Source organism: Adiantum capillus-veneris, chromosome 15 (genome assembly GCF_014529385.1).
Source record: "Adiantum capillus-veneris isolate H3 chromosome 15, ASM1452938v2, whole genome shotgun sequence".
Taxonomy (NCBI): domain Eukaryota; kingdom Viridiplantae; phylum Streptophyta; class Polypodiopsida; order Polypodiales; family Pteridaceae; genus Adiantum; species Adiantum capillus-veneris.
In genome coordinates, this window is record NC_140945.1 from 28,367,385 (window position 1) to 28,489,280 (window position 121,896).

The 121,896-nt window shown below is 43.5% G+C and overlaps 2 protein-coding genes and 1 pseudogene across 5 annotated transcripts; all 3 read right to left on the reverse strand.

The window, feature by feature from the left end:
- Positions 1-4,690: 4,690 nt before the first annotated feature.
- LOC147440435 (lipid droplet phospholipase 1-like) lies at positions 4,691-31,849 on the reverse strand. 4 transcript variants are annotated; one of them, XM_086530170.1, is made up of 11 exons: positions 31,278-31,849; positions 13,658-13,725; positions 13,493-13,563; positions 12,931-13,173; positions 12,686-12,849; positions 9,115-9,170; positions 8,954-9,006; positions 8,762-8,879; positions 5,850-5,947; positions 5,217-5,316; positions 4,691-5,032 (listed from the first exon to the last, which is right to left on the reverse strand). In XM_086530170.1, exons 1-11 carry the CDS (start codon positions 31,433-31,435, stop codon positions 5,007-5,009), a joined length of 1,155 nt encoding a protein of 384 aa, XP_086386296.1. In that variant the 5' UTR covers positions 31,436-31,849; the 3' UTR covers positions 4,691-5,006. The 4 variants fall into 4 exon arrangements, with proteins under 4 accessions (XP_086386296.1, XP_086386297.1, XP_086386298.1 ...); XM_086530171.1 differs by having other exon boundaries at positions 8,762-8,876; positions 31,278-31,846; XM_086530172.1 differs by lacking the exon at positions 5,217-5,316 and having other exon boundaries at positions 31,278-31,845.
- A 5,417-nt stretch (positions 31,850-37,266) lies between these two features.
- On the reverse strand, positions 37,267-37,804 carry LOC147440436 (uncharacterized; annotated as a pseudogene).
- Positions 37,805-68,744: 30,940 nt separating this feature from the next.
- LOC147440437 (Cation efflux family protein) lies at positions 68,745-108,528 on the reverse strand. Its single transcript, XM_086530174.1, has 13 exons — positions 107,725-108,528; positions 71,788-71,854; positions 71,441-71,573; positions 71,233-71,288; positions 70,997-71,111; positions 70,848-70,905; positions 70,643-70,761; positions 70,443-70,562; positions 70,215-70,316; positions 70,028-70,100; positions 69,720-69,787; positions 69,557-69,617; positions 68,745-69,474 (listed from the first exon to the last, which is right to left on the reverse strand). The coding sequence occupies exons 1-13, from the start codon at positions 108,191-108,193 to the stop codon at positions 69,347-69,349; spliced, it is 1,569 nt and encodes a 522-aa protein (XP_086386300.1). The 5' UTR covers positions 108,194-108,528; the 3' UTR covers positions 68,745-69,346.
- Positions 108,529-121,896: the final 13,368 nt, after the last annotated feature.

The following is a 121,896-nucleotide window of genomic DNA, read 5'->3' on the forward strand; positions in this document are numbered from 1 at the left end:
TACTGTAATGTGTAGAGCATAGTGAGTTCTTATTAGGTTTTTACAAAAGAATATGTGTACATACCTGACGGCCCGCCCACTTACCTGGGCGACCACATTGGGCTTTATACCCCAACACTTTGCAGTATGGGCATCTACACGTCATTGTTACTATACAACTAGTTTGCTCATGCTCTACCTATAGCAAATGTATGCAAATTTTCAAAATTATAATATTACTAACGAGTATGAGCATACCAAATTTCTTAAGATCATACATTAGAGTTCGTATGAGATGTATAAAAATTTGTAGTTTGGAGTTCAAAAAAAGAAACACGAGACATACTCTCTGTATCTACATGCTTCTTCTCTCCCCTAATCCACCAAAAGCTCAATTCTCAAGCTCTACGCAAGCTAGACCTACATCTTCAAGCTCTAGTTTTGTACACCCAACTTGGAGCAGTTGTAGTACCTTCAAAAGCGCATTACACTCTCACAATGCGAGAAACAAAAAACTTGGAATTTTTGCATACAATTAATCTTTCAAAATCTTTGCAAAATGGTGTAGAATTTGAAGAAGCATCATTCTATAAAGTTGTAGATCTCATTGAATTGAAAGGATCCAACGGGTAGAACACTTAGATCTACAATTTACAAGGAGATATTTGACCTACAAAGCATGTTGCATGCACACAAATTTCTACTCATATGCACTTGCACTTTGTTGATGGGTTTCCATGCCCAAGCCGATAACCACAACTCTTATACCACATGATGCACTAGGAGCGTACATGTATAAATAAATAAATGTATAACGAAAAGCGAGGGACATCTTGTGTAACCGACGCTTCAATGGTGAGCTCCTCCACTTTTATTCTTTAAACTACTTAAGAACGAATACACTATGTGTGTATAAGTGAGAGGTTTGTGCATATGTTCACACGGAGCCACTAACCACTTGGTTTCTAACTGCAACAATAAGATAGCTGTGACTCCCACATACTCATACCTTAATTTATGTATTCCATGAAATAATTATATTTTTACTTGTAAGGCATAGGTAAGACAACTTTTAAAATTCAAAATGAGCAAAATTATGAAAATAGCTTAGATGTTTAACATATAAATTTTGATAAGGAGTTAATAAAACTCATAAGTATGTGCCCACGATTCAAGAAAAAGGAAGTCGTGGCGAATCTTGGTAGATGCGGGCGGAAAAAGGGCAGATTCGGGGTGCCGACTGGAGATGGAGAGAGAGAGAGAGAGAGAGAGAGAGAGAGGAGGGGGGAGATGCGAGGGCGATTGCTAAGGCTATGGGCGCAGAGCAGGTAAAATGGTTTTTTTTTTCATTTTGTGAATCGATTGAGACAGCAACAACCACTGGGTGTCGGGTTGGCTAGGGGAGTTAATTCAGACGTTCATGCTCACGTTGTGAGTTCAAATCTTTCATCCATATTTTACTAGAGATGAGTTCTATCATAGCAGTGGAACTTGAGGATGGGATCGGAGGAGGTATCCCATGCAGTATTGAATATAATAAAGGTTTCTATCATACCAATGGAACTTGAGGATGGGATCGGAGGAGGTATCCCATGCAGTATTGAATATAATAAAGGTTTCTATCATAGCAGTGGAACTTGAGGATGGGATCGGAGGAGGTATCCCATGCAGTATTGAATATAATAAAGGTTTCTATCATAGCAGTGGAACTTGAGGATGAGATCGGAGGAGGTATCCCATGCAGTATTGAATATAATAAAGGTTGCACAAGTATGTCTTAATATAAGTAAGAGCTCTTCTTGTTTGGTCCCAATTTATTATGACCGACCTTGAAAAAAAAAGTAACTTTTACTTGGTTTCGTTTCTATTGATGGTGGTCATAGTGATCATCCAGTTGGATTTTCTTCATCTTTTTCAGTAAAACTCTTGAAAACAATTGCCTATGCTTTGGCGTACTTTGAAAAGCTCCTCCTCTTGACTTAAAGGTACCATAACCCACTATCTTATCATGTAGGAGTGAGGACATTGATGGGAAAGGACTGCTAGCGTTCTTTCCCAGGAATGATGGCGACCGACGAAGGCCGGGACTCATTATTCCTAGGGCAGAGGCCGGAGCCATTATTCCTTGGGAAAGGACAGAAAGGACACTAGCTGTCCTTTCCCGGCCTTCAAGATCACTAGGAGAGGAGCCCACAGTGAGGTCTGACGGACCAGGGAAAGGACTGCTACTGGCAACTGGCACAGGCCGGGAGCCATTGTTCCCGGCCGATAAGGTCATTGGGAGAGGAGCCAACAATGAGGTCTGATAAGGGGGGGAAATGACAGGCGAAGGTGACAGTAGGGAATTTCATTCCGAGCGCTAGGATGGCGAGTGATTATTCTTGCAGCAGACAGAGGTTAATTGGATTAATTCCGCCCGCTGAGGTGTTGAAGGTCTGGGGGTTGAACTCAATATTCTGGCAAGGAACTGACACTAGATGTGTGGCTACAAACTGCAACCCTCAACCAACGACCTTGACATACTTGAAATAGATGATTTCCAACAATGTTTATCCAAAAATCGCTACATCCACTAAAGAATCAGCTTTAAATATGTTATGTTAACACAAACCAAGGAGCATCTTTAACCATATTTCAAACAATGATGATAACCAAGGAGTATCTTTAACCATATTTCAAACAAGAAAAATCATCATATCTAAAGTATTCAAGAACCATCCGCGATGCCAATAAGAAACCCAATTTTCTGTTGCAAAAGCATCCCAATCAATCCAATACTTTATTCATCTACTTTAACATGCAAACGGTAATTTACACAGAAAACAACTTTGTTGGATTTCACTTAGATATAATTGCACAACTGAAATGTATTGATGTAGCACACAAGGTTCACCCTTCACAAATGTGGAGTCAATCATAGACTCTACCAAAGGAATATACAAGTCAGTCACAATGAGACTCCCTTTTGGGGATAAGGTCATTGGGAGAGGAGCCAACAATGAGGCCTGATAAGGGGGGGAAATAACAGGCGAAGGTGACAGTAGGGAACTTCATTCCGAGGGCTAGGATAGCGAGTGATTATTCTCGCAATAGACAGAGGTTAATTGGATTAATTCCACCCGCTGAGGTGTTGAAGGTCTGGGGGTTGAACTCGATATTCTAACGAGGAACTGACAATAGATGTGTGGCTACAAACTGCAACCCTCAACCAACGACCTTGACATACTTGAAATAGATGATTTCCAACAATGTTTATCCAAAAATCTCTACATCCACTAAAGAATCAACTTTAAATATGTTATGTTAACACAAACCAAGGAGCATCTTTAACCATATTTCAAACAATGATGATAACCAAAGAGTATCTTTAACCATATTTCAAACAAGAAAAATCATCATATCTAAAGTATTCAAGAACCATCCGCGATGCCAATAAGAAACCCAATTTTCTGTTGCAAAAGCATCCCAATCAATCCAATACTTTATTCATCTACTTTAACATGCAAACGGTAATTTACACAGAAAACAACTTTGTTGGATTTCACTTAGATATAATTGCACAACTGAAATGTATTGATGTAGCACACAAGGTTCACCCTTCACAAATGTGGAGTCAATCATAGACTCTACCAAAGGAATATACAAGTCAGTCACAATGAGACTCCCTTTTGGGGATAAGGTCATTGGGAGAGGAGCCAACAATGAGGCCTGATAAGGGGGGGAAATAACAGGCAAAGGTGACAGTAGGGAACTTCATTCCGAGGGCTAGGATAGCGAGTGATTATTCTCGCAATAGACAGAGGTTAATTGGATTAATTCCACCCGCTGAGGTGTTGAAGGTCTGGGGGTTGAACTCGATATTCTAACGAGGAACTGACAATAGATGTGTGGCTACAAACTGCAACCCTCAACCAACGACCTTGACATACTTGAAATAGATGATTTCCAACAATGTTTATCCAAAAATCTCTACATCCACTAAAGAATCAACTTTAAATATGTTATGTTAACACAAACCAAGGAGCATCTTTAACCATATTTCAAACAATGATGATAACCAAAGAGTATCTTTAACCATATTTCAAACAAGAAAAATCATCATATCTAAAGTATTCAAGAACCATCCGCGATGCCAATAAGAAACCCAATTTTCTGTTGCAAAAGCATCCCAATCAATCCAATAATTTATTCATCTACTTTAACATGCAAACGATAATTTACACAGAAAACAACTTTGTTGGATTTCACTTAGATATAATTGCACAACTGAAATGTATTGATGTAGCACACAAGGTTCACCCTTCACAAATGTGGAGTCAATCATAGACTCTACCAAAGGAATATACAAGTCAGTCACAATGAGACTCCCTTTTGGGTTGTGTTGACTGAAGATGCAGCTTCTAGCCTTAACGAGTTTTCTCTCTTTTCAATACACGGCTGCATTTCATAAAACTTATGTTCGGTAACAAGAAGATTTTGATGAAAAACATAAGTAGAATCATAAGCTTGTGTCATAAGAGGATATAAGAACGCCTACATAAAACTCAGAGATTGGGTTTCATGTGCGCATCGAAATAAGGGTAAGGACATACCTTCGACATGCGAAGATAGCGAACACACTAAATCTTTCCAAGAAAAACAGTCGAATGCATCTAAGAGCAGGGCACTTCAGGAGGAGTCCACGTAAAATGAACACATGGACACAGACATCTTTGTTACAACATTGCTTCATGAAACATTTTGAGTGACAACCATGGAGTTCAATAAATGTAGTGGTTGTTAACTTGGATACACAGAGTAACATACACAGCAAATGCTCCAATTGGATGCTTTGCAATCACTATATGTTCATTTACAATCAATATACAGAGGTAAATCTCAATTTGTAGGCAAGTGGTTGTCCACCTTTCCTTTAAAAGAGCATAAGAGGGCAATTAACTGGTGCCCTCCTTGGACAAAAGGCAAGAATGAACTTCACTTTTCACAATACAAAATTGTCAACAATATGGGCAATGACATCTGCTCCCTCAGAGTGCATCCAAAAGTACTTCACCTGCATCATTAAATTAAACTCATATAAAGAGCCTACAAATCACCAACCGTTTTTTAGCTAGTCAGAGACCATCCTTAGCACACTCTGACCATAAATATCACAATCCATAATACAGAACAAAGCTTCAACCACTCAAATCGCAATAGCGTGCCAATGAAAGAAAATGCCGTGAGAGGGAAAGCACCATCAGCGAGAGTGATGTTACTAGAGTGCCATGCGTATTGAGAGCGGACGGTGGTGCTGTTGGAGGCCACAAGAACCACGATGGACGGCATGAAACAGGCCTGCAAGGCGCCCGGGGAAGGGGGGGGGGGGTGGTTTAATGGGGGTCTTTCATATCAAGAGCCTATAAATCACCAACCTTTTTAAAGCTAGTCAGATACCATCCTTAGCACATTCTAACCATAACCATAAATGTCACAATCCATAAAACAGAAGAAAGCTTCAAACTTTCAAATGGCAAAGGCATGCTGACAAGAACAAACGCCGCGAGAGGGAGAACGCCAGGAGAGAGTGATGCAGCAAAAGTGCTTTGCATATGGGAGTGGATGCAAATGGCAAAGGCATGCTGAAAAGAGCAAACATCGCAAGAGGGAAAACGCCATTGGGGAGAGTGATGCCGCTAAAGTGCTTTGCATATGGGAGCGGACGATGGTGCCATCGGAGGTGATGGGAGCCACAATGGACGGCACAAAACGCCGCCACGGCGCCGGGGGTGGGGGGGGGGGTGTGTGTTCCTTGTAACCATAATGACAAGATCAGCATCAACCACCATCTTAAAAGATGCAAACATGCAGCAAAAAACCTGATAGCATACCTGGATTGTACTATGAGCGGCAAACCTTTGCACAGTTCCAGCGAAACTCACATCTACTCTCTGCCAAGCCACCTGCCTAAGCCCCGAAATCATCTCTTCTGCACACATGAGATACAGATAGCCCATAAGGGGGCTGTTAGATTCATGATTTTGAGAGTGTCTTTTACTCCAACCAAAAAACGCAGTATAATTGTTGACTGTATATTACTATGGACACAACAAACCCCCTTGAGAGGACTGCTAGACCAATGATTTTCAGTGTCTTAATGAAAAGATAACTATGCATGCTGTTAAAATTACTCTCAAAAATATGGTCCACTCTGCTTAAATTTACTGGAAAAGTTTTTGACAACTTACCTGACTGCTAGATATAAATTATACTGTTGACAACAAATGTAGGGATAGATTTGCAAGGCCCAAGTTCGGAGTCGGCAATCGGTAGCAACTCGAAAGGGATGCATTGGCCTACGAGAGTGCTTGTGAGTTGTAACAACAATAAGACTCCTCTTAAGTTTGAAAGGTCTACAGTTTAAATCTAAACCTTAGCCCTGTAACTCAGGCAATTCCTCTCTATGTCTATGAGCTTGGAATTGCCTTTGCCATTCTGTTTCGATTGTACTTTAGTGATACATTTTTGCTACATGCTCTTTTCCAAGACATCCTGTGTGTATTGCCTTTGGGCTCTATGCTCTTGTTGTGCTTTTTATAGGCATGAATGAAAACCACAACGCAAAAAAAAATCAGCTCTTAAAGACAGTAAGACTAACAAATCAAGAAAAGTTTACAGCAACTTTACATTTATGTCACAGACTAGGAACGGAGAGTAAACAAGAAGAAAAAAATAACTCAAACACGTCCTGTAAGATCTTCCAAAAAGCCTATGTGTTCCTTTCTTTTAGTGAGAAAAACTTGTATTAAAAACCATGCTGCAGCACGGAAACCCTAAACCCCAATTCCTAAATGCAAAGGGTCCAAAGTGCTCAGGAGCGCAATTCCACACAGATGCCAGCCTTATATTGTTTGAGCAGTTCTCATGCAACCAAGCAAGAGTTGGAAGGTCTCGCTATTGTCCATCCATGTTACACCCTGCTTCTGCTTCAGTGTTTACACAGATCATCACCCTCATGTACTTGATTAAATAAACCTCATATTGCTGGCAGGGTATGGCAATGGCTCTTAACTTCCAGGCGAGCTCGCCATTGGCATTGAGAACGATCTTCCAAATAGCTATGCAGTGCATGATTGCTACTTGAATGTCCTCCATTTTCTTAGACCCCTGACTACCCGCCTCTTGAAAATAGGCATTTTCCTCTTATGACAAACCCTTCCCGCTTCTCATGACCTGCTCCACAGAGCCCGGTCTGATGGCGTTCTCAATTGCTGTGAGAATGTAAAGTCTCGTTTTCTAAATTTTTAGCATTCCAAAAATTGTTCCTTCTTCTTGAGCACTTTGCCTGCTCTCCTTGTTAATCAGCTTTCATTCAGTTCGAGTGATGGCGCTTTTAGCAGTCAGTGGGAGGGTGACCGTGGACACCAGAAAATTAAGCCAAAAGTTCTGCCGGCTGACCTGCACGATGACCGCTTGTCGACTGTGAGTGGTGGCAGCAGAAGCTGACCAACAACCGTGACACGGTGACAGAGATCGCTCCATGTTTCGTAAATTAATTCCTCCATTTCTATGTGTGACACTCCTTTGGAGCTTAAGAGACTTGCTAAAAGAAAGCCCAAAAATATTGACAGTATACATCAACATTACCTTTACAGCTCCAAACCAGGATTTTATCCTACTTTGTTTTTCAAGTAAAGCCCTACTTTGTAATCTCCCTCTCTTTGTACTTGACCTTGGGGTATGTGCCCTAAAGGCATGCTTTCTAGAAGAATCTTTTCCTCGTGACCAAAAACCCTAGCATGAAAATAAACAGGACTTTTGCTTTTCAATCCCCAACTGACAAGAAGTAAATCCCCATCTGTATGAACTGGCCTTGACAAGAATTCTCATTGCTCAGACTCATCAAGGAAGCCCTAAATCCCTCTCTTTCGACGAGATGAACATCATCTTAAAAGGCCTCAAATATCTGGCTGGTTCAAAATCCCATCGAGCCCAGCCAACATATATAACCTCTCTTCCCACTTATGTCCTCATACTTCCTAAAAAGGGGATTCTCTACTTAGTGGCATGGTGGACTTCTTACTAAGGAAATCATGCAAAGAATCAACACTATTAATGAGCATCTAGACAAACAAGATTGAGGTTGTACTACTGTTACAAGTCTTGAGAAAATAAGAAACTAGATTTATTAGCTTGCCTCCTTGCATCGCAGCACAATGCCTTGTACCTTCCTATGAGAGTATCTTTCAATCAATTTGCATGCCAAGGCTCTACTCGTATGTCTTGACACAAAGTCTCTAATTGCCGCTCATACCTCAACCTAACAATAGAGCTCCAAGAATATCTTGGCCTTCAGACCTTTTGCAACTTTGATACCATATCATGTGGGACAATCTGATTCTGTTTAGAACTTTTATGACAGACTCTCTGGCCTTCCTAATGCATGCCTTTTAAAGGCACCAGCAAAAGACGAGAAGCCAAATCGCAGTTAAAACTAGATGCAAGGACAGCCAAAAGTATAAAACCCACTTTCCCCCTCATGAGAAGATAGTTCAAATTGTTTTTTCAATTGAGACACCTTACAACAATCTCAATCTTGTCAGAGCCAAGATAGCAGGTGTCACTCTCTGTGACCCACAAAAATGCCCACACTCAAGGAGAAGTCTACTAAATCATATTGACAAAAATTGGGCCATATAGTTTGAAACTCCAACCATCCATTCCTCAGAAAACAGAACACTGCTTCTATTGACAAGGCTACTCATAATAGATTTCTAACACACATCAGAATACAGAAGAGAACCTTCAACAGGACAAAGTGCTGGCTTTTTGTCGGTGGAGGATTTCTCTGTGTTAGCTGGAACATCTTCAATATGAATAACATGCGGGTACTTAGGATCAAGCGGTTGCCTTCGTAACTGCTAATACATCATAATAGTTAGAAAGGGCCAATGTCCATAAGACCAATCCAATATACTGCAGATAAGGCAAACACCTTTGGCAGTTCATATTCTCGCCTAAATGTTGCAGTTCTCCATCCAACCATATCTGTAACGAGCTAAGAAAAACCCTCTACTGTGTCTAACCCGTTCAAGTAAGCAGATTTTCAGAAGTGAAACTTGTAAAAAGATAACTATACATGTCTAAAAAGGATACGGTCATAGGTGCTGTTTGCATATGCAACACGCCGCTGAAATGCCTTCAACCCAGACCTGCCAAACAAAATTGAACAACACGCCACTGAAATGCCTTCAACCCAGAATTGTCACAGTAGCTGACTGTGACACACTCTGTAAAGATATAAGAGTTAGATGCGTTGTGCAGAATCAAACACATGTGTGCGCACATGTGCAACATGCATGATCTACCATTGCCTTGTAAACATTTGCTCCTTGTAAACAGCACATATCTAAAGCATCACTGAATGCCCTTGGATATTTCAAATGTCCTAATTTTGTGTGGTGTGCCTTTGTTGACTGTCTGCAAATGAGAATAAATGATTATGGAAAATGGCACATGGGACATCTTGTTGCGGCTGCCAATTTTTTCTTCATCTTCCTTGCCGCGGCTTCAACATCGTCTCGCCACTTTCCGCACGCATGCACGTCAGTGTCACCGGTGGTTCTTCGCAGATGCATCGTGCCACTATCCTCTCTCTGCTGCCTGGTGGCCCTGCCATCTTCTCTTATTTGGAGCCGTTGGTGTTTTGGTCCTCCTGCCACGACACCAGGTGCCACTGCCACCAATGGCCCCAACCTGCTTGTTTCACTGTTTTCCTGTTTTTTTTCTTGTTTGTTTAGGTTTTTCATTTTTGCATGATTTCCTCTGTTCGGTGTGTATTTGTGTGTGTGAGTGGAGCAGGGTTTTATATACCTTGTTTTCTTTGCACACTTAAGACTATGTGTGTGGGGGTGGGTGGGTGTGTGAAGTTCTATCTTTAGAGTACGCTTTTCTGCTTGTTTTCTTTCCTTTGGCTTTACATTTGGTTGTTTTGGTTTCTGTTTTGTTTTATTTTGTTTGTCTGTTTTGGGATATGGGTAATTGGGTTGTTGCTCTGCTCTCTCTTCCAAGATCCTCCAGCAAGACATCACATGGTCATCACCATAGCCTCCTTCATTACATTCTTGGAGTTCTCTCCCTAGCTCTGGACTTCAAAAGCCACCTTCAACAAATGGACTGGTCTCTATCTTGGCTGATAGCTCATGTCTGCTCCAGTGCAACACTTTGCTAGTCATTTTGTGGCCTCCTACTGCAGTTGTCACGGGGACGTGGCAGTTGTTAACTATGTCACGAGGACGTGGCAACTGCTAACTTTAGTTGTTGGTTTCTTTCCAATGGGTTTTGTTTTATTTTTGAGACCCTCTTCTTGAAGTAGCAAACGGTCGGACATTGTATGGCCAATGTAGTTTCACCCGCAGACAGAAAGTGGTCGGCACTCGAATTCGTATAGTAAGAGGATGTCTCGGCTCAGAGCAAGATCATATAGGTCCCCCCGTTGCACTTAGCAAGTTGGTGGATACTAGGAAGTGAACTCAATAAAGGCCTAAAGTCAAGGTGTGACTACCAACTAAAAGTATCCGACAGTTGGACCACATTGCAGTTTTGGATGCGGTCCCAATGAGGATAGATGGTCAGATGACCAGTGGGAGCCCAACGGAATCATTTCCTAAAATTTAGGGAACTGCTATTTTGGGCCGTGAAATGTGTTCGCGTCATTACCTCCGGTATGACTAGGGGAACATTTTACAACTCTGCCGCGAAGTCATCTGAACAACAAATCGGGAGATTTTTAGGCGGCAACCCCGAAACGGGAAATGGTCTGTAAATGCGCCAAGTGGCACATTCCTGTGCACTTTCCTCATGCAAGAAGAAGTGGCGCTGAATTTTATGATGGGAGAGGCCTCATTTGCAAACTGTCACAGGTCAAGAGCTATGGAGTGCTTCCTTTCCCCCTTATGTACAATGTGGTGTCAGGAGTGATGCCCTGCACGCTACATACTCCTCTCTCTCCCCCCTATGAGCAATATGTTATGCCCCTCTAGTGGGCTTTTCATTTGACCAATGTACAGTTATGTGGGTTCATGCGCGATTGCCGAGGCAAGAGCCTCTTGCACAGGTACTAGATTAACTAGCGGCTAATCCCCGTAGGTACAGGTGAATTCGGAGAGGTTTCACGTGAGAAATCTCGTCCGATTCAAAGGGCAAGTAGCCCTACAGGTGCGGGAGCTCGAGGTCTTGCTACAGATGCGACCGGCACGCGAAACGGAGCCCAAAACAGGGAATTACAGCCTGCTGTGTATTTTTGCAAGTCTAGGGTTTCGGCCCTAAACAAACCATAATACCCCCAGGAAGTTCGGGGATGCAAGGGGACCGCTATACAGGTGATCTGGTGCATTTTCGGGGCTGAAAACAGAGAATTCAGCATGCTGCAGATTCTCGCCAGGTTTTGCAAAGTGTCTGTATGCGTCGGGAAAGTCATCTATTGCGTGGGGATACTGACTGTGAAGCGTCCTAGTACAGTTATGCTGCCAAAATCGGGCCAGAACAGGTGTTTCTTAGCCTAGGTTGTGCGGGGCAGCTTGTAGGAGATTACAGGTTTTATTCCCTCTGTCAAAGAATAAAGAAATACCGAAAGGGGAGCCAATTTCGGGGCCTACAGGTTGTCGGCGTCTGCTCGGAGCATTCTAGCGTCCGAGCCGTGTGTGTACTTAGGTGTTAATCCTCGTTACAGGTTACCTTTGCAAAGTACTCTGTGTGTGTCTAAAGTAAAGAATTTCGGGTGAAAGCCAACGCCTACCGCCCCACGGGCCGGTTTCAGCAGTTCTCCTGGTGATGTCAGGTGTTTCTTCTCTATCATCTTTGTCATCAACTGCTCCCTCCCATCTGTTTTTCCATAGCCTTTTCTTTCAAATGGTCCCAATTGGCAGGTGTTTGCCCGACATCAAGCTACTGCCATTGCAGATGGTCCCTCCTCCACATCACTGCTGGTGGCTTTTGGGTGGTTCTGGTTTTTGGTATACATTTGCAGAGTGAGCTGTTGATGGGAGTGCCTATCTTTCAGAGGCTATTGTCATCACTTAGCTTGCCAAGGCACTTTTTACTCTCTTTGGAGTGGTTTTTTCCCCTCGCTTTTCAGTATTTACAGTTTGCCAGGTGGCTAGTTCGGTGTAACAAGAAATGTTTCATGTACTTCGTCGTTTCGAGGCATTTCGTTTCGTTTCGTTTCGTTTCATTTTGAGCTTGCCAGGACAAAATACACTACAAAAAACATTTGTTTCTAGAGCGCATAGGGAACCTAATATTTACGAGTGTAATAGGTGGATACATCCTATTTACATGGTCACACAAGTGGTAAATGTTGCACATCATACATTATGTGGCTAATGTTGAATTTTGAAAATTAGGCCAACTTCTTTTTTGAACATGAGAAACACGTTTCGTCCCCCTGTTTTGAGTTGTTTCAAACGTTTCGGTTCGTTTCTAAGGGACGAAACGCGTTTTCATGTGACACTAGGCCACTAGTTGTATACAATTTTTCCAGGTGTTGCCTTCGGGCTTGCTTTGTAAACAGTTTTGTAATTGCCCTCAGCATCAGCACCATTTGGGCGTTCTGAGGGATTTTCCAAGCAATAGGAATCAGCTCCTTTTCCTCTTTTTATTAGCACGCGCACACTCACACACACAGAGCATAAAAAAACATGTACATTTTGAAGTAACAAAGACTGACATGAAAAATCCTTGAGAACAATCCGACACCATGCGTCGTAGCAAGGGTGTTTGTGACCCAACACCGTCCGCAAGAAAAAGATGTTTCCCAGTTCGTCCCACAACGCAATAGCCTTTCCAACCAGCTAACTTCTCCAAAAAAGCGATGCCACACAAAAATGGAAGCTGTCACAATGAGATTGGGAACATTTGATTAATGTCAGCAGAGGAATGCAGTGTCAACTTGCTCTGCAATAAGCTGCTCACCTGCCAGTTACCTCTCAAACCAATGTGAGGTGTCGCAACAGTGACAAAATTTGCTGGCTGCAAGCCTAGAATTGTTCCAAGCAATGGTTCAGAAGTTTCCTGTTCTTCGGTATTGTTCGCTGGCATGGTCTCTGATTGGGAAAACAGCTGACCTATGGCGTATCTGGCAATCAGTCCACCCAATGAATGTGCCACAAAGGATATCTTTGTGAGGTTTGGAGAATCTGAAACAACTTCTTTCACCTAAAACAGAAAAATAATACTCATTCAATCTGTTGATCATTCTCAAAGGGCACATGAATTACCCCTGACCTAGTTGGAATTGCTTTTTTAAGTTCTTTAGCTGTAACATGCCAAACTTCCACTAAAGATGATATAGCATGTACATGTCTAAATGTAGCCATCCACAGACACGAGCCCACATACACCGGCGACTTGTTATTTACATGCACAGGAACATACCAGTACACGGACCCACATACTAATCTTCCACCAACTTAGTATGCACAACTGAAAACAACCCCAGACAATTTTTAAAACATGAAGAAAACTAAAATACTACCTCCTCTGCAAGTCTATGACCCATAACATCTATACCATCAAATGTTAGGGTTGATGAATTGCGAGCACTGCCTGAAAAAAGAGAACCGTCTATTAAATGGAATAGACAACTACCAGCTACTTGCTTGTGAAAAATAATAGCTTTAAAGTTCAGAAAGTAACTCACAATGCACTAGAACTTCGCTACCATACTTGGACGTAAATTGATCGGCTGCAAACTTCCAATTGTTGGCACTGGAACAATCACACACAAAGGTCTTAAGACATGTGTGCCAATCTGCAGAAAACTTACAAGAGCCTTTCTCACAGTATCCAGACACGGCAATGGATTATGGACAGCTGTACTCTTGAAAAATGTCTCCATTGCAAGGTCTTCAAAGCTTTGATATCCCCATGGGAAGGTCCTTGTTAATATGTCTCAAACTTTGGCTTCCACTTTCATTAAGTGAAATTTTTTGTAAATTGGAGGGGTTTGATGATATTTTATTTCTTAATTTACCGCTAATTATATTGTCTATGTCATATGCATAACATAGCGTTGTGAACAATATACAGCCTAGGACGGTAAGTTGAAGACTATTCAATCGGACAAAGGCAGGGAGTTTACCTCCAATGCTTTCATTCAGTTTTGTGCGGACCATGGCATCAAGCGAGAGCTTGCAAATACCGGATCACCTTTAGAGAATGTAGTTGTGGAGCGGAAGAATAGGACAGTGGTAGAAATGGCACGAACCATGCTTGAGCATCAAGACTTGCCAAAGTCTTATGGACAGAGGCAGTTGCGACAGCAGTTCATACCATAAACCGATCTCCAACCTCTTCAATTCCTAAGAAGATTCCATTTGAAGCCTATTTTGGTAAGAAGTCCGACGTCTCCCACTTTCGGATTTTTGGGAGCGATGCATATGTCCATGTATCAAAGGAGCAAAGAGGAAAGTTTGACCCCAAGTCCAAGAGAATGATTCTTCTACAACTCTCTTTCCGAGGGATATCAACTTTATGATCCAGAGAAGAAGGAAGTTGTACTCAGCCGTGATGTTGTCTTCGACGAGTTTTTACCTTCAAAGGAGGCCTCTGCTCCCAAGTCTTCCACGATGACCCCTGATTTGCCGATATTTAGAGACCCAGATTTTGATTTGCCTCTTCATGAACCCTCTTCTCCTACCCTTGTTCCTCAAGCTTAAGAGGAGAATGCACCCATTCCCGATGATGTAGATGATGATATCATGATGGTTCTCATCATAGTGCAGAGTTAGAGCCAGATATACCAATAGCTCCTCCCCTGGAGAGCAAGATAGACAAGTTGCCGAAGTGGCTATTGGAGACTTTGCAAAATTCAGCAACTTTAGATTTTCCATCCGGTTTGTGTGGAGCTGGTACTACATGACGATCTCACCGACTTCAATTTGCTGTGGATGGAACTTTATTACAGGTGAACAATGCTTTGATGTCTATAATGATCACAAACAAAGATCATATGACAGTTGAGAAAGCACTTTCACAACCAAAGTGGCAGTTGGCCATGCAAAAAGAACTTGATTCCATCAAGAAGAACAACACTTGGGAGTTGGTTCTGTAACCGGCCTATTCAATCCAAAAAGGGCGGTAGACTCTAGACTTAAACCTTATTTGCTTTCACCCATTTAATTTGTCGCCCACTTTATCTGTACTTTCAAGACACAACAAAGGGGTGAGGGATACACGCTGCTAGATTGCACCTGTATGAGTAGACCGATGTCACGAGGACGTGGCAGTTATTAACCATGTCACAAGGATGTGGCTACTGCTAACCTTGGTTGTTGGTTTCTTTCCAATGGGGTTTATTTTATTTGTTTTGAGACCCTCTTTTTGAAGTAGCAAACGGTCGGACATTGTATGGCCAATGTGAACGGTAGATTCACCCGCAGACGGGAAGTGGTCGGCATTGGAATTCGTATGGTAAGAGGATGTCTAGGCTCAGAGCAAGATCATATAGGTCCCCCCGTCGCACTTAGCAAGTTGGTGGATACTAGGAAGTGAACTCAATTAAGGCGTAAAGTCAAGGTGGGACTACCAACAAAAAGTATCCGACAGTTGGGCCACATTGCACTTTTGGATGCGGTTCCAATGAGGATAGATGGTCAGAAGACCAATGGGAGCCCAACAGAAGCATCTCCTAAAATTTAGGGAACTGCTATTTTGGGCCGTGAAATGTGTTCGCGTCATTACCTCCGGTATGACTAGGGGAACACTTTATAACTCTGTCGCGAAGTCAAGTGACACGTCGGTTGGGATATTTTTAAGCGGCGAACCCGAAACGGGAAAATGCTTATAAATGCGTCAAGTGTCACATTTTTGTGAACTTGTCTCTTCCAGAAAAATGGGCGCTGAATTTTTAAGCTGGGAAGGCCTCATTATGCAATCTGTCATAGGTTAAGAGCTATGGAGTGCTTCCTTTCCCTCTCATGTACAGTGTGGTGCTAGGAGTGATGCCCTGCACACTACACACTGCTCTCTCTCTCCCCTACGTGCAGTTATGTGATGCCCCACAAGAGGGCTCCTCATTTGACTGATGTACAACTGTGTGGGTTCATGATTTCGTGCTGAGGCAAGAGCCTCCTTGAGCAGGAACAGGGGTAGCTAGCTGCTACTCCCAAGCAGGCACTGATGAGGGTCATAACCTCACCATACAGGTGCAAAATTAGTGCTGTGTATGCACTGTAATTTGACTGTTTTTCAGCCATACGGACGCTAGGACACTTGGGAATCATGCCCCACTGGCAGAGGACAGTAAGGGGACTGTTTGGGGCTGAAAACAGGGCAAAAACCAGTAAATACAGCGTGCTGAATTTACTGTTTTTGGGTAGGAATCAGAGGGTATACGCCAGTGCAAGTGAGTTCTAGCAGGGGAATTGGTTTCGCGCAAGTTTTGGGGCTGTTATGCTGCCGAAATTTGGCCAAATCAAATGGTATCTAGGTGGATACACGTGAAGGATTCCCAGGACCTTACCTTGTAATTTACCCTCCTAAAGAATAAAGAAATACCGAAAAGGGCGCCAATTTTGGGACCTACAGGTTGTCGGTGTCTGCTCGGAGCATTCTAGCTTTCGAGCTGTGTGTATTCAAGTGTTAATTCCCGTCGCGGGTTCTCATTGCAAAGTGCTCTGTGTGTGTGTCTAAAGTAAAGAACGTCGGGTGAAAGCCAACGCGTACCGCCCTACAAGCCGGTTCCAATCGACACCAGATTGGCCCCTAACTTAGGCGCCCCTTTCGGTATTTCTTTATTGTTTAAAAGAGGGAATAAACGCTGTGGTTCCCTACAAGCTGCCCCGCACAAACTTAGCTGAATTCCAACTGTTCCGGCCCGATTTCGGTAACATAACTGTACTAGGACCCTTCAGAGTCAGTATTCCCACGCATTGAATGACTTTCCCGACGCATACGCGCACTTTGCAAAACCTGGCGAGAATCTGCAGCACGCTGAATTCTCTGTTTTCAGCCCCGAAAATGCGCCAGATCACCTGTACAGCGGTCTCCTCGCGTCCCCGAACCTCCTGGGGGTATTAGGGACCGTTTAGGGCCAAAACCCTAAACCTGCAAAAATACACAGCAGGCTGTAATTTACTGTTTCGGGCTCCGTTTCGCGTGCCGGTCGCATCCGTAGCAAGTCCTCGAGCTCCCGCACCTGTAGGGCTACTTGCCCTTTGAATCGCACAAGATTTCTGGCGTGAAACCTCTCCGAATTCACCTGTACCTACGGGGGATTAGCCGCTAGCTAATCTAGTACCTGTGCAAGAGGCTCTTGCCTCGGCAATCGCGCATGAACCCACACAACTGTACATTGGTCAATTGAAAAGCCCACTAGAGGGGCATAACATACTGCCATAGGGGGGAGAGAGAGAGAGCACTGCGTAGCGTGCAGGGCATCACTCCTGGCACCACACTCTACATAAGAGGGAAAGGAAGCACTCCATAGCTCTTAACCTGTGACAGAAACTTGCAGAATGAGCCTCCCAGCTATAAATTCAGCGCCACTTCTTCCTTGAGGAGGCAAGTGCACAGAAATGTGCCACTTGGCGCATTTACAAGCATTTTCCCGTTTCAGGGTTGCCGCCTAAAAATCTCCCAACCGGTTGCCCAGTTGACTTCACGGCAGAGTAATAAAACGTTCCCCTTGTCATTCCGGAGGTAATGACACGAATACAGTTTCAGGTCCCAAAATAGCAGTTCCCTAAATTTTAGGAGATGCTGCCATTGTATCTTTCTAGGTCATTTGACCCCCTTTGTACACTGCAGCCACACCCAGAACTGAAATGTAGCCTCTGTAGCAAAGGATTCCACTTTGGCTAGTCAATGACCCCACTTTGGCTAACCATAGTCCTTGTCCAACCTTAGTGCTCTCTTGCCCTCAGGCCTGGACTCCCTCTGGACAGTTCCACACTAGCTATGCAATGCAGGGCAGTTAGATTTCCCGAGGGGTGTTTCCAAAAAGTGAAAGTAAATAAATAATAAGAAAGAAATCAACAAAAAGGATAGATAGTAGTCACACGCTGGTGCCATACCCCCCTCTTGAAATAACAAACGTCCTCGTTTGCATCTATGTCGTACATGCTCACAGTCAACACTGATGTATTCAACACCTGTCGACACATGTACGACACATACATGCTCATTGTCAACCCTGGTGTATTCAACACCTCGTCGACACATGTATTGCCTGCGTGTGAACCCTGCCCCAATGACATAGTGGTAGCTTCGCACTCTGCCATTGCTTTGAGTCACTAACTTTCCAATGACAAAATGGTAGCTACACATTTTGCCACTGTCTTGTAGTACACGTTGGGCCCAGTAACACTTTCGAGCATACCCAAACCGACAGTTTAAGAATGCAGTTACACATGTACCCTTTAATAGAAGCAATTACTGTATCCTTGACAAACTAACAAGAAATACTCACTTCTATAGCACTAAGCACACTTTTGGACATTCCATAAGAGCAATTGCCAAACTGACAATCTGTACAGCTCTAACATTCATGTAATAGGTATTTCATTTGAGCTCACTTTAAATACCATGTACATCATTTCTTTCAGAAGCCATTGTCACACTAACAATCCATGTAGCTTTGAAACTCAAGGGGTCAAGGTAGGTTGCAAATCGAAGGCTTCAAGGTAAAGTGATAACACAGTTGGTGACTCTGCAAGTTCACCGTCTTCCATCCACTTAGCATCCATTGGTGGATAGTTTCTGAACTTTACCAAGTAACGCCTAGCAACCTTGCCTTTCACTTTTCTTTCTTTCTGTGCCAAAATCTGTTCCGGGACCAAGATCTCGTCAAGTTCCTCGACTTCCGGCTGATCTTTAGCTGGCATATCCTCTGGCACATCACCCACATAGGGTCTGAGAAGACTCACATGAAACGCATTGTGAATCTTCCAACTGTCGGGCAATTTCAACCTATATGCAACATCACTGATTATGTCGCACACTTGAAAAGGCCCATAGTAACGCTTGCTGAGCTTTGGAAACAGTCTTTCCTTGCCCTTCATCTTCTTTAACCTTGCCTTTTCAAAGCGTAAAAGCACCCAATCACCAAGTGAATATACCACTTCACGACAGTAACGATCAGCTGCTTTCTTTTGCTTTGCCCGAGTCTTTTCTAAGGCCACTTTGACCTTCTTGTACATCTGCTTCAAATATCTTGTCCTTTGTATGCAGTATGGGAGGAACTTTCTTGCCACCTTCAACTATCTCAAAAGGTGCCTTGCCAGTTGATGAATGCACTGTATTATTGTATGCATACTCCACCAATGGCAAATACTGCTCCCACTTTACTTTATGCTCTGACACATAGCACTTCAGCAGATCTAGGACAGTAGAATTTGCCTCTTCTGACTGCCCATCTGTTTGAGGATGAAATGACGAAGAGAATTTGAGCGTTGTGCCCATATTCTCAAACAAGCCTCTCCAGAACAAACTTGTCATGCGTGGATCATGGTCGCTAACAATCGACTGTGGCATGCCATGATACTTGAAAATATTGATCATAAACAAGCGTGCCATCTGATCTGGCTTTATCTTCTTCCTGACAAGAATAAAATGAGCCTGCTTGCTGAATCTGCAAATGATGGTCCAAATACCATCGTTTCCTGTCTGCGTTCTCGGAAGATCAAAGATAAAATCCATAGCAATACTTTCCCATGGTTTATCTGGAATAGGTAGTGGTTGCAATAACCCTGCTACCTTTTGCCTGTCAAACTTGACCTTCTGGCAAATTAGGCATTCTCTTCTCAATGTAGGCCAATAGAAGAACGTCTCAACCGCTTTAACTGTAGCATCGATACCACGATGCCCTGCATACGTTGGGACATGACTCTCTTCCATAACTTTGCGTCGCAATGGCTTTGTCAAACACAATTTGCCATGCATCATCATGAACCCATCTTTAAGAAGATAGTGTTCATGACGTTGTCCATCCATTAGCTACTCGAAGACCCTTGCAAAATCTTCATCATTTGCATATTGTTCCCTCATATCATCAAGTTCATGATGATAAGGAATTGACACAGCTGAAATTTGTGGCTTCCTTGACAAGGCATCAGCCACAACATTCTTCTTGCCTTCCACATGCACAATCTGAAAGTGGAACATGGACAAGATATTTGCCCATCGCATATGCTTCTAAGATAACTTTGCCTGTGTCAAGAAGTATCGCAAGGTCTGATGGTCCGTTTGGACAACAAAGTCTGCACCTAGCAGGTAGTGTTTCCAACTTAAGAGCGCATGAATCACAGCCAGTAACTCTTTCTCATAGACCTGCATGGTCATCTCTGGCCCTTGCAAAATTCTGCTCTCATAGGCTACTACCCTGCCATCTTGCATTAGCACTGCACCAATGCTACTACCACAGGCGTCACACTTCACCACAAATGACTTCCTAAGATCTGGCAACACAATGACTGGATCTGAAGTCATCTTTTCCTTTAAGAGATTAAAAGCTAAAATCTCTTTCTGTGTCCATCTAAAGGTGACTGCCTTCTTTTGAAGAGCATGTAAAGGTGAAGCAATCTCAGCGAAATTTCGGATAAACCTTCTGTAATAGGAGCATAGTCCCAAGAAGCTTCGAACATCGTGCACCGTCTTCAAATTTGGCCATGACTTGATCGCTTCAACTTTTACATGATCCATTCTGACATCATCCTTTGAGACAATGTGTCCGAGAAAATGAATCTCTTCCAGAAAAAATTCACTTTTCTTTGCATTGATGAGCAACCTATGGCTGCGTAGCTCTTTGAACACAATGGCCAAGTGATGCCTATGCTCCTCTTCATTCTTTGAGTAGACTATCATGTCGTCAAAGAATGTACCAACAAACTGCTAGTGTGGACGGAAAATTATGTCCATCATCCTAATGAACGTAGCAGGAGCATTTGTGAGACCAAAGGGCATCAGTAAAAATTCGTAAAGGCCAAATGTTGTTCTAAAAGCAGTCTTGTGCACATCCTCTGATCTAATGCGGATCTGATGGTACCCACTCTTTAGATCTATCCTGCTAAACATAGCTGCTCCTTCTAACTTGTCCAGAATATCATCAATTCTAGGTATAGGGAACCTATTCTTGATGGTATTCTTGTTCAGTGCACGGTAGTCGATGCACATACGCCATGAGCCATCCTTTTTCTGCACCAACAACACTGGAGAACAGAATGGGGATGAACTGGGCTGAATCAGCACCTTTTCTAACAGCTCCTGTACTTGGCCCATTATCTCTTTCTGTTGAGACGCACTAACCCTGTACGGAGGCTTATTTGGTGGGCTACTGCCTGGCACCAAATCTATCGCATGGTCCTCGGGTCTCTCTGGCGGTAATTGAGACGGTAATGAATCGGAAAAACAGTCACTATACTATTGTAAAAACATTGACCTTTCTTTATCTAGCACAGATAAATTTGATTCATCACAATGTGACACTTCACGTGCAAAAACCAAGTACGCAGAAAGATGCTTTTTCATTATAGAAGTAATAGCAGAAGCTCATACAGTGGAAATAGACTCCCCTTTAAGCTTTACATCCAGAATGTGAGTCTTTCCCCTGCTCTGTACAGTGATCTTTTTGTTGTAGGCATCCATGATTCCCTGTACACGAAATAACCAAGGAATACCTAACAACACATCACATCCGTCCAGTGGCATGATGTAAAATTCTTCAGCATCTACATAGGACTGGATATGTAGGCGCAACTTTCCGATGATGGGTGTCACAGCCTCTGTATGGCCAGGACATGCCAAACCTGCCTCTACTGTATACCCCATCTCTTCAGGTCTGATTCCCAACTTTGAACCCAATTCTGGGGAAATGAAGTTGGCTTTGGCACCTGGATCAAAGAAGATAAGCACTGTTTGATCCCTGACCTTTCCCCATGCTCTGCAAAGCTCACTTGCATCTGAATTTGGCTTGTCGCCCACCATATCTGGCACTAGACCAACCATGGGCTTCTTTCCTTTCCTGTCCTCCTTGTCTTCAGAATCTACTGGCCTTTTCTTTGTAGGACAATTGTACGCAATGTGGCCAGGCTGCTCACAGATGAAGCATTTGTTCTCTGACCTCAGGACCTTCTTTTGCTCTTCCGACTTGCGAGGAAAACGTCTTTTCCATTTCTTTGCTGGTCCCTTTTCTGACTCAGCCGTAGCTTTGCCTTTCTCTGCGTTGGCTGGCTCCCGAGTCCCTTTAGGAACCTCCTTGGGAACATACTTCTTCGCTGAATTTTTCTTGGCTGATCCTTCCTTGACGCTAGTATTGAATTCACAATCTTCTCAGTGACTTTGGTCTTCATACAGTACTTTCTCCATCCTTTGGGTAGGCCACAACAGCATTTTTCAATCTGTTCTGTCAATGGCACAAACCTATAGGAAGTTACTGGAAGTAGAGCTTTCCAAAACTTCCGATTGTAGTCATCCAGATTCTTGCAAGTAGCAGCATTAAGCTGGTGCCATTCTGTCATGACATCTGCTTTTAAGTCATCAAATAACCATGCTGCTGCAAAAATCTGCTTGAAGTAAATCCAGGTGGATGGAGCTTGCCCTTGAAGCAATAGAGTTGTCCACCATTGTCCCGCATTCCCTGTCAAGAAAGTGGCTGCCTTGCGGACCTTTGAAGCCTTTGTAAAGTTTCCCCCTGCATAGGCCTTGTCAAACTGCTGGACGAATGAGAGAGCCTTCTTCCTGTCATCAAACCCTGTAAAGGTCGTGAATGTCACACCTTTGCCACCTTCTTTGTACGGAGTTGGCCTCTCCAGCGGCGTTAAGTTGTCATATGGAAGTGACTGAAACATGGGAACACTGTTAGGGTTCATTTGTGTTCCCTGACCGCAATTAAGTTGACCTAGAAATGCCATATTTGGCTGCTGATTTGTAATTCCAGCCATACCAAAATTTGCCTGTGGAATCCCAAATTGGCCCTGAGTGCTTTGAAACCCTGGTAGCATGCCCGTAACACCATACATGGGGTTAGGCATCATCGTTTGAGCACCCCCGAACACTGTTCCTGGCGTATAAAACTGATTTCCAAGATTCATGACCAGCCATGCTCTGGAATACCGATCCACCTCCAAAATAGCCAAGGTGTACTAAAGGTGGTGGGAAGACCCGTTGCATAGCCTGTAGGTTGCTTCCTTGCCCATTAGAACCAGCTACTATAGGCTGCTGAAAGGTGGCGGGCTGAACTAGTACAGCTCAAAAGACTGGCATCTCAGCTACCTGTTCTTGCACCTTAGGCACAGGTTGTGGAGACTGCATGTTCTCCGTCAAGTGTACAGGTGTTTCCATTGACTGTGCAGTATGAATCACCTGTGCTTGAGCCTTAACAGGCTTCTGAATACGATCCAGTGACCCAACTTGCTGAGACGGAAGAGGAGGTTGCAGAAAGGCTAAAAACTCGGGTTCTGCATTACTTGTGTGAACATAGCCACAACAGTAGCCAACTGGGTCCTGAATATATCATCATCCGTCTGTGGTGGTCTTGAAGACTCACCCACTTCATATGTCTATTGACCCTGTGAAGAGGAAACCTCTTCAGTCACATCATCTGGTCCGTCAGCCATAATTGCAATTCCCTGTGTCTGGTCTATGATCCCCTGTGTCTTCAAGCCCAAACTGACCAAGGCTCACTTCTATGGGGAAAAAGGGATTTGATCCCGGGGATGGAACCATGTACCCGGCCTGTTCAATCCAAAAAGGGCGGTAGACTCTAGACTTAAACCTTATTTGCTTTCACCCATTTAATTTGTCGCCCACTTTACCTGTACTTTCAAGACACAACAAAGGGGAGAGGGATACAGGCTGCTAGATTACACCTGTATGAGTAGACCGACACCAGATTGGCCCCTAACTTAAGCACCCTTTTCGATATTTCTTTATTGTTTAAAAGAGGGAATAAACGTTGTGGTTCCCTACAAGCTGCCCCGCACAAACTTGGCTGAATTCCAACTGTTCCGGCCCGATTTCGGTAGCATAACTATACTAGGACCCTTAACAGTCAATATTCCCACGCATTGAATGACTTTCCCGACGCATACACGCACTTTGCAAAACCTGGCGAGAAACTGCAGCACGCTGAATTGTCTGTTTTCAGCCCCGAAAATGCGCCAGATCACTTGTACAGCGGTCCCCTCGCGTCCCTGAACCTCCTGGGGGTATTAGGGACCGTTTAGGGCCAAAACCCTAAACCTGCAAAAATACACAGCAGGCTGTAATTTACTGTTTCGGGCTCTATTTCGCGTGCCGGTCGCATCCGTAGCAAGTCCTCGAGCTCCCGCACCTGTAGGGCTACTTGCCCTTTGAATCGGACGAGATTTCTGGCGTGAAACCTCTCCGAATTCACCTGTACCTGCAAGGGATTAGCCGCTAGCTAATCCAGTACCTGTGCAAGAGGCTCTTGCCTCAGCAATCGCGCATGAACCCACATAACTGTACATTGGTCAATTGAAAATCCCACTAGAGGGGCATAACATACTGCCATAGGGGAGAGAGAGAGCAGTGCGTAGCGTGCAGGGCATCACTCCTAGCACCGCACTGTACATAAGAGGGAAAGAAAGCACTCCATAGCTCTTAACCTGTAATAGAAACTTGCAGAATGAGCCTCCCAGCTATAAATTCCGCGCCACTTCTTCCTTGAGGAGGCAAGTGCACAGAAATGTGCCACTTGGCGCATTTACAAGCATTTTCCCGTTTCGGGGTTGCCACCTAAAAATCTCCCAACCGATTGCCCAGTTGACTTCACGGCAAAGTAATAAAATGTTCCCCTTGTCATTCCAAAGGTAATGACGCGAATACATTTTCAGGTCCCAAAATAGCAGTTCCCTAAATTTTAGGAGATGCTGCCATTGTATCTTTCTAGGTCATCCGACCCCCTTTGTACACTGCAGCCACACCCAGAACTGAAATGTAGCCTCTGTAGCAAAGGATTCCACTTTGGCTAGTCAATGACCCCACTTTGGCTAACCATAGTCCTTGTCCAACCTTAGTGCTCTCTTGCCCTCAGGCCTGGACTCCCTCTGGACAGTTCCACACTAGCTATGCAATGCAGGACAGTTAGATTTCCCGAGGGGTGTTTCCAAAAAGTGAAAGTAAATAAATAATAAGAAAGAAATCAACAAAAATGATAGATAGTAGTCACACGCTGGTGACAGGTTCCGCCGCCTACCAAGTGGAAAATGATTGGTGTCAAATGGGTCTACAAGACCAAGTACAAATCTAATGGTTCTTTGGACAAGCACAAGGCAAAACTAGTTGCCAAGGGCTTCTCTCAGAAACTTGGTGTGGACTATGACGAGACCTTTGCACCGACTGCAAGGATGGCGACCATTCAAACAGTTTTTGCCCTTTCTGCCTTTTTCAGGTGGCCGGTTTTTCAGATGGATGTTGTTTCAGCATTTCTCAACGGTGATCTAGAGGAGGAGGTGTATGTGGAGCAACCTTCAGGGTTCGGGCCTCGGGGATCCAAACTTCGCAAACATGGTTTGTAGGTTGCTAAAACCTCTCTATGGCCTAAAGCAATCCCCTCAAGCGTGGTACCAGAAGATAGACTCTTTCTTCCTACGACACTCCTTTCGACGATCTTTTGCAGACCCAGATTTATACATTTACCGTGAGGGATGATTGGTGACACTTGTCATCCTCTATGTGGACGATCTTGTGATTACAAGTAGCCATGTTGAGCACATCGCAATACTATGGAGACCTTGGCTAAGGAGTTTGAGATCACAGATCTAGCCTTGCTTCACTACCTTCTTGGATTGAAGATTTGGCAGACACAGGAGGGGCATCTCTCTCCCAAGAGCGCTATATCCAAGAATTGTTGGAAGCATTTGGTATGACTGAGTGCAAACCTATCTCAACCCCTATGGATCCCAATCAGAAGTTGTCACAATATGATCTCCCAAATGTAACAGATGCTACAAAGTAAAGAAAACTCGTTGGTTCTCTCATTTGGGTACTCAACACCCGGTTTGACATCAGTTTCCCGATGGGACTTCTCAGTTCTTTCATTCAAAAACCCACCAAGTGTCACGTGCACATCTAATCCTATGTGCATGTGGACAAGCTATCCCAGGTCTAGGGTTCAGGTTCCATTGTCACAGATCCCGGACTTGATGACAACACCATCGTCATCATCGTCATAGTCTCCATCGTCGTCGTTGACATAGTCATCATCAAGTTCATAGCATCTAGACCGTTGTACCAGATTTGTGCAATCTATAACATAGATCTCTCTCCCCATAGAGAGGGGGGCCCTTGAAGGGAGGTTTCAGAACCGTCTGGTGTCGTCTCTCTCTCTCTCTCTCTCTCTCTCTCTCTCTCTCTCTCTCTCTCTCTCTCTCTCTCAGCACTCATTCACAGTAGCATTCACTTTGTTTGTGATCATTGCACTTGCACTCTCTCTCTCTGAAGAACGGAAGGTTCTCCCTTCCGTAAGTAGAAAGGAACCCTTGAGCACAGTTTGGAGCACTCATCTTGAGCACTATCAACATTCACTTCCGTTGCACCTTACATTGGTATCAAAGCTCTTTGGCAATGTTCTGTATCACTCAAGGAAAGAACCACAAAAAAAAATTTGCTTATTGTTGTCGCATGTAACCCAAGTCCACTTGGTCGTGTCGAGGCGATTCCTAATCGTATTCTTGAAGAGTGGCAAGTAACCCAAGAAAGAAGGGCTTGTCCATCGGCCCACCAATCAACGTGAGTTGGGAAAAACCAACTTTGGTGTGAGTGCAAGGCCACCAAGGGGTGCGCCCGCAGGAAAGAGTCGAGCTCGGGTAAGAGAAAAACCTTCTCAAACACGGATTGCAAGCTAAGAACCCAATACCCAAGATCTCAGTGTATGGTCATCACCCAAAGCGGAATAGATACTTTGCGTGAAAGTGATGAGAGTTGAGTTGGAGAAGAAGAAGTTTCTACACCAGGAGGATTGTTCTTCGATCCTCCCCCATCCCCATCTACGCCACGGATTGCACCAAATCCTATGGAGGCTTTGGTCAAGTCAATGATGGACATGATGCTACAACAAGAGACGCCACCATGGATCGCGACCGCAAAGAAAGAAGGGCAGCTATAGAGCTTCAGCACGAGCAAGCGTGCAAAGCTCAACGCATAGCAGCCGAAGAAAGGCGAGCAGCTTTGGAATTAGAGCGTGAGGCGCAGAGAGACCAACGCATGCAAGAGTTGGTCCTATAGGTACTCACTTGCTCGCACTGAAGCTCAACGCATAGCGGCCGAAGAAAGGCGAGCGGCTTGGGAATTAGAGTGTGAGGCACAGAGAGACCAACGCATGCAAGAGTTGGTCCTACAGGTACTCACCTCGAAATCCGAGCCAATCAAGGATGTGGGCGGTTCATCAAGTAGCACAAGTAGAGATACGGACTCCAACAATCCAGCTACTGAGAAGTTGACATTCAATAAGTATGACGGTAAGATGGATGCTAATGTTATTCATTCTTGGTTGCACCAATTTAGAACAGGGAATAGTAAAGTTTTGACGGCAGCCATGTATCTTGTCGGTGATGCCATTAATTAGTACCACGCATGGCAAGAGGCACAGTTGGCCACGCACCTAGAGGAAGCCGAGGAAGGTGTGCCCCTTTCTTTCAATTGGGCCGACTTCCAAGACAAGCGCAAGGCGCAGTTTATGCCACTTCAGTACCTAACACGGTTGAGAGTAGATTGGCGCAATCTCAAGCAAAATGGTATGCCAATTATGTCTTTCTCTAACCGTGTTTTGCAACTTGACACTCAATTATGCAAATCGGATGAAGAGTGCAAAAAGGCATTCCTTTTCGGGTTGGACGAGTCTATCAAGTTCAATGTCGAAGTCCCGACCCAATAGATCTCAACAAGGCGGTAGCGATTGCTCTCGCACAAGAGATGAAGTACAAAAAAGGTAAGCCTAAGAAGAACAAGTCTTCTCACATGACCTCTCAGAATTCTCAAAACCTGCAGAATGGTAAGAACAACGGTAATTCTCCTGATCAATCTTCTTCTATTTCTCAAGCCAAGGATTCTCATAATGAACCTAAAGAAAAAGGAAAAGCTAAAAGTCAAGAAAACCCTAAGTTGACACCTGATGAAAAATCTGCTCAAGGAATTTTAGGAGGTTGGTTAACTCTTGAAGAGCAAGCCGAATATGCACGAGACAAAAGATGTTTTGAATGTCACACTAAATGTCATATGAAAAGAGATTGTCCTAAGAAAGCATCCAACGAACCTAAAGAACCCAGAGAACCCACATCCTCTGTTAATGCCATAAAGGAGAACACTAGTGTGTCCCAAGTAGGCAATATGCATGATGTGATTAGTGACTCTCTTGTAGAGAGAGCCCGCATGGAGGTTAGCCAGACAACTCTTCTTGGTATGGACTCTCATTACACGAGAGTGCCTTGATGCGTTATTCACTGTCCAGCAAGCTTCCTTCCGTAGAAGATTTGTTGTGTCCTCTCTCTTAGAATGTGATATGATTTTGGACATTCGATGGTTTCGTGAACATATCCCTCTCATTGATTGGGCAGACAATACGCTCACTCTAAATGCCAAAAGTAACTCTCCTATGATCATTTGTGGTGAGGGTCTTCATTCTTTACCTCTCATTTCTCATGTGCAGGCGAAGCTTGAAAAGAAACATGAAAAGGAGACTCTCTCAGTCCTTTCTTCTCCGAAGCACAACACACATTTTTTGCATAATAGAGATGTGATTGTTCACAAGGATGATGGTTTGAATGATGATGTTTCTAATGAAGCTAACCTCATTGCAAATACTATCAGTCAAACGAAGGACCGATCTTGGCGCTCAAGTCGAGGTCCAGAGAACCCACTCAGGAAGTAATGTGTGTTCGCATGATTAGTCAGCACGCATTGTTCGAGTTTCTCATTCCAGACGGTTTCTTGTATTTTCGTCACCGTCTTTATGTGTTCCCTTTTCACAGGCATGCCATATTGCACGATGCACATGATTCACTAGTGGATGAGCACAAATGTATGCGGATCACTCTCCAAAAGAAAAAACCATGTTTCTTCCTTCGCATGACACAATCTCAAAAAGAGCACGAGCAAGATTATCCATCAAGCATAGGCATTTCCGTTGTGATTTGCCATAGTCGATAGGTTTAGGTCGAAAAGTCAAGTTTCGATTCCACTTTTTGAGTGTGTTTGGTGAACAATTTGGCACTCCGTCACTTTGTTCATCTGCATTGCATGCACAGTCATTTGCGGAGAATAGTATTTTTCCAGGTACTATACATGGAATGCGTATGTTTATGACTTTGTGTTGGAAGTGGTTTCAAGAATTTTCCTCCTCAGGGATTCTTGAAGAAGGTGGACCCACGACCATAGCCGAAGTTGGAGCATTGAAGCCGCAACAAATCATTTTGTTGCTTTCGGCACAGCCCAAAGAAGCAAGCATTGCAGACCTTCATGAAGTTCAAGTATCGCACGACCCACGCATCAAAGTGGGCCGAGAGCACAGTTTGGAGCACTCATCCTGAGCACTATCAACATTCACTTCCACTGCACCTTACACCAAGTCACATTTAGAGGAGGCTTTTCGGACTGTCGTATTTAAAGGCGACCAAGTCATTAGGCATTCACTGTGCGACTGGAGGTACAAACTCCCAGGTCATTCTATGAAGATGGAGTGATCAAGATTGGGCTGGAGTGCTCTACAGTTCTGCTACTCAATATGTGTCGGGTCACTTTCAATGAGTTTACATATGTATTAGCATTTTAGCCATTTAACAGAATCGTGGGGTTTTGCAATAGGTAGGGCAATTCTGGAAATTGCCTATACATGCAATCCACCCCCTTGTACTTTTGCCAAATGTGTTGATCATTGCAGAGCTTCAGCGTTTGGGCACACTATCTCTCTCTACATTTTCTCTTGTTAGCGTTTTGTGTGCGCGGTGCCATCCTCTCTCTAGTGTTTTCTCACCATATCGATCCCCTCTCTCTCTCTCCAACGTTTTCTCCAACGATCTCTCTCTCCCTTGCTAGTGCTCCCTCTCCCTTGCCCTGTGCACACCCTCTCAGTGTGGCATTGTCTGCGGTGAGTTCCCATGCCCGTTTGGTGAGCGGTACGGGCTAGGAGCTTTACGACACGGAGATCCATCGCCATAGATCCGAGATCTATTGGCTGCCCGGTATGGAGAGGAGGTTTGCTTGCGGTTGTAGACAAGTTCATCACCAGATTCACCCTTTTCCGCTACACCTTTGACACCAGATCCTTGGTCATGTTGTGTACCCAACTGTTGAGAGGGGGTGTTAGATCTTTAGAGGTCATCTCTTGGTTTGTCCAATCTAGATCTTGTGGGTGAGAACTTCTTTGTCGTTGTGCTCGCCTTGTGAGGCTTTTCTGGAGCTACGGATCATGGGGTATTTTTTGCAGATTTTATCCAGTGTGGCATTTGCGGCCTTTTGTTGAGTGCCCTATTTTTATGTTTTTGACATTTCATATCTCCATCTATTTGACATGGGTTATTGAGATGTGGATCGGACATTATTGTTACTTCCCTACACAAAAAGAAGGGAGGGTTGGGGGGGGGGGTTTCTAGTAGTGTAGAGTTGTGAGGCTTGTAGTCTCTCTTTTGATAGGAGAGTTTGCCCCGCAAGGCTTGAGCACACATTTTCTCTCTCCTCCACTCCATCTTCTCTCTTTAGCATTTTCTCTCTCCCCTCTTCTCCTCTTTCTTGCCAATCTCTCGCCATCAACACTTCCACATCCACAATTCCTTATGGAGGATGGGAGGAGCACGTCAACACAACCAACACAATAACACTTTCCTCTAGAACCAACAACTCGAATAGACTCCCATCCAGTAGTAGAGGCATCAGAATCATCAAAAGAGCATAGAAGGAGAGGTGGAAATGATCCTGCAGCTACTGTAAAGATCCACATCCATATGCTGCTGGCAAGTAAGAGGATCACAAACCATGCACCTGGTGTGCATTGCCTTTCAAAGCCCCTCGCCACTAAACATCTTCAGACACGAGATCACAGATGATACACTTATGCATCGTCATGATCAGAGAAATGTGTGATCTATGTAAGCTCTTAATAGTATGATTCATCACATTAAGTCATCTGTTTGAAGCCTCAACTAGATCTTCATTGCGAATTGATGCACTGTGCGAAGAGTAAGAAACTACCTCAAAAACCACACATGTAGCATAAACGCACAGAGTTAGCCAATGATTTCCATGAGATCTTACAGAATGAGCACCCAAGCAATACGAAATCAAGCTAACAAAGTATGCGGAGAGCAAACCTGCCCACAATCCCATTGACCATGATGATAAGATGTTTGGCAGAAGGAGAGCTGGTAGCTGCAGCCCTGCTTTGGCTAGAACTGGAATGGCGCTTTTGCACGCAGCAGAAACAACCATGTGACACTTTACTCGCATGAGCAGGCGGAAGATTTGTCATGTTGGTTGCTGTTGGTCAAGTTTCACCGACAATAGAGAAATGTTAACAGAAGCTCAAGATTTGAATGGGCATAGGAGCACATTCCCTTCCTCTGTTTCTTCTTCTTCTTCTACAAGCTTACGGTATGCAAAGGGGACGATAACCGCTGAAGTGAGTACAATCACTGGTACAGAGAGGATCAAGAAGACGAAAAAAGGTAATGTTGGCGATGGGTGAGGAAGAAGTGGTAGATGAGAACCGGAAGCTCGTGAGACGCACACAGCAGCAATGGCGCTTCTTGGGTATGTAGCGGGGAGGAAGGACTCAGTTAGTTGGAACTTTGAAAGGGCTAGTCGGGAAGAATCGCCATTTTGCACGACTGTCAATATATATTTGCCAACAGCCAGGTGGTGCATCAACAAGGTCAGTTTTGCACGCAGCAATAAGTATTCATGACTTCCTCTTAAGCGTTTTGATTGGCATAGCTGGCTACCGAGAGGCGGGAATCAAGACAATTTGTTGGATAATTGCATACTCTTGGATAGGTTTGTACAAAAACACTCTAAGAGCGAGGGGCATTAGGCTTGCTAGGGTAGCAGTTTGGAATTACCCCCCAAATTACTTGCACCCCCCCACCCCCCCTCAGGACTAACTTACACGGGATCTTAAGTGAAGGGCGAGCGGTGGGATCAAGGGCAAGGAAGCCGGGCGCGAAGGGAGAGGAGATCCTGGCGCTCCACATCAGCATAAAAAGTAAACGCGGACAAAATTTGTAAACGCGGACAGGCGTGGCGTGGTTGGGTGGTGTGGCGGGGCTGAACTGGAAAAAAAATTGGATTTGCGTTGGGCGCGGGGCGTATTTTTGAAATTGCGAACGCTATGCGCGCCTGCTTCTGGTGCATGACCACCCTTGCTTGTTGCAGATCAGGCATCCTGTCCACTCCTGCTTTTGGTGCAGGACCACCCTCCTTGCTTGTTGCAGAATATGGGGTTGGATGCAAAGTGTTTCAGTTTTACCTTTACAGAATGCATTCGCAAACCATAACCTTCAAAGCATAGCCATAACCAACAAAGCCGGGCACTATGAATTGAAATAAAAAGTTTGAAACCACAGGCAATGACCTCGGTCAAGGCCCAATCCGCGAAATCGCTGACCATATTCGAGACATAATGCTAGAGACAGCACAAATGATCATAACCAGCATATAACTAGAAAATTTAAATGGGCGCATAATGAGGCGACAATGGCCATAACTTGTGAGTTCGAAGATGGAGACGGTTGCAACTTCACTTGGGAGAACACAACCGCATGCCATAACCAACAGATTCAAAGGCCAGGACTTCAACACATTTCAATTTCACCTTTACAGACTGCAATTGCAAACCATAACCTTCAAAGCATAGCCATAACCAACAAAGCCGAGAGGGAGAGAGGAACCTTACTAGCCAAACAAGTCTATAGTCCGAGAGCTAGCCTCTCCATGCAATATAGCATTGAGTAGGGTCTGATCTACATTCGTGGACAGTTTGAATCTTGCGGAATTGAATGTGATGCAAGCATTAGAAGAAAACCTAAAAGACCAGCATGCAAGACTTAGAATAATGTGAATTAGTACAGACACTCTTTAAAAATGCAAAGCTGGGATATGAAATCACCTGGCTTTCACAATATTTGTCCGTGTGGTGACCACCCTACCGCCCCCCTCCTGAGAAACTAATACTCGGCCATTCTCAATGGTGAATTTAAGAGATACATGGGTCTCATGTCTCGGTGATGAGACATCGCGATATAACCACACTTGTCTTTGTAGATGACCGAATTGGCAACTTTTGTCGATGTTCCATTATAAGTCCCTGCACAAAGTTCCTGGAATGATTAGCCCAACAAAAAAACACAGCCATAATCAGCCCATCGAATAAAGACAACCTCAATATCCAACAAAAACACACAGCCATAATTAGTGACAACCCAGAAAACCAGCAAAAACACAGCCATAATCAGCTTTACCTCATTTTGGGAAACATCAATGTTCAATGGCATGGAAGAAAATCTATCAAAGGTGTCCACAATGTGCTCATTGTTGGGTTCATCACATTGGTGACCCTCAGCCTCGACCATTGGAAGATCCTTGGCATCATCACGGGGTGGCATCTCATACAGTGGCATATCTCCAAGGCCATACTGGGAGCTAGAGCTAGTAGACCTGCTAATAGTTGTAGCCTCACCTTCCTTCGCCTTGGACCCTTCTCCCTCCAAGACCCCTCCATCTTCCTTTTTCTCTTCTTGTAGATTGTCCTCTCCTGGCTCATTTGGGATCTCATCATCACCAAGGTCATCTCCCTTTTTCTCTCCTTGGAGATTGTCCTCTCCTGGCTCGTTTGGGATCTCATTGTCACCAGGGGTTCCTTCCTTTTTCTCTCCTTGGAGATTGTCCTCTGCCTGCTCATTTGGGATCTCATCATCACCAAAGTCATCTTCCCAAAACACATCCTCATTGTGCTCTTCTTCACCGGTTTCATTCGCCTTCTCGCCTTGCATATCATTGTTTTCCTTTTCTTCCTCAATGTCATCCATCATCACATTCAGCCAGGGTGGCAACACCTTCACTCACCTCTGCATCAAGACCAAGCATAAAATAATGGGGTCAACATATTAAGAAAAAACTCAAACTCCAGAAAAACAATGCTTTAGATCAGTCATGAAGCGAGGTGTTCAACTTCTACAAGACCAGACATAGACAAACTTCAACATCGCATTAAAACCAAACAAAAACCGGACATGTAGAATCCTCGTCATGCACATGTGCATCAAGACTAGACATAGACAATCTGCATCAACGCACTAAAACCAAACAAAAACTCGATAAACCATATAGCGGGATGCACAAGTTCTTTTTTATTATGGCATGCATGTAAAATCCTCATCATGCACCTCTGCATCAAGACCATACATAGTTAAATGGAATCAGCGCATTAAAATCAAACAAAAACCTGGTGGTGACAGGCTGATTTCAACCCACAACCCGATTGCCATGAACCTACAACCCAAAGTTCCATGTGGCAAAAAAGGTGGCGCTTGGTAAACTAGGACAAGTATAAATGAACAAGGACAACTCTAAGTATACTTGAACCATAACTCGCCGATTTCAAGGTACACCCCAATGACCTCTTGGGTTGTCAGTCCTCGATTTCATGGCCATCAAGTGCTGGGTTTCATGGTTATCGAGGTCCCCATGGCAAAAAGGATGAAGATTGGTAAACCAGGACCTAGGAAAATCAATGACAAACATAGATAAACAAGGACAGAGTATACTTGAACCATGGAGGCACACAACATATAGTTGCATGGGTGGATGGGGACGGCATAAGAAGAGACTAGCTACTGCCATCATAGTGTGAGAACTTAGTATAATGAGCTTGGGCTTGAGGGTATGGGCTGAAGTTGCATGCATTGAACCTTTGGTGGATGAAGCTTCAGAGAAGTCCTCTACTTGCTCATTTTCTGAGGACAATCTTTCTCTAGATGGTCATATTTGTGTCAAAATTTGCATTAAAAGTAAGCATGAGGATTGCTCTTACCGCCATGATGTTGTTGCTAACGACCACCATGATTGAAGTTTGAATGGTAATAGGGAGGGAGCGTACTGGTGTTGAAGGAGCCTTGGTGTTTGGAGGTATTGCCGTGAGGCTTGGCCGGCTTTGCGGTTGGTGGCAAGTGCCACTGGATGGGCTCCCGTAGATTGACCGTAGAGAGCTTCTCCTTGATGGATTTTGGCCACCAAGGGTTGCACTTGTAGTTCCACACTACTGTGGTGATGAATGCCTACCAAGAGGATAGAAGGGCTACCATCAAAATAATGGTTTGTAATGTCTCAGGGACAGCCAATCCCCAGATAATGACCTCATCAAGAAGAACCTACCAAGCATCTATACACTTGGCAGTGCTTTGTCCTTCTTGCATGTTGGTGTTCACCAATCTCTTGATCAAGGAATCTTAGTAAACTAAGTCGGTATGCTCATATGTCTTGTGAAAGAAAGACCGTATAGCTTCTGCGGACTTCAAATACCGCACCATTGGCACTTGTCAATCTCCACAATGGAGGATGATCACATAGACTCCACTGACACAAGACTTGGACCTAGAGTCGAGACAACATCCCATAGTAGAAGCTCCTTGACGCAGAGCTCCGTCTTTAACTCTCATACTTGATAGTCGTTACCATTAAGTTTTTCTATGGTTTGATGTCTAGCTTTAAGAGAAGGGTAGGAGAGATCTCTCCCATGCCGTCAGGTTTCGGATACCTTGGAAGAGAGGAGCAAGTAGCAAGACGAATGTCGCTAAGAGGGATTTTTTGTATGCCTTGAAGAGAGGAGCAAGCAGCAAGACGAATGTCGCTAAGAGGGATTAAGGATTAAGGATCTAGTTGTTTGCAATCTTGAGTGATCTATTAAGCTAATAGGGGCTCTGATACCATGTAGGAAAAACCAAAACAAACACTAAAACAATTTAAGCTAATGACTAATGTGCGTAGTGAATAGAAAAGAGTACTCAGTTGAATGTATTACCTCGATTGCACAATAACATGGTGAATTGATACAAGACTTGTTTATATACATGAATGGGAGTTCATTGTGCGTGATAGCTAGAGCTAACTAGGGTTGCAATGTAGGAGCTAATGTAGGAAGGTAATTGGCCACTAATTTAGGGGTGATTGATGAGAGAAAATAGGACCTACTTTAGGTAATAAGTGGGATGGCACTCCCAATTACAAAGAAAGACAATGGCCATGAAACTTATAACTTGCTCACATGCTTCATGAAGCTTCAAAACATGCAAGGAACTTAAACATTGTCACAAGCAAATGGAGAAACACTTGGACAATGGTGGGTGGGTAAAACAGGCCCATAGTAACAAACAAGCACGAGGAAAGACCTAGTGGCCATGAAAGCTACAACCAGCTAACATGCTTCATGGAGCTTTAAATCATACAAGAAATGTAAGTTAAATTGTAGCATCCATAAGCATAGAAACACTTTGAACATGCTCACAAGGTTCCCTTCAAAACATAAAAGCTGTGAAATTACCTAACCTTTGAGGCTTAAACGCTTGTCATAGCAACCATAAGTAAACAAGGAACTTAACCATGCTTACATGATAAAACTTCAAACATACAAGGGACCTAAACAACATACATAGGCATGCAGGAAAGAAGTCACTTAACCAATTGATTAAACAGCTTACATGCGCATCATAGACTTCATCGATACGTTTTTGAATGCGTGCAAGGCGCAATTGAGCTGATGCATGGTAGGCAATCATGCACTCCTTCACAATATTCTCCACAAATTGCTCCTTTGGCACGGTTCTAAACTCTGGTCTGAGCTTTTCCCATTTCTCAATTGCTCGAAGACAATGAAGATCCTCAGCCTTTTTTACATTTATTGCGAACTTCCTCTCTTTGTCCTCAAACTACTTCTTTGCCAGCTTTTGCCATTCAGCTTTCTCTACTCTCGACCATGGTGCCTTGGCTCTCGAGGGCAATTCAGCCTAGGAAGAACGACCCGACTTTTGTACTAGGATGTGTATGTCAAGGCCATGTTCTCTCTTGAGATGCCTCTCCATTCGCCACCTCACCAACTCAAAGCCAAACCGTCCAGGGCATTCATCACTTGCACGACATTGTCGGGCAAGCTTCCCATCGGGCAAGAACACCTCCACATATGGCATCAACCCGGACGACATGAATTGCATGCTACTACCCTCAATATCCTTGTCATCTTCTTTGCATTCACCTGGCTGGCCTGCTTTCATTTTTGTATCATTCGGCTACCCCTCCTTCAACTTGGTGTCACTACCTCCTCATCAAGGACCTGTTTGCCTTTCCTTTTTGCAACTGCAGCCTCTGCTGCCTTTTTGTGGTAGGACATGGGTTGTGCTGGCATCTTCTCATCCTTCTCCTCATCCCAATCAAATGCCTTCTCCAACTTCTTCCTAGGTCGTGGATTGGTAGAAGCAGGCATTTGGGGTTGGCCTTCTTCAAAAGGGCTGGCTATGGGGCTGGCGTTCAGGTCTATGATCTGACTTGCTCTCAGACGGGGGCTACTTCGGATAGGTTTTGGAGGCATGGCCGCCGCTGCAGCCTCCCCAACCGTGGATGCTTGCTCAACACCATGCCCGCTCTTGGCCCCTTTCTTGTCGGAACGCTGTGTTTTTCCCCCTCTTGGCGCCATTGGGCTTCTCCAGCACCCCACACTGCCTATTGCTCACCTACCCCCTCCACAAAAAGGATATGCCAGACTCACAGGGCCCTCCTTGTGCGCAATACCCCATTGGCAATCGCTTAGCAATCGTGACGACAAGACCCGCTCCCGCTCCCTCAGATTTTGCATGCAGAGCCTCTTGCATGCCTTTGCATGGCCAAGGACACCTTCCCTCCCCCCCCAATCATGCAGCCCACCCCCAACGCAAATCCAAATCTTTTGTCCAGCTCAGCCACGATTCAGACAGCTTAGCCCTGCCACCCCACTTAGCCACGCCACATCAGCAGGCCTGTCCGCATTTACAAATTTTGTATGTGTTTACTTTTTATGATGACGTGGAGCGCCAAGATCCCCTCTCCCTTCATGCCCGGCTTCCCTGCCCTTGATCCCACCGCTCACCCTTCAATTAAGACCCCGTGTAAGTTAGTCCTGAGTCCCCCCCCCCCAAACCCCGTTATCCCTCACGATTACACGGTTGAGAGAGGCCATTTCATATAAAGAAAAGTTCTTTAATGTTGTCTAATAAAAGAATATAAAATGCTTTGATTAAAGTGATGAATTTCAACATGCTTATGACAAGATCTTGTAACATTGAGGATTTCCAAAGCAAATAATTGCTTGTTACGAGAAGGTTTGAGGCTAATTGCACCTCTTTGGACCGTAGTAGCTCTACCCCCCCAACTCAAATGGAAAATTACCCCTTTTCTCATGTGTGAATGTGAGGAAGAGGGGTAATGTCTTTCAAATAATGGATTAACCCCCCTGCATGTGGGGGGCACGTAAGCTAATTTTGCACCCAGCAATAGATTTTGTTATAGTTACAAAACGTGACTCTTAAGCGTTTCGATTGGCACCATTGGTCGAGGGGCAGGGCTTTGGGAGTGAAAAAAAATGTCAGGTGCTAAATGACAATGGATTTTTGTAAAGTTGCATACCCTCGGCTAGCTCGTGCTACAAGTCCAAGGCGTTCGTATGAAAGCTCTCTAAGAGCCCCCCCTCCGCCCCCCCCCCCCCCCCCCCCCCCCCCCTGTAGGCTTGCTAGAGGGACAATGGATTTTTGTAATTTTGCATACCCTCGGCTAGCTCATGCCATAAGGCCAAGGTGTTTTTGTGAAAGCTCTCCAAGAGCCCCCCCCAGAGGCTACTAGAGGTTCATTTGGCCAAATCAAATCCATGTTGTGCATTCTCATAAGGCAAGAAAAGTGCCCCTCCTAAATTGTCCAAGGTGGACTCAAGTGAAAAGAGCTTTCGACTCCCTCCAAAGAGGCTTCCCTCCTCCTCCAACATTGCTTGCTAGTCATCCTTGTAAACTATTCTTAAATGCATCTCCAAATAAAGCATCTTACAATGAAATTAGACACAAGTAGGTAGAGTGGAATATGTGGATGCAAGCATTGACTGGTTGTTGCTTAGTTATGGGTCTGTAAATAAAGTTGTTGGAGGGCCCTCTTAATTCGGAAGGACCTTTTGCAAAGTGGTAGTTTGGTCATTGTATGGGTGAGCACTCTAAAGGCTTCAAGTAGTGAGCACAAGTTGTGTTCCCACAAATTTGACCACATCGGTGCACAAGTCTTCACATATGTGGTAGGACTTTTTAATCGTCCATTACTGGTTGTTCAATTAGTGTAGCTCAAACCTCCATATCTCTGATCGGATACCTGTGTGCATCCTCCCATGGCTACTCTTCCTACAAGCTTCATCTATGTGTTGTTCAGCACTGGCACTCTCAATTGCTTGTTTTGGCCCACTATTGCTCAATGTACTCAAGCTAGCAACACTCCCAAATTCCCTTAGATTCAACGGAGATGAGTGAAATGTGAAAGCAGGATTCAATCTACAAGATCGATGTACGTGACAATGCCAAAAGTGATGATGATTGAGAAGATTGGTCCAAGCTAAACTCCAATGCCTTCGTGTAAAGATCACGTGTGGTTTGGAAACCTTTTCCCAAAAAACTTTTTACGCCTAGAATGGTGGTTGCTCTATGCATTTGAATCTATTCTTGCACATGTGGTAGCTCTTGAATTTTCGATTGTTATGCCTCTTTAGTTGTCTTGCATGAGTGCGTGGATGGCAGAATGGAATATTTGACACATCATGCTATCAAGGCATGAACCTGAACATCTCTAACAACCCAACCTATTTTCTCACTAATAGGTGTGGCAACACTAGCACTAACTATGTCAAAACTTATAAATCCTGCAATAGGATCAATAAAACATGAACCTGCAACATCCTCAACACTATTTGATTTTGTAACATTTTTGTTTGCAAGTGCAACACCAATAGGATGTACATCAACTCCTTGCATAAGATTCCACAATCCCTTTGCCACTAATACATGATGCATCATATATGTCCACAATAGGTAATCGGTCCTATCTTTATGTGCATGTCTGTCGCACATGTCAATGCAAGGGACTTGCCGACACACTATGTGCGATCCGCAAATGGCTCCAAGCACACAACTAGACTAATCTAGCAAGCTCAAGAGAGCAAGGGTGAGTCACTCACCGCCCTATGCTCGCCTTCATGGAGAATTCCTCGCCGCGAAGAAGAAGGAGCCATCGCTGCGCCACGTCGCTCAACTGCTTCACCGCTACCGTGCCATCATCACAATGCTCGATCACACACACACACACACACTCTCTCTATCTCTCTCCCTCTCACACATACACACATAAGGAGATGGAGATGGAGCAAGAGCGCTCTTCAATTGCACAAATGAAAGAATAATTGATTTTTTGGTTTAGGTAACTTTTATATGAGCTCGCCCCATTAACACTTGGGCGCCCATACTTAGCCAACTAACCCTTGAATGTTCCTGTTAGAGTGCACCTCTCATCGGCGATCACAATTACCCTTTTCCTATTGGACCGACAAGTCTAGTCCCTGACTCTACCAAATAAATAATATGGTGTATGTCGTAGGTGATAGGGTGTCCGTGAGCCGTGAGGGTTAACATGCCCCCCTTCTTGATGTAGATTCCGTCCTCCAAAGCTATTGAGTTGAAGCTCGTTTGTCGAGGTGGAAGAGCCTTTGAGATGAGTGTCCTTAGCCTTCTTCAGTCATTGCAAAATCAAACAAAATTGGCATAGTAATTGCATTCTTATATACAATTAAAAAGCATATGCAGTTATAGACAGACAATTTGATTGGTAACAAAATTTTAAACCATTTTTCAGCAAATAAAACATTAAATTGCAATATAATCAAATGCATAAACAGCTGTAAAGATAAAAAATTAAACAAGTCTGGGGTCGCTAATTTAACGGTCGAAAGGCAATAAAGATTGACTATTAATACCATGGGTAAGCTTCTCAATTTTCTCTGGTCGATTAAGTTGTTTAATCGTGAGAGCCAAGTATTTCATGTATGAGGACTGACTAGAGGCTATACCTAGAAGAACTTGTAGTTAAGATACGATAAAAGGAATTGCTCACGAAATCATTGCCTGACTGATTTCCTTTTCTTTGACCCCCCAAAAGTCTTTTCTCATTGATTTACTTTTGATGTGTGTGCTTATTTTGTATGCCTTGGGTTTTTTGCTTTTCAAGGAAAAGCGCCCACACTAAGAACCTCTAGGGCTCTAGTACCATAGGCGATACATGTGAGTGGAGTAGCAAATCAAGCTGAGATTTCTCTTTCAGCTTAAGATTTTACATTGTGGCACTTTGATTTTTATTTATTTTTGTTCATTTTCAGCATTTTAATTTTGTAACTTTGGGGGGTCATATAACACTGTTACACTCCCCAGGCTCATCACATTATTAAACTCACTTTATATTACTTAAGCTAAAGGTCAATAGGGACTAAGCCCACTAGAAAGCCCTAGTACATCACACACAATGCTGCCTAAATCGGATTAAGAACCTAAGTAACCATTGATTATTAGGAAGGCATTCCCCATGGTATTAAGAGAAGAGCTCTAACACCTAGCTTGATCAAACTAGCTTAATTAGATTGCTTGATTTTTAAACTTAGACAAGTGATTATGATAAAAATTACATTGAATTTAATGTTTGATACTAAGCAAATGCGTTGAATCTTATGCTACCAATTACAATTAAAGCAGACAAACATGGATGCAAAAAAAGATAAGGGGCAATGCTAATGGACAAGAACACATGTTTGTGTTGATGATCGCGCTTGATTTGAAGAGTGAACGAGAGAAAGATCCCATGAAGGTTCAAATCCTAACAACAACAACACATTTCTGTACACATTAGGAAACACAAAGAATACCTCTAAGAGGCACATCAGTGGGAAGAAAGAACTTTGCTAATCACTAAACTCTAAAACAAAAACACTCCTATCATACTAATCCTACCTACCCTCCATCACTCGAGTGATGAGGATCAAAGGTGTTTTATGACATAGGTGTTTTTGTTTCAGTGTACCGGATGTGAATGTGTAGGTCTGGGTCAATGTTTTGACTTTTATTGTGCATAATTGTTTGCTAATTGCTCTTGCTCTTTATTATTTTTGTTTTTTGTGAGTATAATAAGGCTTTATATATACATTCCCTAAGATTGGGAGATTGAGAGGTCAGGGAGGAAGGTTGAGAGCTGGGAGTGAGTGAATGATGACTGTCAGCAAAAACTCACCCCTTCCTTGGGTAGATCATACCATTTGAAATGTGTTTGTCATCCTTTGAAACCAATTGTTCCAGTTGGTTATAGGTGAGGATTTTTGCTAGTAGTTTTCTATTACCTTAAGTGCCTCGTCAAGTTGCAAGGGTGGTAAGGTACTCTCCCAGGATCGAACTTGAAGTTGTTCATCAAGTAATTCTTGAACACTGGGAGGTGTGGATTCATTTGTAGCTTAATGTAGGTCCACTATTGTAGGTGGAGGATGTGGAGAAGCTTTTACCTCTATGGATGCATTACATGAGGAGCTAGAAGCTTCATGTGACTCCCCCCTTCCTGAGCTAGGTGGAACAAATTGTTCTTTCTTCGGTACCCAAACTAGCTCTAGAGCAGGTGTGCAGCATTCTGTGATTTTTTCTTTCCACGATCGTCAATTTGTTCTGGAGCTACAGGATTGGGCGCACATGGGTCAGGTGACAGGTAAGAACACAATCAACATTTTGGCACCCAGATTTGATCATTTCCTTGATAGTAGCCTTAGGCTTCCAATAGTTGTTTAGGAATCCGCCGCCACGTTTCCTTCCATTTTTTGGGGTGAGTGGGATGTTTCTTACAAGGCTTTTGTTTTTTAGCACTAGCTATGGTCGCTAAAGAAGCTTTAGGGACCCACTTGTATGTTTTCTTCGTTATATTAGGATGAGTCTTGTCAGAAGCTATATGCATTGCTTGTAGCATATTTAAGGGTACGTGCATTTCATCCCCCTCAGGTGTTACCCAGGTCGTCCCCCTTGTGAGGGCCATGCCCGGGGACCACCGGCTATACCATCTCCACATGGATACACCGTGATCTCCGACATCCCTCTCGCTTGAGACCGACACCAAGACAGGACTCATCCTCCTCTTCAATGCCAACTCAAGGGGGTGATAACATTCATTTTCTCTCATATGGATCCCTTAACCCCGAAGAACCTTCCTTACCGATCAAACTTACCAATCGAAGTCATCAGACTAACTTGGAACTCAACCTCCCAGAGTCAATTGGTGGGAGTTCTATAATTCACCCTTGGTTCAAGGTCATTGACGCTTTTTTCCTGGCTAGGACCGAGCACAGCCGTCAATGCATTCCCCTAAGGTGAGTGTATTATAATCTACATGAATCCTCGATCCCAAGTTGTTCCCCGCTCCGTAGTTTGGAATTCCTTTTCCCTGCTCTGAATTTAATTGCTAAGACAACATAAAATTGGGTTCAACTTTTCGGCCAATAATTAACCCTCCGGAATCCGCCCACCCACCAGACCGTTTGATAAATGCACCTTCACAAGGTAGTACTATGATACTAGAAAACAGTATTCCAATCATGGCGAACCAAGAATACATTTCAAGCATTTGAAAGCAGCATGCAAACTGTTGCATACCCTTGCAAATGTGCATTTATCAGGTCATTCCCACCTTTTCCTTTATAGAATATTTTTACTTCCTTTTTCGTTTAATATTAGTAAGATTATCTGGTTATCTTTCAAGCAATCACATATACTTCTCCACGCATATCCCAATCCTTGTCCCAGGACTCGGGTATCCTGTCTCCTCCGCCACGTGAGAAGGCGGCACCTTTACACAGATTCCAATTCTTATTTTTCTTTATCTTGTGTAGGAAAGGCCTAAAAAATAATCTACTTTAGGTTCCTTTTAAATCGATAATCCCGAGAAGAAGAGCAAAGGTCCGGCTGATCAGGATGATTGCGGAATAGCCCATTTAGGTTCCTAGCCTTTCCAAGGTTCCTTTTTCCCAAACAATTTGAAGAGTTCCTTAATTAAATCACATCCTTCTCCCTTATCATGATCCCTCCATGGATTCTTTTTCCTTCCTTATTTTTTGGTCAGCATCAGGACTACCCGGACTAGGCCGATTTCCAGACGCATCCGCGGGTCACATCCACCCGATCGGGACACACTCCCATTCAATCCCATTTCTAGGGCAATGAATGAACCCTAAGCTCAAACATTGACCAACATTTATCAGCCCTGGCCGAAAAGGATCATCCCTCATTGTATCCCACATGTAAACACCTGCGCCGACCTTTTTTCAAACAATGAAGACAAATTCACACTTAAATCGCTATGTTATGCTAGGGCTATCCACGTCATTCTTCTCGGTAAAGTTTTTAATCCTAGTTTAAATTTTTAGATTAAGCTCCTTGAGTTATGAACCCTTAATTCCTAATTCCTTTTAATTTTCTATTCAAACAAGACCTTAAGAAAACAAAGAATTTCATGGAAGTTTAAGGTTTTGTCTCTACGTAAGTTTCAAGTTATCCCCGACTTTGATGAATCCCATTTTGGTCCCTTTTCATCCTTTGCAATCCATGGGGCATCTCCATGGAAGCGATGGGAGTTTTATGTTCAAGCAACACGATCACGACATCCGTGAAGCTATCCCCTTACTCCCACCCTTCGAATTTGCAAAACAAACTACAAACTTGAAATGAACAATGCATATGCTTTCTATAACGAGTTTTTGCTTTGGTGTGATCTATGCGTGATACACACAAAACATTCGAGATACACCAACTTACAACCTTGGGCAACTAATCAAAACTTCCTATGAGTTCTTATGCAAGAGTAAAACCCTTCTATGCATGGTAGTGTAAAATGGCAAAGTTTCTAAGAGTGGATTTGTTAGTGTATCGTAAAATATGCATGTAATAGTGTATGAATGATTAACAAATTCTTCTTTAGAAAGGGATTTAAGTGTACCTTTAATACCATGGAGAGGATTAATCAAGTGGCTTAAAGAGGCTTAAGGTTTCGGAACCTTAATGTGTAGATAGTAGGGTCTTCTCCTTGCTTTGGAAGAGTAACGGCAAGTGTATTGACATGGCCGGATCTTTTCCGCTTCCCTTTGCTTGAAACCACCAATTTGGCTATGGGAATAGAAGAGATTAAGAAAATTCAAGCTATGGAAAGCTTGTAAGTTAAGAGAGAGATAAGGTGAAAAGTGTAATGGTAGTTTGGAGTATGGTTATGGATTATCTTGAGGAGAGAGGTGTGTGTAGGGTGGGTGTGAAGAAGGAGGATTAGCTATGGCTTTCATAGCTCATTTTCAAGCTTGCAATTTCAAAATGTGTAGAGAAATGAAGTGAAGTGAAGTGTAGCAAAGCGTAGCGAAGTGTTCAATGAGTAGGGAAGGCCTCCTTTTAAGCTTAGTTTTGATAAGTCCCTTAACTTATCGTGATAATTTACTTCATATCTTGATATGTTGTTTTTCTTTTCAAAGCTTCTCCAACAAGCTACTTATGCAAGAAGCTTCTTTTCCTACAAGTGGCTTATGCATGAAGCTACTTTTCTACAAGTGGGTACTTTTTTTTTAATTCAACAAGCTATTTTCAACAAGTGGCTTCTTCAAGAAGCTACTTTTCAACAAGTTACTATTTCACCTTATCCTTATTCTTTCTTTGATTTCTTATGCATTTTTTTCTTGAGCTAAAACTAACATCCCATGCATTGTTTATATCCATGTTTCCATGGTGAAAACCGAATGTCTCTCGTGGATAGCTTTGCATTGGTTATATCCACGTTCCCATGGTTAAAACCGAAAGCATCTCGGGGGTAGTTAGGGTGCTTTACTTGATCGTATTTGGAAAGTTGACGGCTTAGGTATTTCAGCAAGAGTAAGGGCTAAGAGGAGGACCTTACAAACTCCCAAAAAAAAAAGAAAGAGCTGTCCTTAGCTTGAAATAAATAAGGAATATGGGAAATCTTCATTCGCACGTTACACTTTTAGCTTATGGGTAACGCTAATTTACCCTTTCTTGGCTGGCTAGCCTATATAAGGTGCACTATATTTTCTTTTCTTCCAGTATTATTCCCTTTGTCTTTCACTTCTCTTTCCATCCCTTGTCAAAATTCCTTAGGTTTGTCTCTTTACTCATTATCTTACGTTATGGATCGGTGGCGAGAGCTAGTTTTATCTGTAGCCATTCCTCATCTACAACAAAAAAGTGAATCTGTGAGGAGAGATTTTGTGGAGCGATATAGGCGCCTGCTATTTTCTCACTTGGAAACTTCAGTAGCTCAAACCAAATGGCGGACATTTTGAAGTATAACAAGGGTGACCCTTTGGGGTTGGGATCACTTTCGTAATAATGTCCGTTTGGCTATGGTTACTGAAGCTATGGGTTTGGGTCCTCAGTATTACTGCGTGATGAGGTCAATGCATCGAGGTTTTTCAGAACGATTCTTTTTGCTTGCTCAATTCCTTCCTCATCAAAAGATATCTATATCCTCACTTTGGTTTACCACTTAGAGGGCCCCTTAACTTCACACCTCATACTAGAGAGATTAGTGCAATAATTTCACAGTGAATCTTTCCTATTGATGAGAGGCCTAATATGTGCCCTGCTTGTGATAGTTGCTTTTGTGATCATGTAATGGATGGGCTTATTGACCTCTAGAAAATGTATCTTTGTTATATCCCTTAACAAGTTCATCATGTTCTAAGATCTTGGTGCCTGTCTTAAGTCCTTCTTTCTCTGATTTTTCTTGATGGATATAATGAAAGTGGTTTTGAGTTATTATATATTGTATTTGATAGAAGTCCCTAAGAGAATTTCAAACTTAGCTAAATCTATTTATTGATTTTGTATACACAGATCCAAGTCACAAGATGTAAAGGAAAACGCTAATCTCGCTATTATTTAGCAAAAGGTCGGTTACAAAAGTTCAATAAGATAGAACTTGGATTTTGTAGTTACATGGGCTAACATGGTTTAGTTTGATACAAAAAAGAGGAGAATCCTGATAAAAAAAGATGAGAAAACTGAGAAGTAAGGCGGTCCCAATCTTTTCAAGAGGCATCTTCAATGGGATAGCCCTTCACTGGACTAAAACCTCCCGAATTGTTCGATGTTGTAGCTTCCACTCCTTCATTTCTAAAATTTGTTCTGGCTCCATCTTGAATTCTTCCCGTGTGATAAGAATAGTATCTTCATCATTTAGGATGTGAAGGGGATCTGCAACATATCTTTTTAGCAAGCTAACATGAAAAACATTGTGCACATGCAAGTGAGGGGTTAAAGCGAGTTTGTAAAATTGGTCCCCTATCCTTCTCAAAATCTCAAAGAGTCCACAATATCTATACGCTAACTTTCTATATTTTCCCAATTTGAGTGAACTTCTCTTTGGCTTGACCCTAAGGAAAACTCTATCTCCTGCCTTAAAAATCCGGGGAGATCTATGTAAATCAGCATAACTCTTTTGCCTGTCACTTGCTCTCTTAAGGTTCTCCCTTATTATTTTGATTTGACGATCCATTTCTTCAAGTGTATTCTTTGCTGCAGGTACTGGGAGACTTGAGTCGGCCATTCTGAGCAGAATGCTATAGTCTTGTCCATAAAGAGCTTTGAATGGTGACATTCCTAGGCTTCTATGGTAGGAAGAATTATAAGCAAATTCCACTAAGGGTAAAAACTTGATCCAAAGATGAGGTTGTTGACTGCAGTATGATCTCAACATATCTTCTATGAGTTGATTAACTCTTTCAGTTTGTCCATCTGTCTCTGGATGATAGGCTGAACTTAGGTTTAATTGAGTGCCTAAGGATTGGAACATGGCCTTCCAAAACTTAGAGGTAAACTTGGCATCACGATCAATGATTATCCTAGCAGGTATTCCATGTAATCTGATAATTTCTTTTACAAAAATTTGAGCAATATCTGCTGCAGAGGCAGTGGTTTTGACTGGGACAAGGTGAGCTACTTTGGTGAGTTTATCCACCACCACAAAAATTGAATCAAAATTTCCAACAGTCTTGGGTAACCCTGTTACAAAATCCATACTGATGCACTTCCACTTCATTGTAGGTATATCCAATGGTTGTAGCTTCCCAGGAATCTTAACTCTTTCAGCCTTCACCTTTTGGCATACCAAACACTTCTTAACATACTGTAAGTTATCCTTTTTTATCTTAGGCCAGTAGAAATTCTGTTTAAGAGAAGCAAACGTTTTGTGACAACCTGGGTGAGCTGCAAGGGGAATTTCCAACAGTCTTGGGTAACCCTGTTACAAAATCCATACTGATGCACTTCCACTTCATTGTAGGTATATCCAATGGCTGTAGCTTCCCAGGAATCTTAACTCTTTCAGCCTTCACCTTTTGGCATACCAAACACTTCTTAACATACTATAAGTTATCCTTTTTTATCTTAGGCCAGTAGAAATTATGTTTAAGAGAAGCAAACATTTTGTGACAACCTGGGTGAGCTGCAAGGGGAGTTTCATGAGCTTCCTTTAGAATTTGCATCCTTAAGCATGTAGGTATGCACAATCAATTCCTGAAGAATAAGAGTCCATCATGAATAGAGTAGTCTTCCAAATATCTTTTCTGAACTTGAGCTTGGATTTCTTGGATCAACGGACCAAATTGCTCATTAGTTGGGAGGGCATTTTGAACTTCTTCGGGTAGAGTTGAATGGACTAGTGTAATGGCAAGGGCCACTACTCTTCCGCTTAGAGAATCGACAGCTTGATTTTCCTTGCCTGGTCTAAATTTGATCTCAAAAGTGAACTCTTGTAGGAACTCAACCCATCACCTTTGTCGCATATTGAGATCTGGCTAAGTGAAAATCCACTTGAGACTTTTGTGGTCAGTAACAAGCTCAAACATCTGACCTAGAAGATAGTGTCTCCACTTTTTGAGGGCATGAACCACAACCAATAGTTTCATGTCATGGGTGGGATACTTCTTCTCTTGAACCCTGATCTGTCGTGATTCATAAGCTATGGGATGGCCTTCTTGCTGTAGGATCCCACCTATACCTTGTATGCAAGCATCCACTATCACCTCAAAGGTTTTTTGAAAATGTGGAAGTTTGAGAACATGTTCACTGGCCAAAATCTCCTTTAATTTGTTGAAGGCTTTATCCCTCTTGTCTGACCAGATAAAGGGTTGCTCCTTCTTAGTGAGTTCAGTGAGAGGGCCTGCGATGAGTGCATAGTTGTTAATAAATACTCTACACCATCCTGTGAGGCCAAGAAATCCCCGTACTTCTGAAACAATCTTGGTAATGGGCCACTGAACTACAACTTCCACCTTAGTTGGGTCGGGAAACCTTTGAAACTATGTATCCCAAATAGGCAACCTTCTCTACACAAGAAAGAGCATTTGCTACGCTTGGCGTAGAGTTGGGCTTTTCTGAGAATCTCCAAGACATGGAGTACATGCCGTTCATGATCTTCTCTAGTCTTTGAATATATAAGGATGTCATCACAGAAGACTAAAACAAAATCATCTAACTCTGTCCTGAAGAGGTCGGTCATGAGACGATTAAATGTGACACGGGCATTAGTTAGGCCAAAAGGCATGACAGTGAACTCATAATGCCCAAACCTTGTGTTAAAAGCTGTTTTCGGAATATCCTCCCTTTTTATCCCAACTTGGTAATAGCCTGACCTGAGATCAATCTTGGTGAAAAATTTGGAACCACCGAGTCGATCAAGCAGCTCATCTATGCGAGGCAAGGGATACTTGCTCTTGAAAGTACACTGATTTAGGCCTCGAAAATCTATGCAAAGTCTGAACGTTCCATCTTTCTTCTTTTGGAAGAGTACAGGAGCACCCCAGGGAGAGACACTTGGTTTGATGAAACCTTGTTCCAAAAGCTGAGTCAACTGATATGGATTCGGAAGGTGACATCTTGTAGGGAGTCCTTTCTATTGGTTGGTCACCAGGAATGAGCTCGATCTCGTGTACTAATTCCCTAGGTGGTGGAAGAGTTGTCAATTCCTATGGAAAAATATCTTGATATTCATTTAGCCATTCAGGCTCTGATTCTTCTGATTTGGTCTTTGGTTTATTGAGCCTTATAACAAAAATTGACAGTCCTTTCTTTAACCCCTTAACCAAACGACTGGCTTTGACCACCTTCAGGGGAGCTTTCCCTGTCCTGCCTTGCACTGAGACTTGTTCACCCTTTGAGTTTGAAAAAGAGATGCTTCCTTCACTACAATAAATGTTGGCTTTATTTTTGCTCAGCCAATCCATCCCTAAGATTCCTTCAAATCGGCCCATCTTTAGGATTCTAAATCTTTGTTGGGTTGACTGACCTTTTAGTTGAAAGGATAGGTCTACCATCTGTTCATCTGTCAGAATGGTGGATCCCATTGGTAGAGAAACCCGTAACTTATGGTCGGTGGGTTGGGAGGTGACTTGCAATCTTTTTACACTTTTAGGTGGCAAAAATGAATGTGAGCTACCAAAATCAATAAGAAAGGAAAGAGTTTACCCTCATACTCTCCCTTAGTCTCAAGAATGGAGAATTGTCGATTTTGGCCACTGGAGTCCAAGGCAGCATAGATGTGGGCTTGCTCCTCCATCTCATCCTTTACTGAAATGAAGTTCACAGTGGATGATCTAAGTGGGTTGTTGGTTGGATTTTGTCCATGAAGATGAGGCATAGGATTAGGTCTTTCCTGTGCTCGATTTCTCCCTCTGGTTTGAAGGTTTCTGAATTGTCCCCCTTGATTGGGTGGATTCAGACGGTTAGCAGGAGGCACCAAATAATTGGAGTCATTTCCTTTAGGGCATTCGTCCTTCTTATGACCAAACTCTAGGCACTTGTAGCATTGAATTTGTCTTCCACTTTGAGTGATAGGAAGGGCATTCACACGAACAAGGTGGGGTGGCAGTTGGGGTTGCCAGTTGGCTTTGGGATAAATGGTACTTTATTTGCTTGATAGGGCTGACTATGGTAAGAAGGAAATTCTCACTTCCTATTAAACAATTAACCCTTTCGAATCCGCCCACCCACCGAACCGTTTGATAAATGCACCTTCACAAGGTAGTACTATGATACTAGAAAACAATATTCCAATCATGGCGAAACAAGAATACATTTCAAGCATTTGAAAGCATCATGCAAACTGTTGCATACCCATGCAAATGTGCATTTATCAGATCGTTCCCACCTTTTCCTTTATAGAATATTTTTACTTCCTTTTTCCTTTAATATTAGTAAGATTATCTAGTTATCTTTCAAGCAATTACATATACTTCTCCAGGCATATCCCGATCCTCATCCCAGGACACGGGTATCCTGTCTCCTCTGCCACGTGAGAAGGCAACACCTTTACACAGATTCCAATTCTTATTTTTCTTTATCTTGTGTGGGAAAGGCCTCAAAAATAATCTACTTTAGGTTCCTTTTAAATCAAGAATCCCGAGAAGAAGAGCAAAGGTCCAGCTGATGAGGACGATTGCGGAATAACCCATTTAGGTTCCTAACCTTTCGAAGGTTCCTTTTTCCCAAACAATTTGAAGAGTTCCTTAATTAAATCACATCCTCCTCCCTTATCATGATCCCTCGATGGATCCTTTTTCCTTCCTCATTTTTCGGTTAGCATCAGGCCTACCCGGACTAGGCCGATTTTCGGATGCATCCACTGGTCACATCCACCCGGCCGGGACACACTCCCATTCAATCCCATTTCTAGGGCAGTGAATGAATCCTGAGCTCAAACATAGACCAATAGTTATCAACCCAAGCCGAAAAGGACCATCCCCCGTTGTATCCCATAGGTAAACACCTGCGCCGGCCTTTTTCCAAACGATGAAGACAAATTCACACTTAAATCACTATGTTATGCAAGGGCTATCCACGTCATTCTTCTCGGTAAAGTTTTTAATCCTAGTTTAAATTTTTAGATTAAGCTCCTTCAATTATAAACCCTTAATTCCTAATTCCTTTTAATTTTCTATTCAAACAAGACCTTAAGAAAACAATGACTCTCATGGAAGTTTAAGGTTTTGTCTCTACATAAGTTTCAAGTTATCCCCGACTTTGATGAATCCCATTTTGATCCCTTTTCATCATTTGCAATCCATGGGGCATCTCCATGGAAGCGATGGGAGTTTTATTTTCAAGCAACACGGTCACGACATTCGTGAAGCTATCCCCTTACTCCCCCCTTCGAATTTGCAAAACAAACTACAAACTTGAAATGAACAATGCATATGCTTTCTATAATGAGTTTTTGCTTGGTGTGATCTATGCGTGATATACACAAAACATTCGAGATGCACCAACTTACAACCTTGGGCAACTAACCAAAACTTCCCATGATTGCTTATGCAAGAGTAAAACCCTTCTATGCATGGTAGTGTAAAATGGCAAAGTTCCTAAGAGTGGATTTGCTAGTGTATCGTAAAATATGCATGTAATAGTGTATGAATGATTAACAAATTCTTCTTTAGAAAGGGATTTAGGCATACCTTTAATACCGTGGAGAGGATTAATCAAGTGGCTTAAAGAGGCTTAAGGTTTCGGAACCTTAATGTGTAGATAGTAGGGTCTTCTCCTTGCTTTGGAAGAGTAACGGCAAGTGTCAGATCTATGATCAATTATAAACCTGTTTCCTAGGGGATGTGCTCGACAAGTTACAAGATCCACTCGAATGACAGAATCTTGGAATTGCAAGTAGACATGGTTTTTGGACCAGTCATGCACCATTTTTGCTTCCCTCATGAAAGGATGTCCTAAGATCATCTCAGATGCCATAGTGTGCTTGGAGAAGTCCATAACAATGAAGGTAAGTCTTATTTTATGTCCAAAGACCTTGATCTTGAGATCTTTTAGCATCCCAATAGGTTTAACAATAGACCCATTGGCCATCTTCACTACTATGGTTGTGGTTGCAAGGTGAGGTCTTCCCATAGTTTCCCAGCAATTTTTAGTCACAATGCTAACCCCAGCGCCACCATCAAGGATTCCCTTCACAATTAATCCCTTGGTAGTCATTGGTATGGTTGCATTGGATTAATCGCCCTCAAAGTATTGTCCCAACTTGTTAACATGTATTTCTACAACAAGGTTCTCATCTAGGTTGGGTTGTGGATCTAAGTGTTCCTCCTCTATTGGCATCTCCCCAACTCCAACCATCTGTGCAAATTGTGGTAGCCCAAACTTCAGTTCTCCATTGAGGAAGGCTCGAAGAGCTGAGACTAGCTTAGGGTCTTTATATAGTTTGGACATGATGCTGATTCTAACTTCTGAAGACATGAAATCCATTAATTTGGCAATGTTTAACGGCACCTTTTGGGCTTCATTCCCTTGACATGGGAAAGATGGATCTCCATTTCTTCGATAGGATCAGGTAGTCCCTCTGTAAACATTCTTTCCATCAAGAAGTGAGTACGCCCACTTTACCATGACTTTAAGTCACTTTCTTCTTGGATGACACTAGGTATGGCTAAAGGTCTATGGAGTTAGTGAGGTTGTTGTTGCATAGGGAACACGGTGTCCGTAATCTGAATCTGCCTAGGTGCTAGTTCTAGTTCCCTTTGGGTATCTTCTACCAAACTCCTTAATTGCTTGACTGGCACGATCTCCTTTGTAGGGTTTGGATAAGTTCCTATCTTCTTCTTGGATCTTGGCCATTGTGGCTCATGAAGATCTTCCTTGTTGGTTTCTATCTTAGTGGTCATTTTGGTCTCCATGCTTTCACCTGAATCAGAATCCTTTTCAGCGTCGTTCATATATACGGGGTCGTCACTGGTCCCTATGGTCTTTGAACTAGGGTCTGACTTCGCTTCTTTTTGCGATCTCTTCCTTCATGTTTACTTCTTTTTCTGAGATTGGGAAATTGATATCGTGTCTCTTTCCTCAAGAATATAATTTTGTTTTTGAAGCATCGATCATGTGAGTACGTTTATCGGTACCATAGGTGTACTTTGTGATGGCTCCTCGGTAACCTCAATCAAGTTTAATGGCATGATCTTCGGTGCATTTGGATTATCTGGACATTGGGCAATCAAATGATCTATGCCATATCGATTACACATGAGTATCGGCATTGTAGATGTGCTCGCTTGATTGTTTGCATTAGTGTGGCATTCTTTTGTAGCTTAATAGGACACTCGGCCACATGATGTGAACCTCCACACTCATAGCATTGAAGAGGTGGTCTCCTTAGCAATGTAATTGATATTTTGGCCGCTTGCAGCAAGAGTAGCTACTTGATAGTAGAGATGTTTGACTTGTCCCCAATAGTCCTCCATGTAGTATTGCGGAGCACGATTGTCTGAGATCTGCTAAAGTCATCTCAGATATCTTTGGCTCCTTAGCAATAGGCTTTAGGGTCATTGGATGATGCCCAGATGTTTGCGAGCTAATAGATTTAGGCTCAACAGACACTCTTTCTCCTTGAATCATTAAATTGTCCTCCAATTGGATTGCATTGGTGGTGACTGCTTCCCAAGTGGTGGTACCTCTAATGACTAGGCCATTGTAGATATCCTCATGTCGTAATCCCCTAATGAATCTATCAAGCATTGAAGCGCTCATTTGGATTACAACGAGAATTCAAATGCTTCAAGCGACTAATAAAGTCTCTCACCGATTGTCCTTCCTCTCGTTGGGCTTTATGGAGCTGAGAGGCTACACCCCAAAGCACTCCCTCTCGTATGTATTCTTTTAAGAACAGTCTCCTAAGAGTAGGGTAAATCATTTTTTCTTCCACCCTTAGGGTTCTATACCAATCCCCTGTCTTCCCACTTAAGGTTAGGATTAAAGCATTACTCTTATGCAGGTCATTGTGTTCTCCTAGAGAATCGCATATTTTCTTAAACACTTTGATATGCTTTCTCACATCCCCGTCTCCACTAAATTTTTGTGTGAGCTTGGCTATTTGTACTGCCTTGCTTTTAGCTTCTCTATCAGGCGTGTTACGCATATTCTTAGCAATAGATCGACCAATAGCTTGAGCAAATGTTGCCAAGTCACCTAAGTGAGCAGGCACCGTGGGTGGAGGTGCTCCAGAGACTACATGTGGGGTACGTATTGGCATTGGGCTTGGCGTATAGGAAGCTCTTGGATTCCACGTTTGGTATAGTGTTGTGCCATGTGGCGGTCCAAAGTTCATATTGTGGCCCTAGGCATAGCAAACGTTGGATGTGACATCCTAATGCTAGCCGATATAGTCCCATGGAAATAAGAACTTGGGTGTTGTGGTTGTGGAGCATAGGTAATTGAAACAATGGGAGGGGTAGGGACTACATGAGTATGAGGACCTATAGGTATATACGATTGGTACACACTTGTAGGTACTGTTGTAGACATTGAGCTACCATGTAGTGGTGCTTTACTAAGAAATGAGGTCCATGGCGTGTTTCTTGGCATGCCCATCATTGGGGTAGGCATGGTAGACGTGGCGTCATGAAGGGAAAGATGAGCTAGACTTGGAATGGAAAAGTAAAGCTATCACTGGTGGGCTCAGATTGCACTGAGACCCCCGGAGAAACAACATATGGGGGATCCATCGGACTTACCGAGGGAGTCTCCATTTGCGATAAGGTTGGTTGTTTAGCCTTCCCTGTATCCAAGAATCTCATGAGACCCGTTGAAGGCATGTGGATCCCCTTGTTCTGTCTCTCTAGCTCAATAACCCTATGGATGACCTCACAAACTCTTTGTTGTTGATCCTCCACACTAGTAGCGCCCGTTGTGGACTGTAGTACATCTAACCAACCCACGTGATAGGTGTGACCTATATATAGGTCGGTTAGAGTTTCCGTTTGTAGTTCTTGCACTGAGACCCATGGAGAAACAACATATGGGGGATCCATCGGACTTACCGAGGGAGTCTCCATTTGCGATAAGGTTGGTTGTTTAGCCTTCCCTGTATCCAAGAATCTCATGAGACCCGTTGAAGGCATGTGGATCCCCTTGTTCTGTCTCTCTAGCTCAATAACCCTATGGATAACCTCACAAACTCTTTGTTGTTGATCCTCCACGCTAGTAGCGCCCGTTGTGGACTGTAGGACATCTAACCAACCGACGTGATAGGTGTGACCTATATATAGGTCGGTTAGAGTTTCCGTTTGTAGTTCTTACTCCCAGTTCTCATTTAGGAACGCTCCATCTAGGCTTGAGGTGCTAGGGATGTCCTTTGAACTAGATGCAATGTGGCTCTCTATGAGTTGACCCTTAGTGGTTACTAAGTCAGGAGCACTTGATGGCTCTCCTAGCAAGGATATTGACCAACGAGATTTCTCTTTTAACTCTTTTCATTGCTCCGCCTTGTGTAAGCTCTCAATTTCCTTTTCCCTAGCCGCAATGATATATCGCTCAACCTCTTGCACTTCGGCAACGCTTCTACCATCAGGTAATATAACCTTGGAGGGGCATAGCTCTGAAGAGTCAGGGGGTGCAGTGAATGAAGTATTCACGTGCACACTCTCTAAGAGCATAGGGTCTACGTTAGTCATGAATGGAGAATTTACTTCCCCACCCCCCTCATTTACATCGTTAGCTCCATGTTTGGGGCGAGTGGCTCTACTAAAAGTTTCCTTCAAGCGGCTAAGCACTCTCGGCCCGGACCGTGGACCCATGGCATGCATGTCTTGGCTTGAGCTATTGGCATTAGGCATTGGGAAACCCTCCATGACGTCGTAGACAGAGGAAGAGTCACTAGCCGCTATGTTTGGGTCTTGGTTTGTACTACCTTGGGTCCCCGCCGAGGGCCCGAAACCTAAGGTAGGTGGATATTGAGAGCTCGCGTAAGTCAAAATGCTCTCTAGTTGCTCGGTCTCTAGCACACGACCAGAGCGTAGATGCATGTGCCTTTTTCACCCTACAAGCATCAGCAAATAACCTCGAGGGTTAACCGCTTACTTTTTTAGGCGTCCGTTTTCACTCGTTTTTTTATATTTTTTAATGACTGGTTTTTGGATTAGAGCGTATGATAGCTTGAAATGAGCGTATCACTCAAGGGGTCGTGGTGTGCTTTACCGCACAACGTTGGGTTACCTGAAGCTCCGTTGGTCCTCAAAAAGGTCGATTTTTATTTACACGTGAGGTTAAAATATGTAATTTTAAAGGGGGACTGAGAGCTTGGGCTTGGGTATGGGGAATATTCCCGATCCCGGTCCTACCTTTAAATTTTTTTATATTTTTTGGATAAGGTCGCCGTGGCCACAATGAGGCGTGAGCACACACACACCTAACCTACCTACTTACAACTAATACAGCTACTGTTACACACTAACACACTACTACAACAACTCCTTAGCTAACAAAACTACATATTGTACTTTACACAGAAGTTACATTATGGATCTACTACCTTAATCCTAACACCTTATCACAGAGAAAACACAATACCTTTCAACACCTTATTAACAAAAAAAACACAGTAACTTTAACAAAACAATACACAGCAGCAAAACAAACTCCTTCTCAACACACATACCTTCCTTCTCTACCTTTCCTACAATTCAAAATGCACCACAAAGTAGCATAGAGTGCTACTTAAGCTTAATGCAAGGCATTCCCCGGCAGCGGCGCCAAAAATGTGTGCGTCTATCGCACGTGTCGATGCAAGGGACTTGCCGATACATTGTGTGCGATCCGCAAATGGCTCCAAGCACACAACTAAACTAATTTAGCAAGCTCAAGGGAGCAAGGGTGTGTCACTCACCGCCCTACGCTCGCCTTCGTGGAGGATTCCTCGCCGCGACGAAGAAGGAGCCGCCGTTGTGCCGCGCTCAACCGCTTCACCGCCGTCGTGCCGTCGTCGCAATGCTCGATCACTCTCTCTCTCTCTCTCTCTCTCTCTCTCTCACACACACACACACACACACACACACACACACACACACACACACACAAACACACAAGAAGACGAACAAGAAGAAGATGGAGATGGAGCAAGAGCACTCTTCAATTGCACAAATGAAAGAATAAGTGATTTTTAGGTTTAGGTGACTTTTATATGAGCTTGCCCCATTCACACTTGGGTGCTCATACTTAGCCAACTAACCCTTGAATGTTCTTGTTAGAGTGCGCCTCTCATCGGTGACCACTCTTACCCTTTTCCTATTGGACCAACAAGCCTGGTCCCTACGACGTCTGTCGTAGGTGATAGGGTGTCCGTGAGCCGTGAGGGTTAACACTTTAATTAGTCGAGTAGCCAATATTCATAAAATTTCATTATTATTGATCATGGCCATTGATAACAACATAAGAAAAAGTTGTATGTATGTGTAACTCATAGAAGACTAATGGAAGTCTATATAACAGATAGAAGATTGTAAAATTTTCCACATCAAAGGCTGAAATTGCTTGCATATTGCCATCAATATTGAAATCGAAGGCCAAATGATCCTAGGTCAAAGTTTTGATAAGACCAAGATCTACAATTCTCCCAAAGTCTTAGTCAGCTTGTGCATGCTCAATAAAATTATTGTAATAAAAAATAGCAAAGCAAAGTGCTAACAACACGGCCTAAGAAGCCAAGGTTTGCTCAAGTAGCAAATGTTAGAGTTAGGTTTGCACAATGCGCACACACAACTTTGAGAAGGAGAAGTGAGAGCGCACAGTATTGAGTACATGTTTGGGTGGTTCTAAGTGTGTTCAGACACATCACTACCAAAAAAGTAACACAATTCCTGTTCTTGTTCAACATTGGAATTGGCCTCGTATACTCTCCGATAGTTGATCAAAAGCACAAACCAAACGCTTGTGATAAATGGCCAAATGACTTGCCTACAAAATGGCTCGAAGTCAATAGTGAGGGTTGTAACTAATCTCGCCAACATGTATGAGAAAATGATCGTATGCACTCTCAAACTCTAGAACTCATTCAAAAGTTTCAAGTTAAGACGGCTAAATCAAAGAGGTCCATCAATCATTACAACAAGAAGCAAACACCACTAAAAATGCATGGAAGAAGCCCCATGTTGATTAGAAAGTTAAGAAAGAACTCATACTACAAAATATATGCTCCCACAATATAAGCAACAAGATGAAGAACTTTTGAACCAGAATGATAAATTGATACGGCAATGTGGCACAACAAGGAACAAAATAACCAACGGCAAAGAAGCACTCATGCAAGCTTAAACGTCAAAAGAGAATCTAGATGTTATGAAGACAAATATAGATGGAAAATGTGTACAATGCCATCATTGCAATGTTGGATAGAGACGAGATTGACTTTATACTAAGGATCTCAAAGAATTGATCCAAGGGTTATAAGGTAAGATTATGTCATTGGAAGCAAATTCCACTCTACACTGGTCAACGGGCTATTTTTGGAAAACTTTGAGAAAAGGAGTAGGCATTGAAAAGACCCTTGATAAAGAGAATAATGAACATCCAAAATATAAATTCCAAAATAAGTTTGATGGCAATGACAATAGCTATGGCCAATTCCAAGTACTAGTGAAAATCCAAATGAAGTGAATTTAGAAGGTGAACATAGCTCTTATAGTACATATGTGAATGTACAAAGATAAGAGGATCCTTAGGGATATGGGCATATGATAAGCATGGAAAAATACCTAGTGAGGAAAAAGGTACCTTGGGAGTCATAAGTATGTTCAAACACATCACTACCAAAAAAGTAACACAATTATTTTTATTGTTCAATGATGGAATTGGCCTCTTATACTCTATGATAGTTGATCAAAAGCACAAACCAAACATGTGTGCTCAATATGGAGGCTGAGTAGGTAGGCCAAACATATAAAGCACTATCTTATGTGTTTCAAATTGAATTTGATGATCTAGAAGTAGTGATAAATGGCCAAATGACTTGCCTACAAGTTAGCTCAAAGTCAATAGTGAGGGTTATGATGGCTACTCTCGCTAGCATATGTGAGAAAATGATATTATGAGCTCTCAAACTCTAGAAATCATTCAAAAGTTGCAAGCTAAGACTGTTGGATCAAAGAGGTCCATGAGTCATTACAACAAAAAGTAAACACCATTGAAATTGCATGGAAGCAGCCCCCACACTAATTAGCAAGTCAAGAAAGAGCTCATACTACAAAATCTGTACTCTCACAATATAAGCGAAAAAATGAAGAACTTCTAGAATGATGATTTATAAGGCAAGTGGCACAACAAGGAACAAAATAACCAACGACAAAGAAGCACTCGTGCAAGCTTGAAGGCCAGAAGAGAATCTATATGTTATGAAGATAGATATAGATGGCAAATGTGTACAATGCCATTACTACCAATGATAAATAAAAGAGGAGATTGAATTTACACTAAGGATCTTAAAGAATTGGACCAAATGGTTATAAGGTTAGATTATGTCACTCAAAGCAAATTTCACTCTACACTAGCCAACGGGCCATTTTTTGAAAACTACAAGAAAAGACGAAGTAGGCATTGAAGAGATCTTTAACGAGAAGAATGATCACCATCAAAAAGATAAATTTCAAGATATGTTCGATGACAATGATTATAACTATGGCTAAGAGCCAATTCCAAGTAATTGTGAAAATTCAAATAAGGTGACTTTAGAGGATCTAAACCACGTGCACCTCATCTGTCACATCTCAATTGTACCAATAAGGATTAAAATTAGATTGAAAGACAACAATCAACTGAATTTAGACAAGTAGGGTAGAGAGAAAGATTCTTAGTGTTCTTTTATAGCAACTGAATCTTTTGACAAAGATTTTCATGTCAAAGAAATAGTTCAACCTTGGCTTCAAGTTGCCAATGGAAGGAAACAACTGCGAAAAAGGAAAGAGAAAACTATCATAAAAGGAGATATTCCCAATCAACCATTAGTATCTAGACCAAACAAGATAGTATTGAACTTATCGTTGAGAGTAAATTTTGGGCAAATGCCCACGACATAACCATCTATCACAATCCTTAAGGACATTTTATTGAAGCTTCAAGAAGAGGGGATGTAACTATGCAAGTGTGAAAACAAGTGGACTAGCTAAGGATTAATCTATAGAAGAAAACATTAAGGAGGTTTTGGACTATGAAATAGCTTAGACTTTTGTAAAGTTGCTTTGTTCTTGCATGCTAGAGCAAGGAATGAGGGGAAAATGCAAGGAAACTCATTTTTCATGAGGATCAAGGTTGTTGTTTGCTTCAACATCCCATTGTGAGGGAGGTGGTGTGCCCTTGCACATGCACGAGGGAAGGGGAAGAAGAAGAGAAGAGTAATTGGGAGTAAAACACGCTAAGAGAATGAATGTGTGCTACCTTTATTGTTATATGAAGAGTAGAGTTAATGATTAGTCATGGGCGGCCAACCACATGACTTTACCCCAAAAATCTCCCATGTAAAGACCAATGTGGTTGTAAGTGGCTATGACTAAAGCTATTATGTACAACTGTGAAGCACAACAGCTTCGTCCTTCTACAACTAGGTTCATCCTACACCCATTAAAAATGGATGCAATGTGCAAACTTCTCTGCATCTAGGCTCTTTGTAAGAGCATCCACTAGGTTGTCACCATTTTGGAACTTGACAAGCTCCAAAATGGTGATAACCTAGTGGATGCTCTTACAAAGAGCCTAGATGGGTACTCACTCCAAGGCAAAACATATTGAGATCTCCTTGCTTAGTTTCAAATATAATGGTAATGGGTACATCATTGCCTTCTCCCCTTACATATTAAAACATTGCAAGTCTTGTGGATATAGGATTTGTGAGACAACTCAAGAAACTCTAAGTCCATGGAGCATGCGAAGCATGGTTATGCATATATTTACAATGGCAAAGGTCAAAGAGGTTACACTCATAACCATGCCAAAAGTAAAGATCGCGAGAATTCTCATAGAAAATCTAGAGGCGCTTTGCACAATGTCAAGTGTTATTGTTGCCACAGGAAAGGAAATTTAAAGAAAGACTATTGTGCATGGCAAAGAGACAAACAAAAGTCTCAAGATAGCAAGAAGTCTAATACTTTTTCAAGGGAAAAGCTAAGATTGAGAAGCTCAATGTGCTAGTCTCCTAAGATTGTAGTTGTGTGTGAGATCCATACTTCCTCATTTATTATAGTCTTTACAACAGATCTTAGTCTAAATGCTCTTATTGCACAATATGTTAGCTTTTATCAGAATTGGATCAAAGATTCCGAAGCTAATTTCCATGTGACGCCTCATAGAGAATGGTTCTCTATGTATCCACATACTCATGGCAAAGTGAAACTCGATGATGCCTATGAGATCAAGATACATGGTGTTGGAGACATCAAGCTAGTTATACATAATGGCACATAAATCATTGTAAAAAATGCCAGACATTCCCCAAGTTTCCTTCTTGATGCCAAGTTAGTAGAGTTAGCTTGATGACTTGGGTTACACGACCACCTTTGGGGAATGGTTAATGGTTAATGAGGAAGGGAGGTCAGAAGCATGGAACGCTTTACTCCGTGTTTGTTTCGTGTGTAAAAGATGATTTTGTATCCATAGTTGAGCTACCATCTACAAAGTTGTGGCATAGCCGGCTAAGCCATACGAGCCAAAATGTAATGAAAACACTAGCTTGTTTTGGTTACTTTCTTATGTTAATTCATTCTAATTTTTCTATGTGTGATCACTGTATTTATGGTAAACAAACTAGCAACACCTCATTTTCGTTGACTAGGAAGCATTTACAGCTACTAGAGCTTGTCCATTGGGATGTTTTATGATCCTATGCCGACGAAGTCTCTAGGGAAAGCTAGCATTTTTTTAAAAAGATGATTCCACTAGGAAGGTGTGGATTTATCCTTTACATCATAAGGATCAGGTCTTCTCTACTTTCCAAAAATTGTTAGCATTGGTAGAAAATCAATATGGCAAGAAGATCAAAACAGCTTGCATACTAATAATGGTGGAGAGTATGTCTCCAGGGAGTTTAAGAATTTCGATAACAAGAGAGATATTAAGAGGCAACTTACTACACCTTACACACCCAATGAAAATGGATTTGCAGAAAGGATGAATGGAACAATTCAAGAGAGAGTCTCACAACCATGCTTTCTATGATGAATCTGACTAACCAAATTCTAAAGGAGTTGTGGTCTAGAAAGAAGCCACAGTATAACCATTTCCATATCTTTGGATGTGGAGCATATGCACATGTGCCCAAAGAGCTCCAGAAAAAGCTAGACCCAAAGTCACACAAGTGCATTTTCCTTGGTTAGTTGTACACCTAGCACCCAAAATATCATGAATTTATTTGCAAATCACATGTTATCTTCAACAAATCAAAGATGCATAAAACACATATCAAAGAGGTTGAGTATAGAAAAGTCACCTTCAAGGACATTGTCTCAGAATCTATGAAAACTAAGAAGGCTAGTGATGTACCTCGTAGTGCTCCAATTGATATGGTAGAGAGTGGTAGTTAGGCTTTGAGATTTATTAGCTTTGCGTCCTTGAACCGATAACCACCTTTCGGCTAACCTAGCCTCCTTCGTCCCTCGGGACTAACAAGGGGCAGTACAGGAATATTAACCCGTTGTCCATCAAGCTCAAAAACTATGTCCCCTTCTTTCATGCAAAGCTTGAAAAGATTCTTTATCAAGTAGACCTTGTTACTTGTGCTTTTGCTCTCATATGTATTGCATAGCTTGTCCAATAAAGCTTTACCAATTGATTCATATTAACCCATGACAACATTCTTCTTATTTGTAGTACTTTTAGTCATGAGACAAGCTTGTTGGTCTCGTAGGTGTATGGTCATTAATTAGGTGATTGTCGATAAGAGATGCACCACAAACTTTATCAAATAAGGATTTAGTGTTGATTGACCGAGTATGGACGCGCGTATGTGAACAAATTGACCCACATAAAAGATAGTGTAACCTAGTTTTTGGGTCATTCTTAAAGATACTAATGTAAAGTGCTCTTGCTCTCCTTATCTCTACCCTTATCCTCTCATTGTCTCTGTGTAAGTGTATGTGAGCATGAGAGAGAGAGAGAGAGAGAGAGAGAGAGAGAGTATTGATGACAATACGGTGATGCCGAGGTGGTTGAGCAACGGAGACGAGCTCCCTCTTCAAGACATCATGAGATTCCCTCTTGGACAGTGACACAGTGAGGTGAATGACACACTATATACATATGTTGAGCTTGTTTGTAGCAAGGTTGTGTGCTTGCAGCCTTCGTGGCTTGCACGTCGTGCATAGTAAGTTCCTCTATAATTGACATCTTTGGCACCGTTGCCTAGGAGCATGCTGTGCATTGAGCTCTAGGTGCAGGATGTGTGTGGTTTTTTATAGGTTCACTATCCACCATTGTTGTTGCACTCTATTCATTGAAGGAGCATAAGAGATAAGGTTCATGTTTCTATGTTATTTCGTTCATTGCAAACGATAGGTAGGTAGTAGGTAGATTGTGAAAGGTTTTTGTTAAAAAAATTGTAACTTAAATTTTTGTTTTTGGTTTAGAGATTGCAGGGTAAGGGTTAAAGTTTGCGTAGTTTTTTGAGAAGAAAAAATAAAATGTTAAAAAAATAATTTTTAAAAAACACCAAAGAGGAAGGGATTCTTTTAAATCAAAATATTGAATTGACACAAAAAAAAAACTCCAACTAGTCCCCGAGCAGGTGGAAAAAAGAAAGACCCCAACAACACACATCCTTATCCTCATTCTTTGATATATATATATGTATATATTGTAACATTTAATGCACTAGTAACTTGTGTGTAGCAGAAATTGATAACATAGTGAGAATTTCATTAAGAACAAGTTCCTAGTGAGCATAGAGAGAGTACTTAATTTGAGAAAGCAACCTAGCAATTTATACCTAGCTAATTTGGCATTGACAATACTTGAAAAGAGAGAGAAATAGAACAATTGACAACAATTGAGGACCGGATTTACATGGAGCCGGTCCCCCCTCCATAAAGGCTTTGAATTATAGCTTCTCCCATCAAAGAAGACTTTTGTACAATACAATTCTTGTGCTCCTTGACAAAACTCGTTGGTGCAATGAAGATGGAAGCTTCATGCACCAAATTATTCTTGAAAAACACACCTAGTGTCCCTAGCCTCAGTCCCAAGACCTCACACACCTTCAAAAATGGGGATAGCTAGAAGGGAATGAGGATAGATTGAGAGGTACAAGAGGTATCTTGCAAGAAATAAGTATTCTCCTCACATAATCACAGCATAGCTTAGCTTAGTAATTAGCATGGTAGAGGAGATGAGCATGCCATGAAGCTTGGATCTTGGTTGGATTTGCATTCCATGGCCAAGAGTTGTTGGTGTACGCCCCTACTTCTCATTGCTTGGAGAAGGAGATGGAGTTCTTCTTGCACACATGAGTCGTGTGTGTGTGTGTGTGTGTGTGTGTGTGTGTGTGTGTGTGGCAATGAGTTAGAGTAAAATGCAGCCTTTTTCCCTCATCTTGGCCAACCTCTCTTGCTATTTGCTCATGCTGTCATCCTATTGGCTACTGCAAAGCTTGGTCAATGACAATTTAGAAGCATAATTGCTAACCTTGTGACATGTGACCCCCTTTCCCCTTTTGTGAGAGTTTTAGGTAATTAAATAATTCAATTAAATTCTCATTGGACCTCTTGGTCTTTTGGCCAATAGGAATCAGGCTAGCCATTGGGCTGTTGAATGCTCATTGGACCCTTGGTAGACTGTTCAATAGTCTTCTAGGGAGCTCAATTTCTATTGGTTCTCTTATCAAGCATTTTTAAATTGATTAGACTAATTTTACTCTAGCCTAAATTCTCATTGGTCCACCTCTATGGCCATCCAATAGGATTTGAGGGGAGGTTGGGGACAACTGGCCTAGGAGCTTGACATGTGTCTAGTATTCCCCTTTGTTTAAAGGGGAAGCCTTGGAGTGTGTGTGTGTGTGTGTGTGTGTGTGTTTCTCTCTCATCCCCTACAATAAGGGCTCGCCCCCTCCTTCCTAGGGATGTGGGAAGACTTTCTAGTCTTCCCATGACCATCCAATTTCCCCTTGCTTTGGCCATTGGATAAACGAGTTAATTTTTGGAACCTTAGCCTATGGAAGTCTTGATGGAGCTAAACCTTAGGTCTTTTAAGCCCTATTGAAGCACATTGCTCTTTTACAGGCTGTCCCCCTTTGGATCCCTATTTTCCCTCCTTTTGATCCCTGACACAGATCGGTCAAGCAGCCTTACCAATATTCTGGCTTTTACTCCCCTGGTACTTCCCCATATTAAATGATCAGTTAACATGAGAAAATCATTTGGGAATATTAGATATTCATTGTTATGACACACACACACACACACACATATATATTTATATATATAGAATGTGTGGTCTTATGACTATGTATGTACGATTCTACATCGACACAACCTAGAAGAGGTTTTTTGGGAATATTTTGTTTTTAATGAGTGAATATACTTAGCTTCCAAATCTTCACAAGACTACTTGATTTATGCAATCGGATATCTTTGAGGCTTAGGCTAGGATTACAATCTTGTATGGAAGTTTAACTTCCAAATTGTAATTTCCTAGTCAATTGCAAAAGGCTCCATAACTGCTACTTCTCATGTTATCTAGTCATACTCCACAAAACTGATAGGGAATTCCTCTTGACAAGAGGGGGGAGGGTTTCAAATAATTTGGACTTATCTAGACCATGTGTCAATTCATCAAATTTTGGTTTGTTTAACTAGGGTTAATTTGCAGAGTTATTGGATTTTGCAACTATAAAAAGAATCAAGGTATAGCACACCTCTTTTTTTGATGGAATGGTTACCACAAATTTTCAAGATAGAATCATTAGGATTAGTCAAACATAAAGCTATATTGACTTAAAACTTTAATGATAAAGATTATACAAATACCCTTGTTTGCTAGAAGTCGTTTCAAAGATTTGTACATGACATTTGTGAAGATCGTCTCAACATGCTAGTTATATCCTATCCATCAAAAGTATCTTTCAAGAAGAGGCAAGTTGACAGTTGTTTTATTATGACGTTTAAGATATGCTTGCTAATTGTTCTAGGCAATTGGCCTTCCTCATGAGAGGAAGATCATCACAAGGTTGACCTGAGATGACCTTCCTATACTAGGAAACTCAACACCCACACCTATATAATGTCTCTTTCTTAGCGAAAAGTGAAATTGAGCCTAGTAGATGAGCTTATAAAGAATGGGATGGTACAACCGTGCCTTGTCAAAATTCTTGTGACTAGATTGATATTGTTTTGATGTCAATAATGAGTATACATAGAGGCCTGCAATGCATGTGGAAGCATCTATATGGGCATGTTAAGTTTATCATGCCCATTATGCATTTGAAGCTTTCTCGCATAGCATATTGTTGCACTTTGTGTGTTCCAACTAAACTTGGTATCAATCCTCCTACATATCCTCTTTATAAGGTTAATCATTGTTTTCAAGTATTATTTAATTGCAGAGCCTCCTCCAACCATGGCCTGCAGAGGAGGGATTTTTTGCGATGAGCCACGAATGCAACATAACATTTCTCATAATAGACAAGAACAATCCATCTCATGTGGGGCCGCTATTGAGCATGACAATTTGGAAGTGACACGATAAAGAATGGTCAACTTTCTTGTTGCATGTAGCAACGACCGATACATAGAGCCCAAAAAGATTTAATACAACATGTGGACTTGAGAATGTAAATCCTCATGCATGTGATTTAAAGATATAATTTAAATATACAGCTAGTGGACACTAATTGGCAAGCAACCTAAACTTTTTCTTTAACAAACATACTACCATACATTTTCAGAGATGTGAACCACATAGAATACTCCACAACATAATTTCTAGCAACACAAAGACTTACGCGTAGGTCATATCAATAAGACCCGTTTCATTCACCATGGTAACGGCATGTTTCCACATATAATGGAAATCTATAGTGGATTGGGGGACTATGCAAAGTCCCCATATATAAAGGGGATTGCATAGTTTTTGAAAATTGGAATATGAGAAAATACACAATGAAGAATAATATGTCAAATATAATTGGAAGTATCAAAGTAGCCGACTTCTAACCCTACACCCTTTTTTTTTCCAAGGCACACCCATTACACTTTGAACTCAATCATGAGGAGAGATTCATGGATCAACAAGAAGAATACACAAAAACTAAACATGTCACTAACATGCCTCTAATTAATTACTTTTTAGAGCCACAAAACACTGGTAGATAAATTCACTTCCTATTGCATGATCAGCACCAATTTACTACCGCTATTTCTGTTTTTTGAATTGGCTGACATTCACTACTTTCAGAGAACAGTTTTCGCACAAAATCTAAAATAAACGCCTCCTTTCACACACACAAATTTGAAGGCTCCACCCATGATTAAGATTGTGAGTGTTTAATTATGATAACACTTAGAGAACTATATGTGCAAGTATGCAAGAGATATTTAGGAGGGTGGTGAAGTGGTTCAAGCTTCTTCGATTATACACAAACAAATATTTTACAGCATCTCTGGTTCATCACCCAATAGGAACCAGCTAAATATGCCTGGAAAAGGTAGCCCAATGCTTTCAACCCTAATAAGCAATTAATTTGACTCGATACACACAAAATGCAAGCACACAACAAAATGTAACAAACTTGACTCCATCAATCCTAATATGTCACAGGCATTGATTTGCAAGCCCTCCATTCATCCTCAAACGAGTCATTTGAAAAACAAAATGTTTTGCTTACGAACGCCGTACAATGATTTTTGTTGAAGGCTTACAAAAAGATAGTTGGCAGTGAAAGCACAGAATCCAATTTTGTTAAACTAATTGCCAAAAAAGCCTGGTGTTACTCATTCGAGGGAAGAGGATACAATGATTTTTGTTAAAGGCTTACAAAAAGATAGTTGGCAGTGAAAGACAAGGAATCCAATGACACAAAATTTTGTTAAACTAAGTGCCAAAAAAGCTCATTTGAGGGAAGAGGATATCCTGGTTAGGAGAGTCTATCAGCTGCCTCAACTAGTTCCATTCAATCAACCCGCTTCTCAATTATTTCCATTTCATCAACCTGCTTCTCATCACTTGAAGAATCGTGGAGTACTTGTAAGTACAAAAACCCTCAGCTCTGAGAGATGACAGCATCTTCATGTATATGTAGAACAAGAGAGCCACATGCTCCCGATGTGTGCTATCCATCTTGTATACATAAAGAATAATGCATGATATGTGAAAAAATTACATGTTGATTAGACAAAAATCTCCATGTCTCAGGGCCATATGTCACCAACTTAACAGCTGCACATTCCTTTCCTTCCAATGACAATAGTTTGGTGAGATGGCATTCACTTCTCTAGATCTTTGGCTCGAGCCTGAGGCAGGTTTAATGCAAATCAGAAAGGAAAAGGTCCATTTGGATTGTGGGTTTCAATATCTACATGTCGAATTCCTGGTACCAGTCTCTGGATCTCTCTTTCTAATCTGTCTACTTCACTGCCGAGAGCGGTCACTACTTCCTCACCTGCAAACATAGTACCAAACTCTGCAAATTAAAGTTACTGTCCAATTGTTTACGCCATATATTCATCTCAAAACAACTTTACCATAGTCAGACATGACACGGTCCAATGCACGACCATCAGGATCATTTAAAGCATCTCTAAACTGCATTGACAAGGTCACACGTATGAAAAGTCCAGGAAAGTTAAACAACACCTTCCTAAGAGCAGGTATGCTCTTGAAAAGTAAGCAAATTCACAAGATCACCTGATTTGCCCATGTCTCTCTGTTGACCCCCTTCAGATAATTTTGGACAATCACAACCCCATTAAAATCTAGAAGACAACATAATAAGCGATCACAACAAATCCTCTCATTCCATAGCTCATGAAACACAACCAAATGACTAGAACTAGAAAAAGGAAGTATTTATGAAAGACTGAATCTATTATGGTAGATGACTTGACGCTCAAATTCAAAGACAACACCGAACTTTAAAGCTAAAAACTATTTACTAAGAAGCAATCAAGCAAAAACAGGGAGCTACTGAACCTGGATGAGTTTCCAACAAATACCTATTTCTGCTTTGAACCTATATGCTCGAGGTCCGATAACCTCACTCTTGCAATCAAAGACTGCATCCACAACCTGAGGCAGCAAGGCATTGACATAGGTTAGCATACATTTAAGCCTATATAAATCAATTTTAGTTGCAATGATGGTTTTCAGTAAAAGACGCAAGAGCTAAACACTGAAGTTTACAGGATCGGAAGACAGGAAATCAAGGACAAGTTTCATATCTTGATTGTCCATAGCTCTTCCCAGCAAGGCATGTCGATTTCGTTGAATAAGAAAGACTGCAACCTGTTAAGGAGGAAGGGTGTTAAGGTATATTACAGAATTAAGACATCTGCATGCTTAGAAAAACTCCTTACGTCTGTTCTAGAATAAGATGGGAAGAAGTCATTATCTTAATATATTTTGACTTACGATGCCAAGTAAATTCCCCACAAGAATCGAACCAATTGGATCATAAATAGGATTTCCGGTGAGGAAAACAGCTACAAGAGAGACTCCTGCTATCACCAGCCCAGTCACCGCTGCCCCATCCTTCATGCATAAAATCAAATACCTGACATTTTTGTAAAAAGTTTTGTCGACTTCTAATCCCGTTAGTACAACCAATTTACCTCCATCATGACAGCGACAGCAGTTGGGTCATGACCGCGCCAGCAATAATCCCACAAAGTCATGCCTTCCGCAGAAGCTCCTTTTCGCACAGCACTGATGGCAACAAGTAATGAAGCGCCTGCACAACCCTTATAGTTGAGGATGAAGAGAGATCTTCATGGTTTCACCTTGTTACCAGCTTATGTCATGCTTCTTCCATCTTACCTTCAATTATCATGGAGCAAGCAAGAACCGCAGCAGCAATAGACATGTTATCAGGAAGCTGTCATATTTTGGACCAAAGATAATCAGCAAGGGCTTGCTATCAATACAACAAGAGTGTCTGTACAAGCACAAGAATTAAGCATTATTACCTCTGCTCTCCATAGACTTGAAACGCCATCCACAATAGTTGCTCCAGATCCTAAACAAAAGATGCCAACTGCTGAAATGAGAGACCATACAAACCTCTCCTTGGAATAGCCGTACCTGAAAACAATGCACCCACTTTAATGTACAGTAACCTCAAAGAGCAAGACTGCCTTCCATGAACCAATGTCAAAGCACTATTGGATCTTTAAGCATGCAGCAGAGCAGACCAGTTACATACGGATGAATCTCATCTGGAGCTCTCCTTGAGCTGACTAGGCCATAAGCAAGCAGGGCCTGCATAATCACAACAAACACTGGTCCTCTGTAAAGGCAAGAATCTCAACAGGGATGCTGTGATGACCGAGTCATCGTTGATATAATAAATGAGTAATGTCAGGCTACAAACTATAAATTCTTCCCAACACTGATATTAAAAACAAACTTACCTGATTGGCAAGATCAGCAAGAGAGTGGACAGCTTCAGCCAACATCACATGGCTTGCAGTCATCACCCAGACACCGCATTTAAGACAAAAAACCAGAAAATTGCAACAAAGTGCCATAACAACGGCTCTTTGACTGCAATTAAAAGGAAAGTGTCAACTTTCCATAAAAGTAAATGTTAGAAAGAGTGCTGAATTTTTGCACGGTGCAAAGTTCCTTAATATACCGCGATCTTTTGACCAGTGCAGTTTCAATTTAAAACCGTTACCAGTCATTCTAGAAAGTTAAATTTCTTTTATTTGTTTAGTACAAACAATGATTGTGAGTGAGAGTTCTGCGCATAACCAACCTATGGTCTTGCACTTCAGGAGAATTAAACTTGTCAGAGACTTTCTTAGCTGCATCTGAGGTATACCCTGCCAAATAACAAATGATGTATTGACTTAAGAGGCTAGCAATGCTTTTAAAAAAATTATCTTCTGCTAACAGTGGCTCGTTGATGCCTTTAGTTTCTGACCCTATTTAAAGGCAATTGGCAATATTGAGCATAAATATATCTGAATAAAACTCAACTAAAAGATATACCTTCTTATAAATATCTAAAGGCATGGTTCATAAGAAAGGTAAGAGAGACGAAAACACTTGCACAAAACACAATCAAAAGGCACACACACATTAACCTGAAAAAGAAAAAATCATGCACCTAACAAGGTCAATGTGCGGTCCAAAAGCACTAGATACTTGGATCAGAATTTGATGCACGAACTGTATGTTATATGCACGCTTTTTGGAAACATCTGCACAGAACACAATCAAAAGGCACACAGTAACCTGAAAAGAAGAAATCATGAACCTAACAAGGTCAATGTGCTGTCCAAAAGCACAAGATACTTGGATAAGAATTTGATGCAAGATATGTATGCTATAAGCACACTTGCCAGAAACTTGCGGGTCTACTTTGATGTTGCTTTTGTGAATTGCTTGTGTCACAACTGTGTGATGTGGCATGACCCATATGGGACCAGAAAGGGGGGAAGAAGAGCTCCGCCTGAAGCCTGACCAGAACAGAGGAGCTATGCTGGTAGTTTTTAACAACCAATTATTAAAAGCAGTGACTTCTGAAGAGCTTTTGGGTAAAAGTTATGAAAGCAGATGATTTCGGATGCCTGCTCTTCCTCAACCAAAGGATTTCAAGGATGGTGGATCTACAATAAAGTTCTTTAACTTCTCTGAGATTAAAGTCAGAAGTAAGCACTTCGGATGTAACAGTTGGACAAAATCTATTTAGTTGGGAACTATAGATAGGAATCCAAGATTTCACATGCAACTGCCTTCCTCAAGGACAATGCTATGCAATGGTGTTTGTCTACAAATCCTCATGCTGCTCCAAAGACATAGCAAGCTTTCAAGACTATTTTTGCTCGCTTACATCTCTTTTTTCTGTGCAACTGATTGCAAAGTGGGGTAATTTGAAGATGGTTTCCACCAAAACTTTAGCCAACTACAATCAAAGATTCAAGGATGTGTATCTACCAGCCTCTTTTAGAAATCTAACCTTGAAGGATCAATGTGATCCCTTTAATGCCTTTCTATAGCTTCTATAGGATATACACTTATGTATTTACTGCTTCTGCCCAAAAATAATCTAGCATCTCTTTGGCTTTGAGCATCCAGCATAACATTTCTACCACAGAGGATTGTAGCATTCCACAATGCCCTTTTGTTGTGGTGTGAGCAGTGGTGCAGTAAAGCTTGATCCCATGCTCATTGGAGTATTGGTCGGATTTGTTTGAGAAGAATTCTCCTCCTCGATCCGTGTGAATCTTCTTAGCCGTCTTTCCTATACCTGCTTCTACAAGCTTATGTCACAATTTGAATTCACTAAAAACATGAATAAACCCACACCTTCCCACTAAAATTGTCGTCTATGGGCTGCCTTCACCACCACAAGAGTATTATATGCAACACCTCACTGGCCATGCCACAATCTGCTATAAGCTTATAAAAGGTAACCTTGTTTTTTAGCCTGAAAAGACCAGAGAACCTCCTTTCATGGATCAAAACTATAAGGTGCAACGGAATGAATGTTTGAACTTTGCTCAACATGAGTGCTCCGAACTGTGCTCAAGGTTCCTTTTGTTCTTATGGAAGGGAGAGCCTTCCGTTCTTAATGAGAGAGTGCAATGATCACAACAAAGTGAATGTACACTCTGCGTACAAGTGTATGAGACTGAGAGATAGAGAGAGAAGAGAATACGACACCAGAGACGTTGCAAAACCCTCCTCCGAAGGCCCCACTCTCTATGGCGAGAGTGGTCTACTTATGATTGCACATATCTCTACAATGCTTGGACTTGCCGACGATGTTGACGACAATGAGGACGACGACGAGACGGGCTGAAATCTGAAAATGCTAAGGGGCTGAAATCTGCAAATCTTTATCTGCTGAATTTTGACTCCATGTCGGGGACGATGTCGATGACGACGGTACGACGACGACGCGCCGAAAACGCAGATGCTGAAATCTGCGTTTTCCAGGCTGAATCTGTAACCCTTGCGGAATCTAACCGTGCAGCGAGGATCTGCTGTGGGAAGGTGAGATCTGCGAGGTTCGGGACTTGATCTGCAAGTGCTAAAGGCTGAAAACTGAAAACGCTGGTCCTATGGCTGATTCTATCAGGATGATCTGCAAAAACGCTGAGGTTGATCTGCAAACCAAAAACGCTAGGGCTGAAAACTGACCTCGCGAGGAAATCTGCTAACGCTAGGAAATCTGTTGTGTTGTTGTGGGAATCTGCTAACGCTAGGACTGGTCTGCTGTCTACTGTCGCCGGGAATCTGCAAGTGCAAAAACGATGGCTGATCTGGTGCAAAAACGCTAAGTCTTTTGTTGAGAGAAAACGCCAGAGTTGTCGCGGGGGTTGGTCTTGCCGAGAGGTTGCCTGTTGAGCAAGGTGCTCCTGCTGCCTCTTCTGCCAGAAAGTGCTAGCGCTAGGTTTTTATTTATACAAACTTTGCAAAATTGCCCTACCTACTTTCCAACAAAAGTCACTTAAAAATAATAAGTGAAAAATGTCAAAAATAGGGAAAATAGGCCTATACACTGTAAAAATGCTATTGATGGGATCTGATTGGAATCTGATAGTTATGTTGTGTGCAACCAAAAGATATGCATCTAATCTAAGTGTCTGGACATGCACGGTCTGCGAACAGACTCACAAAAGTGCCAGGTCACTTCCTATTCTAGACTGACTTGACGGAACTGAACCCTAGTCATGCTATAGCTTGTCCACGGACACATAGGGTTGGATGTATCACGTGACAAAAACTCACAAAACCGATTTCCCCTAGAGAAGAGAAGAGTCAAGCACCACGACGTCTTTGACGCACTTAAAACCCTACAACAAGCGGGCAACTATGTTTTGGATGCTTCAAGACTAGACATACCTTTAATTCTTGTCTCAAAAGAACTAATCAATCGCCAACAGAGCAACCTCCCACCAAGAAGGTAAAGATTACAATTGAATTAGTCCCAAATATTTGTGCCCTAACTCTTCCACATTCCTCAAAAGAGTTATGCAGAGCCTATGGCGAAATTCACGGTGCCAAAGCACTTCTCTTCTTTGACCCACGAACTACAGAGAACTTCATTTACACTAATTTTGTTAAGTGCCTAACAGTTTATTGTGTTTGCCTCGGATTAGAAATTGAGGCAGAGCTTGTCCGAGACACTGGAGAAATTACACCACTTATTAAATCCTTGTTGGTTCCTATTAAAAGCTATCACAGCAAAGTAGACTTCCACGTTATGAAGTTGGTGTTAAGAGTTATATATGTTGTCCGTTAGGGAGTGAGGGTTGTTTTGTGGCTGTGCTTGGCTCTATATCACGGGGACGGGCACCACGTGCCAATAGAAAAGAACAGACTGAACAGACATTTAGCACTTCAATAACAACTGAACTAAAAGACAGAGAACACAAGCGACACGGAGTGGAAAAATTCCACCCAAGAGAGTACTGGCCCCAAACCTTGGCGCCCTTTTCGGTATTTCTTTAAATTACTTGAACTTAGTACAATGACGGTACTCCACCCTCTGCACCTTTGTACTGAAGCATGTCAGAGAATGAGCCCTTTGCACATATTTATAGGCCCTTGGCCATAAAAAGCAGTTACATGAAAATCTTTCAAACTCAAAAGCAACTGGTCCAAACGCATCTTGTCCAAAAGCTGCTGAGCGTGAATCACGAAAATCCGTACAGTGCCACGTCAGCACATGTCAACGCAAAATGCGAAAATCCGTACATTGCCAGTCTGCCACGTAAGCACTTGTCAACGCGAAATCCGAGCATCCGTACAGTCTGCCACGTCATCATGTGAGCACGGAATCCGGAGATCCGTACTGACTGCCACATCATCAGTTTTTACGCTATTCCTTTTTTTTTTTGTGAGAGTCCAGCTTTATTTTAATGCCTTTATGTCCTCTGGGCCTTATCATACGGGGTTCCAAAAGTTGGTGGAACTTTTACTTCTTCTATTGCTTCTTTTTAGGGTTTAGGCCCCTTGGTCGTGATTTGAAGGTTGGCACTGTTCTTTAGTGACTTGACACGTCAGCAGTTTGTGACATCCTCCCTTCTTGAAAGAAAATAATAGTCCGCAATTGCAGCATATCTGCAAAACAACTCAAGTTAGCTCAAAAATTTCCGAGGGACAATCAGTTTTCTCATTCCAAATCAGAGCTCTTGATTTTTTGGGTCGTTGGCTTCCAGGAAGAATATCATCAAATAAGTAGTCTCATTCCAGATTGGAACTCTTGATATCCTGGATCGTTGACTTCCCAAAAGTATCTCATCCAATAAGGAATATTCGATGGGTGGCATATCACAATGCAACACAAATGCTCACATATGCATGTTACAAGACATAGAAACATAAAGTCGTCGATGAACACTCCCCGCGCAAATAACCATCCAGGTCCGGGCCATGAGCTGTTCAACGACTCCCTCATCACTCCTCCCGCAAATAACCTAAAAAGGTTCGGGCCATGAAATATAGAGGCCTTTCACAACCAAACGCCACCCAGACCGCAGCTTGCGTCGTTTGGAGGTGCTAAGAGTAACCACTGCTCAAACTTCTTAATATTCCCCCCGTAAATAACCACAAGGGTCCGAGCCATGAGTAAAAACAACAAATTTCAAACATTCAATACTCCCCCCGCAAATAACCACAAGGGTCCGGGCGGGCCATGAGTATGAATGAGCAAGCATTCTCAAACATCATTTGTCACTACTCCACCCGGGAGTAAAATCACCAATCATTGAAACAGGTATTAAAACCAGAGTCAAACATTTCAAATCGGCACCAAGACAGGTTCAAAACAAATACCAAACAAATTCCAAACAAGATCACCAAACAAGTTCAAACAGAACTCAAACTTAAAAATGCAATCTCAACATCATTTGAGCTCGAAAAGTTGACTGACTTTCCATCTTGAAACCTGCACCAAAAATTAGGGTTAGATTCCTTCCATAAGGTCATAGCTGACCGCAGCATGATCCACAAACTCTTGAATACTCGAAACAAGCCTTCACAAGCAATGTCCTTCTGGCCATGATGGTAGTCCCAAGACCTGGCAATCACACTGGACCTCCAAGGTTATCAGCTCGAGAAGACTACCAAGACCTGGCAATCACACTGGACCTCCAAGGTTATCAGCTCGAGAAGAGACCTACTGAGAGATGTCGAGAAATTTCAAGTTATAATCTCCTAGGGTTTCCATGGCAAGCATTCAGGATACCCCCTCTGCCAAAAGTTGCACTGCAAAGGAAGCTTTGGGCAAAAAATTTCTTGAAAGCTTGCCAAGTCCTTGGAGTGTGCGGCTTGGTAGCTATAGACATCCACCACTGCATGGCGCTGCCTTTGAATCCTTGATCCTTCTCTTGCAAGTGATCTTTATGGCTTATGCCCTATAAGACATAGCGATGAAGAGAGGGTGGGAGTGGCTAGTAAGCCTGGGGCTGGGCCACCAAGATTCTTTCAAATAAAATTTCCCAGTGGCTAATAAGTCTAAGGTCGGGACAGGAAGATTCTTTCAAATAAAATTTCCCAGTGAACTTTGGAAGCGTCATCTTGCTTTGTTTGCTCTTTGGTAGGACGGGTATGCTTTCAAAAAAGCATACACCTGAAGCTCTGATACCACTGTCACGGGGCGGACACCACGTGCCAATAGAAAAGAATAGACTGAACAGCCTTTTAGCACTTCAATAACGATTGAACTGAAAGAGAGAGAGAGAGAGAGAGTACACGCGACACGGAGTGGCGGAATTCGACTGGCCCCAAACCTTGGCGCCCCTTTCGGTATTTCTTTATATTAATTGAACTTAGTACAATGCCAGTACTCCACCCTCTGCACCTTCGTACTGAAGCATGTCACAGAATGAGCCCTCTGCACATATTTAAAGGCCCTTGGCCATAAAAAGCAGTTACATGAAAATCTTTCAAACTCCGGAAATCCGTACATTGTCAATCTACCACGTCAGCACCTGTCAGCCCGAAATCCGGGCGTCCGTAGAGTCTGCCACGTCATCATGTAAGTGCAAAATCCGGAGATACGTACTGGTTGCCACATCATCAGTTTTTATGCTATTCTTTTTTTTTGTGAGAGTCCAGCTTTATTTTAATGCCTTTATGTCCTCTGGGCCCCATTAGACGGGGTTTCTAAAAGTTGGTGGAACTTTTACTTCTTTTGTTGCTTCTTTTTAGGGTTTAGGCCGCTGGGCCATGATCTCAAGATTGGCTCCGTTCTTTAGTGACTTGACACGTCAGCAGTTTGTGACACTCTACCTGAGGTAGGGGTACCTTGTCGACGTACCAATTACGAGTTGTGCTGATTTGGTAGGCTGGCATGAGGCAGCACGCTTGTTCATGGGCTAGTTTATTATCAGTTGAAATAATGTGCCATATTTATTGGGTGTCCCTACAATCATGGGGTGTTGGGTTAAGAGTAGGGAAAATCTGGGGAGTCCCCATACCCTTGTAATCATTTATCATGTGTCATTTATCATGTGTCATTAGCAGATTTCTTGCCATCATTTTGGGACATCACCTCTCTCTAGGGTTTTGTCTCTCTCCTCTCTCTATCATTTCTATGCATCGACCATCTCTCTGCTAGCGTTTTTGCCAGTGATCTCTCTCTCTCTCTCTCTCTCTCTCTCTCTCTCTCTCTCTCTCTCTCTCTCTCTCTCTCTCTCTCTCGCGTTGCCCTGACAATCCCCCCCCCCCCCCCTCGCACTGCCCCACGCGCTTCCCCCCTCGCGCCACCTCCCCCCCGGAACCACCTCCCTCGTGCCACTTCCCCCCCTCGCGCTGCCCCTACAGCCCCACGCGCTCCCCAACCTATAGAGACCCCCCCCCCCCCCCCCCTTCTGCGCTCTGCTACCTCCCGCCCAACCCCCACCTCCTTGCAGGTACAGTAGTCAGAGATTTGAAGGGTTTTTTCAAGAAATTTGAATTTTTTCATTACAGAATTTCAAAAAATAGCAGAATTCAGAAATTGCAGAATTTCAAAAAATTGCAGAAATTGAATAAAGCGGGGCTTGGTTGTAATTTGCAGAAATTGCAGAATTGCACGCCATGTATGCTTAATGTGGGAGAACATGTATGCATATATGTGGAAAGCCTTGTGCATGTAGGTCTCCTTCCGCCGCAAAATTTCCTCTCGTTTTGTTAGCAACGACCAAACATGAAGAAGCAAAACGATAAGCCCGACCCCTTAGAAAATACAGTCCAAGAGTGCAAAGAACAAACGGCCGAGACCATTAACGAGATCAACCGCCACCTATTAGGGACAATAAAACTACTCGAAGATTGCGTTTTGGCCCAAGAAAGCAAGATCACTGCAATGGGAGATCGTGTGATGGCCCAAGACGAAGAGATTGCGTCACTCAAGAAGGAGCTCGCTGAGGCAGGATCACGAAACATGATCGAAGAGGGAGAATTGCAACCCTCTGTAATAGAAGAACTCAACACAATCAAAGAACAAGTGCGAGCCATTAAAGAAGGGGAAAAGCAGCATAAAGAAATGATGACCTCTTGGGTGGACGTTATTACAAAGACTCAACAGAAAGCAGATGAGGCTAACAAATGGATTAAGGTTGCCAAGAAAGGAAAAAGTGAGGAAACAACATCCACACCCACCATTATCAACCTGACACTAGAAGAGGAGCAAAGAAGATGTGTACGCTCTCTACATGTGAGAATTTGCGGCCTTAAAGACAAAGATGATGTAGATGAAGAGGTAAAAGAACTCATGGCTTTGATGGGGGTTCATGAGCCGATGCACTCAAGAGCTTGGAGAGTGGGCAACAAGAAAAGTGGGAGCAAGGGGGAAACCTTGAAAGAAAGGACACTCATCCTCCGCTTTCCCTCCATAGAAGCGAAGGAGGACTTTTTGAAGAAGAGACCAACTCTTAAGAAGACGGGCATCTTTCTTGGGGATGACCTTAACCTCTCACAAGTCGCCCATATGCAGGAAGTAATGCCAAAGATTAGAGCGGCAAGGGAAAAAGGTAAGTGTCACGTGACACATCCAACCCTAGGTGTCCGTGGACAAGCTACAGCATGATCAGGGTTCAGTCAATCCAGTCAATCCAGTCAGTCTAGATTTAGCAGTGATCTGGCACTTTTGTGAGTCTATTCGTAGACCGTGTATGCCCAGTCACTTAGCATAGATGCATATCCTTTGGTTGCACACAGCATGATCATCAGAATTCCCATCAGAATCCATTAGAATCAGTTAGGGGAATTTTCCAGTGCATTTAGCCTATTTTCCCTATTTTTGGTATTTTCACTTATTATTTTTAAGTGACTTCCCAACAAAAGTAGGTAGGGTAATTTTGCTAAGTTAATATATAAGCAAACCCAAGTTAGCACTATTTGGCAAAAGAGGCAACAGGAGCTCTCGCTCAACAGGCACCTTCTCAGCAAGAACCCATCAGAAACCTTGGCGTTTTGGTTTCCCTCAGCACCTCCCAAAGATCCCCTAGCGTTTGCAGTTCTCTCATCGCCAGGAGTCCCCAGAACCCCATCGTTTTCATCGCCACAGATACTCAGCCTAGCGTTTTCAGTTGACATCGCCACGACTCCACAGCCCTGGCGTTTTCAGCCACGATCGCCAACAGCAGACCCAGAACAGCCTAGCGTTTTTGCTAGCGACAGCAGGCAGCCCAGCGTTTTTGGTTTTCAGCCCTTACCGCGTCAAATGGTCAACGTTTTCAAGCCTATTGGACAGCAGCAGATTCAGCCCTAGTTGGTTGCAGAAGATCCCCAATTTCAGCCCATAAAAACGCAGCCAAAACAGTCATTTTCAGCCACCGAAACAGCCCCGAAATTCAGCAGATAGAAGACCACAGATTTTAGCCCTAAAGTCGTCGTCGTCATCACCGTCGTCGTCATCGGCATAGTCCCAAGTTGCATCAATCTCATGCATCAGCATTGTACCACTTTGTGCAATCATAAGTAGACCACTCTCGCCGACGAGTGGGGCCTTCGGAGGAGGGTTTTACAAGGTCTCTTGTGTCGTATCTCTCTTCTCTCTCTATCTCTCGGTCTCATACACTTGCACGCACAGTGTCCATTCACTTTGTTTGTGATCATAACATTCTCTCATTAAGAACGGAAGGCTCTACCTTCCATAAGAATAAAAGGAACCTTGAGCACAGTTCGGAGCACTCATCTTGAGCAAAGCGCAACAATCATTCCGCTGCACCTAACAGTAAGATTTCCTTTTACCAAGATGGAAGAGTGGTGATATTGGAGCCACGCTCCACATGACGGTGTGAGGCCTATGGGACCACACTTAAAGTTGCTACCTAGAATTGTAATGGATGTATGCGTCTTGATGTGGGTGCTTTTGAGGAGAGTTTTAACAGGAGAGACATTATCTTCTACTCTGAGACGCATCAAGCCCTTGGGCAGTCTATGCCTCACATTAGTGGATACAAATGGGAGACAGCCTGTAGACAGGAGACACGATCAGAGCACAGGGGGCGGGACTCAAGAGGAGTGGCAGTGTTATTCAGGGAGGAGTTGCAGCCATTGATACATATAGCTCGCAAGGATGAGCAATCTAGGTACATGTGGGTGAGATTGAGAGCAGAGACTGGAAGATATCTTTACATTGCTATTTGATACTTTCCCTCGAGTACGTCAGTATATGCACCACCCAGAGGACAGTCCCCCTTCTCTATTTTGGATGATGACATATGGGAATTCTCTAGAGATGGTGACATTATCATTCTAGGGGACTTCAATGCTAGGATTGCCCATCGTCAGACAGTATTTTATGATACTTCAGAGGAGATGCTGAGAGAGTTGGATGTTGCAGAGACGGGCCTATCCAGACTATCACACGATGGGGAACATACTTAGTATGGACGGCACTTGATAGACATGGGCATTGCACATGGATTGGCCATCCTGAATGGCCTACAGAGATTTCTCGCTGCGGGAGGTTTCACATGCTTTCCACACAGACATGGAGCCAGCACAGTGGATTATGTCATGGCACAACCAAGCCTCATCTCTAGTATCCAGGATCTCATAGTTGGGACCATACCTGTTGGGATGGCAGTGGATCATGCTATTGTGTGTTAACCATCTCTTTCTAGTTCAGTGTAGCACACACTCCACGGGTAGCAGCCCCTAATCGCTACACCTTCACGTGGAGACCGATTCTCTATACATAGACAGGATCTAGAGACGCCTATGCACTAAGGAGCCATGGCGACCTCTGGAGGAGCTTACTACTATACTTACACACACATGACATGATGCAGCAACAGAGGCATACCCACACACCCAGCCTGGGCAGAGACGCTGTTTTGGGAGCATGCTTCAGAACAGCTGTATGATAAGAAATGCCGCCAGACTAGAGCTAGACTTCAGAGGGAAGTGCTTTTGGGGGACATCACTCACAGACAGTAACAGATTTACTTCCGACACCTAGTGCGGCGGAAGAAGAGGGCATTTCGACTAGAGCAGGATCTATTGTCACAAGACGGACACCACATGCCAATAGAAAAGAACAGATTGAACAGACTTTTAGCACTTCAATAACAACTGAACTGAAAGAGAGAGAGCACGACACACGACACGGAGTGGCAGAATTCCACCCCAGAGAGTATTGGCCCCAAACCTTGGCACCCCTTTTGGTATTTCTTTATATTGCATCAACATAGTACAAGCCGGTACTCTAGACTCTGCACCTTCTCCAAGAAGCATGCCAGAGAATGAGCCCTTAGCACATATTTAAAGGCCCTAGGCCCCAAAAGCAGTTTACATGAAAAGCCTTCAAAACTCAAAAGCTTCTGGTCCAAAAGCAATGCCAAAAAGCTGCCAGCGGGATTTGCAAAATTCCGTACAACTACCACGTCATCAATCAGCGCAAAACGTGGAGCATCCATACAGTTTCCACGTCATCAGTTTTGCGTGTGTGTGTGAGTCCTACTTTATTTTAATTTGTTTTGTTTTGTTTTCGGAGTCGGGTAGGGCACGCCCGATCGCTCCCCTCATACACCAAAAAAGTATACAAGAAGAACGACCAGAACTATGCACCCAGAAACCGAAGGCAGACGCTTTTGTCATTAGTTTCCTCTGGACTACTAGAGGCCAGAATTATCTACACTCTTAGGGCCATGACTAATCCCTTGAGAGACCCATTTCGCCAACTTGATTTGGACGTGACAGCGACCAAGTACCTCTGTTCAGAGGCCCAGGTACTGCGGGACTTGCTTCGGTCTTCCCTTTGGAGTGGAAGGGCGTCGGCTCACAGGTGGCGTCCGCTGAGGTTGATGGTGTCTCCCTTTTGCACCTCCCAACCCCTTTTAGGTGAAGTTGACCTCCCCCCGGGGGGGGAATGGCACTTGGGCGCTCTTGTAGCTCATCTGGCTTCGCTTGGGGAGAATTACGTCATTTCCCCCGGAAGGACGGATTCAAAATAACAGCATAGGAAGGGGAGCATTATCTCCTCATCTGCCTATGCAGAGCATCGAAATACCGGGGTACAACTTCACCGAGGAACTTCGCCACAGGCACATGCCCTGCGGTTCCGTCCCTTGAGTGCGATTTAATGTCCCTTTTATTTTAATCCCTTTATGTCACTGGGGCCCCATCGGACGAGGTCCCCATAAGTTGGTAGGACTTCTTCTTCTTTTGCTGCTTGTTCTTCTTAGGGTTTAGGCCCCTCGGACGGCATCTGCAAGTTGGCTCCATTCTTAAGGGCTTTGACACGTCAACAGTTTGTGACATCTATACCAGTTATTCTTGAGTCAAGACTCGCGTGAGGCATGGCGGCTCTTTCATGAGCTATCGCCCCCCCCACCATTACCTCTACAAAGACTTGGGGTCAGTACGCATCATCTTTGTACACAGTTTCTGGACAGCCGCCCCTTCCCGAGCCCCCCGATCCATGCCCACACACATGTGCTTTTTTCACCGCTGAGATGGTGAAGAAGGCCATTGACAGGATGAGGATTGGGCGAGCATATGATCATGGTGGCTGAGCATTTCGTGCATGCTAGTGATCTACTAACAGAGCTTCTAGCAGTCATGTTTAACCGTGCCATGTGGCTTGCCTGATACTTGGAGCCTATCTACGATTGTGCCTATCTTCAAATCAGGAGACCCTATGGAGCCTGGGAATTATCGCACTATCATGATTGGACACACACATTGGCACGGTTGTACGCATCCATTCTTAAGCAACAGCTGAGTAGATGGGCAGAGAGAGAGGAAATGCGTGCAGCTGGGCAGGCAGGGTTCAGGAGAGGTTTTTCTACTCTTGACTATATCTTGACACTCGGGGCCATCATCGGGGAGGGCAGATCCTGTGGGAGACGGATCTATTGTAGCTTTGTGGACTTCCGCAAAGCATTTGACACAGTACCCAGAGCTAGATTGATGTGTAGATTACGGGAGATGGGAGTACCCACAGAGCTCATCTGGGGGATTATGGCATTGTACAGATCAGTAGTAGAGCATGTACGCACTTCAAAGGGTCTATCTATATCGGTTCACTCCACTATTGGGGTGAAGCAGGGCTGCCCGGCGGCCCGCTCTCTCCTACGCTATTTGGTATGTATGTGGATGAGGTTTCTAACTACATTGAGAGAGATGGTGATAGAGGTGCACCGTTGGCGGGGACATGCTGATGATCTTGTGTTGATCTCCGACTCTCCGGAGGGGATGCAACGTCACTTGGATGCTTTGCATAGGTTTGCCCATGAAAGTGGTTTGTCTGTCAACCTTGGTAAAACCAAGGTCATGGTATTTAATACCACCCCACAGTGGATCAGGAGGTCAGTGCCTGCATTCACATACGGCCAGGAGATAGTGGAGTATACAGATGCTTACACTTACCTTGGAGTGGTTTTTAGTGGACCAACATTTTCATTGAGGAGAGTAGCAGAGACTAGATTGACGAGAGCCCACTCGGCATTGGGTAGATTGGAGAGGATGTGTTCACACGTTCAGTTTCAGGAGCCTCGGACGAAGCTTTGGCTCTTTGACACTTTGGTGGCTTCTTCATTGCTCTATGGAGCTGAGATATGGGGGCCTTCATTGGATCATCACAGAAGGACAGGTCACACTGATGGATGGGGGGACATGGAGAAGCCCCTGGTCTCTATGATCTCGCGGCTCATTAGAGCCAAGGCTTCAGTACCACGTGCCATTATCTGAGCAGAGCTAGCTGCCCCCCCACTAGTGGTTGAGGCGCTCACCAGATCTGTCTCCTTCATACACCGCATCTGGGAACTTCCCAGAGACGGATACGCCCGCCTTGCACTTGATCCTCTCAACAATTAGCCATGCAGGGAGATACAGCATGTTGGTATGGGGAGATAACATCATGGTTCTACGCGCATGGGTTCAGTATAGACAGATTGCCCCCCTTCCAATACTCACTGGATGCACCCTCCCTGACTCTTGCACAGTTCGAGATCACCAAGCTCATCCGCCAAGACCTGACTCAGCTAGACACCAGGAGGACATGGAGACAGCCATCACAAGAGCTGGGCACGAAGATGGCTTTCTACAAAGAGCATCTTCTCCAGCTTACGGCGGACGGTTTTGTGACGAGGCCCAGATACATGGACACCAACTTGTCTCATGGGATACGGTCTGAACCCACCAAACACCCCCCCCCCCCTCTCCCCCCTTGTATCTCGTCTCAATCTCCAATCAACTTCAGATTTATTTCCTTTCTCCTTGGTGTTAGTTCTTTGTAACTTTGTACTTTGTAATTTCCCTACTCAGACATGATATCAGATTCACCAATTGTAACTTTTTGGTCTCATAGGTCATTTTGGCCTTTCGAAGACGTATCTATCTATCTATCTATCTATCCACTTCTTGGTCTCCCCTCCCCCTTCCGCACTGTGTGGTTGCAAGTGTTGCACCCGAGGCCCGCAAGGTGGGTGGTCGACACACGGAGTACGCTACGAAGGGGATCTATCATGGTAGATTCAAGATCTTGCCGTTGCCCGGTTTTGAGAGGTTTGCTCACAATATCAGACTTGATCATCATCTAATTCACCTTTTCTGCTGCATCTTTCACATGGTATCAAAACCTAGGCGTGCTCTCGGGTCGGATTGGTGATCTATGCAAGTATATGGTGCTGATGTTTTGCGACAAAAAAATCTTCTTGGGGCTGATTCCACAATGAAGGCTGATCAATTAGCATAATTGTTTTTCTCGCACATATTTCAGTTGCATGGGATGTCTACATTTATTATTTCAAACAGAGATCCCAAAATTATGAGCTTGTTCTGAAGAGCAGGAGAGCAATATAGGAGAATGTGGGTACTTCACTTAAATTCTATTAGTCCTTTCATCCATAGACCGATGGGCAAACAAAGATTACCAACTCCATAGTACTAGACTTGTTAGAGTGCTACATCTCTAAAAGTGGGAGAAGTATTTGCCATTGGTGGAGTTTACTTACAACAACACTATTCACACTTCGACGAGGTGTCACAACGGTGATGACATGGCAACCCTAACTCAAGGAGGGGTGATAGAATCATCTGTGATGACGTAGCAACCCTGTACGGATAAAAGATGATGACATGGCAAGCTGTATGGACCCGCAGAACGCGCCATGATTTATAGGTGCTGACGTGGTAGTTTGGCTGCAAGACTGGAAGGTGCTTTTGGGCACCTAATTTTAGCAGTTGCTTCAACAACACTGCCAGCTTTTTGTTTCAGATGCATTTCGGTTAGATTATAGAGAATGCGTTGTGCTCCTCCCAAAAGTTATACTCTATGAAGATCAATATAAAAGAAATACTAAAAGTGGCGCCAAGGTTTTGGAGCCAATGCATCTTGAAGTGGAACACTCCATGTCTACCGTGTGGATTCTCTCTCTCTCTCTCTCTCTCTCTCTCTTAGGTCTCTCACTGTTTTTAGGGTTTTGCCACTGTTTTTTTGCTTTTTTTAGGGTTTCGAAACTGTTTGTTTGCTGTTTTTCAAGGTTTCGTCTCTGTTTTTTGCTGTTTTATAGGGTTTCATCACGGATTCTTGCTGTTTTATAGGGTTTTGAAACTAGTTTTTACTGTTTTTTAGGGTTTTACCGCTGTTTTTAAGATTTCACAAGCGGTTGTTGCTGTTTCTTAGGGTTTCTTGTATTTTTTTGTTGTTATGGAGTCTCTCTCTCTCTCTCTCTCTCTCTCTCTCTCTCTCTCTCTCTCTCTCTCTCTCTCTCTCATGGGAAGCATTGGAGAAAAGCCAACGGCTTCCCCTAAGTGTAAGAAGACACATCCCTCGCCGCCCGCCCACAAAGCCTCCTTCATGAGGACAGGGAAGAGGATGTCGACAATAGAGAAGGAAATGAGAGAATGGAGAAACGAAGTGGAAGAGTGGAGGAAGGAGAGGAGTCTCTTCACTCAAGGATGTCAATACTGTTGAAAAAGAGGTCACAAGCCTCATGTCCATCATGAGAATGGAGAAGCCTAAACACACTAAGGCATGGAGGGTGGGCAAGAGGAGTGAAGGCCTAGGAGAGTCCTCAAAGCAAAGAGCACTCATACTACTTTTCCCCTCCTTGGAGGAGAAGGAGGAGTTCTTGAAGAAGAGGCCAACCCTCAAGAAGACATGTATTTTTCTCGGTGATGATGTCACGTGACACATCCCAACCCTATGTGTCCGTGGACAAGCTACACCACAGCAGGGTTCAGTCAAGTTCAGTCAAGTCTAGATTAGCACTGATCTGGCACTTTTGTGAGTCTATTCGTAGACCGTGCATGCCCAGTCACTTAGCATAGATGCATATCCTCCGGTTGCACACAGCATGACCATCAGAATTCCCATCAGAATCCATTAGCATCAGTTAGGGGATTTTTCAAGTGACTTTATCCCATTTTCCCTATTTTTGACATTTTTCACTTATTTATTAAGTGACTTTTGTTGGGTAGTCAGTAGGGCAAATTGGGTAAGTTAATATATAAGCAAACCCAAGTTAGCACTCCACAACAGAAGAGGCAACAAGAGCTTCCCGCTCAACAGGCAACTTCTCAACAGTACCCCCCCTCATGACCCCCCATCGCCATACCTCCCACTCTTGGCGTTTTTGTCCAGATCAGCCAGCGCTTGAAGCTTCCCCCCTTCTGGCGGTAATTCCCCTGCAGATCAGCCCCCACAAGCCAGCGTTTTTGGCATTGGACCACCAGCAGCCACAGCGTTTTTACTTCAGCCTTTCAGCCTCAAAAACGCAGCAGACTTCATCAGCAAGGCAGCGTTTCCTTCAGCAACTGCAGCCAAGTTATCCCAGCTTGATGAGGAATCACCAACGCTAAGGAGGGCTGCCATACCACGTTTTTAAGTGTCCAATAGGCCTGCTGTCCAGTGTTTTCAGCAGATGCTTAAAGCCATAAAACGCAGCCTGAAGGTGCCTAACATCAGCGTTTTGTGTCTTCAGCAAGATCCCCGACAAAGCCTTCAAAATCAGCCATGAAACAGCAAGAAAACAGTCATTTCCAGCCATGAAGACAACCCCGAATTCAGCCCTAGAAGATCCCAGATTTCAGCCAAGTCGCCGTCGTCGTCATCGACATAGTCCCATTGCATCTGCATTGTACGCATTTGTGCAATCAAGTTAGACCACTCTCGCCGACGAGAGTGGGGCCTTCGGAGGAGGGTTTTACAACCTCTCGGGTGTCGTATCTCTTCTCTCTCCTTCTCTCAGTCTCATCCACTTGCACGCACAATCCACACTTTGTTCGTGACCACAGCACTCTACAAGACAGAAAGCTCTCTCTTTCCATAAGAACTAAAAGGAACCTTGAGCAGGAAGGATCACTAATCTTGAGAAAATACAACATTCATTCCGCTGCACCTAACAGATGATCTCACCCTCTCGCAACTAGCTCACATAAGAGAGGTGATGCCAGAGATTACAGCAGCCACGGAGAAGGGAAAGACTGCCTTCTATAGAGAGTAGAGCGACACTCTACATGACGGTGTAGAGACCTATGGGACCATACTGAAGATGGCAGCCTGGAATTGTAATGAATCTTATAGGTTGGATGTGGGCGCCTTTGAGGATACCTTTCGGGACAGGGACATTATATTCTTCTCAGAGACACGTCAGGCCCCTCGACAGATGATGCCACATGTGACACGATATAGATGGGAGACAGCTTGCCGGACTGACACACAATCTGAGCATGGGAGCAAAGGATCGGGGGGAGTAGTAGTATTATTCAGAGAGGAGCTACATCTACTTCTACACATTGTACGAAGAGACGATCATGCTAGATACATGTGGGTGAGGCTGAGGGACGGAGGGACGACACAGGCAAATTTTTATACATTGCCATATGCTACTTTCCCCCCAGTACATCAGTCTATGCTGGGCCTAGAGGTCATTCACCTTTCTCAATCCTAGACAATGACATATGGGAGTTTTCCAAGGATGGTGACATCATCCTCCTAGGGGACTTCAATGCCCGGACGGGCAATGCTCAGACAGCCTTCTATGACACTTCAGAGGAGATGCTTAGAGAACTAGATGTAGGAGATTTGGGGCATGATAGACATTCACAAGGTAGGGAGCAGACAAACTATGGGAGACATCTCACGGAGATGGTGACTACACATGGTCTCGCGATACTTAATGGCCTACAACATTTTCCTAGAGCGGCTGGTTTCACATGCTTTCCACATAGGCATGGGGCCAACACAATGGACTATGTCATGGCACATCCGAGCTTCGTTCCCTGCATTCAAGATTTCACTGTAGGACCAAGACCAATGGGTGTAGCAGTGGATCATGCTCTCTTGACACTTTCCGTCTCCTTTCAGTACAATACAGCCCAGGTGTCAAGAGGGAGGACACATACCCGCTATCCATTTACACCAGAGATTGATTGAGTTTATACAGAGGAGATCTATAGTCGTCTAAGTACAGCAACCAAGCCATGACTCTCAGTGGAGGAGATCACCACTTTACTGACTGAGACATTGCATGATGCAGCAACAGAGGCATACCCACACACTCAGTCTAATCCGAGACGCCCTTCTGGGAGCATGCCTCAGAACAGTTTCGTAAGACGAGGAGTGTAGAGAGACGAGAGCACAGCTTCAGAGAGATCTTATCCTAGGGGTCATCAATCACAAACAGTCTCCGATAGCCTTCAAGCGTCTTGTGCGACGGAAGAAGCGAGCATTCCTAGCTCAAATGGAACGAGACTTATACCAGTTCTTCTTAAGCAGAGACTCGGAAGAGGCATGGCGTTTCTTTCATGACCACTTGTCACCAACGTGTGACTACTATCTATCCTTTTTGTTGATTTCTTTCTTATTATTTATTTACTTTCACTTTTTGGAAACACCCCTCGGGAAATCTAACTGCCCTGCATTGCATAGCTAGTGTGGAACTGTCCAGAGGGAGTCCAGGCCTGAGGGCAAGAGAGCACTAAGGTTGGACAAAAACTATGGTTAGCCAAAGTGGCGTCATTGACTAGCCAAAGTGGAATCCTTTGCTACAGAGGCTACATTTCAGTTCTGGGTGTGGCTGCAGTGTACAAAGGGGGTCGGATGACCTAGAAAGATACAACGGCAGCATCTCCTAAAATTTAGGGAACTGCTATTTTGGGACTTGAAAATGTGTTTGCTTCATTACCTCCGGAATGACAAGGGGAACATTTTCTTACTCTGCTGTGAAGTCAACAAGTCAACTGGGCAACCGGTTGGGAGATTTTTAGGTGGCAACCCCGAAACGGAAAAATGCTTGTAAATGTGCCAAGTGGCACCTTCTGGTGCACTTTCCTCATGCAACAAGAAGTGGCGCTGAATTTTAAGCTGGGAGAGGCTCATTTTCAGATTTTGTCACAGGTTAAGAGCTATGGAGTGCTTACTTTCCCTCCTATGTACAGTGCAGTGCCAGGAGTGATGCCCTGCACGCTACGCACTGCCCTCTCTCTCCCCTATGGCAGTATGTTATGCCCCTCTAGTGGGCTTTTCATTTGACCAATGTACAGTTGTGTGGGTTCATGCGCGATTGCCGAGGCAAGAGCCTCTTGCACAGGTACTGGATTAGCTAGCGGCTAATCCCCTGCAGGTACAGGTGAATTCGGAGAGGTTTCACGCCAGAAATCTCGTCCGTTTCAAAGGGCAAGTAGCCCTACAGGTGCAGGAGCTCGAGGACTTGCTACGGATGCGACCGACACGCGAAACGGAGCCCGAAACAGTAAATTACAGCCTGCTGTGTATTTTTGCAGGTTTAGGGTTTTGGCCCAAAACGGTCCCTAATACCCCCAGGACGTTCGGGGACGCGAGGGGACCGCTGAACAGGTGATCTGGCGCATTTTCGGCGCTGAAAACAGAGAATTCAGCGTGCTGCAGATTCTCGCCAGGTTTTGCAAAGTGCCTGTATGCGTCGGGAAAGTCATTCAATGCGTGGGAATACTGACTGTGAAGGATCCTAGTACAGTTATGCTGCCGAAATTGGGCCGGAACAGTTGAAATTCAGCCGAGCTTGTGCGGCGCAGCTTGTAGGGAACCACAGCGTTTATTCCCTCTTTTTAACAATAAAGAAATATCGAAAGGGGTGCCTAAGTTAGGGGCCAATCTGGTGTCGGTCTACTCATACAGGTGCAGTCTAGCAGCCTGTATCCCTCTCCCCTTTGTTGTGTCTTGAAAGTACAGGTAAAGTGGGCGACAAATTTAATGGGTGAAAGCTAAATCAAGGTTTGAAGTAAAGTCTACCGTCCTTTTTGAAAGTACAGGCCGGTTTCATGGTTCCATCGACGGGATTAAATCACTTTTTCCCATAGAAGTGAGCCTTGGTCAGTTTGGGCTTGAAGACACAGGGGATCATAGACCAGACACAGGGAATTGCAATTATGGCTGACAGACCAGATGATTGACTGAAGAGGTTTCCTCTTCACAGGGTCAACAGACACATGAAGTGGGTGAGTCTTCAAGACCACCACAGACGGATGATGATATATTCAGGACCCAGTTGGCTACTGCTGTGGCTATGTTCACACAAGTAATGCAGAACCCGAGGTTTTTAGCCTTTCTGCAACCTCCTGTTCCATCTCAGCAAGTTGGGTCACTGGATCACATTCAAAAGCCTGTTAAGGCTCGAGCACAGGTGATTCATACTGCAGAGTCAATGGAAACACCTATACACTTGACGGAGAACATGCAGTCTCCACAACCTGTGCCTAAGGTGCAAGAACAGGTGGCTGAGATACCAGTCTTTCAAGCTGTACCAATTCAGCCAGCCACTTTTCAACAGCCTATAGCTAGTTCTAATGGGCAGGGGAGCAACCTACAGGCTATGCAACAAGTCTTCCCACCACCTTCAGTACACCCTGGCTATTTTGGAGGTGGATCGGTATTCCAGAGCATGGTTGGTCATGCACCTGGAAATCAGTTTTACATGCCGGGAACAGTGTTCGGGAGTGCTCAAACGATGATGCCCAACCCCATGTATGGTGTCACGGGCATGCTACCGGGGTTTCAAAGCACTCAGGGTCAAATTGGGATGCCACAGGCAAATTTTGGCATGGCTGGAATTACAAATCAGCAGCCAAATATGGCATTTCCAGGTCAACTTAATTGCGGTCAGGGAACACAAATGAACCCTAACAGTGTTCCCATGTTTCAGTCACTTCCATATGACAACTTAACGCTGCTGGAGAGGCCAACTCCGTACAAAGAAGGTGGCAAAGGTGTGACTTTCACGACCTTTACAGGGTTTGATGACAGGAAGAAGGCTCTCTCATTCCTCCAGCAGTTTGACAAGGCCTATGCATGGGGAAACTTTATAGAGGCTTCAAAGGTCCGCAAGGCAACCACTTTCTTGACAGGGAATGCGGGACAATTGTGAACAACTTTATTGCTTCAAGGGCAAGCTCCGTCCACATGGATTTACTTCAAGCAGATTTTTGCAACAGCATGGTTATCTGATGACTTTGAAGCAGATGTCATGACAGAATGGCACCAGCTTAATGCTGCCACTTACAAGAATCTGGATGACTACAATCGGAAGTTTTGGAAAGCTCTACTTCCAGTAACTTCCTGTAGGTTTGTGCCATTGACAGAATAGATTGAGAAATACTGTTGTGGCCTACCCAAAGAATTGAGAAAGTACTGCACGAAGACCAAAGTCACTACCTTGACGTAGCTCATCGAGGTAGCAAACACTGGCAATGGTTTTCTCAAGGGAGAAGATTGTGAATTCAATACTGGCGTCAAGGAAGGATCAGCCAAGAAAAATTCAGCGAAGAAGTATGTTCCCAAGGAGGTTCCTAAAGTGACTCAGGAGCCGGCCAACGCAAAGAAAGACAAAGCTACGGCTGAATCATAAAAGGGACCAACGAAAAAATGGAAAAGACGTTTTCCTCGCAAGTCGGAAGAACAAAAGAAGGTCCTGAGGTCAGAGAACAAATGCTTCATCTGTGAGCAGCCTGCCCACATTGCTTACAATTGTCCTACAAAGAAAAGGCCAGCTGATTCTGAAGACAAGGAGGACAAGAAAGGAAAGAAGCCCATGGCTGGTCTAATGCCAGATATGGTGGGCGATAAGCCAAATTCAGATGCAAGTGAGATTTGCAGAGCATGGGAAAAGATCAAGGATCAAACAGTGCTTATCTTCTTTGATCCAGGTGCCAAAGCCAACTTCATTTCCCCAGAATTGGCTTCAAAGTTGGGAATCAGACCTGAAGAGATGGGGTATACAGCACAGGCAGGTTTGGCATGTCCTAGCCATACAGAGGCTGTGACACCCATCATTGGAAAGTTGCGCCTACATATCCAGTCCTATGTAGATGCTGAAGAATTTTACATCATGCCACTGGACGGATGTGATGTGTTGCTAGGTATTCCTTGGTTATTTTGTGTACAGGGAATCATGGATGCCTACAACAAAAAGATCACTGTACAGAGCAGGGAAAAGACTCACATTCTGGATGTAAAGCTTAAAGGGGAGTCTATTCCCACTGTATCAGCTTCTGCTATTACTTCTGTAATGAAAAAGCATCTTTCTGCGTACTTGGTTTTTGCACGTTAAGTGTCAGATTGTGATGAATCAAATTTATCTGTGCTAGATAAAGAAAGGTCAATGTTTTTACAACAGTATAGTGACTGTTTTTCCGATTCATTACCGTCTCAATTACCACCAGCGAGACCCGAGGACCATGCGATAGATTTGGTGCCAGGCACTTGCCCACCAAATAAGCCTCCGTACAGGGTTAGTGCGGCTCAGCAGAAAGAGATAATGGGCCAAGTACAGGAGCTGTTAGAAAAGGGGCTGATTCAGCCCAGTTCATCCCCATTCTGTTCTCTAGTGTTGTTGGTGCAGAAAAAGGATGGCTCATGGCGTATGTGCATCGACTACCGTGCACTGAACAAGAATACCATCAAGAATAGGTTCCGTATACCTAGAATTGATGATATTATGGACAAACTAGAAGGAGCAGCTATGTTTAGCAGGATAGATCTAAAGAGTGGGTACCATCAGATCCGCATTTGATCAGAGGATGTGCACAAGACTGCTTTTAGAACAACGTTTGGCCTTTACGAATTTTTAGTGATGCCCTTTGGTCTCACGAATGCTCCTGCTACGTTCAATAGGATGATGGACAGAATTTTCTGTCCACACCAGCAGTTTGTTGGTACATTCTTTGATGACATGATAGTCTACTCAAAGAATGAAGAGGAGCATAGGCATCACTTGGCCATTGTGTTCAAAGAGCTACGCAGTCAAAGGTTGCTCATAAATGCAAAGAAAAGTGATTTTTTTCTGGAAGAGATCCACTTTCTGGGACACATTGTCTCAAAGGATGGTGTCAGAATGGATCCTGCAAAAGTTGAACCGATCAAGTCATGGCCAAATTTGAAGACGGTGCACGATGTCCGAAGTTTCTTGGGACTATGCTCCTATTACAGAAGATTTATCCGAAATTTCGCTGAGATTGCTTCACCGTTACATGCTCTTCAAAAGAAGGCAGTCACCTTTAGATGGACACAGAAAGAGATTTCAGCTTTTAATCTCTTAAAGGAAAAGATGACTTCAAATCCAGTCATTGTGTTGCCAGATCTAAGGAAGTCATTTGTGGTCCAGTGTGATGCCTGTGGTAGTAGCATTGGTGCAGTGCTCATGCAAGATGGCAGGGTAGTAGCCTATGAGAGCACAATTTTGCAAGGGCGAGAGATGACCATGCAGGTCTATGAGAAAGAGTTACTGGATGTGATTCATGCGCTCTTAAGTTGGAAACACTACCTGCTAGGTGCAGATTTCGTTGTCCAAACGGACCATCAGACCTTGCGATACTTCTTGACATAGACAAAGTTATCTGAGAAGCATATGCGATGGGCAAATATCTTGTCCATGTTCCATTTTCAGATTGTGCATGTGGAAGGCAAGAAGAACGTTGTGGCTGATGCTTTGTCAAGGAAGCCACAAATTTCAGCTGTGTCAATTCCTTATCATCATGAACTTGATGATATGAGAGAGCAGTATGCAAATGATGAAGATTTTGCAAGGGTCTTCGAGCAGCTAATGGATAGACAACGTCATGAACACTATCTTCTTAAAGACGGGTTCATGATGATGCATGGCAGATTGTGTGTCACAAAGCCATTGCGACGCAAAGTTATGGAAGAGAGTCATCTCCCACCGTATGCAGGGCATCGTGGTATCGATGCTACAGTTAAAACGGTTGAGACATTCTTCTATTGGCCTACATTGAGAAGGGATGTGGATGCCTTTGTGCGAGAATGCCTAATTTGCCAGAAGGTCAAGTTTGACAGGCAAAAGGCACCAAGGTTATTGCAACCACTACCTATTCCAGATAAACCATGGGAAAGTATTGCTATGGATTTTATCTTTGATCTTCCGAGACCGCAGACAGGAAACGATGGTATTTGGACCATTATTTGCAGATTCAACAAGCAGGCTCATTTTATTCCTGTCAGGAAGAAGATAAAGCCAGATCAGATGGCACGCTTGTTTATGAGCAATATTTTCAAGTATCATGGCATGCCACAGTCGATTGTTAGCGACCGTGATCCATGCATGACAAATTTGTTCTGGAGAGGCTTGTTTGAGAATATGGGCACAACGCTCAAATTCTCTTCGTCATTTCATCCTCAAACAGATGGGCAGTCAAAAGAGGAAAATTCTACTGTCCTAGATCTGCTGAAGTGTTATGTGTCAGAGCATAAAGGAAAGTGGGAGCAGTATTTGCCATTGGTGGAGTATGCATACAATAATACAGTGCATTCATCAACTAGCAAGGCACCTTTTGAGATAATTGAAGGTGGCAAGAAAGTTCCTCCCATACTACATACAAAGGACAAGATATTTGAAGCAGATAAGTATGTTCAGGACATGGATGAAATGTACAAGAAGGTCAAAGTGGCCTTAGAAAAGACTCAGGCAAAGCAAAAGAAAGCAGCTGATCGTCACCGTCGTGAAGTAGTATATTCACTTGGTGATTGGGTGCTTTTACGCTTTGAAAAGGCAAGGTTAAAGAAGATGAAGGGCAAGGAAAGACTGTGTCCAAAGCTCAGCATGCGTTACTATGGGCCTTTTCAAGTGTGCGAGATAATCAGTGATGTTGCATATAGGCTGAAATTGCCTGATAGTTGGAAGATTCACAATGCGTTTCATGTGAGTCTTCTCAGACCCTATGTGGGTGATGTGCCAGAGGATATACCAGCTGAAGATCAGCCGGAAGTCGAGGAACTTGACAAGATCTTGGTCCCCGAACAGATTTTGGCACACAAAGAAAGGAAAGTGAAAGGCAAGGTTGCTACGCGTTACTTGGTAAAGTTTAGAAACTATCCACCAATGGATGCTAAGTGGATGGAAGAAGGTGAACTTGCAGAGTCACCAACTGTGTTATAACTTTACCTGGAAGCCTTCGATTTGCAACCTACCTTGACCCCTTGAGTTTTAAATCTACATGGATTGTCAGTGTGACAATGGCTTCTGAAACAAATGATGTACATGGTATCTAAAGTGAGCTCAAATCAAGTACATGTTACATCAATGTTAGAGTTGTAAAGATTGTCAGTTTGGCAATTGCTCTTATGGAATGTCCAAAAGCTTGGTTAGTGCTATAGAAGTGAGTTCTTCTTGTCAGTTTGTCAAGGATACAGTAATTGCTTCTATTAAAGGGTACATGTGTAACTGCATTCTTAAACTGTCGGTTTGGGTATGCTCGAAAGTGTTACTGGATCCAACGTGTACTATAAGACAGTGGCAAAATGTGTAGCTACCATTTTGTCATTGGAAAGTTAGTGACTCAAAGCAATGGCAGAGTGCGCAGCTACCACTATGTCATTGGGACAGGGTTCACACGCAGGCAATACATGTGTCGACAAGGTGTTGAATACATCAGTGTTGATTGTAAGCATGTACGACATAGATGTAAACGAGGACGTTTGAGATTTCAAGAGGGGGGTATGTCACCAGCGTGTGACTACTATCTATCCTTTTTGTTGATTTCTTTCTTATTATTTATTTACTTTCACTTTTTGGAAACACCCCTCGGGAAATCTAACTTCCCTGCATTGCATAGCTAGTGTGGAACTGTCCAGAGGGAGTCCAGGCCTGAGGGCAAGAGAGCACTAAGGTTGGACAAAGACTATGGTTAGCCAAAGTGGCGTCATTGACTAGCCAAAGTGGAATCCTTTGCTACAGAGGCTACATTTCAGTTCTGGGTGTGGCTGCAGTGTACAAAGGGGGTCGGATGACCTAGAAAGATACAATGGCAGCATCTCCTAAAATTTAGGGAACTGCTATTTTGGGACTTGAAAATGTGTTTGCTTCATTATCTCCGGAATGACAAGGGGAACATTTTCTTACTCTGCCGTGAAGTCAACAAGTCAACTGGGCAACCGGTTGGGAGATTTTTAGGTGGCAACCCCGAAACGGAAAAATGCTTGTAAATGTGCCAAGTGGCACCTTCTGGTGCACTTTCCTCATGCAACAAGAAGTGGCGCTGAATTTTAAGCTGGGAGAGGCTCATTTTCAGATTTTGTCACAGGTTAAGAGCTATGGAGTGCTTGCTTTCCCTCCTATGTACAGTGCAGTGCCAGGAGTGATGCCCTGCACGCTACGCACTGCCCTCTCTCTCCCTATTTTAGTATGTTATGCCCCTCTAGTGGGCTTTTCATTTGACCAATGTACAGTTGTGTGGGTTCATGCGCGATTGCCGAGGCAAGAGCCTCTTGCACAAGTACTGGATTAGCTAGCGGCTAATCCCCCGCCAGGTACAGGTGAATTCGGAGAGGTTTCACGCCAGAAATCTCGTCCGATTCAAAGGGCAAGTAGCCCTACAGGTGCCGGAGCTCGAGGACTTGCTACGGATGCGACCGGCATGCGAAACGGAGCCCGAAACAATAAATTACAGCCTGCTGTGTATTTTTGCAGGTTTAGGGTTTTGGCCCAAAACGGTCCCTAATACCCCCAAGAGGTTCGGGGACGCAAGGGGACCGCTGAACAAGTGATCTGGCGCATTTTCGGGGCTGAAAACAGAGAATTCAGCGTGCTGCAGATTCTTGCCAGGTTTTGCAAAGTGCCCGTATGCGTCGGGAAAGTTATTCAATGCGTGGGAATACTGACTGTGAAGGATCCTAGTACAGTTATGCTACAGAAATTGGGCCGGAACAGTTGAAATTCAGCCAAGCTTGTGCGGGGTAGCTTGTAGGGAACCACAACGTTTATTCCCTCTTTTTAACAATAAAGAAATACCGAAAGGGGCGCCTATGTTAGGGGCCAATTTGGTGTCGGTCTACTCATACAGGTGCAGTCTAGCAGCCTGTATCCCTTTCCCCTTTGTTGTGTCTTGAAAGTACAGGTAAAGTGGGCGACAAATTTAATGGGTGAAAGCTAAATCAAGGTTTAAAGTAAAGTCTACCACCCTTTTTGAAAGTACAAGCCGGTTTCAACACTCCCCTCCCCCAGTGATTACTTCTCCTGATGTGTGGGGTCAACATGCAACATCCTTATATACGGTCCTTGAACAGACACCCCTTCCAGATCCTCTTGAACCATGCCCATCTACGAGTACCTTCTTTACCACTAAGATGGTAAAGACAACCATTGACAAGATGAGGACCAGGAGGGCATATGATCATGATGGTCTAGTAGCAGAGCACTTTATACATGCTAGTGATATGCTGGCAGAGGTTCTTGCGGTTCTCTTCAATCGTGTCATGTGTGAGGGTCTACCTGAGACTTGGAGACTATCTACTATTGTGCCTATCTTCAAGGCAGGTGATCCTACGGAGCCTAGAAACTACTCTACTATTATGATTGGACACACATTGGCACAGTTGTATGCATCTATCCTTGAGCAGCAATTGAGCATATGGGCAGAGAGTGGGGGTATACGAGCAGCGGGACAGGCCGGTTTTAGGAGAGGCTTCTCCACTCTTGACCATATTTTGACACTCAGAGCCATCATTGAGGAGGGTAGGGCACATGGGAGACGGATTTATTGTAGCTTTGTGGATTTCCGCAAAGCATTTGACATGGTGCCCAAAGCCAAATTGATGCGCAAACTATAGAAGATGGGAGTGCCCATTGAGTTGATTTAGGGGATCATGGCTCTCTACAGATCAGTGGTGGGACATGTACGCACTCCAGAGGGGATATCTAATTTAGTTCACTCCACTATTGGTGTGAAACAAGGTTGTCCATTGTCTCCTACTATATTTGGTATGTATATGGATAAGGTTTCTGATTACATTGACAAAGAGGGTGACAGAGGTGACCAGCTGGCACGGACATGGATTCCATTGTTGTAATATGCTAATGATATTGTGTTGATCTCTGACTCACCGAAGGGAATACAGCGACGCTTGGATGCATTACATAACCTTGCGGAGGATAGTGGATTGTGTGTAAACCTTGGTAAAACCAAGGTTATGGTATTTAACACCACACCGTAGTGGATCAGGAGAATAGCACCTACATTCACTTATGGTTAGGAGATTGTGGAGTACACAGATGCATACACTTATCTTGGGGTAGTCTTCACTAGGCCAAAGTTTTCTTTGAAGAGAGCAGCAGAGACTAGACTCACTAGAGCGTATGCGGCCTTGGGAGGATTGGAAAGGATGTGTTCGCAGATTCAATTCCAGGAACCCCGAACAAAGCTTTGCCTCTTTGATACCTTGGTAGCTTCAGCTATGCTCTACGGGGTTCAGGTTTGGGGACCTTGTGTGGGTCAGGATGGGTGGAGAGGTATGGAGAGGCCCTTGGTATCTATGATCTCTTGGCTGATTAGAGCCAAGGCCTCCGTGACACACAAGATCATTAGAGCGAAGTTAGCAGTCCCCCCTATGGAGATAAGAGGCGCTTACCGGATCAGTCTCCTTTATGCACAACTTATGGGATACTACCAGAGACAGGTATGACAGATTGGCCCTCGAGTCCTCCAGACCATTAGCTTTACAAGGGGACACATCATGCTGGTATGCACAGATGTCATCATGGTTCCAAATACATGGCTTCAGCATGGACAGCTTGCCTCCCTTCTAGTACTCCCTTGATGCACTTCGTTGTCTCTTACACGGGTGGAGATTACTAGACTCATTCGCCAAGACCTGACCCAGTTGACACCAAGAGGACATGAATAGCGCGACACAGGAGTTGGGCACGAAGAAAGCTTTCTGTCACACAAGATGGGGACCAAGTGCCAACGGAAAAGACCAGACTAAACAGACTTTTAGCACTTCAATAACAACTGAAACTGAAAGAGAGAGAGAACATGCAACACGGAGTGGCCGAATTCCACCCCAAAGAGTATTGGCCCCAAACCTTGGCGCCCCTTTCGGTATTTCTTTATATTACTTGAACTCGGTACAGTGTCGGTACTCGCGCTCTGCACCTTCTCACCGAAGCGTGCCACAAAATGAGCCCTCTGCACATATTTAAAGGCCCTTGGCCTATGAAAAGCAGTTTACATGAAAAGCCTTCAAACTCAAAAGCAACTGGCCCAAAAGCTACCAGCGCAAAAGCTCAAATCAGTACAGCTCTGCCACATCAGCAGTCAACGTAAAACGCGGAAATGTATACAGCTCTGCCACGTCAGTAGGTAAACGCAAAATCCAAAAATCCGTACAATCTGCCACCTCAGCACGCCAACGCAAAATCCGAAAATCCGTACTTCTCTGCCACGTCATCAGCTGGTTACGCTGTCTTTTGTGTGTGAAGGTCCAGCTTTATTTTAGAGCCTTTATGTCACTTGGGCCCCATCGGACGCGGTCCCATAAGTTGGTGGGAACTTCTTTCGCTTCTTCTTCTTCTACTACTTCTAATTCTTAGGGTTTAGGCCCCTCAGCCGTGATCTGAAGGTTGGCTCCGTTCTATAAAGACTTGACAAGTCAACAGTTTGTGATATCCCCCCTCCTTGAAAGAAAGTAATCAACCGCGATTATAGCATATCTGCAAAACAACTCAAGTAAGCTCAAAAATTTCCAAGGGTCATTCCGAGGGACAATCAATTTTCTCATTCCAAATCGGAGATCTTGATTTCTTGGGTCGTTGGCTTCCCAGAAGAATCTCATCCAAGAAAGAGTCTCATTCCAGATCGGAACTCTTGATATCCTGGGGTCGTCGACTTCCCAGAAGTATCTCATCCAATAAGGAATATTCAGTGGTTGGCACATCACAATGCAACACAAATGTTCACATATGCATGTTACAAGACAGAGAAACATAAAGTCGCCGATGAACACCCCCCCCGTAAATAACCATCTAGGTTCGGGCCATGAGTTGTTCAACGACTCCCTCACACTCCTCCCGCAAATAACCTAAAAAGGTCTGGGCCATGAGATATAGAGGCCTTTTACAACCAAACGTCCCCAAGACCGCAGTCTGCATCGTTTGGAGGTGTTAAGAGAGTAACCACTACTCATACTTCTTAATACTCCCCCCATAAATAACCATCCAGGTCCGGGCCATGAGTAAAAACAGCACTTTTCAATCATTCAATACCCCCCCCCCCCCCCCCCCCCCCCCCCCGCAAATAACCACAAGGGTCTGGGCCATGATTATGAACAAGCATTCTCAAACATCATTTCTCACTACTCCACCCGGGAGTAGAAATTACCGATCATTGAAACCAGTATTAAAACCAGAGTCAAACAATTCAAATCGGCACCAAGACAAGTTTAAAACAGATACCATCCATTTCAAACGATCACCAAACAAGTTTCAAAAAAATTCTCAGACAAAATTCAAACTTTTTATAAAAAAAATCTCGACATCAACCGAGCTCGAAAAAACAATTGACTTTCCATCCTGAAATCTGCACCAAAAATTAGGGTTAACTTCCTACCATAAGGTCGTAGCCGACCACAGCATCGACCATCAGCTCTTAGACAGACAGTGTGATGGGTAAGATGCTATGGTGGGTGCAGCCTGTCAGGCACCATAGACGAGAGAGAGAGAGAGAGAGAGAGAGAGAGAGAGAGAGACAGAGAGAGAAGATAAGGATGCACATGAAGCACACGAGAGATATCACTTAGAGTTCTTTTAGCCTTTATAGGCTTCAAATACAAAGAGGTGGTTCACACCTGGTCGCCCAATTTGGGCTAATCCCAACAATCATCCCCTTCAGCCAAACTTTGCATAATTGCCATCATACGCCCCCTTGAACTTAATTCTTCACTCTCATGAGACAACGAGTTTTTGGTATACTCGCAAACCGTGAGATTTAGGTTTTCTCACAACCTGGTGCTACTTTTGCGCTACCATCATGCGCGTTTATGGTTTACGCCGAGACCCTAGAGTTTTTGGTATACTCTAGCTAATCTCGGGTTTAGGTTTACCCGTTAACCTGAAGCACACGAAAAAGAGAGATATCACTTAGAGTTCTTTTAGCCTTTATAGGCTTCAAATAAAGAGGTGGTTCACACCTGTTCACCCAAGTTGGGTTGATCCCAACACAGTGTTCCTCTGGCGGCGATGGTCGTCCCAAGTCATAGCAATCATACCGGACCTCCAAGGTTATCAGCTCGAATACTTAAAAGAGACACCACTGTGAGATGTCGAGAAATTTCAAGTTATAATCTGTTTAGGGTTTCCATGGCAAGCATTTCGAGATACCCCACTCTGCAAGAAGCTGCCAGAAACCATATAACTACGGGCAAAAAAATTCTTGAAAGCTTGCCAAGTCCTTGGAGCATGCGGCTTGGTAGCTATAGACATCCACCACTGCATGGCACTGCCTCTAAGAAAAACAGCGGCTTGAAAAAAAATCCTTGATCCAAGAATAATCATTATGGCTTATGCCCTGTAAGACATGAGCGATGAAGAGGGACGCGCGCTCGATGCGCGATAAAGTAAGGGTGGGAGTCGCTAATAAGTCTGGGGTCGGGACACGCAGATTCTTTCATAAAATTCCAGTAGCCTTTTGGAAGGACCGGTTTGCTCTATCTGCTCTTTTGTAGGACCGGTATGCTTTTAGAAAAGCACGCGCCTAATGCTTTGATACCACTGTCACAAGACAGCACCACGTGCCAACAGAAAAGAACAGACTGAACAAACTTAAGCACTTCAATGACAGCTCAAACTGAAAGAGAGAGAACACGCGACACGGAGTGGCCGAATTCCACCCCAAAGAGTATTGGCCCAAAACCTTGGCGCCCCTTTTGGTATTTCTTTATATTACTTGAACTCGGTACAATGCCGCTACTTGCGCTCTGCACCTTCTCACCGAAGCGTGCCAGAGAACGAGCCCTATGCACATATTCAAAGGCCCTTGGCCTACGAAAAGCAGTTTACATAAAAAGCCTTCAAACTCAAAAGCAACTGGCCCAAAAGCAGATGCCCAAAAGCTGCCAACGCCTGACAGCTCTGCCACGTCAGCAGTCAGCGTAAAACACGAAAATGCGTACAACCTGCCACGTCAATAGGCCAACGCAAAATCGGGAAATCCGTACTTCTCTACCACGTCATCAATTGGTTACACTGACTTTGGTGTGTGTGAGGGTCCAGCTTTATTTTGATGCCTTTATGTCACTTGGGAAGGGGTCCCATAAGTTGGTGGGAACTTCTTTCGCTTCTTCTTCTTCTACTGCTTCTGCTTCTTAGGGTTTAGGCCCCTCGGCCGTGATTTGAGGTCGGCTCCGTTCTTTAATACTTGACTCATCAACAATTTGTGACACTTTCTATAGAAAGCATCTTCTTCAACTCACAGGGGATGGGTTAGTGATTCGTCCCAGCTATATGGATACACATCTATCTCATGGGTTACGGTGTGCCATTGGAAATCACAAAAGTATGGTCTCAATAAGTCATTTGTATCTATGTGTTATGACCTTTCTTGCGGGTACATGCGATGATAAAAGCGTGCTAACAACACAAGATCATCAATGGCATGTATATATGGCATGCAATCGAGGACGTTTGCGATTGCAAGAAGGGGGTATGTCACGAGGATGTGGCAACTGCTAGCCTTAGTTATTGGTTTCTTTCCCTTGATTTTTGTTTAATTTTTGGGACCCTCTTTTTGAAGCTACAAATGGCCGGACATTGTATGGCCAGTGTGAAACGGCCAACGATCGAGAGTTTCACCCGCAAACGGGAAGGCCTTGTCGTCACGAGTTGGTCAGGCCGACCGGCATTGGAATCGGAGCAGTAAAAGTATATCTAGGCTCTATTCAAAGTTCGAAGAGAAGATCACCAAATAACTAGGCTACATTGCATTTTTGGATGTGGTCTCAGTGGTGATAGATGGTCAGATGACCACTGGAAGTGCCATGGAAGCATCTCCTAAAATTGCTATTTTGGGCCATGAAATCTGTTTGCGTCATTAGCTCCGGAATGACAAGAGGAACATTTTATTACTCTGCCGCTAAGTCAATTGAGCAACCGGTTGAGATATTTTTAGACCAGAAGGTGCAAAACGGGAAAACCATGCATGAGTGCCATTTGGCACATTTTTGGGCACTTTCCAGCTTGAGAGAGAGAGGCGTTGAAACTAAACGTGGGGCTGCATTTTCAGCCGTATGGTGGTACCAACGCTACTGTGTGCTTGCCTACCCACTATGTAGAGTGAAGTGCAAGAACTGAAGCCTTGCACAGCATTCACTGGCTCTCTCTGTCCCTCCGTTCAGTTATGTGATGCCCTACAAGAGGGCTCTTCCCTATGTATAGTTGTGTGGGTTCATGCACGATTGCCGAGGCAAAAGCCTCTTGCACAGGTACTGGACTAGCTAGTTGCTAATCCCCCGCAGGTACAGGAGAATTCGGAGAGAAATCTTGTCCGATTCAAAGAGCAAGTAGCCCTACAAGTGCGGGAGCTTGAGGACTTGCAAAAGCCTCGTGCACAGGTACTGGACTAGCTAGTTGCTAATCCCCCGCAGGTACAGGAGAATTCGGAGAGAAATCTTGTCCGATTCAAAGGGCAAGTAGCCCTACAAGTGCGGGAGCTTGAGGACTTGCTACGGATGCGACCGGCTTGCGAAACGGAGTTCAAAACAGGGAAATCCTGCTGTGTATTTTTGCAGGTTTACAGTTTCGGCCCTAAACAATCCCTAATATCCCCAGGAGGTCCAGGAACGCGAGGGGACCGCTGTGCGAGTGATTTGGCGCATTTTCAGGGCAGAAAACGGAGAATTCAGCGTGCTGCAGATTCTCGCCAGGTTTTGCAAAGTGTCTATGTGCGTCGAGAAAGCCACTTTTTGCGTGGGATACTATCTGTGAAGCGTCCTAGTAGCGTTATGTTGCCGAAATCGGGCCATAACAAGTCATTTTCAGCCCGGATTATGCGGGGCAGCTTGTAGGAAATCATAGGTTTTATTCCCTCTTTGAATACAACAAAGAAATAGCGAAAGGGGCACTAGTCTGTGGGGCCAACAGGTGACGGCATCTGCTTGGTAGCGCTCTATCTTCCAAGCCGTGTGTGTTTGAAGCATCAATTCCCGTTACACGTTTTTATTTGCAAAGTTTCTCTCTGTCCTAAAGTCTAAAGAAAAGTTTCAGGTGAAAACCTACGTCCCGTTGCCGGGAAAGAATCACTTTTTCTTGAAGATGTGAGCCTCGGTTGGTTTGCGGCGAAGACACAGAGTATAGGAACAAGGGATTACACTATGGCCGACAAAGGGAAAGGCATCATGGAAGAGGGTTCCTCTTCACAAGACAGGTAGGCAATTCCTATAGTGTTTGAGGTTGGCGAGAGTTCATGGCCACCTCTGTCTGTACCTCTTGTTGATATGAATGCTCCACCACTACGTGGCTTTATGACTCAGCAACTTGAAGATGGTTGCCGCTGTGAATTTGTTTTCTTGACTGGTGCAGAACACAAGGCTTATGGAGTTTTTGCAAGCGCCACCAGTGCCACAACAGACAAGGCAACTGGTGGTGTTTCTCAACAGATGGTTGCATGACCTCTCCTTACATTGCTACCACCTCCACTACCACCGCAAATGTTTTAGTCTTCAGAGTTGGAATAATTATGGCTAATATACATATTACCCACCGCCAGCGGTTCCTCCTCCTCCTCAACCAAAGGCTTCTAAGGAGGGTGGCTCCATAGTCAAGTTCTTTACCTTCTCTGGAGTTAAAAATAGAAAGAAAGATTTCCAGTTTCTACAACAGTTTAATAACTTCTATTCCCTCAGTCATTACACACAGAAGATCCAAAATTCTCAAGAAGCGATACTTCTAATGACAATGCTATGCAATGGTGGAGTTCATTATCTACCAAACCTCATGCTCTAAGGACATGGCAAGCTTTTAAGAACATATTTGCTCGTAGTTACCGCACATCCCTCATCGAAGTACAACTCGTTGCAAATTGGGAAAATTTAAAGATAATTTCCAACGACACTTTGGAGGACTATAATCAAAGACTTTGGGATGCGTACCTACCAGTTTCATCCTTTAAAAATTTGACTCTGGAGGATCAGTGTAAGAGATCCACAATTGGGTTACTTCACCACTTCAGGAGTATTGCATTTCAAAACACATTTCAACTATGCAAGAACTTATGGACCATGCATCAGTTAATTACAAGGTGCTGAAAGGTAACCTAGTTTTCGAGCCTGAAAAGACCAAAGAACATCCTAGGGAGCAAAGCCTACAAAACCAATCTACCTCTAGAGATCAACACAGTCCAGCATAACAACGACCTCGACTCACTCCAAAGCAAAGGGAAAATCTTCAACGAGGGGGCAAATGCTATGGATGCTTCCAGACTGGGCATACTTTCAACACTTGTCCCGATAGAGCAGCAGGTCAACCGCCAACTGAGTAACCTCCCACCAAAAAAGCAAAGACTACGGTTGAACTTGACGTTTATGCAATAACTCTTCCAGATTCCTCAAAAGAGCTATGTAAGGCCTATTGTCACAAAGTGATGACGTGGCACTAGACCAAATCAACAAGTAATCCTGATCCCTTGTTCGCAAATGAACAATGCTTGCAACACAATGACAATACGATCCACACAAGACAACCCATGAACATCAACGAGATTCTCTTCCAAAGTCCCTAATTTAATAACTCAGTCATGAGATGCTGCCTAAAGAAGGCCGACTTGCCATATGTGCACCTTGTCCCTCAAACAAGGAATGATATATACAAGTTAGCCTTAAATTATAAGCAGTGAGCAGAATCTTAACAAGGAATGATATAAGCTTTCTTTACCTTAACCATACAAAAACTCCAATAGCTGGGACATGAAAAATAACTGGTGATTCAAGACAAAAGTTAAAAACCATCTTCTGCAGTGTAACCTAATCTGAAGTGCTCCTTACATCTAATATGAGGAAAATTTGTTGCAGTCCTTGGGACAGCATTTGTGATCCAGTTTCTGGATACTTTGCTGCTTCCACTGTTCTGCAATGAATACCGCTGATTCAGCTTGTCAACACATTGGGCTTTGCTTGTCCACTCACCATTCAGTACTTCATGTCTCGAACAGCAGTCACATTTGTTAGCAACCAATTGGCCACGTGTGTATCTGTTACTCCAGACTCTTGTATAAGGCTCGATCATCTTATTCATCAGAAAAATGGGAAAAGGTGCTGTATTTTCCGAATTCGAAGGCAATGTTTTTCGCTCTTTATGTTGCGTGCTTCCAGAAAACGCACGAGTAGGTAAGATAGACCCATTTTGCAGGAACGCACGGGAAGAAACTAAAGGCTCCAATGGAATTTGCAAGAGGTCAATTCCTATACAAAATTCCTTCAAGCTCGCTCGTCTGAACATGCTCCCGATCCGCATCAGAGGTGAGAACCCAGTGCAGGAGACCTTGTACTAGCGTTAAGGAAACAATCCCGCGTCTCTGAGCTGCCACTTTGCCGAACTGGGTGAGAGAGAGGGGAGAGAAAGATGCTTCTGCGCTTTTCTTGCTGCTTGCGGACCATCCTATCATACTGCGTGTGGTTGCATGAGCTCCAACAAAGGAGCCGTGTAACGCAAAGCCCTACTTAGCACAACCTCTTCTCAGCTTCCTGAGCATCATCAAAGGATTCGGCGCTCCAAAGCTGGCGCACACAGCGAAAATTTGGTGAGAGACAAGGATTGAGTATGATCTCACGGATTCTCACCTCCTTGTTACTTCAGTGCTCAAAGTAGATATTTATTTTTTTTGGGGTGCAGAAGGTGGACTTTTGCCTGGCTACCCCAAGTTTGAACTTTGGGCTCAGCCACTTGGCGAATTGGAGAGGCATAGGGGGTAAGAGCCTATCTATACTACTCTACTAGTACAGCCGGCCGTCTTCGGCGGCCTCTCCCTCTCTCCCTCTTTATCGCGTGCAAAGGGGCTTGTTTTTGTTTTGGACTTTAGCCTTCAAGTCGCAGATTGTGACACGTGCAAAGGGCTCCCCTTTCCGCCATATTATGTTAGTAGATATATATATATATATATATATATATATATATATATATATATATATATATATATATATATATATATATATATACTACTCTATAACGGCAAAACAAATCCTCTTTTCACGCGTCTCAAAATGCAAGCTGAAGGCTAAACTCCAAAGTGAAACAAATGCAGTTGTCTCCTTCTTTGCAGATGGGGCCCCGCACGTTCAAACTCAACCCGCCTTCTTTGCAAATGGGGTCCCACTCATTTATACTCTCAACTGCGATTCTGCCAACTCAAGCCATCGGTATACATTGCAGCGCTGCAAATAGGGCTCGTATTCATATTCTGAGAGCGAAACAAATTAGCCGATAGAGAGAGAGAGAGCAACTCCCACAACCCTACATTCCCCGCACACAGAGCGAGCCAGCGAGGTAAGCGTTGTCACGTTTGAAATTTGCATGGTGTTGCCTTAGCATTGTGCGCTCATTTGTTTTCTGTATGTACTGCAGGTATTGTGGGAGCTCTTATCTTTGAATGCATCTACAAATTAGCAGGTAATAAGAGGCGCTGCTATCAGAGGCCATCTCTCTCTCTCTCTCTCTCTCTCTCTCTCTCTCTCTCTCTCTCTCTCTCTCTTCGCTTGGCACCAGCAAGTCAGTTGTAGTTATGCGTGTGTGTGGCCGCGTGCACGTGCACCATGGCTGCTATTGAAGACGTGTGTGTGTGTGTGTGTGTGTGTGTGTGTGTGTGTGTGTGTGTGTGTGTGTGTGTGTGTGTGTGTGTGTGTGTGTGTGGAGCCAATGCATGGAGTGCATGTACGAGTTGCTATAGGCCGGGGCAAACACACGAGTTGCTACAGGCCGAGGCAAGCCCAAGTTAGAGCCGTTGCTGCCATTGTGTGAGTGTGTGTAACATTTAATGGCCTAGTAACTTGTGTGTAGCGGAAAATAGCATGAACATAGTGAGCATTTCATTAGAATAGATTCCTAATGAGAATAACAAGAGTGCTTGGTTGGAGAGAGCAACAAAAAGTATAACACCTAGTTAGATAGCATGAACAATACTTCAAAAGAGAGAGAAATTAAGCTATTGACAACAGTTGAGGATCGGATTTACATGGAGCCTGTCCCCCCTCCAAAAGGCTTTGTATTATGGTTTCTTCCATCAAGAGAGACATATTACAATACAATTCTTTGTGTTCCTTCAATACTAGCTAGTGCAATGAAGATGGAAACTTCAAGCACTAAGCAAAACACTTATAAAACACAATATCAATTCACTCAAGGTCTCACCCAAGACCTCACACACCTTCGAAGATGGTGAGAGCTAGCGGGGTATGAGAGTAGATTGAGAGGAAGAAGGATTAGTCTTACGAGAAAGATGTACATCTCCTCACATAATCACTCATATTAGCATAGCTTAGCTAAGTAATTAGCATGGTAGAGGAGATGAGCATGCATTGAAGCTTGGCTCTTGGTTGGATTTGCATCACAAAGCCAAGAATTGTTGGTGTAGGCTTCCCTTCTCACAAGCTTGGAGTAGGTGATAAGCTTTCCATTAAAGCTTGAGAAGGAGAGAGAGAGAGAGAGTCTTCTTACTCCACACATGGACTAGTGTGAGTGTGTATTCAATAATGCCTTTTAAAAAATCAGCCCCCTCTCTCTCTTGGTCGACCCCTCTTGCTATTTGCTCATGCTCACACCCTATTGGCCCACCCCAAGCTTAGCCAATGAAATTTAAGCAGCATAAGTGATAGCCTTCTAACATGTGTCCCCCTTTCCCCTTTTGTGAGAGCTTTAGGTAATTAATCAATGCAACGAAACTCTCATTGGACCCCTTTGGAGACTGTCCAATAGTCTTCTAGAGAGCTTAATTCTTATTGGTTCTTTTATTAAGTGTTTTTAAATTAATTAAACTAGATTAACTCTAGCTTAATTCTCATTGGTCCACCTCCATGGTCATCCAATAGGATTGGAGTACACCTTGTGGGCATATGGGCTAGGGAGCTGACATGTGTCCCTCTTTCCCTTTTGTGTAAAGGAGCTTGTGAGTGTGTGTGTGTGTGTGTGTTTCTCTCTCATCTCCTACTTCTAGGGCTCACCCCCTCCTATGTAGGGATGCATGAAGACTTTTTGAGCACACACAAAGCATCCAATTTTCCTAGGCTTTTGACCTTTGGACACAACCTTTGAATTTTGAACTTAGCATTTTGGAAGTCTTAATGGGCCGAACCTTAGGGTCTTTTTAAGCCCATTGTTGCACCTTGCTCTTTTGGAGATGGCCCCCCCTTTGGATCCCTATTGTAGCCGGTCTGCCAGCTTAACCTATATTCTAGCTTTTTCTCCCTTGCCACTTCCCCATATTAAATGATCAGTTTAACATGAGAAAATCGTTTAAGAGAATTATATATTAGTTATTATGACAGTGTGTGCGTGTGTGTGGAGCCAATGCAGGGAGTGCATGGTAGGCCATGTCCTCTCTCTCTCTCTCTCTCTCTCTCTCTCTCTCTCTCTCTCTCTCTCTCTCTCTCTCTCTCTCTCTCTCTCTCTCTCTCTCTCTCCCCCCCCCCCCCCGCGCTTGGCACCAGTAGCTATAATGTGCGAGTGTGTGGCCGCGTGCATCACCATCTATTAGCACCGTCAATGCTTTTACCCGTGTCAGTAACAAGGGTGGTGTTGTACTATTGCATCATCGTCTATAAGCACCGAGAAGACGGCATCAATGCTTTTGTCCGCATTAGCAACAAGGGTGGTACTTAGCAGCCATAGACGGTGTGTGCTATACTGCTGCATGGATTCTCTCTCTCTCTCTCTCTCTCTCTCTCTCTCTCTCTCTCTCTCTCTCTCTCTCTCTCTCTGTGTGGTTCGCCTGCTAGTGCCAACCAGAGAGAGAGAGAGAGAGAGAGAGAGAGAGAGAGAGAGAGAGAGAGAGAGAGAGACTCCAAAAGGCTTTGTATTATAGTACAATACTTTGTGTTCCTTCAATAGCTTGCTGGTGCAATGAAGATGGAAGCTTCAAGCACCAAGCTCACTTGTAAAACACAACATCAATTTCCTCACGATTTCAGACCCAAGACCTCACACACCTTCGAAGATGGTGAGAGCTAGCGGGGTGTCAGAGTAGATCTAGAGGAAGAAGAAGTATTCTTACGAGAAAGAAGTATTTCTCCTCACATAATCACCCCTAATAGCTTAGCATAGCTTAATAATCAGCATGGTAGAGGAGATGAGCATGCATTGGAGCTTGGCTCTTGGTTGGATTTGCATCACAAAGCCAAGAGTTGTTAGTGTAGGCCTCCCTTCTCACAAGCTTGGAGTAGATGATGAGCTTTCCATTAAAGCTTGAGAAGGAGATAGTCTTCTTTACTTCACACATGAGTTTGTGTGAGTGTGTGTGTGATAATCCCTTGCAAAAGTCAGCCCCCCCTCTCTCTTGGTCGACCCCTCTTGCTATTTCCTCTTGTTGGCCCCTCATTGGCTCATGCCAAGCAAGCCAATAGGAAATAAGAGGTCAAATGGAGAGCCTTGTGACAAGTGTCCCTCTTTCCCCTTTAGTGAGAGCTTAAGTAATTTAATTAATTTTTATTTAAATTCCCATTGGACCTTTCAGTCTTCTGGCCAATAGTAATTAATCAAGCCATTGGGCTACTTAATTCTCATTGGACCCCTTGGCAGGCTGTCCAATAGTCTTTTAGGGAACTTAATTTTCATTGTTTCTTTTATCAAGTGTTTTCAAATTAATTAGACTTAATTTACTCTAGCCTAATTCTCATTGGTCCACCTCTATGGCCATCCAATAGAATTTGAATGGGAATTGGGGGCAACTGGGCTAGGAACCTGACATGTGTCCACTATGCCCTTTGTGTAAAGGGAGCTAGGGTGTGTGTGTGTGTGTGTGTTTCTGTCACTTCTTCTGTGTCTTCCCCTACCTTTGGGGCTTGCCCCCTCCTTGATAGGGATTTTGGAAGACTTTTGAGTCTTCCCACAAGCATCCAAATTTTCCAAACATTTACCAATCGAATGTTTAATTGAAATTTTGAAACCTTAGCTTTTGGAAACCTTGATGGGCTGAACCTTAGGGTCTTTATAGCACCATTAATGCACATTGCTCTTTTGCAGATTGTCCCCCTTTGATACCTATTTTCCCTCCTTTGGATCCCTACTGAGACCGGTCAACCAGCCAAATCAATATTCTAGCTTTTTCTCCCCTGGTACTTTCACATATTAAATGATCATTTTAACATGAGAAAATCGTTTAGGAGAATTAGATATTAGTTATTATGACATTACCTCTCTCTTGAAATCATAGTTGTCCTTGACTATGAGGTAGAGAAGATAAAGCCTAGTCATTAGTCCGTTTGCTAGCGGGTAGAGGATCCCTATTTTACCCTACGACACCGTTCCAGAATGGATGACTAATCCATTTGGCCCTTAAGAGCCTTAGCTTCCGCAAGCATGTATGCGCATCAGTCCTATAAATCTTCTATATTAGAGTGACAAGCTCTACTTGGTGTTCGGCAGACGTCGTCTTCGCTAATATGATTCTAAGCATGCATACTTCTTAACATTTGTGCACAATAAAGAAAAAGAGAGTCTTATAAGACAAAAACCTTGTTTATTTAAACATATTTACGTTTGCTTACTCTAGAGAAGCATTGTAAGCATTGACAAGGTTTAGGTTATCCTTTAATTGTATGCCTTGCATCCATCTAGCATCTTCAAAAGGATAGTTCTTAAACTTAATAAGATATCATTGGATAATCTTACCGCCTCTCAATACCTTGTCTTCATGTCACATAATGGACTCGAGCTACAACACCTCTTCTTGGTCCTCAATCTTCGTCGGGTCTTCGATAATTGGTTCTTGAGGTGGCTCTCCTTTGTAAGGCTTTAGTAGGCTCACATGGAAAGCATTGTGTATGAGCCAATGACTGGGCAACTTGAGTTGATAGGCCATCTCATTGATTGGCCTAAGAATCTGAAAGGGACCATAGTACCTTTTTGCTAACTTAGCATAGTACTTTTGGTGTCCTGTAGGATTCTTGCCGGTAGTGTGCCTTAATCGAGCGTTGGGAAATTTGAGTAAGACCCAATCATTTTCTTTAAAGGCTTGGGCTCTTTTGTGCTTATTAGCAGCAACCTTTTGCCTTTGCTATGAGATAAAGATAGCATCCTTAATCTTTCGGAAAGATTCTTGTAGGTCTCGGCTGTACTCATCTGTAGCGAAGATATTCCCATGAAGCTTGAGTAGCAAGGGACTTTTTTATCTTCCCTCTATGACCTCAAAAGGTGCTTTTCCCGTGGAAGTATGTACAGTGTTATTTTAAGCATACTCCACTAAGGGTAAGTACTTCTCTCATTGGGACTTTTGATCTACTTCTGTGACATAAGCTTTTAGTAGATCAAGAATGGTTAGGTTATCTATTTCACTTTGGCCATCTGTTTGGGGATGATAGGCCAAAAAGAAGTTTAGCCTTGTACCTAAATTCTCAAAGAGACCCTTCCAAAAATTACTGGTCATTCTAGGATCTCTATCCGACACTATGGACATTGGCAAGCCATGGTACTTGAAGATTTGTGATATAAAGAGGGTTGCCATTTGATGGGCTTTGATAGTCTTTTTGGCAGGTATGAAATGTGCTTGTTGGTTAAACCTTTCTACTATCGTCCATATTCCTATATTCCCATGGATAGACTTAGGCAATCCAAAGATAAAATCCATGGATATGCTCTCCCATGGTGAATTAGGGATTGGCAAAGATTGAAGCAATCCAAGTTGCTTCCTCTATCGAACTTCGTATTTTGGCATACCACACATTTTGAAACATACTCTTGTATGTTTGCTTTCATGGTAGGCCAATAGAAATATGTTTCTATCCCTTTTAGGGTAGACTAAGTCCCTCTATGCCCCGCATAAGGAGGAGCATGAGATTCATACATTACTTTCTCACGTAGTGAGTTAGTAACGCATAGTCTATTGCCATAGATAAGATAACCATCTTGTAGGGTAAATGGTTCTTCTTTCTTCCCTAGTGCAAGGGCTGAAATCACATCTCTAAAATCAGGATCAATAGCATACTCATCTATCATAGAAGATAGACCATTGTGAGTTGCTATGGATACTACATTCACTCTCGATCGTCTTGAGAGTGCATCGGCTACTTGATTATGCTTGCCAACAACGTGAGCAATATGAAAATGAAATTGCGAAAGGAAATTTTCCCACCTCATTTGTTTGCCGGAGAGCTTAGTCTACGTCAGGAAGTACTTAAGGCTTTGGTGATCCGTCAACAGAATGAAAGGAGTCCCAGTAAATAGTGCTTCCACGAGTCTAGAGCATATAGAACTGCTAAGAGTTCCTTCTCATATATGCCTAGAGCTTGCTCAACAGGGTCGACCCTTTGAATTTCATAGGCTATGGCATGCCCTTCTTAGAGAAAAACAGCTCCAAGGCAATCACCACAAGCATCACATTGGACATCAAATTGCTTTGAGAGATTGGACATGTAAGCATAGGTTGAGAAATAAGCTTCTCTTTAAGCTTTTCAAAAGCATTGTTCTCCTTGGTGGACCATATATACCTAACGTTTTTCTTTGTTAGGTCATGTAATGGTCCCTTGATTTGTGAGAATTTTTCTATGAAGCCGTTAACCCTCACGGCTCACGGACACCCTATCACCTATGACAGACGTTGTAACCTACGGCGGACGTTGTATTATTTACTTGTAGAGTCAGGTACCGGGCTTGTCGGTCCAATAGGAAAAGGGTAAGAGTGATCGTCGATGAGAGGTGCACTCTAACTGGAACATTCAAGGGATTAGTTGGCTAAGCATGGGCGCCCAAGTGTGAATGGGGTGAGCTCATATAAAAGTCAACTAAACCTAAAATTCACTCATTCTCTCATTTGTGCAATAGAAGAGTGCTCTTGCTCCATCTCCATCTCCATCTTCTGCTTCTTCACCTCCTTGTGTGTGTGTGTATGTGAGAGAGAGAGAGAGAGAGAGAGAGAGAGTGCGATCGAGCATTGCAGCGGCACGACGGCGGTGAAGTGGTTGAGCGCGACGTAGCGGCGTTTCCTTCTTCTTCGCGGCGAGGAATCCTCCACGGCAGGAGCATAGAGCGGTGAGTGACACACCATTGCCCTCTTTTGAGCTTACTAGTTAAGCTAGTTGTGTGCTTGGAGCCATCTGTGGCTCGCACACAGTGTTAGGCAAGTCCCTTGCTTTGACAGTGCGGCAAGGAACACACATTTTGGCACCACTGCCGGGGAATCGCCCTGCACTAAGCCCAAGAGGCACTTTGTGCTTCTCCTATGAGTTGTTTGTAGTAGGAAAGAAGAGGAAGAGGAAGAGGATGAGTTATTTTTCTGCATTTTTCTGCAAGTTGTTAATTTCTGTATTGTCTGCAAGTGCTGTGATTTCTGCATAATGTTGTGTTTTCTGTTTGCACACAGTCTTTGCACAATTAGTAGTCGTTAGCTTGTTCGCAGTGAATGAATAAGTAGGTAGACAGTTAGCAATTTCTGTTTGCACACAGTCTGTACACAGTTTTCTGTCAAGGTTTGCCTGCACACAGTCTTTGCACAGTAAGGTAGTGAGAGAGGAAGTAGGTGGACAATTAGCACATTGTCAGTAAGCAGTTAGCAGAGTGGTTAACAGATTAGTTAGTGGTTAGCAGCACTGTTAGTAAGTAGATAAGGTAGTGATCTGTTGACAGAGAGGTTAGGTAGGTGTTGACAGTGTGTGTGGCCAAGAAAGGGTCACCTAAACCGCGCGCGGTCGTCGCCTCAAAAAAAAAAAACCGAAAATATTTAAGAGTGAGTGACTGGGGGGCTACACTAAAATTTTGATCGGGATCGGGATCATTTTCCCAAGCCCAAGCTCAAGCCCAGGCCCAGGCCCAGGCCTCAGTCCTCAGTCTTATGATATATACTAGAATCACTCTTATATATATATATATATACCCTACCCCCTCAAGAGGGAATGAGAGCATGTGGGGCAAGTCCTCCACTCTCCTCCCTTCTCTTCCCACTTGCACCCTTAGACTTTCTAATTTGGGCCTAGTTCCCTACTAAAAATTGACGGTTTTAGGAATTCTGAGGGCATAAAGTGACCAAACGGAGGGCTGTAAAGCACGGCACGTCCCTTTGATCGAGACGCTCATTTTGAGCTATCATACGTTCTATTCTATAGCTGGGTCAGAAAAAAAGGACCAAAAAATCAAAAAATAAATAAATAAGAAAAGACTTAGGTTGCAAAACACCCAAAATTACTATTGAGCAGCCTTCACGGGCACTCACTGACACTTCTAGGGGATCCAAGTCATATGAACCTACGCTCTGGACGAGTGTTAGAGCACGAGCATATTGGTAGTGCCTCCATTTACGCGGGCGCCCATTATTCCTCCACCCTAGGTTCTGGACCTTCGGACGGGACTCAAGGTAGCGCGACCCAAGATCCTCATATCGCGTCTAGTGATTCTTCCTTTGACTACGAAGTCATGGAGGGGTATCCTACACCAAACCCTGATAGTTCAAGTCAAGACATGCATGCCATGGGCCTACGGCCCGGGTCCAACGTGTTTAGCCGCTTAAAAGAGACCCTTAGTAGAGCTACTCGCTCCGAACATGCGGTTAATAAATAAATGAAGGGAGTGGGGAAGTAAATTCGTCATTCATGCCTAAAATAGACCCTGTGCTTCTTGAGAGTGTGCATGTGAATGTTCCATCCACTGCACCTCCTGATCCTTTAGGACTATCTCCCTCTGAGGTTTTACTACCCGATGGTAGGAGTCTTGCCGAAGTACAAGAGATCGAACGCTATATGCAAGCAACAAGGGAGAGGGAAATTGAGAACCTACGAAGGCTAGAACAAAGTCAAGCCCTGAAAGCAAAGGCTCCTATGACAACAATCATGCCAGCCGAGCAACCAAGTGCTCCCAAGGTAGCAGTCACGGAGGGGCAAGCGATGGGGAGCAATAATGCTTCCACTTCGAGGGAAACCTCCAGCACGCCAGGCCTAGATGGGATATTCCTAAACGAAAATTGGGAGTATGACCTACAAGCAGAAGCTTTAACTGATCGGTACACAGGACACACCTATCATGTGGGTTGGTTAGATGTTCTACAATCCACATCGGGTGCTACTAGCATAGATGAGCAACAACAGAAAGTCTGTGATGTCCTCCATAGGATTGTCGAGTTAGAAAGACAGAACACAGGGATCAACATGCCTTCAACAATCCTAATGAGATTCTTGGATACGGGAAAGGCCAACCAACCAACCCTATCACAAATGGAGACTCCCTCAGTGAGCCCCATTGATCCTCCATATGTTGTTTCTCCAGGAGCCTCAGTACAATCTGAGCCCACAAGTGGCAGCTTTACCTTCCCAGATCTAGCTCATCTTTCTCTTAATGACACTACGGCTACCATGCATATCCCAGTGGTGAGCATTACAAGAAGTACACCATGGACTTCATTTGTTAACATTGCGTCGATGCCTAGTAGCACAGTGCCCCCAACTATACCTACATGTATGTATCAATCATGTGCACCTATCGTACCTCAGCCTCATGTAGCTCCTACACCTCCGATTATTCCAAGAGCTTACAATCCACAATGGCATTATCCAAGCTCTTATACAAGTGGAGCCATGCCATTTAATAATAACATGCTATATTAGGCACCCCCTATGCCTAGGGCCACGCCTGTAAACTTTGGACCACCCTCTGACACACCACCATATGAAATATGGGACCCAAGAGCCGCGCGTATGCCAAGGCCAAGGCCAACTCCCATCTCACATGTGGTTCTAGGAGCACATACACCCATTATACCTGCTCAAATAGGATATTTGGCAACATTTTCTCAAACTATCGGTCGCTCTATTGCGGAAAACATGCGTAGTGCACCTGATAGAGAGCCTAGGAGCAAGGCAGTTCAAGTAGCTAAGCTCACACAGAAATTCAGTGGAGACGGAGATGCTAGAAAGCATATGGAAGTCTTTGAACATGTGTGCGATTCCTTGGAAGAGCCCAATGAGCTACATAAGTGTAAGGCTTTGAGTTTGACCCTAAGCGGAAAGGCTGGAGATTGGTATAGAACCTTAAGAGTAGAAGAGAAAACGATCTACTCTACTCTTAGGAGACTGTTCTTAAAAGAATACATACGAGAGGGAGTACTTTGGGGTGTAGCCTCTCAGCTCCAGAAAGCCCAACGAGAAGAAGGTGAATCCGTGAGAGACTTCATTAGTCGCCTAAAGAATTTGAATTCTCGATGCAATCCAAACAAGCAATTCAAAAACAACCAATTGCTCGATAGATTCATTAGGGGACTACGACATGAAAGTATCTATAATGGCCTAGTCATTAGAGGTATCACTACTTGGGAAGCAGTCACCATGAATGCAATCCAATTGGAGGATAATTTAATGATTGCAGGAGAAAGAGTGTCTGCCGAGCCAAAGTCTAGTAGCTCGCAAGCGTCAGGGCATGAGCCAATGAAGATAAAGCCAATCGTGAAAGAGAAAATGATATCTGAGATGACTCTGGCAGATCTCACCAAGGCCATTTAAGAAAGCCTTAGGGGTAATCGTGCTCCACAAAACACTCATATGTATCCAAGAAGGGAGCAACAATGGTGCTCAATTTGCTTGGGCCCACATACTACGAGTGAATGCCCTACTTTCAGAGTAAAGTTTAACGGGACTTGTAACGCGTGTGGTAGGTATGGCCATCAAGCGAAGGATTGCCTAATGCTTAAACGCATCATGGAAAATAGACCGCCTATAGCTTGGGCAGACTCACCTCGAGTTCCTGCATTGATGCCTACCCCACCCATGGAGCAACAATTGCCATTACAGCACATGGTCCCTAGAACCCAAAATGTGGTCCAAACCACACCGTTTCCACCTCCAGTGCTAGGACCGCAACCCCCTCATCCAAGAATTACACCTATGAACCAAATAGGTTGCGAGTCATCTAGTACTTATGTAGATTGCGAAGAGGACATAGACTCTAGTATCACCTATGGAGTCGACATGCTTGAGGAGTGTCCCATGCACTATATGGAAGACCATTGGGGACAAATCAAACTGGTATATCAAGCTACTGCGCTAGCAGCAAGAGGCCAAAACATTAATAGTTTTGCCAGGAGACCACCTCTTCAGTTCTACGAATGTGGTGGACCACATCGAGTAGCTGAGTGCCCCATTAGAATGCAAAATAATGTTGCACTAATGCAAACAAGTCCAGGGAGTGCATTGGCAATGCCAATACTCACTTGTAATCGTTGTGGCATAGATCATTTGATCGCACAGTGTCCTAACAATCCAAACGCGGCGAAAATCACACCATTGAACTTAATAGAGATTGTTGATGGGACACCACCAACTATAAACATAGCACCAGTGAATGCACTCACACGGTCGATGCTCCAAAAGCAAAATTACATCCTCGAAGAGAGAGATGCTGCATCCATTGGCCGAGCGAGAAAGAAGAAAACACGAAGAAAGAAATCCCTTAATGCTTCTAGCTCAAAACCTAGTTCAAAGACTAACATAGGGATAGGAGAGGATCCCGTGTATATGAATGACCCTGAGGATGACTCAGATTCGATAGAGACCACGGAGACCAAAACTGTTACTACAAAGGAAAAAGCCAGTGAGGAGGATCACGAGAGGGAATTACGACGAACACCAAAAGAGTATTCAAAGTTAAACCACCCAGTTGTGAACCCCCAAGATAAGCCACGAGAGACAAAAAATGAGGATTGGAAGAGAAAGATTGGAACCTATCCAAACCCAACAGTGGAAATTGAACGAGTCCAACAACTGAGGGGTTTGGTGGAAGAAACTCAACGAACATTAGAACCTGAACCCAAACATATGCATATGTCGGACACAGTGTTTCCCACACAAGTTCAACCTCACAAGAACTACAGGCCGTTAGCTATACCTAGTATCATTCGGAAAGAGAGTGAGGGTAGGACATCTGAAAGTGGACACACACCTTTCCTACTAGAGAGAATGTTTGGTGAGGGAATGCCCGACCCCCTTGAGGAAGTGGAGATTCCATCTTCACCATTCTCTTGTCAGGGTCCTACGTCCCACAAGATGCCATTAAATGTTGCCAAATTGATGGATTTCATGTCTTCAGAAGTTAGAACCACCATCATGTCCAAACTATATAAAGACCCCAAGCTAGTCTCAGCTCTTCGAGCCTTCCTCAATGGAGAATTACAGGCCGGATTACCGCAGTTTGCACATATGAACAAACCTGACTCGGTAATGAATGATGAGGAACATTTAGCACCACCATCTAACCTAGCGGGACATGAATCTGTAATTGAAATACCCGTTAACAAGTTGGGACAATACTTTGAAGGTGATGAATCTAATGCTACTTTACCAATCACTACTAAAGGATTAACTGTAAAGGGGGTCCTTGACGGTGGTGCGGGAGTCAGCATGGTGACAAAGAGTTGTTGGGAGTCTATGGGGCGACCTCACCTTGAAGCCACAAGCGTAGTGGTAAAAATGGCTAATGGATCTATTGTTACGCCTATTGGAATGCTAAAGGATCTCAGGATCAAGGTCTTGGGACACAAGGTAAGGCAGACTTTCATTGCTATGGATTTTTCCAAGCATCCTATGTCATTTGAGATGATCTTAGGGCGTCCATTCATGAGGGAAGCAAAAATGGTGCATGACTGGTCCAAAAACCACGTCTACTTACAGTTTCAAGACTCTGTCATTCGAGTTGATCTTTTAAGTGGTCGAACGCATCCTCTAGGAAATAAATTCATCATTGATAATCGATCAGACACAACAATTCACTCAGCTCCATTACAGTATTGTTACAGGTGTAACGAAGACACGGATATTGGGGAGAACTCTCCTTATATGGATATCCTACCCTGAATGGCTGAGTCAGACAATGTCGATTGGGTGCACCTAGCGGCAACTATAGATACATGGGGAGCTAGAGGAACAACTTGGGTAACACCAGATGGGGAAGAGATACCACACATTGCACCAGTAAACATGTTAGGTGTAGCGCATGTAACATCCGATGATAAGAAAGAGGCACACCTACCTGAGAGTGAA

Excerpts from the sequence above, each read along its gene's own strand:
- LOC147440435 (XM_086530170.1), bottom strand. The coding sequence starts at position 31,435 with ATGACAAATCTTCCGCCTGCTCATGCGAGTAAAGTGTCACATGGTTGT. Across the intron at positions 9,007-9,114 it reads TGCAAACAGCACCTATGACC|ATATGGTTGGATGGAGAACT; the intron begins GTATCCTTTTTA and ends AGCTCGTTACAG. Across the intron at positions 5,033-5,216 it reads TAACATCACTCTCGCTGATG|GTGAAGTACTTTTGGATGCA; the intron begins GTGCTTTCCCTC and ends TTAATGATGCAG.
- LOC147440437 (XM_086530174.1), bottom strand. The coding sequence starts at position 108,193 with ATGCGGATCGGGAGCATGTTCAGACGAGCGAGCTTGAAGGAATTTTGT. Across the intron at positions 70,563-70,642 it reads CTGTCGCTGTCATGATGGAG|GATGGGGCAGCGGTGACTGG; the intron begins GTAAATTGGTTG and ends TTATGCATGAAG. Across the intron at positions 69,618-69,719 it reads GAGAGACATGGGCAAATCAG|TTTAGAGATGCTTTAAATGA; the intron begins GTGATCTTGTGA and ends TTGTCAATGCAG.